General features: G+C 38.1%; 18 protein-coding genes, 5 long non-coding RNA genes and 1 pseudogene across 31 annotated transcripts in view; 13 read left to right on the forward strand and 11 right to left on the reverse strand.

Moving 5' to 3' along the window:
• The first annotated feature begins 11,611 nt into the window (after nucleotides 1-11,611).
• LOC124342468 (structural maintenance of chromosomes protein 4-like) lies at nucleotides 11,612-12,156 on the forward strand. The gene is made up of 2 exons (XM_046795464.1): nucleotides 11,612-11,803; nucleotides 11,878-12,156. Exons 1-2 carry the CDS (start codon nucleotides 11,678-11,680, stop codon nucleotides 12,094-12,096), a joined length of 345 nt encoding a protein of 114 aa, XP_046651420.1. The 5' UTR covers nucleotides 11,612-11,677; the 3' UTR covers nucleotides 12,097-12,156.
• A 4-nt stretch (nucleotides 12,157-12,160) lies between these two features.
• LOC124342494 lies at nucleotides 12,161-12,978 on the forward strand. Its single transcript, XR_006918873.1, has 4 exons — nucleotides 12,161-12,194; nucleotides 12,263-12,394; nucleotides 12,490-12,742; nucleotides 12,796-12,978. It is a non-coding gene; the product is annotated as an uncharacterized LOC124342494 (long non-coding RNA).
• A 5,834-nt stretch (nucleotides 12,979-18,812) lies between these two features.
• LOC124341656 (speckle-type POZ protein-like) lies at nucleotides 18,813-19,841 on the reverse strand. Its single transcript, XM_046794587.1, has 3 exons — nucleotides 19,730-19,841; nucleotides 19,027-19,314; nucleotides 18,813-18,928 (listed from the first exon to the last, which is right to left on the reverse strand). The coding sequence occupies exons 1-3, from the start codon at nucleotides 19,839-19,841 to the stop codon at nucleotides 18,813-18,815; spliced, it is 516 nt and encodes a 171-aa protein (XP_046650543.1).
• Nucleotides 19,842-25,061: 5,220 nt separating this feature from the next.
• On the forward strand, nucleotides 25,062-26,736 carry LOC124342440 (trypsin-1-like). The gene is made up of 8 exons (XM_046795431.1): nucleotides 25,062-25,115; nucleotides 25,247-25,478; nucleotides 25,576-25,689; nucleotides 25,783-25,819; nucleotides 25,899-26,021; nucleotides 26,090-26,231; nucleotides 26,328-26,447; nucleotides 26,521-26,736. The coding sequence occupies exons 1-8, from the start codon at nucleotides 25,073-25,075 to the stop codon at nucleotides 26,574-26,576; spliced, it is 867 nt and encodes a 288-aa protein (XP_046651387.1). The 5' UTR covers nucleotides 25,062-25,072; the 3' UTR covers nucleotides 26,577-26,736.
• Nucleotides 26,737-27,251: 515 nt separating this feature from the next.
• LOC124342439 (trypsin-1-like) lies at nucleotides 27,252-28,950 on the reverse strand. The gene is made up of 8 exons (XM_046795430.1): nucleotides 28,874-28,950; nucleotides 28,511-28,742; nucleotides 28,300-28,413; nucleotides 28,170-28,206; nucleotides 27,970-28,092; nucleotides 27,760-27,901; nucleotides 27,542-27,661; nucleotides 27,252-27,468 (listed from the first exon to the last, which is right to left on the reverse strand). Exons 1-8 carry the CDS (start codon nucleotides 28,914-28,916, stop codon nucleotides 27,413-27,415), a joined length of 867 nt encoding a protein of 288 aa, XP_046651386.1. The 5' UTR covers nucleotides 28,917-28,950; the 3' UTR covers nucleotides 27,252-27,412.
• A 93-nt stretch (nucleotides 28,951-29,043) lies between these two features.
• Nucleotides 29,044-30,819, forward strand: LOC124342437 (trypsin-1-like). The gene is made up of 7 exons (XM_046795428.1): nucleotides 29,044-29,296; nucleotides 29,446-29,677; nucleotides 29,754-29,873; nucleotides 29,972-30,002; nucleotides 30,074-30,196; nucleotides 30,261-30,399; nucleotides 30,521-30,819. The coding sequence occupies exons 1-7, from the start codon at nucleotides 29,251-29,253 to the stop codon at nucleotides 30,700-30,702; spliced, it is 873 nt and encodes a 290-aa protein (XP_046651384.1). The 5' UTR covers nucleotides 29,044-29,250; the 3' UTR covers nucleotides 30,703-30,819.
• A 3,859-nt stretch (nucleotides 30,820-34,678) lies between these two features.
• On the forward strand, nucleotides 34,679-36,073 carry LOC124341661 (ATP-dependent DNA helicase PIF1-like). The gene has a single exon (XM_046794595.1). The coding sequence runs from the start codon at nucleotides 34,679-34,681 to the stop codon at nucleotides 36,071-36,073; it is 1,395 nt and encodes a 464-aa protein (XP_046650551.1).
• An 828-nt stretch (nucleotides 36,074-36,901) lies between these two features.
• On the reverse strand, nucleotides 36,902-39,135 carry LOC124342458 (vitellin-degrading protease-like). The gene is made up of 7 exons (XM_046795448.1): nucleotides 38,981-39,135; nucleotides 37,941-38,172; nucleotides 37,745-37,864; nucleotides 37,616-37,646; nucleotides 37,422-37,544; nucleotides 37,219-37,357; nucleotides 36,902-37,092 (listed from the first exon to the last, which is right to left on the reverse strand). The coding sequence occupies exons 3-7, from the start codon at nucleotides 37,765-37,767 to the stop codon at nucleotides 36,917-36,919; spliced, it is 492 nt and encodes a 163-aa protein (XP_046651404.1). The 5' UTR covers nucleotides 37,768-37,864; nucleotides 37,941-38,172; nucleotides 38,981-39,135; the 3' UTR covers nucleotides 36,902-36,916.
• A 199-nt stretch (nucleotides 39,136-39,334) lies between these two features.
• LOC124342438 (trypsin-1-like) lies at nucleotides 39,335-40,993 on the forward strand. The gene is made up of 8 exons (XM_046795429.1): nucleotides 39,335-39,403; nucleotides 39,533-39,764; nucleotides 39,860-39,973; nucleotides 40,067-40,103; nucleotides 40,181-40,303; nucleotides 40,372-40,513; nucleotides 40,612-40,731; nucleotides 40,805-40,993. The coding sequence occupies exons 1-8, from the start codon at nucleotides 39,361-39,363 to the stop codon at nucleotides 40,858-40,860; spliced, it is 867 nt and encodes a 288-aa protein (XP_046651385.1). The 5' UTR covers nucleotides 39,335-39,360; the 3' UTR covers nucleotides 40,861-40,993.
• Nucleotides 40,994-41,508: 515 nt separating this feature from the next.
• On the forward strand, nucleotides 41,509-42,479 carry LOC124342460 (28S ribosomal protein S17, mitochondrial-like). Its single transcript, XM_046795452.1, has 5 exons — nucleotides 41,509-41,813; nucleotides 41,876-42,001; nucleotides 42,061-42,128; nucleotides 42,194-42,256; nucleotides 42,316-42,479. Exons 1-5 carry the CDS (start codon nucleotides 41,694-41,696, stop codon nucleotides 42,416-42,418), a joined length of 480 nt encoding a protein of 159 aa, XP_046651408.1. The 5' UTR covers nucleotides 41,509-41,693; the 3' UTR covers nucleotides 42,419-42,479.
• LOC124341663 lies at nucleotides 42,478-45,450 on the reverse strand (annotated as a pseudogene).
• Nucleotides 45,451-45,567: 117 nt separating this feature from the next.
• Nucleotides 45,568-50,270, forward strand: LOC124341665. Its single transcript, XM_046794597.1, has 15 exons — nucleotides 45,568-45,735; nucleotides 45,812-45,919; nucleotides 45,987-46,106; nucleotides 46,179-46,331; nucleotides 46,367-47,138; nucleotides 47,226-47,374; nucleotides 47,437-47,657; nucleotides 47,720-47,870; nucleotides 47,940-48,149; nucleotides 48,231-48,442; nucleotides 48,515-48,748; nucleotides 48,828-49,103; nucleotides 49,177-49,494; nucleotides 49,564-49,857; nucleotides 49,940-50,270. Exons 1-15 carry the CDS (start codon nucleotides 45,568-45,570, stop codon nucleotides 50,085-50,087), a joined length of 3,534 nt encoding a protein of 1,177 aa, XP_046650553.1. The 3' UTR covers nucleotides 50,088-50,270.
• A 2,633-nt stretch (nucleotides 50,271-52,903) lies between these two features.
• Nucleotides 52,904-57,472, reverse strand: LOC124341671 (paramyosin-like). The gene is made up of 6 exons (XM_046794602.1): nucleotides 57,206-57,472; nucleotides 56,631-57,143; nucleotides 53,889-56,527; nucleotides 53,677-53,804; nucleotides 53,355-53,601; nucleotides 52,904-53,293 (listed from the first exon to the last, which is right to left on the reverse strand). The coding sequence occupies exons 1-3, from the start codon at nucleotides 57,470-57,472 to the stop codon at nucleotides 54,035-54,037; spliced, it is 3,273 nt and encodes a 1,090-aa protein (XP_046650558.1). The 3' UTR covers nucleotides 52,904-53,293; nucleotides 53,355-53,601; nucleotides 53,677-53,804; nucleotides 53,889-54,034.
• LOC124341674 lies at nucleotides 56,238-59,449 on the reverse strand. Its single transcript, XM_046794606.1, has 9 exons — nucleotides 59,429-59,449; nucleotides 59,044-59,238; nucleotides 58,850-58,982; nucleotides 58,322-58,710; nucleotides 58,037-58,246; nucleotides 57,848-57,967; nucleotides 57,676-57,782; nucleotides 57,206-57,611; nucleotides 56,238-57,143 (listed from the first exon to the last, which is right to left on the reverse strand). Exons 1-7 carry the CDS (start codon nucleotides 59,447-59,449, stop codon nucleotides 57,714-57,716), a joined length of 1,137 nt encoding a protein of 378 aa, XP_046650562.1. The 3' UTR covers nucleotides 56,238-57,143; nucleotides 57,206-57,611; nucleotides 57,676-57,713.
• A 24-nt stretch (nucleotides 59,450-59,473) lies between these two features.
• LOC124341675 (kinesin-like protein KIN-7L) lies at nucleotides 59,474-60,374 on the reverse strand. Its single transcript, XM_046794607.1, is given in 4 exon segments — nucleotides 59,474-59,638; nucleotides 59,702-59,791; nucleotides 59,794-60,090; nucleotides 60,275-60,374. Coding segments are annotated over 4 exon segments (546 nt in total). The 3' UTR covers nucleotides 59,474-59,579.
• A 472-nt stretch (nucleotides 60,375-60,846) lies between these two features.
• LOC124342504 lies at nucleotides 60,847-63,255 on the reverse strand. Of its 2 annotated transcripts, XR_006918886.1 has the most exons (5): nucleotides 63,198-63,255; nucleotides 63,060-63,125; nucleotides 62,076-62,981; nucleotides 61,743-62,009; nucleotides 60,847-61,682 (listed from the first exon to the last, which is right to left on the reverse strand). It is a non-coding gene; the product is annotated as an uncharacterized LOC124342504 (long non-coding RNA). The 2 variants fall into 2 exon arrangements; XR_006918885.1 differs by having other exon boundaries at nucleotides 61,743-62,981.
• A 570-nt stretch (nucleotides 63,256-63,825) lies between these two features.
• Nucleotides 63,826-65,318, forward strand: LOC124342477. 2 transcript variants are annotated; one of them, XR_006918835.1, is made up of 4 exons: nucleotides 63,826-64,365; nucleotides 64,444-64,519; nucleotides 64,717-64,910; nucleotides 64,976-65,318. It is a non-coding gene; the product is annotated as an uncharacterized LOC124342477 (long non-coding RNA). The 2 variants fall into 2 exon arrangements; XR_006918834.1 differs by having other exon boundaries at nucleotides 64,444-64,910.
• Nucleotides 65,319-65,523: 205 nt separating this feature from the next.
• On the forward strand, nucleotides 65,524-68,363 carry LOC124342479. Of its 4 annotated transcripts, XR_006918837.1 has the most exons (8): nucleotides 65,524-65,744; nucleotides 65,819-66,133; nucleotides 66,202-66,338; nucleotides 66,434-66,685; nucleotides 66,739-66,927; nucleotides 66,990-67,536; nucleotides 67,605-68,110; nucleotides 68,179-68,363. It is a non-coding gene; the product is annotated as an uncharacterized LOC124342479 (long non-coding RNA). The 4 variants fall into 4 exon arrangements; XR_006918836.1 differs by having other exon boundaries at nucleotides 67,605-68,363; XR_006918839.1 differs by having other exon boundaries at nucleotides 66,235-66,338; nucleotides 67,605-68,363.
• LOC124342389 (RNA polymerase II subunit A C-terminal domain phosphatase-like) lies at nucleotides 68,362-71,496 on the reverse strand. The gene is made up of 8 exons (XM_046795365.1): nucleotides 71,209-71,496; nucleotides 70,990-71,146; nucleotides 70,805-70,930; nucleotides 70,499-70,743; nucleotides 69,533-70,433; nucleotides 69,148-69,465; nucleotides 68,874-69,078; nucleotides 68,362-68,787 (listed from the first exon to the last, which is right to left on the reverse strand). The coding sequence occupies exons 1-8, from the start codon at nucleotides 71,466-71,468 to the stop codon at nucleotides 68,492-68,494; spliced, it is 2,508 nt and encodes an 835-aa protein (XP_046651321.1). The 5' UTR covers nucleotides 71,469-71,496; the 3' UTR covers nucleotides 68,362-68,491.
• Nucleotides 71,497-71,955: 459 nt separating this feature from the next.
• LOC124342429 (probable methyltransferase-like protein 15 homolog) lies at nucleotides 71,956-73,446 on the forward strand. Its single transcript, XM_046795420.1, has 3 exons — nucleotides 71,956-72,065; nucleotides 72,169-73,116; nucleotides 73,181-73,446. Exons 2-3 carry the CDS (start codon nucleotides 72,251-72,253, stop codon nucleotides 73,398-73,400), a joined length of 1,086 nt encoding a protein of 361 aa, XP_046651376.1. The 5' UTR covers nucleotides 71,956-72,065; nucleotides 72,169-72,250; the 3' UTR covers nucleotides 73,401-73,446.
• A 508-nt stretch (nucleotides 73,447-73,954) lies between these two features.
• LOC124342450 (oxidoreductase HTATIP2-like) lies at nucleotides 73,955-75,130 on the reverse strand. The gene is made up of 2 exons (XM_046795439.1): nucleotides 74,341-75,130; nucleotides 73,955-74,280 (listed from the first exon to the last, which is right to left on the reverse strand). The coding sequence occupies exons 1-2, from the start codon at nucleotides 74,818-74,820 to the stop codon at nucleotides 74,086-74,088; spliced, it is 675 nt and encodes a 224-aa protein (XP_046651395.1). The 5' UTR covers nucleotides 74,821-75,130; the 3' UTR covers nucleotides 73,955-74,085.
• A 35,956-nt stretch (nucleotides 75,131-111,086) lies between these two features.
• On the forward strand, nucleotides 111,087-117,263 carry LOC124342400 (solute carrier family 22 member 5-like). Of its 2 annotated transcripts, XM_046795386.1 has the most exons (12): nucleotides 111,087-111,504; nucleotides 112,149-112,310; nucleotides 112,665-112,805; nucleotides 112,951-113,070; nucleotides 113,884-114,125; nucleotides 114,204-114,220; nucleotides 114,647-114,945; nucleotides 115,025-115,134; nucleotides 115,548-115,762; nucleotides 115,887-116,068; nucleotides 116,245-116,417; nucleotides 116,611-117,263. In XM_046795386.1, exons 2-12 carry the CDS (start codon nucleotides 112,287-112,289, stop codon nucleotides 116,906-116,908), a joined length of 1,821 nt encoding a protein of 606 aa, XP_046651342.1. In that variant the 5' UTR covers nucleotides 111,087-111,504; nucleotides 112,149-112,286; the 3' UTR covers nucleotides 116,909-117,263. The 2 variants fall into 2 exon arrangements, with proteins under 2 accessions (XP_046651342.1, XP_046651343.1); XM_046795387.1 differs by lacking the exon at nucleotides 111,087-111,504 and having other exon boundaries at nucleotides 112,013-112,310.
• Nucleotides 117,264-130,618: 13,355 nt separating this feature from the next.
• The window catches only part of LOC124342410 (isotocin receptor-like), an 8,668-nt gene continuing 2,414 nt past the window's right edge, over nucleotides 130,619-136,872 (reverse strand). Inside the window, exons 2-3 of one of the 2 annotated variants that reach the window (XM_046795399.1) lie at nucleotides 131,500-131,612; nucleotides 130,619-131,279 (exon numbers count right to left, since the gene is read on the reverse strand). In XM_046795399.1, the coding sequence (XP_046651355.1) occupies nucleotides 130,962-131,279; nucleotides 131,500-131,612 (431 nt within the window). In that variant the 3' untranslated portion in view covers nucleotides 130,619-130,961. Of the gene's footprint in view, nucleotides 131,280-131,499; nucleotides 131,613-132,116; nucleotides 132,273-136,872 lie in introns of those variants that run through there. The other variant, XR_006918812.1, reaches the window with a different exon arrangement.
• On the forward strand, nucleotides 132,357-133,247 carry LOC124342475. 2 transcript variants are annotated; one of them, XR_006918831.1, is made up of 3 exons: nucleotides 132,357-132,456; nucleotides 132,574-132,729; nucleotides 132,789-133,247. It is a non-coding gene; the product is annotated as an uncharacterized LOC124342475 (long non-coding RNA). The 2 variants fall into 2 exon arrangements; XR_006918832.1 differs by having other exon boundaries at nucleotides 132,412-132,456; nucleotides 132,539-132,729.

The raw sequence follows: 136,872 nt of genomic DNA on the forward strand, positions 1-136,872 counted from the left end.
ACATTATGCAGAAAGCTAATTGTCCAGCACGGCCTGCTCTTCCACATTCCTGGTAATAACTCTCAATCGACTTGGGCATAGATAAGTGAAAAACAAACCGTACACCTAAAAAGAAAATAAATTATTATTAAATAGGAAATAACAATTTTAAATAGAATTTACCAGGCTTATTGATGCCCATACCGAATGCTATTGTAGCACAGATAATCTAAAGAGAAGGATTTCAGATAACGCCGAAAAAAAAATAATAATCTAGTTTAGAACAATCATTTTCAATTTTAAAAAGAGAAATTGAAAATGAATTAACAAAAAAACAAGCAATAATAAATAGAAACACACCTTTACTTGACCACTCATCCAATTTGCTAGACGCCGTTTTTGTTCGTCTTTAGGTACCTCACCGTGGTAAAAGGTTGCCGAATAACCCTCCTTCACCAGAAATGTCGAAAGCTTTTCACAGTCGGCTTTCTTGATGCAGTAAATGATTCCACACTGATTCGGAAAATCATCTTTTAAAGATACATTCATCAACTTGAATTGAAGCGAATGAAGTGTAGCCGTAATATCTCTTCGAGTTTGGTCACTAGCAGTACCACTTAGTGCTACAACCGGTACAGCTGGAAAACAGTTGCGGAAAAGTGAAAGATTTCCATGATCCTTTCTATTAAAAATTAAAATTAAGAGATGTTTGTAATTTTAATTTGGAATTAATAACCTTAAATCAAGTCCCCAGGTTGTTGCACACTGTTCCTCATCAACAACTAGACGCAACAGCTGTTTCCTTTCGTAGAGTTTTTCAAGCAGATTTTTAAGCAAATTGAGTACATTATCCTCTTTCAAAGCGTTGCACAGCTTTTCCGGTGTTAGGTAGAGGAATTTAATTGCTGTAAAAAAGTATTGTAATAAGAATTTAATATTTTAATACCCGTAAAAAATGTGGATTGGAAATTTACCACATTCGCTGCTCGAGTTGTTCATAAAAGATTCAATCATAATAGTTTCAAACGGAAAAGACGTAGCTTGGACCTATGACAAGAAAACAGACAATAAAAATTTAAATTAATTGAAATATTGTCGATATTTGAATTACTCCAAGTGAAAAGAGCTGTGTAATCTGGTCGTCTATCAGCGCATTCAAAGGAGATATCACAATTGTGACTCCTTGTTGCAGTAGGCCCGGCAAGAAATAACGAGTCGATTTGCCTCCACCGGTTGGCATGATTGCAAGACAGTCGCGGCCTTTCAATACGGCGTCTACTATCTCCTTCTGTTGGTCCCTCAAATCACTGAATTTGAAGCAAAATATGGTAATCTTAATTACACATTCAAAATTAAGATTAATAGATAGAGCAAATTAGTATGTGTATCCAAAGAGTTCCAGTACGGTGGCCAAAGTTGGTTGTGACGACAGTGTATCGGTTAATTTTGCATCATAGTAGATTAAGCACTCGTCAACTGACATGAGCTCTTCTTCCATAAACACACTAAAGATGTAATAGAAATATTTAAAAATGGATTGCCATAAAGTTTGAAAATATAACATGAAAAACAACACAACTCACCCACTGTCGTCTTTTTCCACTTCCACACCAAAGTTATCTAATAACTGACGCTTCTTCGTCAAATTATTTAGTAAAATGAAGGCTAACTCATGTTTGTTCAACTTTGATGGGAAAATCGGGTACACAGAGTGTACAACCGCAGCAACATACCAGTCAAGTTTAGCGATTAACAGCTTTTTATCCTATTATTGCAATATGAATACAGATATTGTAATTATTCGAAAAAACATTTAAAAGAGACTTAATAACTAAGAATTACTTCATCTGAGGAGAGGTTTTCACAACTGACGTTGCTTAGCCAAGTTAAAATACTGGCATATAATTGCATCCGGTTTAGCGTGAGTCTTTGTGTCTGTAGTAAAGTTAAAATATATGTTTCACAAAAAAAAACACAACCAATAATCTCACAGAACTGAAAAGCTTTATAAAAAGTAAGCAAACCATACTCAATGTTGATTTCAAACAAACAAAATCAACATTGACCAAACATGTTCAGAGAAAACAACCTGTGAAAGTAATGGAGAAGTTTCTACATCATCTGCGGCTCGATCAATCCATCCAGAAACGAATCGTCAGCTTTGTTGGCATTCAGTAGCTCTCCAAATGTTTCCTACTAAAAAATTAATATTTCAATTTTAATTTTTTTAAATTTTTGTGTGCTTCAAATTATTACCATATGATCATCCTTTAAGAAGACAGCGAATTCATATTCTCCAATTAAATTTGGTGTCATTAACTCAATGGCAGAAAGAATATTGTCATCTGTTGAATGAGTCAGCTTTTTCATAATGTTTGGACATTGTTTCTCCAAATCGTGTCGAATGCAAAACATGAAAATGATTATGTAACCTGGTAGTTGTCATGAACATCTCTATAAGTCGTCGCAATACTGACAGAAAAATTTATCAAATTGATTTCTTTCCTCCTTTCTCGTTTTGGTAATATCATGATTCACCAATTTGTCTAATGGAGTCATTAGATTAGAATCTAATTTAAAAATATTATCTATAAAGAGAAAATAAGATTACACAAATAAATTGGTAATAAAATAAGTCTAGCTACCTCGATGTTTGGCAATAATTAGCCTATTTGTTTTAATTTTGTTTGCAATTGTCGTTTTTCTGACGTAGGCATCCATTGCACATGCCACAGACATCTTCCGGACAATTGCTTTAGTTTCGTCGTCAGCTTGCTTAATTTGAAATGGCAAGTTGTTAGTTGTTTAATTAAAAATGTAAAATGTTTAAAGGAACTACTTACAAAAAAAATTCCGATTTTCTTTATTCACTGTGTCCTGATTAAATTTCTCTAAACGAGTCCAGTCCGCTCCTTTTCCAAAGCACCCAACAGGTGTGAAATACGTAAAGAAGCTTTTTTTTTATAATAAGCTTCTCCGTCTCAGCTAATAGATTCTTAATTATATTTAAATGTACAGTTATCTAAACAGAACGTTTTATTAGATTAATGGTATCACTAAAAACTTTACAAACTAATTATCTACCAGATCTGCAACTGATGAATGAATCTTACGGAATTTTTGATAGTTTTTTTCAGAGATTCATTCCACGGGAAAGTTATTATCATCGAGCTCACAATCTTCTAGTGATGCAACTATTTTGTTCAATGTACGCGTGAAAAACGTGTTTTTGGGCGAGAAAGAAAGAGAAGAGAAAGAGACTCGTTCATATTTAATTTGCTTTAAATAGGTTAACTTGTAAGCGCGTCCAACCCTGGTGGCGGACATGACGGAATTCCTCGTTGTTTTCGTCCAGCGTCTTTTGCAGTTGATTCACTTCCAGTTCCGTTTCGTTATACTCATACAGTCTGCTGTGACTTTCGTCATAATCTTGTGGCTTCAATTTAGGTCTAGGGACTCTATAATAGGGAAAGAAGGAAATTTAATCAGCTATTGCCAGTAAAAATTTTCATGCAAATTACTTTGTTTAAAAAAAAAAAGTTTAGATAAATAAAATGAAATCGAAGAATTACAAAAAAAATTTTAATCAAAGTCAAAATCTTAAAAATCGGATTTCAATTGCGAAAGCTTTTGCAAACATTGGCTCTTGGTTTTACTCGACCAAGGAAAAAACTTACATGGCTTATCTAAGTGGCAAGATTGATTTTTGACATTTATGTCGTCCGGCATCGGATCGCGATAATTTAAACTACACAAATCAAAAAGGGAAACTATGAATGAGGAGACAACCCAATACCATAATATTTTACGTACCAAACAACGTGGCAGTCATAAATGGGTTCCAGCTCTTGAATGGGAGATTTAAGCGTTCTGTTAAAATTAATGATAGATGATCATAAAATAATGAAGGAAGTTGATGAAAGGAAAACTTACTCTCCAGCCACAACGCACTTCTCGGAGGCAAACACCAACCCCGACATACCACTAAAGTAGAAGGATTCCATCTCGAAAGCTAAAAATTCTGCGTCGTAACTGTTCGCAACTTCACCGGCCACACCTCGCATAAAGTCATAGCCTTTGTGGTGTTTGCTCACGAAAATTCAATTTTCTCTAAAGACATTTCTATGTTCTGCAAATTGAAAAAGTAATACATAAGTTACAGGACGAGAGAGATATTTGGTGAAAATGATTTACTTTCGTCTTCTGTTAGTTCATCAAAAAGAGACTTGACGGATTCCTTCAGGCGCCTTCCGTCAACAAAAGGCAAAAGAGCAACGCATTGCCAGGCAAATTTCTTGCCGTTCAAATCTATTCTGAAGTCTTCCGGGTAAAAGTCAATAATTGGAGAATCCTGTGAATACAACAAAAAACCCAGATGAGATAAGCTACATGCTTAAGAATTTACTGTCGTCCTACATAATAATATAGGACGACAGTCACAATAGTTTTTAAAGTAGAAGTTTTCAATGTGGGTGATAATTAATCTTGGGCCATTGGCATCCATTGTAACAGATGGGAATGGTGTAGGGGAATGTAAATGTCCCCAAAGTACATTTCACCCTTCTTACGATTCCACTAAACAACAATTGAAGATTAAAACCAGAAAGCAAAAAAATAAGGATACAAAGGAAGTAATCAAGTGAAAGTGACTGACGAGAGTGACGCGTATTGTAAAATCTTGGGAAAATAAAACAAGCAGACAACGTGGTCTAAACACGGCTCCCTTCACTAACAAATTTAAACAAAATACATCAAATGTTTTGAGCTTTTCAAGATGGGCCTATCTAAGTTTATGTAAAAAGCCCTTTTGAACTAATGCAAAATTCGCGAAAAGTTTGCAGAAGATTTAGAGAATTTTTTAGAAGAGGCCTATCTTTGTGAAATGTAGGTAATGTATGTCTATCCTTTAAAACCGCCAAATTGAATTTCTGTTTTATTTTTCAATTTAATTGTTATCCCTTTAACCAACAACTGAATTATTTTTCAGTTCTGTACTCATTAATTCTAAGAATTTCTGGGAACTAAGTTTTCTTTTAGTTTTTGGGTCCGGTGTAAGGTAAAACATGACAGGTTCCTGTATTTTCCTGGTCCTGCATTACCGGATACCGTCATCAGCGAATAAACCCAAAGGGAGTGATCTAACGGATCATTACGGTTGATAGAAATTAAAATACAAGAGTCAATAGTGATGCTCATCAAATATGCTCATCAATAGCTCATCAAATATGGTCGATAGGTTCAATCCTATGTGGGGATGATGGGTAGTGTTCGGGGCGTGATTGCGACGCTCTCGTGGGCTCGTAAGATGTCTCGAATTTTCAGCTTCAATGTCACCTTCCTCCATCTATTCTTCCTCAGTTTCTTTGAGTTCGACATTGGATTCAGGCAATTCTTCTGTTTCCTCCGGGCTCTTTTTCTATTTCAACCACATGAGTTTCTTCCATTTCGCCCACAGGCGCTTACTCCGTTTCAACCGCATGATGAACCGGTTCTTGGATCGGTTCCTTCGTCGAAGTGAAGTTTTCTCCATCCTGAAAAATTAATAACAACAAGTTAGCTTTAAAAAAAAATGAAGCACGTATAAATTACATATGACTTAAAGAACCATCTTTAATTATCTATCAAGGAGAAAATTGAGCGAACAGGTAATTGCGTAATAATTCACCTCGCCTATAAATTTTTTCGTCTGCTACTTTTAATTGATCCGGGCGCGTAGCACAATTATCACGCAATTCTCTTTTAGCTCGAATTTTTTCCTTGATAGCTACTTAAAGATGGTTCTATCAGTCAAGCAGTGGTATCTAATAAAAGAAGTTGTCGATAAAAACCCATCTTCAAGGGTGGCTGACTTGTGGAAGATTAGAATTCAGAGAGCTAAAAGTTTAAAACTCTAGTGGAGCTCCAAGTCGGGCTCCTTTATCTAGCAAAATTCGGCCCGAGCAAAAGAGAAAGCGGCATTTGACCCGCCAACGCGGAGAAGTCGCTCCATGGACGGGCCCAATCCGAGAGCCACTCTACAAAAACACCGGGGAAGGTCGGCGTGAAGAATATCGCAACCGGCCAATCGTCCCGTGCGCAGTCCCCCGTCTTAGAAAAATAAAAGAAGCAGACGACGCATACCGGCACCTTCACTGAAAAATCTACAAATCTTTTCGCTTTCTGAGCCACAAGTTTTTGAGATATTTGATAAGTAGAAAGAGCTCTTTGAATTTGCAATATGTCTGAAAATATTGGAGAAAATTTGGAGCATTCATCGATAGTAGTGAATCTGTGTGAAAAGTAAGTTAATTAGCGAACAATACTTTCCAGATGAGAGTGTCTAACTTCTGTAATTTTTTTCAGATGTGGATTTATGCACAACTCAACAGATTCTGCTTGCGCTCTCCAAACAGTTTCAAATGAAAGCGGGGAACAAGTATTGGAACTGATAAATGAACTCGATGGATTTTTTTCGATGATTTTTGTGGAAGATTAGAATTCACACAGCTAAAAGTTTACCTAAAAAACAATCGGTCGATAGAGAAATGCTGATGGAACTGGGTTTGTCCAGCTCTCCAACTTACGGCTTTTCTTCCGATATTATTCACTCACCAGATCACTATGAAGAGGTAAGTTCTATTCTTACTTAAAGCACACAATTAAAATATCTAATACCCTCTTATCACCTAACTCAGGTGCATGACCTGATTTTGTCCGACCCAGGATGGGATGATAACTTGGGACCAACCCACTCAAGTTTGAAGAAGATTTACACAAAGAGAATTTTGGACCCATCCATACCTGAAGATCACAGGAGAAAAATGGATATTTTGAGCCCTATTCAGTCAAGAGTGGTTGCTGTGGAAGAAATCGCACAACAAATGATTGATGGAGTCATAGCTACAGTCTGAGAAATCTTACGATGTCACAATAATAGAAGAAGATTTTGCAATTGAAATTGAAATTGTAAGTTTAAAATATCATAAACTTAAAAGCAAGGAATATGAAAAATAATTTGCCTTTTGATGCGCCGTGCCCCAGTGGTTTTTTTTTCTTCTCGACGACGACGTCTTATCCGGTCATGTTCTCCGAACCGCTTCCATACGATCCCGCTCGACCGGGCTGATTATAGTCTAGCAGCTCGAGCGCGCGAATAACAGGCTCGCCCAAGCGCGTGGGTGTACGTAAATCGAGATTCCAAATATGAAAGCAGTTCCTATATTGTTATATATCTATATATACACACACGTATAGCCTATTCTGTTGCGTGTGTGTATCTGTATATACATTTATGGGCCGATACGAATAAATATGAATAAAATTTGAAATTTGTTGTCAGACAGATTTTTGAAATCCTTCTGACAACAAAATTAATTATTTTACAGACAGCTGACATTTGTCTCTTTATTTAGTTTGATTGGACCCGTTTTTATTTTTACTTTCGGTAATAGGCTTATACATATGAGCGACGAATTATATACCAACGCCCGGAGAACTGCTCACAGATTAGTTGTCCAGCTAGTATACAGTGCGACTGGGAACATTAGACTTTTTGTATTTATTTTTACGATTGTCTAGCTGCGCTTCCCCCCTTTCGTTTTTATGGTCACGAAGAGAATCATGCGAATATGATATTGACTAGGAAGAGAGAGAGAAAGAGCTGCTGCCCCAGCTGCTGCTCTTTTTTTTTTCCCATTCACCCAACCAGTTGGCCCCGTCGTCAAATCTCGAAATTAATCGTTTGATTCTCCTCTGCAAGTTTGTCCTTTTTGGGCACCTTACCGACTCTCAAAATTGGTTGCAACTTTTTCTCCACACAAAACACACAGTCAATTTTAGACGACAACTTATTATTATTCGCTATCGACAGCCGGTGGGGGGGGGGGGCACTAAGTCGAGACTTTTGTGATTTGTCTCATTTTTGAACTCATGTTCACATACGTTTGAGAAAATGAGGGTAGACACTAACGGTGAATCGGAATCGCCATGATGGTGGTCGTCACTCATCGTCCATCTTATTTTTCATCCTCTCCGTTCTCTTCGTGTCAACTTCATTTGCTTTGGCCCCACCTAGGTGGGGCTGGAGAATTCCACCGTGTGTCGCTAACAATCTCAGGTAATAAATCTTAAAAAACTATTCCTTCCAAAAATATAATATAATTTTTTTTTTTTAGGTTTGCCGGAGTTGGATATATCGGTTGAATCCGATCAAATATCAAAAGGACGAACAATGTGTGCATCACTCCTTTTCAAGAGGCTTGTACGTTTGGAGTACATGACCGAAGACGAAACGTTAGTAGTTTAAAATTTTTATGTTATCCTCATTATTTATATTATTCTATTTTTATTCAGACGTGGGGCAAAATTTTTCTTGGCAAAATTCGCTTTGGACTGGGAGAGAGGGAACAATCTTGGCGGGTGGGACTATGGCAACTCCAAATCGAGAATCCTTCAATTAGTGGCCAGAAACAACATCCACTTAAACATGCGGGAAACATCTTGGCAACGCCAAAACCGGACCGTTTTTAGATGTAAGCTATCTATTCCTGATGGTATGTAGTTAATAAAAAATTAAGTGTTTGATTATAAAATAATTATTGTTTTCTTTACAGTTTGTGTAGCGGACGAAACGAGCTTGGATACAAAAATGGATGCTAATCTGTTAGCACATATGGTTTTAGCACAAAAACTGTTCAAAAAAAAATGGTGAAAAGTTTCGAATACTACACTCAAGAGGCGGCTCGTAAAAGAGCTGAACGGAGGAATCTCCAAGTGTAGCAGCATCTGCTCCACTTGACTTTTTTGAGACGGGTCCGTTTGATTGTTTTTTTGAGACGGGTCCGTTTTGATTTTTGACTTTTTTGAGACGGGTCCGTTTGATTGTTTGTTTGTTGATTTTTCCAGCATTTTAAATGATGTCCCCCCGATGGTTTTCACGGGAAGAGAATCAAAAAGATGGACTCTTGCTCTTATAAGGGCATCTCTATATACATGTTGAAACAGAAGAAGAAGAAAAACTACATGTTAAGTGTGTGTGTGTGTGTATATACTCGGTTGGTTGTCCGTCGTCCAAATTTGACAGCGGCTTCTCTCTCCCGTCTTTTTGGCGGTTCTAATTTTTCTTTTTGATTTAATTTTGTGCGCATCAAGCGGATAACAAGCCATTACAGGCTTAGTTCCTTTGTTGAAGGACTTAAATGAATTGCGCAAGGATTACTGTTGAATTAGTGTTTCGACAACCAACATTTTAAACTTTAGGCTTATCTACCCTTTCCATCATAAAATCAACCGAATCTGCGACGACAGATTTCATCAATTTCTCGCTCCCGAAGTTCCCACCTTCTCTCAGATATACCCTCTCGGCTTGGCGAGTAGGAAAGAAGTGGGAACTTTGCTTTACTCCGGGAGTCTCCCTGCCTCAACCTGTACCCTCTATCGGCTGGTATAGAAAATAATAAAATATATATAATGGCATCTAGTGGTCGTGATTGAAAATAGGTTAAGAGGTAAGTCAAGGAGATTTGAAATTCATAAGAGTGGTTATTTCCGGGGACGTTCTGCGCATCGAGTCACCGGGAATATTCCTTGTTCTTGGAATTATCAATAAAAACCGTCTGCTTGTCGAACAAAGTATTTGGCCTAGATAGGGTGTCAAGCGTAATAACAATCTTAGTTCTGCTATCGGCCGCTGTGGTGCGCACTGGCGTAAACTGCGCACGACTTTTTGCTCGACTACTACATTTTCATTGGAATAACATCTATAAGAAAACTTTTTCAGTTTTAAAGATATCATTTCCAAAATTTGTATGGGGTTTAACTACATTACCATCTACATTTCCTGATTTTTTCATAATTTTTTATTCATCCTATCCCTCTTTTAATATCCTGTCTAACATGGTACAGGCGTCTGTCCAATATTACCCCGGCCTGGTAAAAAAACACGAAAAAATTCAAACCTCAATAACTTTTATACTTTTAAAGGTACTTAACTGAAAAAATCATGGGTGTGAGGAAACTATTTACGCGTGTTTTTTTCAAAAAAAATTTCTCTTTCTCGTAAGGGGATGGGAGATATGGGGAAAAAACCGGAACTGTCTAATATGGGTCCGGTCTCCCCTACCTAAACACATTTTTTTTTACTTAAATTTCTTTTGTCAAATTTTTCACTAGTTGTGTCCAGCCACTCCAGGGGGCGCCGTTTTAGCCGTTTTGCGTGCCGTTTTGCCGCTCCAGTTGGCTTCAGCTTGATGAGTCTCCCAACTCTCCTATTGACGTTTGTCGCGTAGTATACTTTTACATTTTTTTTTTACTACAAGTCATTTCGCTTGACGGGGGGAATTTATTTTGAATTGACACGTGACGACGTGAGCCGTTTCGTTGGGACCAGCGGCTGTCACTTAGAGAACATGACATTTAGAGATGCATGAAATTACTAATCCCAACCTTATTGGTAAGGTCGAGTATATTTATAGTATTTAAATTTGTTTGCATTAATTTTGTTATCTCTATCGCAGAAAAATGTCTGAATTCACGTGAGCAGATGAATGTATTTCCTGATATCGCTTTGAAAGAACGAGAAATGCGAGCTCAAAATTTTCTTAATCCTTTTGATATTCCTCGATCCACGCTTCTGGATCAACTTGCCAGAATGAGGGCGAACTTTTTTCAACCTTCTCCAGCACTCACAAAATTACAAGACGAAGGTTGTTATTTCTTAATTAATTTGTTGTTTCTAGCGATGAAATGTGTATCTTTGTTGAAGGTGGCATGGTGCTTGAATTTTTAGAAGACATCATGGGAACTTCAAGGTAGTTATTGTTTATAATTAAATTATGGTAAAATGTTATCGATGTTATCACTATTTGCTGGCCATCGATATAGGTACAAACAGCCGACCGAGGAAATCAGTCAAAGAGTAGAATCGCTAAACACCCTAAGAACTGAGAAGCTTAATCGCGTTAAGCTGGTGGAGGAAGAAAAGGACAAACTTGAAGGCCCAAAGAATGAAGCAGTGGCTTACATCAAGTTGGAAAATGACCTCGCACAGTTTAAATATAATCTCCAGCAAGTAAAAAATGAGTTAGATGTTCATCTTACGTGTAAACGTTACACTGTTTGGTTCTTCTTACTTAGCTCTACACTCATCAATCGCTGAAAGTGATCGCCGACAGTGAACAAAAGAAATAAAAGGTGAAGTAAGAAATGGGCGATTTGAAGACAGACTAGAGAAATCTACTTTGTTCAAATCCGAAAAGAATAAGGAGGTTAAGCAAATAAGCAATACTCCAAAGAGTACGAAGAAGCAAGCCGGAAGCTAGAGAAATCCGCGGAAAAAATGGCGAGTTTGATTAAAGATGACGAGAAGATGTCAACCATCTTCTGAGCAAAATCCCCGAAAAAAAATACAAAAAAATTGCAGAATTAGAGAAAGTGCTGATGGAGAAGAACGAAAAGGAAGAAAAACACTTTAACGAGATTATGGCAAATTTGCAAACGGAAACGCAGGGACTTCAAGACGCGAAGCAAAAGTATGAACCGGAACTGGTTCAACTCAAGGCAACGCAACTATCCATTCATCAATGCCAAGTCCCCTTAATTAACCATTTAAAATTATATAGAAAGCTGTAATGAAACCCAAGCTCAGATGGACGTTGCTCAGTCCGAGTTGGATATTTAGTACCACAGGACAGAAAAGAAAGAAAAAAATGTCCTCGACTCTATGAAGGAGCAACTTGAAAAAGCATCGCAAAATTACACGGAACTTCATCGTAATCTTCAAGAATTTGAATCCAACAATCCCAAGTGGGCAAAGTCCCTTTCGGAAAAACAGACTGAATTGCAAAAGGTTTTTTTTTCCTTTCTTATAATTCCTTCTTATTTCTGTTTATTTTTAGTAACTTGTTCTCGTTTCTATCAAAGGTCACTAACGAGGATAAAACGAAAAGCGAAGTACTCAGGAATATACGCATCCGACTGGAGCAAAGCCGATCGACTTTTTCTGCCAACACTAGCCGAGGACGCATCCTTGACGGTTTAATGGAGCAGAAACGAAAAGGAACGTTACCCGGCATATATGGACGCCTGGGTGATCTCGGCGCTATTGATGAGAAGTTTGACGGCGTGTGGCCCTTTAGATAACATCGTCGTCGATACCGTTGATACCGCCCAAAACTTGCATTGCGTACCTGAAAAACGGCAACCCGGGTGGAACTTCTTTTATCGCACTGGAGAAAATGGTTGGTACTAATTTTTATTTAGCGGGGAATCGCCGTCAATTTAATTTTGCCGTGCACTATTCCTGCAGCTTCACTTGATCGACGTCCATGAGTTTTTTTACTGTTATGGCTCAGTATCATGGATTCGCTTGGGTGTTACCAAACTAGGGACCAAGCTTACAAAAATGCCGCTCAAGTCACCTCATGCAGCTTGCCATTTGGTAACGTTTACTCTTGTGTCTCTGCGTATTTTATGTGTTTATTATTTCAAGATTCTAGTAAATAATGATCTTACATCTTATGGCTTTGATGACAGATCCGTATGGTTTGTAAACTTATTAAAGAAGAACAAAGTACTGGTGAAGAGGTGACGTCGCTAATGGATTACCTTTGAATCGTGTCTTCGCCACAAGTCTGAAATGGTGATCTACGAGGCTGCTCACGCGATTGCAAACCTTCGTCGAACTGGATCTCGTGAATTGGCTCCTGCTATCGCCGTGTTGCAGCTCTTCTGCTCCTCACCTAAGCCTGCCTTACGCTTTGCTGCCGTTCGGACCCTATTATGAAATGTAGGCATAGATTTATGTGTGCCTAAAAAAGCCATTATAATATTATTTTGTAGGTGGCAATGACGCACCCCGCTGCTGTGACTGCTTGAAATTTATATTTGGAGTATTTTTTTACGGATTCTAATCGTTCAATTGCCACTCTCGCTATCACAACTCTGTTGAAGACTGGAGGAGAAGCCTCGGTTGATCAGCTCATGAAGCAGATTGCCTCTTTTCTCTCAGAAATCTCGGATGAATTTAAGATTTGTCTCGATTTATTAAAAAAAATTTGATACCTCCCATTATATAATTTGAAAAATTTCAATAGGTGGTGGTCGTTGAAGCTATTCGATCGCTGGGATTGAAGTATCCGCGCAAGCACAGTACACTAGTGAGCTACACTAATGAGCTTCCTGTCAGGAATGTTTTGTGATATGAGGGTCGACTTGAGTACAAAGCTTCAATTGCTGACACTATCATTGCTATCGTAGAAGACAATCCGGATGCCAAGGAGGCTGGATTGACCCATTTGTGCGAATTGATCGAAGAATGCGAGCACACAAGTCTATTAGCCGTGCGAATCCTACAATTACTTGGTCGAGAAGGTCCACGCATAAACAGCCTTCGAAATATATTCGATTCATCTATAATCGCGTCATCCTGGAAAGTGCTACTGTTCGAGCAGCTGCTGTGTCAGCTCTGTATATGAGACTTGACTTCAATCATTCATGTCAGCCAAAGCGCTTCAAGTTAAATTTACAGAAATTCGAATGACGTAAGAATTAATGTGGTTATATACGGTTATATAGCCTATATTAATGTCAAAACTTGAATTTTCAAAACACTTATTTAATAATAAACTAAGCTAGTGTGGGTATAGGCAGCCACCAATTTTATAACACACCAACAACGTTGTTCTATAATTAAAGCCTGCTGGTCACTCAGCACAAAATTGTTCATGAGTTCAAAAATCCGAAATGCGCAGAAAAAGGCTGCATGCGTTTGTTGCTGGACATAAGCGGCGATATCACATCCACGTGAGATGAATAACAAACATCTGACCATCAAAATATGCTAATCAAGAACACTAAAGCAATGTCACAATATAAAAGCAAAAGGTGCTTTGATGCTGATCGACGCTGATGCATTTAACTTCGGGGCGTTGAAAGCTATAAAATAAATTATGCAGAATTCGTTTAACAAACTAATAAAAAAAAATCACAGTCGTACTCTGGCAAACCCCAAAAAATAAGATTGTTGTCGACCCGTGGCTGCTGGGTTCCTTCAGTTAGTTCAGTATTCTACGCTCTGTTGCCAAGACGGATGTTATTATTATTTAAAAAAAAGAAAACGTTATAGTATTAAAGCCAGCAAGACTGTTGATTGATGAAGCCAGACACATCTTTTCAGACGCTCAGATTCAAAAGTCCTACCGGATGTAATAGGTCAACCAAACTGGTGAGGGACACATCCGCGGCCCACTCTTTTATCGTCATTCATTTCAATTTTCTTCAGAAATGTCTTTCTCGATAAATTTATTGCGTCTCAATCAAAAGTAACCTGGCGGCGGTTTCGAAGGCTACGCTATATACTTGATTTGATGATGAACGACTTCAAAATATTGGACGCGCAGTATGCCTCGCTTTCCATTTCAAATGTTAACATTCTGAAATTCTTTGAATATATTCAGTACGTTAATTAAAATGTTCCCAGTGCAATCATTCAACTTGCACGTGGCCCTCGCCTGTTCACGAGCGATACGAAAAGCGAGCAATAGTAATTGATAAATAAAATTAAGCAGTCAAATGCGGTGAATAAATTCTGCCCAACTAAAACAAAAACAGCCAATAATTATGTGTTACAATACACAACAGCCAACTCACAGTTTTGTAGAGTTCATATAACATTTTTTATGAGTAGTATATCAGCGTGAAGTTTCCCTGTTCAACAGTTTGAATGTTGAAAAGGTTCAGAAAAGACTCAAGTTTATAATCAAATAGATTGCCTTCTGATGAAATTACAAGGAAAGAGACACTCGGGTTGAAAAGTAAAAGCCTTGATCAAGACAATCGGGCAAAGAGCTGGGGGAGTTTAGTGTGAAAAAATCATTTAATAAACGGGAAGGAATATTATCATTCCGCAAACGCTGACTGGGGAACAGAGACCAACACGATATGCAGATGGAGACCAAAAATTTGGTACGCTTGATCACTTGTTTAAAATGTTTCAAATAAGCAGGTAGAGGCCAAAATATAAACGTTGCATAATTCTCCCACGCTGTCATAGAATATGTATTTAAATGGTTTAGTCTGAATTTTCTCGCTTAAGTTCGATTTCATCACGCTACACGTAGTCACGTACGCAAATTTTTTAAAATTTTGACGATGAGGTTAGAAGGCACTTTAGGGACGAATCCGTATCGACAAATGGCGGCTACCAAAGGTCACCTTTAACACCTTTGAAAGGTGTTAAAATTGTGATAAACGCAGCCGTAACTTGACTTATCGATTATAGTTCGTATTATCTTTTTTGCTTTTTTGTGCATGTGTGGTCATTCGTTGTTTGGACAGCTGATTTCACTCCCGATTAATTTGGCAGAATCAATTCCTCATTCAGACGATTTTGATCTGCCTGACCGGGTCTGGCGTTCACTTGACTCATCTTATCCTTTGTACTCACTGACCTAGCTTGAGTTATAACAACAATTTTTTTTTAGTTATGTTACACCAATTGCGGCTGGATTCTGTCTCGTACTCTCGTGGAAACTTTTATTCTCACACCTTGTTTTTATTCAATTTGCTCCACATCTGTCAACAAAAATAACCTGAATCTAAACTATGAGGGAATTTATTTCACGGGGGAATAAACCAAACCAATGGTCGTTTTTTGTTCAAATGACAATTTGAATTTCACAAAATTTTGCATCGAAAGCATGGCCTACTAAATATCACGGCCACAAGGCATAGATCTCCCCTGTAGTTCAAAGAAAGTTGATTCTCCCCCCGTATGAAAACGCCCCTTTGATTAATCACTGATAATTCAAGGATATTGGCTTGATTAATTTTCCAATGATTTTCGCCATCAAAATTCGGACATGATTATTACTGACTAAGCATAAATTTATCACTGAGAAATTAATGGTTTTTCATTGATTTTCAAATCATATATTCACTTACTTTTGACTGATTTAATGTGAAGTTTTCAATGTTTTTTTATTGATTAGTTTTTCAATGCTTTTTTATTGATTGATTTTTCAATGCCTTTTTTTTATAAAATTCAAAAGCTAAATTTTACTATACTAGTTTTCTTTCTCTACCAGTTTTGAACTCCTGTTGTGGGTTTTCCTTACCCTTGTTCTCCTTTTTTATTTTACTTACTTAGCCTACCTATTATCTGTTAGAATTAATTGTAGCATGGGTTGAAATTTTGCGTATCGGGACTTGAACCATCGCAACTTTGAGTGGTAGCCAGACTCTATAATGCTTGCTCTATAGTGCTATTATAACCAACTACCTATGACGTTGGACATTCGATAAATTTAGTCAGTTCAAGTATCTAAATCATACGTATCTATATCAGGCGTTGTGATAAACAATTTTTTTTTCGAAGAAAAAGAAAAACGTGTTGGTGGTGTGTTTGGAATTTTTATAATCATTAAAAAATCTTTCACAAAATCATGAAATAACATATAAGAAAAATGCTAGAAATAGGATAGAGTTCAGTAACGAAATATTTGTCATTGCAAAATCAATTAGCGGATAGAAATTATAACCGAGCCCGAAAAAAATCATTCATTTATCACTAGAAACATCATTATATTGTCATTTAGGATATTATCGTTTAATTAGGTGTCAAAATTATGGTATTTTCCTTCATATTTACGATGATTGCGCTGTTCGCCTAGGAGTCGCTTTCGCGTTAAACCAAGACTACCACCCGTCTTACCATCATCATATGAAGAAGATACCAACTGAAATCATACTCAGAGTTATTTTCATTGATTCATATTGATAAGCCCCGATCTGGGATTGAACACGGTACCTTTCGATCCATAAGAGCGTGCGATAATCATTGGCCTATGGTTGCACATTCGATCCTATATTAGGCCTAACCATGTTGACAACGCCGTGTGTTTCTTACATATGGAAATTCACCCTTAATATCATTGATTTCGACGCAACAAAATAATATAAGTCAATGATTCTTCACAAGAAGAACGTGAAAAGCATTCCAAAGGTTTTTCAGTGATAATTTATTGATATATGAGAAATCATTTGTAATGGTATTTCATTCACTATGTTCACTATTTAGTAATAATCGGCAATAAAGTCAATGAACTATCAGGAAAATATTAATCGGGATAACTAATGATTTACATTGATAATCAGTGAAAATAAAATGATTCTGGGTATCCCTGTCGTGATATTTGTCAACTGTGCTAGGCTGCTAGCCACTGAAATATCATTAAAATTTATGTTGGGAAAACTTAGTGATTTAAACTGAGCAGTATTCAATCAATCAATAGAAATCATTGGATAAAAAATCATTCTCAGTGATAATTCTCAGTGATAATCTCTGAAATATCACTGAAATCTGAGGAAAGCTCAGTGATATGAACTGAGAAGTAATTATAAAAATCAATAGCAAGCTGTATAAAAATCATTATAAAATCAAAATTACCGTTGGGGACTCATTGAACAATCATTTATTAATCATTGGAATGATTTCTTAGTGATAAATAGATGCTGATTATTGATTTATAGGTGTCAATGAAGTATGGCAATAAAATGATAAGAAATTCAAAGGGTTTACTGAAAATTACTGAAAATGTAAATATCAGTAGAAAATCAGTAATTTTTCACAAGAAAATATTCCATGGATTTTTACGTTATGTTCATTGATTAGTTCAATGACTAAGTTAAGTTTAATCACTGCAAAATTCTTCATTTTCTGGATCTAATGATAAACCAATGAGTATTTTGGACTCTGTTCTAATTTTTGAAATATCTTTGATTTTCCAACGATTTGTTACTGACTTTGTAAATTGATCTATCATAGAAAATCATCGCCAGTGATATTTGCGTGACATTCTTACTGACATTCTATGACATTTCAGACTGTCTATTGATTTGTTTATGATTTTCGTTGATCTGCAGTGATTTTCATTGACTCATTTCCATACGGGCCAACCACCCTCAGTTGCCGGAGGGCAAAAATGCACCCGTAGCCATCTTTGTTTTTTCATGGGACTGTGGAAATCGAAAAAATATTTGCTTAAAAAAGAAGGAAGGAGGTAAGCGTTTGGTAGCCTAGTGGATATAGCGGTGGATTCTTATAAGGGTAGTATAAATTTCAAATCTGTGCTGGTCATTTTTCATTTTTAATCATTTTTCCTTGTTTTTTCTATATTTTTAAAACGAAATAGATGGAATGCCTAGATTCTGTAAAAAATGCGAGTTTTTTCTCATTTCTTAAACAAGGACTTTTCTTTCGTAAGGACTTAGAAAAAAAACAAATTCAGATTTTGTTTAAAAAATGAGAAAAAACTCGCATTTTTTACAAAATCTAGACAAAAATATTACTATGAATAAAAAATATTTTTTATTTTTTAAATTTTCCGTAAAATGAAATATTTCGCTGAGTCGTGCGCAATTGACTCTTGACTGTGATCCTTTGGTTGTTGATTCACTGATTGCAGATTGTGTCTACAGTCAGCACATCAGTTATCTAATAATGAATTTCGTGATAAGAAATAATTTGATGTAAATATCCTTTAATTTATTGACAGTTTTCGAAGAAAACAAAAGGTTGCGGTCGTTACATTTACGACTCGATCTGCAAATTACCATGACAGATGACGGTATCAACCTTCCTCCCCCAAAAAAGTTACTTTCTTACTTTCATTATAATGAAAGTTAGGTAATGAAAGTTATTATACTTACATCTCCTATAGGAGATGTGCATGATAACCCTAATTGCGATGAAACTCAAATCCATAAACGTCTTAAAAAAATGCTATAAAAACGTATTCACAACCCAAGAAGGAAGTGTGATCAAATAATTTTCACATTTTCTTTTTTAGTTCATCCAGCTAGTACTTCTCTGCAGCGATATATAGACGGGCAGCAATAGCTTCCATCATTGTTGCAGTCAATCGGCCCTTGCAGATAAAGTGGAGAACTAGGTCAAAAACTTCTGGATCCACATCTTCAATTTTAATTGGATTAGTTAATTGATTTTTGTAAGGTTGCTGAACATATCAGCAAAAAGGAGTGATGTGAAGAACTAAATAATTTCCGTTTCACATTTCTTTTTCAGTTCATCCAGCTGGTATTTAATTGCAGCGATATAGAGATCGGCGGCCATAGCTTCTATCGTTGTTGCAGTCAACCGTCCCGTGTAGATAAAGCGGAGAAGTTGGTGAAACACTTCCAGTTTGACACATTCAATTTCAATTTGATCAGTTAACTTTTCTTTGGATAGATTTTCGAACATGGCCGCAAAAAATTTGCTTCTTGATGCCAAAATGTTCTTGTGGGCAGGGAATTCACGGCCACCGACATAAAATTCGACGTCACTGAACTGCGTTTCACCTATCAATTTTTCGAGATGAGTTATTAATTCATCACCACAGTCGATCGCAAGAGGATTGCAAGGAGAGATGGATTCCATTTTCACATGAGAAAGGATTTTACAATAGAGTCAAACTTCCGTCCTCTTGCTGACATTCGGCTTTGATTATCTATTCTTTATTAGATAAATCGTATGTTACAAAATACGAGTCTGATTTTGATGGGAGCATTTGCTGGAGGATTTTCTTTCTTTTTCCATTTAGGATTGGCATTTTTACCAAGATTTTTACCGAAAAACCGGGTCGACGAGGATTACTACGGCCCCAACAGAGTTATAATGGCACGGATAGATTACTATTTGTCTACCCTTGTCGCACATAGTCAGTGTCCATCGTCTATTGGAAGTTTCATCTGCGGAAAAGAAAACGGAACAAACGTTTGCCTTTCCCATCTGCAGTCCGAATAAGAAACGGCACTTGAATCTTCCATGCAAAATTGAGTTTGCTGAGTTCAAATCCCGAACGGATCCAACTCAAATCTTGTGCCATTTGTATTAACAAAGGACGAGCAGAAATTCGTCAAAAAACTGTAATAAATAAAAGCAAAAGAAATTTTGGCAAATCATTCACACAAAAAAAGTTAAATGGATTTTTCAAAAAGTATACTGTTAAAAAGGGTACCAATTTTTTGGGGTTGTCAACTACCAAAAATAGGTGAATGTACGAAATTGTGACGCTTTTCGCCAATTTCGGGGTTTTACGCACCAATCTATTTTTTTTTCAAATTTTACTACAACTATTTTGGGAAAATTACCCCAAAATTTTTGGGCATGGCCAGACATTTAGGTAGTGCATAGGCCTGCTTGGGACATAGATTTTAGTCATGATTAGCAAAGCAATCCCGTCGGCAACCGGCAGAAAAATAATGACAAGTTCAGCTTTTCTCTAAACTATGCAGCAGCGATACAATTATTTCAAGTGCATTTTAAAATTTTATAGTTTATCCATTAGTATTTGTAAACTACTTGTTAAGTAGATCAATTTTCATTTTTACATATCACAATTTCAACTTGAAATATTTTCAAGCGTGCATCCCTTTCCTTAAAAATTATATCGATTTCTTAAAACGTAAGTAGTCTAACGTATAATATTAAGCGTATAATATTAAGTCTAAGTACTAGTATTTTCGACAAACACGCCCGCTACCCTCTAACTCTTATTTTCTATGCTAACAAAGCCTATAAAACTTTCAAAGTCCTTACGTACAGGAAATCAAAAATTAATTCATAAATATCAACAACTTAAATAAGTCAATTGGTCTGATGGTTAGCGAGCTAAAATAACAAGTCGATGGTAGAAGGTTCGAACCTGGCTCAAGTCGTACCTTTTAATCTTCTTCTATACAACCCCGAACGTTTCGTATTGCGATACGATACAAATATTTCGGGTTTGGGAACCCCAGATCTCAGTTGCTGAGAATTTAGGGCGTTTAACCCCGAAATAGTTGGGAAGTTTTTTAACAGTGTAAAATAAAGTGGAATGGATGGGATGAAAGTGAGCGTGAAAGTTCCAAAGGGGTGTGCCTCAACAGAGGTCTGCTGTCTCAGTAAAAGGCAAATGCTATAGACTCGGCAACTCAATTAACTTCAACCCATTTTGGCTTTTCAGCGCCACACCTCGCTTAACCTAATATAGCCCTTAAACCATAGACAAAGACCACATAGTGGTCTTGATTTTCTCTGAGAGACTGGATGCAAGTGTCTTCCCTCATCATCGAAACGACTTTCATTTATACCTCACGAGGGGTAGTCAACTCATGATTTGGGTGTACGAATATTTAAATAAAATTATATTTTTCCGTATTTTTTATATTTTTCCGTATTTTTTATATTTTTTCATATTTTTTAGATTTTTTGTATTTCTTATATTTTTTTATACAGTACCTACCAGAAGTTTGGAAACGCGCGAGAGAAGCTTATGTTAAAAGCTGATTTTCGCCGCGTTCCCAAAAATCAGGTTTTTCACGGAGAGTATTGAAATTTTTTTTGAAAGTAGCCATAATGGTTGGCTACTTCCTGAATTTTTTTCAGATTTTTATAACTAGGGGGAGGTCATCTACAAATGGATGTAAAAGTTTGGAAACACGCTGTAGAAGCGTATTAAAAAGTGGCTACTTTGCCGCTCTCTAAATAGGGAAAAAATAACCCTATAAAAACGCTAAAAAGTGCAAAATAAAGAGCTTCGTTAGCTCTATGACATTTGTCATTTTCAATTTTTTGACTTTCATTTAATATAATGAATTTCAAATTGAAAATGAGATTTGTCATTTTTGCCCATTTCCACCCTTCTATCCCACAGCGCGGTGTTGTCGCGATTTCTCCTTTGTTTCCTTTTCGGAGGTGGGAAATTTTTGCCTTTGCTCTAGTAGGCGATATTTACCCTTCCTCTAAAAATGAAACAAAGGAGAAATCGCGACAACACCGCGCTGTGGGATAGAAGGGTGGAAATGGGCAAAAATGACAAATCTCATTTTCAATTTGAAATTCATTATATTAAATGAAAGTCAAAAAAATTGAAAATGACAAATGTCATAGAGCTAACGAAGCTCTTTATTTTGCACTTTTTAGCGTTTTTATAGGGTTATTTTTTCCCTATTTAGAGAGCGGCAAAGTAGCCACTTTTTGATACGCTTCTACAGCGTGTTTCCAAACTTTTACATCCATTTGTAGATGCCCTCTCCCTAGTTATAAAAATCTGAAAAAAATTCAGAAAGTAGCCAACCATTATGGCTACTTTCAAAAAAAATTTCAATACTCTCCGTGAAAAACCTGATTTTTGGGAACGCGGCGAAAATCGGCTTTTTACATAAGCTTCTCTCGCGCGTTTCCAAACTTCTGGTAGGTACTGTATGTATGTTGTTTTGTGAGTAATATTTGCCTAATGAATAGTATCAACGTACTTAAACTATTTTATACACTAAAAAAATTGAAATACTACCGTGCCACTTATTTTTCTATAGTACTTATAGTTACATATAGGGTGTGGGGTATAAGGGGTAGGGTAGTAGTAGCTAGTAGTGAAATTCAGAGGGTTTAATGTCCATTTAGTGTTCCTTTATACGTTTCTTCCATGAATGACTAATCGTCACCAAATTTTGTACATGATTCTGTCAAAATTTGATGCATTGCGGAACGATTTTTTCATTTGTTTTAATTACTGTTTTAAAAATTTAATTTGCGTATTTGTTACCTAGCTGGTTGCCGAATCCTAGGCAGTGAATTCGCTTTTGTTTGCTTAACCTTCCAACTGTCAGTGCAGTGAGTGCTCAGCAGTGTAAACAAAAAGAAAAAAAGTTTGAATCTTTCCTAGCAAGACAAGTTTTGATGATATGATATTGATATTTTGATGATATTTTATTTGATTTTATTGTTCTTGTTCGATTTTGTCTTTATTGTTCTTATTATTGCCTCTTTTTGTTAACTGTTTTTAATAAATGATGATCTTGATTTTAATAAATTTTTTGATCAAGTAAAATTTCTATTCCCCTTTTTTTAACAGTTAGTCATCAACCAAGAAGTAGAGGAACATTCAACATAAATGATGATCTTGATTTTAATCAATGTTTTGATCAAGTAAAATTTCGATTCCCCTTTTTTTAACAGTTAGTCATCAACCAAGAAGTTGAGGAACATTTTAAAAATGTTTGATCATACTCATTTTGAAGCTCTGGGTCATGTCTCTCTTCTTCCCTTGTCCTCTCCACAGTCATCAAGATCTTTTGGCGGTCGTGAAGAGTTACCACCGATCTTCCATTTACCTCCGAAAGTTTTTAAGTGTTATTTTTCAAAAGCTACAAATTTATATTTCCTCATTGACTTCATCGAGATTCGAACCTCGAACCATATGAGTGGCAGCCCGGCTTGCTAACCATTAGACCAACATTTACGTAAAGTCTAAGGGAAAGCGTGGTCGGGTAATATCGCTAGCGACGCTACCATCGGTATCGATTTCGGAACCGGTCGTAAAACACTTAGGTTATATGCCTGAATTAAGATTTTTTCAGCGGTAGTTTAATCTAACTGCTATAAGAGCACATCCATTTCTTTATAGTTTATATATAACTAATAATTTTTCCAATTCCATGTTACTATAGTAATAATTGTTGCTATAACTTAATCTAAACATGAAGTGCGACGTGGGGTGGCGGGGCGAAGCCTCCGCCACACCTAAGTCGCACCACTCATAATATTAACAGATTATTAGTCAATTAGTTATAAAGAATCAATTATGAAAGAGAATAAAGGGAAACAGAATTTTCCAAACGTTATTGCGAGCCCGAAGGGCGAAGCTAATAATCGCATACGCAGAAAAATAAAAACCATGTCACTTTGTATGTATGTATGTCCCGCTCCATAGCTCGGGTGTTTTGCGACAGATTTCGGACTTTTTGGTCTTAAAAATTAGACAAAAAATATGCGGTGCGACCAGAACAAAAATAATTTGTTTTACTTAATTAGTTTTCCTGTAATTAATGAAAAACTGCTAAAATAATTGTTTTACGACTAGTGACATCTGGCGGTTGCGACTACATTTTTTTAACTTTAGGTCAAAATAAATCACCACCAGATGTCCATAGCATCGCCGTGATGATGCAATCTGTAATGTCCCAACCATGACGCAACAATCAGAATTGCATTTAAGTTTGCAGTTATTAAACTAAAGGGTGGTTATTTTTAAATTTCAATCACTGAACTTTATGTGTAAAAATAGGAAAACATGAGTTGAGCAAACTAAACGTAATTAACTTGCAAGGATATTGAACTGTGACAAAAAATCCCATTTTAAGACCAAAAAGTCTGTGAAGAAAAGTGTGAATTGTGAATAAGTCCGACTAAACAATAGGCCCTGAATTTGTCAATTAAGACAGTTTTCAACTGGCTTACAACTATCCCTTCGCGGCGAGCTGATAAGCTTGCTTTTCTATCTTAGTATGTATTAATCTACCATAACCTTTATTTTCTGTCTCTTTAACGTTTAAAAAAATTACCGAAGGATATTACTGAAGGAATCTTGTTAAGAATGCAAATTAAAATTAAGTATGTTGCCCCAGAATAAGTAAGAATGCTGAAAAAGTGCAAAGTTATATTAAGGAGGAAAAGGTACCATTGGGCACTTATTAAAAACATTTATTTAGTATGCAAATTAAATTAAGTACATTGCCAAAGAGTACTTAATTTTTTAAAGTACTTAATTGTTTTTAAAAAGACACTTTTTTTAAGATTATTTAAGTATGTTCTCCATATTAAGTGTAAAACTTTTACATTAAGTGCAAAAATTCTCCTTTTCAGTACCCTAAAACACGTACTAAACATGTTCAGTGCAACCTTTTAGTGTAAGGCAAAAAAATTTTCGTGTTAAAACTTTTAATATTTTTCATATTTTTTCATATTTTTTCATATTTTTTCATTAAAAATACGGGGGTGTACGGATATTTTTTCGAGTTGACTACCCCTCGCCGATACCTCATCAATATCCGTTTCTTATCAATTAAATCAACATTGTTGCTTATTCTCCTGTGACGTCAAGTTACTGTTGTACTCGTAAAACATCGCCCATCCAATCAACATTTATCCATTTTAACAAATGATAAAAAACCATACGATTTGTTGCCAACGTCAGCACCAGATTTGATCGATAAGAACAGGATATTCTAAGGGTATAAAAGAGAACAGATCCGCCAATTAAGTTTCATCAGTCCTAATAAGCTGTTTCAAGCCAAAATGAAGATTGTCATTCTTGCCGCCCTTTTCGCCTGCGCTATGGGTAACTAATACAACTGATTCTCAAACATTTCAAAATCAAGAACTTCCACCTTAAATTAGCAATTAACTTGATTGATTCTAAATATTATAATGAAGCGTTCCTATGTATATCGTTGATGAATCTATATGTAGCTATGCCAAAGCGCATGATTATGCCCCGCCTTCCGGCTTCGGTCATCATGAAGGGAAAATACCAACTCATTCCCGAGGACAGGATCGTCGGAGGAGTCATTGTGGAGCCCAACTCACTCCCCTTCCAGGTTTCTCTGCAACGTCGTGGATCTACCGGCACCTTTTCCCAGTCGTGCGGTGGTTCCATCCTCGATGAAAACGTCATCCTCGATGCTGCCCATTGCGTCCGCGGGTATAATAGTTGTCACTTGATTTCTGATTTCAAATTCATTTTTGCGAAATGCACATAGCTAAACTAAAAGCCTCGGTTGCTAACGTCCCATTCACAGAATCACTGATCTGACCATTTACCGTGTCGTCGCCGGTGAGCACAGCCTTAGGGACGTCAGCGGTCTCGAACAGAACCGTGGCGTTACTCGCTTCGTTATGCACGAGAACTTCAGGTTTCATTTTGATTTTTTTATTCTCCAGAATTATAATTTTCTGATTTGATTGCAAATGACTAAGTTCTTCTAATCTTATTTGTTTTCAAATAGACCTTTGACTTTCGAGAATGACATCTCTCTGCTCTTCGTAAGTATAACAACAGTTTTTTTTCTCCTTCCGTCACTCCCTAATAAATGTTACTCATTTCCTTTGTTGATTTGCGTAGTTGGATGCCCCATTGGACTTGAGCGTACCCGAGGCCAAGCCCGTCCTTCTGCCACCCCCTACATCCGAATTGGACCCTCCCGCAGGAACCATCGTTACCGTTTCTGGATGGGGAACCACTAGCGTAAAATGTCTTTCCTTACATGTTAACCTTGGTTCTCGCATAATTATATTTTCGTTGATGTGAGTTAGTCTGGTGGTTCAATCTCCGACGAACTACGCAGCGTCGATGTTCCAATTGTCGACGATGATACTTGCAACCGCGCCTATGGTGGTACCGCTGCCAACCCCGAGGTTTTCCCATCCATGTTGTGCGCCGGAGATACCTCCAACGGTAAACGAATTAAATTTCTGTCGAAATGTATTTATTTTTTGCAAAAGGTTAACTAGGATTCATATTTGAAATGTTTTGACTATTTGTTGCTTGTAGGTGGAATCGACGCTTGCCAAGGTGATTCTGGCGGCCCCCTCTTCACCGGCACTGGTGCCAGTGCCGTCCAACACGGAATCGTCTCCTTTGGTCAGGGTTGCGCTCTGGCTGCCTACCCTGGTACAGAGTAGAAATAGCGTAGTAGTTGAACGTTTAATCCGCTTACTTTCATAAATTCCGTTTACCTTTGCAGGGGTCTACGCTCAGGTGTCTTTCTTCTTGGACTGGATCGCTACCAACCGAGTTTAAACTGAATTGATGAACCGATATTTGCAAATCTGGCTTTCAAGCATTCCCACTGCGTTGGATCCAATTTAATGTTTAATGACATCTTGCCCAGAATGTACACTTTTCTTTTACCAACCATGTAGCATGTACCAAATACAAATAAATTTATAGACACGCAAAATCTTTTTTCTTTCTTTCTTTTTTTTTTGCCATGCTCTGATCCTTTTATTAATTTTATAGCGTATATAGTTTAAGCATAGATAAAGAAGACTTTCGCTGTGATACGATACGATACAAATATTTCGGGTTTGGGAACCCCAGATCTCAGTTGCCGAGAATTTAGGGCGTTTAACCCCGAAATAGTTGGGAAGTTTTTTAACAGTGTAAAATAAAGTGGAATGGATGGGATGAAAGTGAGCGTGAAAGTTCCAAAGGGGTTTGCCTCAACAGAGGTTCTCAATAAAGAAGACTTGTCTATGTGGTCTTTGTCTATGGTTTAAGGGCTATATTAGGTTAAGCGAGGTGTGGCGCTGAAAAGCCAAAATGGGTTGAAGTTAATTGAGTTGCCGAGTCTATAGCATTTGCCTTTTTCTGAGACAGCAGACCTCTGTTTTAAGCCTTTAAACTATATACGCTATAAAATTAATAAAAGGATCAGATTCAGTATGGCAAAAAAAAAAGAAAGAAGAAAAAAGATTTTGCGTGTCCATAAATTTATTTGTCTTTGGTACATGCTACATGGTTGGTAAAAGTGTACATTCTGGACAAGATGTCATTAAACATTAAATTGGATCCAACGCAGTGGGAATGCTTGAAAGGTAAAGATAGATTTGCAAATATCGGTTCATCAATTCAGTTTAAAGTCGGTTGGTAGCGATCCAGTCCAAGAAGTAAGACACCTGAGTGAAGACCCCTGCAAAGGTAAACGGAATTTATGAATGTAAGCGGATTAAACGTTCAACTACTACGCTATTTCTACTAGGTACCAGGGTAGGCAGCCAGAGCGCAACCCTGACCAAAGGCGACAATTCCGTGTTGGACGGCACTGGCACCAGTGCCGGTGAAGAGGGGGCCGCCAGAATCTCCTTGGCAAGAGTCGATTCCACCTATTCAAGCAACAAATAGTCAAAACATTTCAAATATGAATCCTAGTTAACCTTTTGCAAAAAATAAATACATTTCGACAGAAATTTAATTCGTTTACCGTTGGAGGTATCTCCGGCGCACAACATGGATGGGAAAACCTCGGGGTTGGCAGCGGTACCACCATAGGCGCGGTTGCAAGTATCATCGTCGACAATTGGAACATCGACGCTGCGTAGTTCGTCGGAGACTGCACCACCAGACTAACTCACATCACCGAAAATTTAATTATGCGAGAACCAAGGTTAACATGTAAGGAAAGACATTTTACGCTAGTGGTTCCCCATCCAGAAACTGTAACGATGGTTCCTGCGGGAGGGTCCAATTCGGAAGTAGGGGGTGGCAGAAGGACGGGCTTGGCCTCGGGTACGCTCAAGTCCAATGGGGCATCCAACTACGCAAATCAACAAAGGAAATGAGTAAAATTTAGGGACTGATGGGAGGAGGAAAAAAAACTGCTGTTATACTTACGAAGAGCAGACAGATGTCATTTTCGAAAGTCGAAGGTCTATTTGAAAACAAATAAGAATATAAGTACTTAGTCATTTGCAATCAAATCAAAAAATTATAATTCTGAAGAATAAAAAAATCAAAATGAAACCTGAAGTTCTCGTGCATAACGAAGCGAGTAACGCCACGGTTCTGTTCGAGACCGCTGACGTTCCTAAGACTGTGTTCACCGGCGACGACACGGAAAATGGTCAGATCAGTGATTCTGTGAATGGGACGTTAGCAACCGAGGCTTTTAGTTTAGCTATGTGCATTTCGCAAAAATGAATTTGAAATCAGAAATCAAGTGACAACTATTATACCCGCGGACGCAATGGGCAGCATCGAGGATGACGTTTTCATCGAGGATGGAACCACCGCACGACTGGGAAAAGGTGCCGGTAGATCCACGACGTTGCAGAGAAACCTGGAAGGGGAGTGAGTTGGGCTCCACAATGACTCCTCCGACGATCCTGTCCTCGGGAATGAGTTGGTATTTTCCCTTCATGATGACCGAAGCCGGAAGGCGGGGCATAATCATGCGTTTTGGCATAGCTACATATAGATTTATAAACGATATACATAGGAACGCTTATTTATAATATTTACAATCAATCAAGTTAATTTCTAATTTAAGGTGGAAGTTCTTGATTTAGAAATGTTTGAGAATCAGTTGTATTAGTTACCCATAGCGCAGGCGAAAAGGGCGGCAAGAATGACAATCTTCATTTTGGCTTGAAACAGCTTATTAGGACTGATGAAACTTAATTCGCGGATCTGTTCTCTTTTATATCCTTAGAATATCCTGTTCTTATCGATCAAATCTGGTGCTGACGTTGGCAACAAATCGTATGGTTTTTTATCATTTGTTAAAATGGATAAATGTTGATTGGATGGGCGATGTTTTACGAGTACGACAGTAACTTGACGTCACAGGAGAATAAGCAACAATGTTGATTTAATTGATAAGAAACGGATATTGATGAGGTATAAATGAAAGTCGTTTCGCTGATGAGGGAAGACACTTGCATCCAGTCTCTCAGAGAAAATCACATCCGAGACTATGAATAAGATCATCCTTCTAGCCGCTCTCTTCGCCTGCGCTCATGGTAACAACCTCTTTCTGCTTAAATCTCTCATTTCACATGTTCCCATGCAAACTGTATAGTTCTACTGCATTTAAGTTACCTAGATGTTGTACATAGGGGCCTACCCTACACTTTAATTAACAATTATATTAATGTCTTGATTTAAAAAGCCGCTCCCCATCGCATGGTGCTTCCCCGTCCGCCCGCTAACGTCATCCTGAACGGCCAATACCAGCTCATCCCTGAGGATAAAATCGTCGGAGGTAGTGAAGTCGTTCCCAACTCTTTGCCTTTCCAGATTTCGCTTCAACGCCGCAGCAGCTTCGGTGGCTTCTCGCATTCATGCGGTGGCTCCATTCTCAACGAGAACACCATCCTCAATGCTGCCCATTGCGTCGTAGGGTAAATTGCCTTTTTTCAGTTTTCTTTTGGTTTGGTAACCGCGACATATTCAAAAATTTCCTTCCCACCTTTATAGAATCACTGATCTGACCATTTTCCGGGTAGTTGCCGGTGAACACAGCTTGTCCGTCGTCAGTGGTTTGGAACAGAACCGTGACGTTAGTGAATACTTGATGCACCCCGACTACGTTCAAAGGTATAATGGATTTTTCGTCATTAGCCATGAGATTTATTTAAACCGGGTTATTTAATACATCTATTCTTTGATTTGGAATCATTTCACGAATGAAACAGGACCTTTTTCAACGACATCGCCCTTATCTACGTAATAACGATTATTTAATTGATTTCAGGGGTCCAACCACGTACTCATGATTCGTTTTTATCAATCTATAGTTGGCTTCACCTTTGGACTTGAGCGTTCCATCGGCAAAGGCAGTCAACATGCCACCACCCACCTCGGAATTCGACCCACCCGCTGGCACCATTACCACTGTTTCCGGATGGGGAAGAATTTCCGTAATAATTCACTCCAATTATGCTGCATACCGAAATGAATTTTCAATATTGTACATGATTTCAGACTGGAGGCAGTATTTCAAACGTGCTCTTGAGCGTTGATGTCCCCATCGTTTCCGATTCCGATTGCAATGCCGCCTATGCCGGAGTTTTCGACCCTAACCCAATCTTCCCTTCCATGTTGTGCGCTGGCGCTCCTGCAGGTCAGTTAACACTATAGCGATCACCCAATTAGACATATTGACTGTTTACAAACACAAAATCAATATACAATAATAATAATCAATAATCAATATAATAGACATTTTTCGTTGTGTTTCGCAGGTGGTGTCGATTCTTGCCAAGGTGACTCTGGTGGCCCACTTTTCACTGGTACCGGAGCTGATGCTGTCCAGCACGGAATCGTTTCATTTGGTCCATCAGCAGGCTGCGCTTTGGCTGAATACCCTGGTGTCTACACCCAGGTGTCATACTTCCTTGACTGGATCGCTGCCAAAAAGCAGTAAAAACACAACTGATTTCTGACCAATGCAATAGTCCCGCGTAATTTTTGGTGACATGTTCTTTTCTCCCATTATATTGCATCACGAAAATGAAAATAAATTTGTTTCAAGAATATCGAAGTTCTTAGTTCAATTCTCTAGTGGTTTTTGAAAATTGTGTGTAGCTCAATGTATTAACTAATACGGACAAGAAACAATTTTTCCATCTTATTTTGTTTATTGTGAATAGTGGCGACAACAAAATTGTCAATGGAGGTGAAGTTCTTCCTTATTCTTTGCAAGATTCTTTGCCGTTCGTTGTAACGATCCAGACGACAACTGGAAACACGGTAATAACATATAGCGACGAAAATCAGTTCAGAATCTTAGTTCAGTCTCAGTTAAGACGTCGAAATGTAATTGCGCAATTCCCATTTAAGTTTACGCCATATTTATACGCATCTTTGTGCTGGTTCTATCCTGGGTGAATCGACCATCTTGATCTCTGCTCTGCTGGTTGTGTCGCTCTCGTGTAGTCTCCCCTGTAGTCAAGTCACAAGAAACTTGCAAGTCGTCGCTTCTGAGCACAGCCTTGGTACCATTAGTATGGCATTGCGGACGTAGCCGCAGCCTGGTCCGGAATCAGACCGGATGAGGAACAGAATCGCTTGGTTGCTTCTATCTCCCAACGCTGCTTTACGACGCAAACACTAACGAAAGAGACATCGCGGTTTTCAAGGTATGACCCGAGGTATGTCTATTTTTATAATTGATTTCTCAATTAACCAGCCCGAACAAGCCCACCTATCACCATATTCATTAATTAATTGCAATTTCTTTATTTATTCATAACGCAATGGACATATGAATGCATCAGCTGTCCACTCCTTTGGTCTACATATCCAAAGTGGCGCCTGTCATTCTCCACCACCACTTTCGGAATTGCTGGATCCACCCGCCGGACTCGACGTAACTATTGCCGGGTGGGGGTAGATGGGGATAGACACAGTCGTAAGCCGTCGTAAGCACATTATATAAATACATAACAGTAAACTTTCCGTACATGACAACCTATACTTCCGTGAACGTGAACGCTGCATCGACACTAAATATTTTCTATTTTATTGAACTCACTACGGAGACAAGAGGGAGAATTTGGAGCCCGTTCCCACAATAATTTGGCAGTGTGGTTTCGAGACTTACATGGTAAATTTGAAAACTTATTCTTTTGTGTATTACCTTGTAAATGATGCATAGCAATCTCTGAAATTTAGTTCGATCTTCGATCGATCCACTATGAGTAAATCTTATTAAAGCCCACTATGACTGGATCTTGATTGCCTACGTCCATATGATTACCTGTCACAAGTAACATAAGAAATTCGAGTTTTTTTTTGTGTTCAAAGGTTATCATGTCGTCGATTAATTCAGATTTAAAGGTGCTGCACACAAAATCCAGACGTTTTTGTCTTTGAACGTCTTTGAACGGCACGAATTGGAATTGGAATTGGATTGGAGCAGCAAAAGTGAAACCTGTTTTATTTCTTAAGTGTTTAAAATGGTAACAGCTTTTTGTTTGATATGTTCAACTTATGAAAAAAAAGAGATCGCCGAAGTTTTTTCAAAGTGCCAGAATGCAACATTAACAGTAATTCAATTGAGAAAGAACTCATTGAAAGAAGAAGAGCCGAGTGGTTGAAGTTGTCAAAAAGCAATTATAATAAATCCAAACTATTTGTTTGCTCTGATCATTTTGTTTCAGGTTATTTCATATTACATTTGTAATTGCTGCTGACAGCCTGACAGGTTACAGTACATGGCCTTACGTGGGGTATTGACTGGATCAAGCAAAGTCTGCAGCAAGTTTCGGCTATCCCCCACGACTTTTCGCTCTACTTACCCGAACCAAATGGAAGAAGGTCTATAATTTAAACTTAACATCCATAATGAACGTGGTTGATTTATTGGAAATGCCTGTGTGCAGCTTGGTGTAGCTTCAGCAGCTATCTTTTCACTCGTCAAAATCAGTTTCTTTTTTATGAAACAACCAAAACAATGATGTTCCACTCCTATACAGGAAAGAAATCAAATCAAATTTTTAAAAATTAAATCTAATCGAGAAAAAGGTTTGCATCTGCGAAGATTTGAAGCATTGATGTGGTTGTGTGATAATATTAGATCCCGCATTTTAGCGTCTTTTATTTAAAAAAAAAACAAAAGAAATTATTGAAAATATTAACAAAACGTTACAACTATTTTCCCTAAGTCTTTATTTAAAAAATCGAAATTATTCAACGAATTTTAAAAATGCGCTAAATAAATTAAACTTGAAATTATGACGAACTTGATTAATTAATTGGAATTGTGCTATTGTGTAGCTTCAGCAACTATATTCTCTCGCACCAAAATGAGTTTTTACGTTACGAAACAATTACAACAACGTTTTTCGACTCTTAAACAGGAAATAAGTCTAAAATAAATAGCAAAATAGAAATCTGCGTTGGAATTTTTTTTTATATTTAAAGTTTTGAACCGCTGACTTTGATTGTGATGTGACGATGTATCCCGCATTTGTCGTCTTTTATTCAAAACGAAAGATATTATTGAAAATTCTAGCAAAACGTTATCGGATTGGGTCTGAGGTATGGGGTGCCGTTTTTCCCTTCTATCAGCATACAAAGGAATAGAAAAATATTTAAACAAAAATCAATCATGGATCTAACATGAATCAAACGAAATCAAACACAGATTAAACAAAAATCAATGTTTTTAACAGCGATCAAACCACATCTAACAGAGATCAAACACAATTAATCGATTAACAATTAATGAAATAGGGATGACGTCAATGGTAAGGTTATACTAAATAGCAGTTGCTGATATAAGTTTGTAAAAACATAAGAAATCATTTCAAAAAGAGGAAATTGATCAGAAATGCTGGAATCAAACGGGAAATCCAAGAGAAATAATTGAATAAATATGCGAATAAAATTATTTGTTTTTATTAAACTACAATGATGTGTGTTATGTTCAAAGAAAAAACGAATGACATTTAAATTTTAAATCAAACAAAATATATTTTACAATTATCAAAGGAAAAATTAATGAAATAAATAGTACGTGTAACTATAAAACCATTAAATCAAATGGGCAATGTTTATTATAAGAAATATTTGTACACTAAATCTCATAAGAATCGAATATTCAACTAATCAATTAATTGCGAGCCCGAAGGGCGAAGCTAATAATCGCATACGCAGAAAAAAAAAAGCCATGTCACTTTGTCTGTATGTATGTATGTATGTATGTATGTATGTAACGCTCCATAGCTCGGGCGTTTTACGACACATTTAGGACTTTTTGGTCTTAAAAATTAAACAAAAAATATGCGGTGCAACCAGAACAAAAATAATTTCATTTACTTAATTAGTTCTCCTGTAATTAATGAAAAACTGTTAAAATAATTGCTTAACGACTAGTGACATCTGGCGGTGGCGACTACAACTTTTTCACCTTAGGTTTAAATTTCACTTTCCACTACATATGTAAGTGTCATTTATTTAACGTGTTAAGTTTAAAATTCATCCTTCTCGTCGGATAATTTTTATTGAAATATATTCGTAATGGATGGTTAAACATGAGTAAAATAATTTTACGAATATATTCCGCCCAATCAAATCACCACCAGATGTCCGTAGTATCGCCGTGATGACGCAATCTTTGATGTCCCATCCATGACGCAACAACCAGATTTGCATTTATGTTTTGCAGTTATTTGACTAAAAGATGGTTATTTTTAAATTCAATTATTGAACTTTATGTGTAAAAATTGGAAAATAAGAGTTAAGCAAACTAAACGTTAATAACTTGCAAGGATATTGAACTTTGACAGAAAAATACCGTTTTAAGACCAAAAAGTCTGTGAAGAAAAGTGTGAATTTTCCAGAGACCGTTTGTCAGTCCCAGTCAACTGAATCGTTCACAACGAATGTGGTTCGATATGGTTGTTGAGGCTCTGCAATCTCGGAAACAGTTGTTATTGATCGTCAATGGCACAGCTGGTACTGGCAAAACCTTCACTATTTCAGCAATTTCCAGTGCTGTCCCTAAAGAACATATCGTCCGTTCGGCCTACACCGCGAAAGCTGCCCATCTCATCCGCGGTGAAACTTTGCACAAGATATTTCAAATTCCAGTAGAAAAAGGCCAAGGCACAAAGTTTGGCCCTCTTAATGGAGCGAAACTGGCAGCTCTTCAAGAGAAATTTCGTCATGTTAAAATTATCATAATTGACGAATATTCAATGTTGAGCTTGACCATGCTTGGAAAAATTGACGCTCGTCTTCGTGAAGCTAAAGGCAACAACCTTTTTTGTGGTGGGCTGACTGTTATTTTGGTTGGAGATCCAGCTCAGCTTCCTCCTGTGGCTGCTCCTTCCCTCTATTCCCAATCAACAGCACCGTTTGCCAACGAGGGTCGGGCCGCTTACTTGGCTTTCCAATCCGTCATCAAGTTGACAGAAGTTCGACGACAACAAGTAGAAGATGGCGACATTGACCAGCAAACATTCCTGGACACACTCAACTCTTTGAGAGAGGGAAACTGTTCCATAGACCAGTGGAAATTCCTTCAAGCAAGGAATCCGGAAGCCATTGCCAACTTTGGCACTGATTTTGAAGATGCGACCTACTTGTTTGCCACCAACGAAGCTGTTAATCGCAGGAATTACTTTAAATTACCACAACTTCAAATGCCAATCACCCTACTACGGTCGGTAAATGTGCCTTCAAGTGGCAAGTCAAAGCCATCTGATCAGTTTCGAGGGCTTGAAGTTGAACTGTACCTTGCGATTGGAGCCCAAGTAACGTTAACATCCAACATCAACACGGATGTGGGTCTCACTAATGGTGCCAGAGGTACCGTGGTTGACATCGTCTATTCCAAACAGCCCAATGTTGATCTGCCTGATTTCATCGTTGTTAGATGGCCTGATTATACCGGTCCTCAATTCTTCTCTACAACCATGAATAACGGCATTTCAACTCACAACTGTATACCAATCCCGGCAATATCCATACGGTCTGATGACACGAGAGCCGTCCGGATTCAGTTTCCCCTTCGCCTGGCTTATGCGATGACCGTATGGAAATCTCAAGGAGAAACTCTAGGCAAAACTGTTGTAGACATCGGTCCCAAAGAAACCGCCGGCCTGACTTTCGTCGCTCTTTCAAGGGTAAGACACATTAGTGATTTGGCCGTCTTGCCATTTGACTATCAAAGAGCATTGAAAATATCGACTGGCGATGGGTTATTTGCTAGAAAGATGGAAGAAAGACGGCTAAATATGTTGTGTCAGGTTACACAAGATCAATGGTTTGAAAATAACCCAGAATAAATTTGTTTTATTTTCTTACTGTTTTGCTGTCTCACAAATTCGCTTTTCGTGTGCCTTTGTCACTCAACAACGTAACGTCACTTTTGAATACAAAATAGGTCCTGAATTTGTCATTTAAGACAGTTTTTAACTGGCTTACGACTATCCATTCGGCGAGCTGATAAGCTTGCTTTTCTATCTTCACGAGTTAAGCAAACTAAACGTTAATAACTTGCAAGGATATTGAACTGTGACAGAAAAATACCGTTTTAAGACCAAAAAGTCTGTGAAGAAAAGTGTGAACTGTGAATAAGTCCGAGTTAACAATAGGCCCTGAATTTTTCATTTAAGACAGTTTTCAACTGGCTTACGATTATCCCTTCGCGGCGAGCTGATAAGCTTGCTTTTCTATCTTAAATAGGGTACAATAATGCAGTTACCTATAAGCCTGAAATCTCTCTCAGTTTGTCGGAAAATGAAATATGATCGCCAAATTTGACACGGCTCGCCTTTCTCGTACCATCACCGTCTGTCTAGGCGCTACAACTATATTTAAAAAAAGCTGTCGACATCCAAACCGGTCTTCAGTAAGGTAGCCAGTGTAATAACGTATGAAAAATCGTCAGCAGAAAAAGAAAATGGACAAATCCATATCTGTGACACGGACGATTATCTTCTGCATTTGCAAGATATTTTGCGAAAAATACATCGTGCCTACTATGAATTATACGATGACAATCAGGAAAATGGAGAAGAAATAAAAGCGGTACCAGATATGAAAATTGTCCTACCATATGTCCGTCGCAAAACTCTCAAAGAAGTACACGTAGTATTCAGCGGCGTTGAACACCCTGGTGTCTACACTCAGGTGGCATACTTCCTTGACTGGATCGCTGACACCTGGGTGTAGACACCAGGGTATTCAGCCAAAGCGCAGCCTGCTGATGGACCAAATGAAACGATTCCGTGCTGGACAGCATCAGCTCCGGTACCAGTGAAAAGTGGGCCACCAGAGTCACCTTGGCAAGAATCGACACCACCTGCGAAACACAACGAAAAATGTCCGTGTTATTATATTGATTATTGATTATTATTATTGTATATTGATTTTGTGTTTGTAAACAGTCAATATGTCTAATTGGGTGATCGCTATAGTGTTAACTGACCTGCAGGAGCGCCAGCGCACAACATGGAAGGGAAGATTGGGTTAGGGTCGAAAACTCCGGCATAGGCGGCATTGCAATCGGAATCGGAAACGATGGGGACATCAACGCTCAAGAGCACGTTTGAAATACTGCCTCCAGTCTGAAATCATGTACAATATTGAAAATTCATTTCGGTATGCAGCATAATTGGAGTGAATTATTACGGAAATTCTTCCCCATCCGGAAACAGTGGTAATGGTGCCAGCGGGTGGGTCGAATTCCGAGGTGGGTGGTGGCATGTTGACTGCCTTTGCCGATGGAACGCTCAAGTCCAAAGGTGAAGCCAACTATAGATTGATAAAAACGAATCATGAGTACGTGGTTGGACCCCTGAAATCAATTAAATAATCGTTATTACGTAGATAAGGGCGATGTCGTTGAAAAAGGTCCTGTTTCATTCGTGAAATGATTCCAAATCAAAGAATAGATGTATTAAATAACCCGGTTTAAATAAATCTCATGGCTAATGACGAAAAATCCATTATACCTTTGAACGTAGTCGGGGTGCATCAAGTATTCACTAACGTCACGGTTCTGTTCCAAACCACTGACGACGGACAAGCTGTGTTCACCGGCAACTACCCGGAAAATGGTCAGATCAGTGATTCTATAAAGGTGGGAAGGAAATTTTTGAATATGTCGCGGTTACCAAACCAAAAGAAAACTAAAAAAAGGCAATTTACCCTACGACGCAATGGGCAGCATTGAGGATGGTGTTCTCGTTGAGAATGGAGCCACCGCATGAATGCGAGAAGCCACCGAAGCTGCTGCGGCGTTGAAGCGAAATCTGGAAAGGCAAAGAGTTGGGAACGACTTCACTACCTCCGACGATTTTATCCTCAGGGATGAGCTAGTATTGGCCGTTCAGGATGACGTTAGCGGGCGGACGGGGAAGCACCATGCGATGGGGAGCGGCTTTTTAAATCAAGACATTAATAAGATAGAAAAGCAAGCTTATCAGCTCGCCGCGAAGGGATAGTCGTAAGCCAGTTGAAAACTGTCTTAAATGACAAATTCAGGGCCTATTGTTAAGTCGGACTTATTCACAATTCAAACTTTTCTTCACAGACTTTTTTGTTTTAAAACGGGATTTTTCCGTCACAGTTAATATCCTTGCAAGTTATTTACGTTTAGTTTGCTCAACTCATATTTTCCAATTTTTACAAATAAAGTTCAATAATTGAATTTAAAAATACCCATCTTTTAGTCAAATAACTGTAAAACATAAATGCAAATCTGGTTGTTGCGTCATGGTTGGGACATCAAAGATTGCGTCATCACGACGATGCTATGGACATCTGGTGGTGAGTTATTTTGACCTGCAACCGCCAGATGTCACTAGTCGTTAATCAGTTATTTTAACAGTTTTTCATTAATTACAGGAGAACTAATTAAGTAAATGAAATTATTTTTGTTCTGGTTGCACCGCATATTTTTTGTTTAATTTTTAAGACCAAAAAGTCCTAAATGTGTCGTAAAACGCCCGAGCTATGGAGCGTTACATACATACATACATACATACATACATACAGACAAAGTGACATGGCTTTTTTTTTTCTGCGTATGCGATTATTAGCTTCGCCCTTCGGGCTCGCAATAATTGTTAATTAAAGTGTAGGGTAGGCCCCTATGTACAACATCTAGGTAACTTAAATGCAGTAGAACTATACAGTTTGCATGGGAACATGTGAAATGAGAGATTTAAGCAGAAAGAGGTTGTTACCATGAGCGCAGGCGAAGAGAGCGGCTAGAAGGATGATCTTATTCATAGTCTCGGATGTGATTTTCTCTGAGAGACTGGATGCAAGTGTCTTCCCTCATCAGCGAAACGACTTTCATTTATACCTCATCAATATCCGTTTCTTATCAATTAAATCAACATTGTTGCTTATTCTCCTGTGACGTCAAGTTACTGTCGTACTCGTAAAACATCGCCCATCCAATCAACATTTATCCATTTTAACAAATGATAAAAAACCATACGATTTGTTGCCAACGTCAGCACCAGATTTGATCGATAAGAACAGGATATTCTAAGGGTATAAAAGAGAACAGATCCGCCAATTAAGTTTCATCAGTCCTAATAAGCTGTTTCAAGCCAAAATGAAGATTGTTATTCTTGCCGCTCTTTTCGCCTGCGCTATGGGTAACTAATAACTGATTCTCAAACATTTCTAAATCAAGAACTTCCACCTTAAATTAGAAATTAACTTGATTGATTCTAAATATTATAATGAAGCGTTCCTATGTATATCGTTGATGAATCTATATGTAGCTATGCCAAAGCGCATGATTATGCCCCGCCTTCCGGCTTCGGTCATCATGAAGGGAAAATACCAACTCATTCCCGAGGACAGGATCGTCGGAGGAGTCATTGTGGAGCCCAACTCACTCCCCTTCCAGGTTTCTCTGCAACGTCGTGGATCTACCGGCACCTTTTCCCAGTCGTGCGGTGGTTCCATCCTCGATGAAAACGTCATCCTAGATGCTGCCCATTGCGTCCGCGGGTAATAGTTGTCACTTGATTTCTGATTTCAAATTCATTTTTGCGAAATGAACATAGCTAAACTAAAAGCCTCGGTTGCTAACGTCCCATTCACAGAATCACTGATCTGACCATTTTCCGTGTCGTCGCCGGTGAGCACAGCCTTAGGAACGTCAGCGGTCTCGAACAGAACCGTGGCGTTACTCGCTTCGTCATGCACGAGAACTTCAGGTTTCATTTTGATTTTTTTATTCTCCAGAATTATAAATTTCTGATTTGATTGCAAATGACTAAGCACTTATATTCTTATTTGTTTTCAAATAGACCTTCGACTTTCGAAAATGACATCTGTCTGCTCTTCGTAAGTATAACAGCAGTTTTTTTTTCTCCTTCCGTCAAATAATAAATCTTACTCATTTCCTTTGTTGATTTGCGTAGTTGGATGCCCCATTGGACTTGAGCGTACCCGAGGCCAAGCCCGTCCTTCTGCCACCCCCTACTTCCGAATTGGACCCTCCCGCAGGAACCATCGTTACCGTTTCTGGATGGGGAACCACTAGCGTAAAATGTCTTTCCTTACATGTTAACCTTGGTTCTCGCATAATTATATTTTTGTTGATGTGAGTTAGTATGGTGGTTCAGCCTCCGACGAACTACGCAGCGTCGATGTTCCAATTGTCGACGATGATACTTGCAACCGCGCCTATGGTGGTACCGCTGCCAACCCCGAGGTTTTCCCATCCATGTTGTGCGCCGGAGATACCTCCAACGGTAAACGAATTAAATTTCTTACGAAATGTATTTATTTTTTGCAAAAGGTTAACTAGGATTCATATTTGAAATGTTTTGACTATTTGTTGCTTGAATAGGTGGAATCGACTCTTGCCAAGGAGATTCTGGCGGCCCCCTCTTCACCGGCACTGGTGCCAGTGCCGTCCAACACGGAATCGTCTCCTTTGGTCAGGGTTGCGCTCTGGCTGCCTACCCTGGTACCTAGTAGAAATAGCGTAGTAGTTGAACGTTTAATCCGCTTACATTCATAAATTCCGTTTACCTTTGCAGGTGTCTTCACTCAGGTGTCTTTCTTTTTGGACTGGATCGCTACCAACCGAGTTTAAACTGAATTGATGAACCGATATTTACAAATCTATCTTTACCTTTCAAGCATTCCCACTGCGTTGGATCCAATTTAATGTTTAATGACATCTTGTCCAGAATGCACACTTTTACCAACCATGTAGCATGTATCAAAGACAAATAAATTTATGGACACGCAAAATCTTTTTTCTTTCTTTCTTTTTTTTGCCATGCTGAATCTGATCCTTTTATTAATTTTATATCGTATATAGTTTAAAGGCTAGATGTTAAGCGAGGTGTGGGCGTGTGGCGCTGAAAAGTCAAAATGGGTTTTTCTGAAATTTGACTTTTCTGAGAACAGACCTCTGTTCACGCTCACTCACTATCATCCATTAAAATTTTTTTTGTGAATGATTTGCCAAAATTTCTTTATTTTTCATGCTTGAAAATGTGTATAAAAATTTAATAATTGATATGGCGATCCCAGGGCAATATCATAAACATTGCCTTAGCTGTCGACCCTGTCTCCGTACTTTTAAACGAGATTTAAAGAACAAGTGGTGCAATCCGTGAATCCGACTTCGATGTATAATATAATCGAAAAGTTTAAAAAAATGCATATTCAATTCCAATTCGTTCCGTTCAAAAATTTGAAATTTCACATGCTACAACAGTGCGATTGCATTGCACGTTCCAAAAATTTCGTCTGCTGTATATTTTTTTTCTTCTATTCCCTTAATTCCCCGTCTTTTCCAAATATTTGTGCATTTGCTTTTCTACCGCAATCTCACTGCAGTTGTTGAATAACCCCCTAATATTCCCTATCTGCTTTTACATAACATTTAAAATCGACACATTGCAACCGAATACGAATATGGCTGCATTACAGGTTTCTAAGCTTGCATCTGTTCTTGCCCGATGCTTACCGTCAGACTTGAAGAACGCCGCAAAATTCAAAGTAAAAGTGATGGAATTTGATACACATTTGAATATGGTTAGTTTTGGTTTTTATTATTTATATAAAATTTTTTAACTGTAGGCCTCTATATTTTTTAGCACTTTTCAAAACATGTTACAGTGTACGCACATGATCCAAGTAGTGTGTGCAAACCTGGTGATGTTGTGATGATTGATCTGTTACCCAAAAAGCTGACGAAAAACATCACCCACCAAGTCAATAAGGTTAATGAAAATTCACTCTAAAAAGTTTTGCATTTTTACAGTTGTGATTATTTTGCTAGATCGTATACACATTTGGGGATATAACAGATCCTATAACAGGGAAAAAAGTTGTTGTGGGCAAATATCGGTAAGTTATTTTTTTTTGTAACCTATTTCAGCTATTTCAAACAGCTTGCATATTTTTACATTCAGTGATGAAATTGAGGCCAGGAATGAACTTTATGGGAAAAATCCATCTGGATTTGATTACACCAGGTATTTCCACTTCTGCTTCAACATGTTGAATCTTCTCATTAAATGTATACATTACACAGGGCTCCGGACAGAGGATGGCAAGTTGGAAAGAGAGATTTCTCAGATAAAGATACTTACAAAAAATATCACATGTTTGAACATGATGAACCCTATGCTGTTTAGTTGATAAAAGCCTTGTGTATTATTTGAGCTGTTGATTTGCATAGTAAAACATTCATAGCTATGTTTTCTTGTTTATTGTTGTAATAGAATAAGTACACAGTGATCCATCAGGTACATCTCTTCAACCATTCAGATGTGGCTGAGATCAAATTAGAATTTTATGGAGTGGAGGGGAAAAATATTAAAAAATCAATCTTCTTCACTTATTAAGAACTCGCGCTCGAGGGCCTCACCAGCTAGACATAGTTCAGAATCTTCCGCTTCTTCATCTGATTCTAGCTCATCGATTTCTGGTTCGTTGCTATCCTCCTCATCAGGCTCATCTCCGTCTAAAACAGGAATGGATTCGCCGCGTCGAAATTTTACCATAAGTGTATCGTTTTCTGGATTATTTTGATCAATCACTCCTCCGATGACTAAGTTGTGATCTGCTACTTCGAGCTTTCGTTTTCGGGAAGGTGACTCACCGACGTCAGTTTTACCTCCTATTAGATGAAAATTGAGTGAGTAGAATCACATTTTCCGCGATTATTTCGAATATTATATACACAATCTTTAAAACTATTATTACCTGCTGTGGCTTCACTCTTATCTTGTCTCTGTTCACTAGAATCGTCTTCTGCCAGATAAGGTTCTTGCTCTTTATCTGTCTCCCCGCCGTCTGAGTCTTGATCTGAGTCTTGAAGGATATCTTCAACTTCGCGGTCCATGTCAGCAATTTCGTCCACAGACAAAGACAACAGTGGGTTGACTGTTTCGCAAAACTTTTTTTGAGTCTACAAATTAAAATGATTTGATTAAGAGTAGTAAAAATCAGTATGAATTATGTGAAATGTGAGGGGTACATTTGAACTGCGGGGCGTTGCTAACGTTTTTCCTTTGTCGCTTCTCTTTGGTTGACGGACAACCCGTTTTCCTGTGACGCGGTCGTAATATGGAACAGCAGCGGCCACGTCCTGCTCATCTTTAACACTAGCGACAATTGCTAACTGTATGGCAACATCCGGGCTGGTGCAGTGTGCTGGAGGCTTTCTCCGAACAATTGCAAATTCTGAGTTAAGAGGATAAAGGCGCTCGTCTACAAGCTCCATTCTTTCAGCACACGTCCAGAGTCAATCAGGAGTTACAACACGGTCGCGCGTCGACTAATTTGAGTTTCTTGACAATCTGAGTCGACTTGTCCAAATCGAAATCCAGCCTAAATCCAGACTATGCCAAAGCAAGAAACAAATCACAATGAAAATTACTTTGAAGACAAATTTCAATCACACATTTAGGGAATTGTACCTGAACTTGAGAGATGGACTGAATGGCCAGCAGACCTTTGTCTCGAGGTGTCAATGGATTCCAAAACAAAGATGTACAGTGCATATGCTCTGGCGTGTATTTGAGCTGTCTGTGATGTCCGTTGTAATCGTGGATCGAGTAGAGCGGAATTTTTTGAAATCGGCGCCAGCCCAATGACAGGATCAGCGGATCTCTCGTTTATAGGATACGTCGCCGTCATCGTCTAGTAGTTCCTCGTCCTCGTCATGCACCTGCGTCAGAGTAGGTCCTTCTCCTCTCGATTCACACATCTGCGCATCCAGCGTCCTTTGCAACTTCATCAGCGACGAAATCATCTCTGATTTAAGATTCGTAGGGTCTTCCTGCTTGGAGTGCGAGTGACTGCCGCCAAGCTCAATGTAGATGGAATCCTTGTCGTAGATGATACCGCCCACTCCAGACATGGGGCATAGATAAGCTTCTCCTTTTCGACCAGCGAACGTTTCTTCAATTTATCCGGTAAAGGGAAGGATCAGGAAGGAATGAAACGTATTTAAGGCGGAAATCACCACAGCCTGGGATGTGGACGGGACACTGATTTCTCAAGTGGACACCACGGACAAAACCGTAAAGGAAAATGTCCCGATTGCATTTGGGATTCTCGTTCAATCGACTGGGAGGTGTCATGTATTCCAATCGGTCCACCAAGACGTAAGGAAGAGTCGATTTCCACAGCAGAGGTCGGAATTTCATGACCGAGATGAAGTGGCCGAGGTTCTTGATCTCGTTTTTAGGGTAGGTTCCGTGGAGTTGACCAGAGGTAAAACAATTTTGCTCCCTGGTACACTTCTGTAAAAAAATCTGTGCTTCAAAACTTTATTCGTTTTTTCAGCTACTTGTTATTCTTGAACATGTCCAATGAGTCAGAACGCCTTTTACTTGGTGAAATCCATGCACCTGTTAGTCGTTCGAGATCATTAATTTTGAACATGAAGAGCATACTTCAGTAGACCTTACCTGACAGATGTTGAGAAATTCAAAATTTCCATTTCGAAGCCAAACGAAGCATCAGTCATAAGCAAGCAAGAACAAGGTCAGCCACTTTGGCGATGTCTATCGAGTTGATGTCGTTATTGCATTCCATAAAAGTCACCCTTCGTTTCTTTCCCTACATTTTTTCAAGAAAATAAATTTATTTGATATTCATTTTAGTAATAATGAACGGATAACGCATTACCCGTGACGATGGTAACGGGCCCCTGTCCTGTATGGATGTGATATTCTTTCGTGTAAAGTTTTTTATTAGAGCTTGGAGTAGAGTGTTTTTTTCCGACTTTGGGTGGGCCAACAATGGCTACCATGATCGGTGGGGGTTCTAGGGTAGTCCTGTCTATGCTGCTTTTTCATTTACGGGCCCTGAAAAAAAAAAAAAAAAAAAAGAATAAGAAATTGCTAACCAACATGGGAAATAAATTTTGTTCAGCTATGAAAGATATTTCATGCAAGATTTGATTGATCTGGGCTGAACCAAACCGATTTACCTGTGAAAACGTTTCTGAGCCTTGGCTACTGACTGGATAGCAAAAGCTTTTCTCATCCATTTCTTGGACGTGTGGATCCTTGAATTTTTCTTGTCCACTTTGCGCCCTAATAATTTTTCAACCATCGTTAAATACTATAGTCTTGCAATACTGTGTGCTGCAAAATAGTTTACCAGCACGGCGTTCCCGGTGAGCCTTTTTCTGGTCTTCAACATGGTCCTCCATTCTTCCTTCCTTTTTCACTTGAAAATACTTTAAAAGTCTGTAATAACTTTGACTTCAAGTAACTTGAAGTAAAAAAGTTTTACTGAAAACACGAAGAAGAAAATGACATGTGGATGAATGACAAACCACGAAAAGCAGACGACTACAACTGTCAAAAAGTTCTATCTAGTGCTGCTTTTGGAAGTGAATTTACAACGCCGTCTGGGATCCAGAGATGACACTATCCTCATGTCTGCACCGAGCACCTGCAGGCACCTGCACAGATGTAGAGCAGCTAGGGCCCCGGTATTGCCCAATTGCTTGTCGATCAAGCACGAGCGACTATCACAATGAAGAGAGCTGTTGCTAAAGTGCGTGAAAGATTTTCACTGCAGACTTGATACAAGCCGAACTGGACATTCGCTTGCGTCATCCTATGCTCTCCCTTGTCAAACCCTGGATGCTGGATAAACAACTTTACAGCGTTAAGGTGAGATCTTATCTTATTTACAGTCATTGGGTTTGTGTATATAACTTGAATTAAACTCTTTATTCAGACGAAGCTGGCTAAAGACTACCAATGGAAATGCCACGAAGAAGCTATTGAGGCGTGCCGCCGCAAGTCACTCGATCAGTTTGTTTATTTCCTTTCCCGGGATCTTGCCTTCCTCAGAGATGTATATCAGCGCCAAACGTCAGAGTATCTGCTTCTCTTTCAACTAACCTTATTTATGTTGCAATGTTTTTAGCGGGCGCCCATCTTGAGTAAAGAGCTCTGGGCAGACAAACAGGCCACTCGCTCTTTCATTTGGGACACTTGGATTTGGAATCCCAGAGCTTGGATCATCCGCCGTTATTTTCAAGGTACGAAATTCATTTCACTACCGTCAGGATCGTCTGATGTTTCATTGGTCGTGTAAATTGTTTTTCTTTCCAGGTAATTCCTACCCACCTCAGTGGGACGCCAACTTCTATCACCAATCCAAGATGCAGCAGCAGTGGCAGTGACGGCCAAGAGCAACCGGTTTACACTTTAGAAAGAAGTAGCAGAAGAACGACGACGACACAATGGCCGCTCTGGCGCTGGGCAAATTTTTTGCAGCGGGCCTGGGTCTGGTCCTGTAACGGCGCCTACGCTTGCGGTTATCTTGTTCCTTGGTGCAGCCCAATCGGTTTAAGAGCTCTTGTGGCGAATCAACCTTTCTACGCCGATCTTGAACTGTCGCAGGTCAACGGAACCCTTTGTCCTCGTCGCTCGGCTTACACGCCAACCCTCAATTCGCGTTTGGCTTCACTCTGGCGTCACATTTCAAAGTCAAGAACCGAATTTGAAACGAAACCCGACACGGGTTTCATGGGCAAAGGCTTAACCCGACAGCTCAATAGAGCCTGGAATTACGGCTTTAAAGGTCTCCTATGCAGTTTGTTGTTTCTACTCATCTTCCCGGTTATTTGTATCCTATGCAGCGCCGGAGGCATTTGCCTGGCGCTGTCCGCTCCTGTTTGGGCTCCTGTCTTCGCCCTGATCTACCAGGTCTGCATAATCCTAGTCTGGGATGTGGATAACCCTGACCCTAAGCGTGGCCCCCTCCTTCCTATGATCCGTGTCCTCGTTCGTGACCTACTACTCGATGGACTCCTTCAACCTATCGCCTGCTTGGTCACTGCCTTCATTGTTTGTCCGCTGATATCCCTACTCTTGGCCGTTTGTAAGTCAGGCTCACAAATTATTACTAGCTTTTCTACATCCTTTTTATTGATGAAATTTATCCGGCATTTCATATTTTATTATATAGATGGTATGCTTCATTGGATGACGGTTCGTTCTCGAGACGCTATTATTTACAGTCTCGCCATCCGCCCGAGAGGTCGCATCCCTGCATCAGAAGGCTTCCTAGTCAAGCGCATTGCTGGGCCAGGATTGAATACCGAGTTTCAATACCAGGTAAATTTAATTTGTTTGTGTTATTATTGTGAACTAAAAGACGTTTTTTTGTCCAAATGAAGATTTCGAAAGAACAAGCTTTGGCTGCGTTTGAAGCTCGCTTGGAATCGGACCGTCTGATTGCTTATCGCCGACAAACGGAGCGCTTAATCCGCCGCCCAGCAGAAGAATTTCGTCTCTTCGTTCAACAAGTGTTCTCCCCTTTCTCGGGAACTGCTTGGTGTCCTACTCCGGTCACTGAAAAGCCCGTCGAGAAGGCAGACGCTACTGCATCGAACTTCAAGTAAGTTATATAATATGACATCAAATTATAAATGTAATCAAACCCCTAATACTTTTGACCAGGTCATCGAATGTCGCTGCACAGCTGGAGCGCGAGACACAAGCTTTATTAGCGTCGCTGGAAGAAAAGGTGGAACGTCGATTGGAACAACTGCGAATGTCATTGAATAGCAACGCCTTGAAAAAGATTCGAATGTCATCTGCCGATTTAAAAGTAATTTTCCTTCTGCCACCACATCTTCTTAACATTAGTTATCTTAACGCATCATTTAAAAATGTATAGATGGTATTAGTGCGATCAGCAATGATGATGCGCACTTTCTACCCGACCGAAATTCTGGTGCGCCTCGGTGTCAATGAGTCTGAACTATGGGAACGCTACAACGTAGAAGAAGGGGATTGGCTGGCTTTGTCGGCCATCTTTCTGAGTGAAATATTTAGTTCCTCAATCCTTAATCCCCTTAATGATGAAGAAACTCGCATTCAACTCCAGGTAGTACAACTTTCGTATTTTCGTAATCCCGTGATAAGATTGCGTAATTATTCGTATTTTCCCTCTTTTCGGCACGTGTAGGCAAAAGATCTTAATCTGGGTCGTTATGGGGCCATGTTCACTCAATCCGATCTTGACAGCGAGCCTTTCGAGTGGCCGCAACGGGCGTTTCAACCAGCGGTTGTTCCATTGCCTGATTTCTCCTATTTTAGTCCAGTGGGTCGCGACGCGGCCAACAGCAGTCCGCCGTGGAAGAAAAAAAGGACGACACAGGTGCATGGCCATTCAGGACGGTAATGATGAAATTTCTTTAAAATCTGTTTCTGGTAGATGAGTAATTAATTAATCAATTATTATTTTTTCAGTCTTTCCGAAGGAGTAGCTTCGTGGATGGGAAAATCCGTCACCGTTTCAGAGCCGAGCCGAGCTGGATGGAATTCGGAGCTGCTAATACCCCTACCGGTCTCCCATCCGGTGCTCATTTGCATACTCATCTACAACCGTCATCGAGATGTCGGTGCCATTCCCTTGGAATCGGAATCGTGCCGCCTTCTCATTCGTTTCTTGGAAGGATCGGTCACACTTTCTCGAAGAAAAGAGTAAGTTTTTCATGTGTATTATTCATGGCACAATTTTCCTTTAACGAATTTCTGTTCGTTTTATTTCCCCACATAAAAGAAACACAATATCTCGGCCACCCATGTTGCTGGATGCTGCGGCCAGCAGAAGCCTAGCAAGTCACAAACCTTTACTGGGCAGTTCGGGATCGGATCTAGCTTTGTCACAACCTTCACTGGCAGTTGATTTCTCCAACACACCCAGCACTAGCCCCTCACAGCACGACATGCTCGTTTCTATTGCCCAGGACGGAACTCTTTCGCTAGTCGGTACACTCGTCTCGGAGCACGCTTCAGTCGATATTGACATGGGCTTAGACCAGGAAAATATTGCGCAGTAAGTCAACAATTTAGAAAACAACTTGAGACAGTTCTGAAAAATTCATTTATTTCACAATTTTCTTTTCTAGAAGTTTATCAGCTTCTAGAGATGTTGATGCTGATACGGTACTATCGAAGAGTCTAGGTTCAACCTTAGCTCGAGCGGCCGACACGTTGCGCATGGCTCTTTTGGGAGAGAAAGCAGAAGAGACGTCGTCTGCGTCTGGGGGTCGTAATAAATATGCAGTTGAGAATTTCGAGCTTTTACCCAGCAGCGATGAGCACCTTGCCGCCACTAATACTGCACCAGAGAGTCGCCCAGAAGTCACTGAAAAGAGTAAGAAGTTTCCCACCTACCAACCAGCGTCTTTCCGTAGTTGGCGTATGAATCTTCCTGCACCGATACGGTATGAAAATTTGTAAATGCCTTCATTTTTTCAAAAGTATTGACAACCCATTTTTTCCCACTTTGCCAGATATGATTCTGATCCGAGGTTGAGGACCTCCGTAGACTCAAATCAACCACAACCGACGAGTCCTCGACCACTTGGTCTTTTTGAATTAAGCAGAGGTTTAGCCCTAGATCGTGGGCCTGCATTCAGTCCAGCCCAGCTGTCCATCGGTAGACGTTTGATGGAAAGGGGCGAGATGGCGGCATCAGGCAGCCAAGATAGTTTACCTTTTGCCGAAGAAGACGCGTCTTTAGTCGATTCACCAGATTGCGATCTTTCAAAAAATGCTCCGATACGCAAAAATCCAGAAACCTTGGGGTTCGTATTTAAAATTGATTTGATTCCCTTTTCAATTTTTTCATGATTGAATCTTTTCAATTTCATTTTGTCTTTTATTTAGGAATACCGGCCAGTCTTATTGTGAAGTCCAGACAGTGCAGCAATCTCGACCGGCTGCCGTTTTAGCATCGATCGAAGATTTGAGTCTCAGTATTGACAGTCAACATACTCACTTAGATATTACATCTCAACTTGGAACTCAAGTTTGACATGGTTTTTCTTTACACAATTTTTTGAGTTTTAATATATTCTCTACACATTTACAACTGTTGAGCCCGGAAGCGATCCAGCCCAAGACGTCTTATGTTTCATTTATATTGTTTGAAAAACTCCGCGTGTGGCTCGATAATCTATCGCCTTTTCAATAAGCCAAACTATCGCGGTTATTAAAAGAAGAAAAAAAAATGACAAATTTGCGCTGACGCTTTTTCCTGTTGAACACACGGCTACGTTTTGTTGATCTTGATGCTTGATGTTTTTAATTTTCTAATCTATTGCGATGACTTTTTCATCTGCTCGTGCAATTGTTTCTTTCCCCACTCCCCGAGATTCTAGTCACTTGAACAATATACATTTTCCTTTTCATTTTCAAGTTTTTCATTTTGTTCTAACAAGATCAAACTAATCAACGAGAAGATATTGAGTTTGGGGCACCATGTGTACGGTACTAAAGAAGATTAGACTTAAAACCAAGATTATATTGATAGCAAAATTATCGTAAAACTCGAGCAAGTGGTCGAACCTTCATTGAATTTCGTGGAATCCCTCAGATGGAGAATTCGATTCCTTCCAACACCATCTAGCCATGAAGACTTAAGTACATTCTGCACTTCATGATCTAGCGAAGAAGAAAACAAATACGGAATGCTGCCATCCATAACAATTGAAAAAAACAAGAGCCCGGGAAAATTGCAAAACTGCGCAGTATTTGAAATAAGAATTTACCAATGGTCTTAAAATAATTTCTAGGTACTCATACGATACTCATTCTTTTATTCATTTCAGTATCAGCATGAAACAAATGTCGTGTATAATTTCCCGTTTTTTTTTCTTCGGGAATCGCCACCGCCGCCCCCGCGCAAAATCTCCTTTAATCGATTTGTGTGTAGTTTCCCCGGAAGGAGGTTCTCCATCGAGTATATCCCCCCCCCCCCATTTGCTACTCGTCAAACATTTGACAGATTCGCGCGGTCAATCACACGTCCACCTACATATACATATGTGCTGTGTACTCCCGTCTCTTATTTGCATTCGTGTACACATGTGGCAGCTCCAGTTAGGAGTTTGACGTAACGGCCGTCTTTTTCTGCGGTCTACGATGTCGATTCTTTCACAAGGGAACCAAGAAATGTGAAAGAGAAACCGCCGAAATCAAATGCCTTTTGAATCAAATGCCAGCAAGAAGAAGAAGAAAGCCAAATGAATCGGAACGGGTGAAAAGGCAAATGTGCCATTTCCGATGCGTGTGAACTACCGAACAGGAGAGAGAGAAACACACGCCACACAATTCTTTTGCGTGGTTCTCTTTTTTTTTGTTAAATTTTATTTAACTCAAAGAAAAAGAAGCCAAGGCATTATCATCATCCAGAAATGTCGGCATTCCTGACCGGCAGTGACTTGTTTTCATTTCTCGTCTTTATATTTTTCCAAAGGTGTCGTGTCGCCCCTCGGTGCGTTCGTTAAGAGAGGCTACTCGCCCCCTCGTCTGAGGTGGCCTTTTATTATCCGAGATGAGAAGTTAATGGACGCCAAGGAAGGAATGAAAGGCTCAGTCAAAAGAAGTTGCCCCTTTTTTCCCGATTTTTTTTCTTTTTTCAAATGGGAGCTCAACACACAACGTCGAGTTGCACTGCCGACAAAGAAGCACAGCGTCCAGCAGCCGAGGGAAGAAGACGAAAAAAAAAGTTCTTTATCCCTTTTTTTTCTATCTAAAAAAAAAACAGAATCAAGAAAATGATGAAAAAGGTGCTGCGCTGACGCCGCATATTTCGGTTCTGTAATAAAACATTGCGTGATGCCACAACCTTCCGGCCAAAATAATTAAATATAACCAAAGGTGGGGGGAAAAAAATTCCGTCCGATAAGAAGAAAAAAAAATGACAGGAATTTTTTTTTTTGGGGTTATCACCGATTTCTACAAAACAAATCAATTGATCTGATCAATTCATCCTCCCCCGCGCTCACCGGACAACAACCCCCCAAAAAAATTCTTTTGCGCCTTTTTTCCATGTTTGCTGGCGTCGAGATATGAAAGAAAAAGAAAAAATTTAGCGCGTCGTCCGTCGTGATCGCTCGCTTCTTTTGACACAATGGCATTAAACATGTATGCGCTCACTTGTCACTATATCTAATATTTCTCCCCTTTAGCCCTTTTTACTCTTTTTTGTGTACATGTCGAATAAAAATAAAAAAAGAAACAAAAAATGCCGATGGCTCACCGAGGAGTTTTGTTATTTATATAATTCCTTTGAAGAGAGTCATGAAAGGCCCAAATCGAGTTGGTTCATGAGCATGGAGGGACATCTCCATACCCCTGGTTGGGTTGGGTTTGCATCATTTCTCTTCTTCAAACGACTCGCATCAAAAAGAAGTTTTAGTTTCTTTTTTATTTATTTATCACACTATTATATTTCATTCGATTCTGAGGTTTTCTTCCACGCATGCATTTACACGCAGTAAATTCCAAGTAAGGATTTTTTTTTACAAAATCCTTATTTCTGAGAAATAGAATTAAAAAATAAAATTACGTGGTAGAGAGCAAGAGAGGTTGACGAATTTAGGGCACGAGATTGGATTGTTGATTTTCTCCACCATTCTCATTACGTGAACGATTCTTTTTTCACTCCGAACCAGCAGATTGATAATAACGGGCATGCAAAATACTTCGTCTTTCCTCTTTATTAAAGAGGGAAGTCTTTATTATTTTGATGAGACTCCCGGAGACTCCCCAAAGATATAAAATGTTCTCGAAAAGTGATGAAAAGTGAATTCAAATTTAAAATGACGACAGAACGCAACTGTAGAAAAATCGTTAAAAAAAAGTTGCCTCATTTTATTAATTGAAATATGAAAAAAAGAATAAAATATGAAGAGGAAAAGGGATTGAGTTAAAATTTACGGAATGAACATTGAATAAACAAAATTAAAGTTCAAACATCTTTTTAACTAGGATTGCAATTGTTGATTTTCTCCATCTCCTCTTTAGTTAAAGATTCCTTTTTTCCGTCGGACCAGCGGGTCGATGAAGATGCGGTCATCGCAGGCTTTGCAACTCCAGTTGATACTCGAGCTTTCGCCTCTTCCTGATGCGCTGCTTGTAGTGCTGCTACAGGTTGGGAGCTTTTCGATGCAGGAACTGCAGACGCAGCCAAAGTTTTTCGGGTTGGGTTTCGTTCCAAATCAACATTGGGGCAATCTGTCATAAAGAAAAGAAATTTAAATGATGGTTCATCTAAATTCTAATAACGTTTAATTACCTGCAACATTTTCTCTGCAATTTGAAGAATTGGAAGAAGTAGAAGAATGGCGTTGCATTGGCTGCGACGAATGGTTGGATGAACTGCTCGACAGCCTTCCATGAGGGTCTTGGCCGGTCGTTTGAAAGTACAGATTTCGATACTTGATCAGTTTTTCTTTATAAAATTCCATTCTTTTACCGATTTCTGAGACTTTTTTCCGCAGTCTTTCGTTGTCTGAAACGTACTGATCCATTTGCCAACGGAACTATAAATTAAATATAATGCAAGAATTAATTTTATTTTATACAAGAAAGCTCTTCGAAGTGAAATGAAGACTTACGCCAAACCCTTTGTCAGCAATTGGATCGGTTTGATTGGATATTGACTCCACAACGATTGAAAGGCGAGGCTTTGGGAGGCTGACTGTACCGTCTTCGTTTTGCCGATCACGCAGCAACCGAAGTTGTTCTTTGCATTTCACATACTATAAGAAATAAAATCGAAGTATTATTTAATGAAAAAAACAAACAAATGATCTATAAATGGACTAACCTGTTGCTTTAAAGTTTCTAGCTCTTTTTCCAGCCTTTCAATCTTTTTCTTGCGATGGTCCTCTTCTGTTTCGAAATTTAAATGTACGATTTCATTTTTCGAACGGGTTTCGACAAGTTCCCGTTTCAGCTTGTCAACAGTTTCTTCTAATTGACGTTGAACTTGGAACTGGACTCCAGTGCATTTGCTTTCGTCCGCACCTCTGCCATTTGATCATTCAACATTCTCACTTGGTTGCTCAATTCATCCCATTGACGCTTCGCGATATGCAGTTCGTTTTCTTTCTCAGTCAGCGCGTTCTTAACAGTTTGATAATCTTGAAGGATGGCTTCTTTCTGTGACTCGGACAGAATTCGGTACTGCTCCAACGATGACTTCTCTTCAGCTATCACTTGTAGTTTAGAACCGAGTCGCAATATTTCTTCTCTTGATTGCTCTTGATGCGTCAAAATTTCGTCTCTTGCTAATCTTAGTTGCTGGCACTGACTGACGGCGTCGTCGTATTGAGCTTGCAATGAATTGAGACGGTGTTTTAGTTGAGTTGATAATCCACGCTCGTTGTGTACCTCACCGAGTCCCTGGCGGAGGTCTCCAATTTCTTGTTCTTGGCATTCCAATTGTGATTCCAACAACAGAACACGCTCTGATAGAGACGATTTCTCCGTCTGAACTAGTTCCAACTTTGAATGCAACAAGTCAAATCTTTGGGTGCTGTTCTCCAGATTTTTACGCAAATCGATATTAAGGTTTTCTTTGTCGCTCAGCTCCGCGACCAAGTCATTGTTGACACTTTGCATAGATTGGAGAGAAATCCGGATTTCGTCCAGCTCCCGTTGCCGCTCGTGTAATCGAGCCAGTTCTCCTTCTAAGCGCAAGATTTCTTCTGTTTTGTCATCGATGATACGAGACATTTGGGCTGTTTCACCACCTACATCTTGTAAACGGGATTCAAGCAGAGCGATATTTTGAGTCATCGAGCGATGGTTAATCAGCTCAGCTTCCTTTGACTGAAGATCGGACTGGAATTGGGCAACTATTTCATTGAGGCTCACATTTTTAGCTGATAGGTCTTTAATAGTGCACTCGAAAGATTCTGCTTGATTTAAGACAGCTACTTCATTTTGTTCCAGAGCGCGAATCCTAGCTTGAGCCGCTTCCAGTTTCTGGTAGGAGACGTTTAACTGTGTCGATTTTTCTTCTAGTGACTCTTCCAACTGAAACACTCGTTGAAGTGCCTCCTTTAGTTCTGAAGTTAACGCATGAAGCTCTTCGCGCGGCACTCGCTCAGTGCGGCTAGTATTCTCCAGCTGAAGTACTTCGGCTTTTGCGGCTTCCAATGCGGAAGTGGAATGACTTAGTTCCAGAGTTAGCCTAGCGACTCTTTCACGATATTCCAGAAGTTCTCGGTCAATTTTCTCCTTTTCCTCAACATTCGCGTGAAGCGTCACAGCAGCAACGGAAGCGGCTTCTGCGGTAGCACGTTGAACTGCTACACGAGCGTCGCATTCCGATTCCAAATTTTCTTCCAAGTCAATAATTCGTCTTTTCGATTCATTGAGTTCAGTTTGAACGACTTCTTGCATAGACTGGAGCTCAGTTAATTGAAGTTTAGTTTCTTTAAGAGTGACTTCCAATTGTTGGATAGCTTGCGTCTTCCTGTTCAATTCAGCTGAATAATCTTGATTTCTTGAAGCAGCTTCTTCGTTGAGAGCAGAAAGAGCAGCATTCGCTGACTGTAAATCGTTGTAAAGATCGTCAATTTTTGTCTTGGCCAGATTCAATTCACTCAAAAGTTCTTCATTAGACGACTGGAGGTGCTGGGCTTGAGATCGAGTTTTTTCCAGTGAATCCTGCAGTGCATGCACTTCAGAATCATTACGGTGTACTGCATCCATTGATAGTCGAGCTTTCTCCAAGGCTGCATCAGCGTTGATTCGAAGCTCCTCTTGAATTGTCTCCTTCGAGGCAACAGCGTCTTTCTTCTCCCTTTCTAACTGTTCGTTCATACGAACGAGTTCTTCAGTTCTTGCACAGCTTTCTTGGAGATCCTGCTTCGCTCTTTCAAGTTCAGCACCAGTAGCCTCAAGTTTCAAGCGCACCTCGACCAATTCTGCTTGTGCTTGATTGATCTCAAGCTTCTTTTGTTCAACATCTGCGTCCAACACTTCATTTCGGAGAAGAACCTCTTGTTTTACTCCTTGGACTTCATTGAGTTCTTGAATTTTCAAATCTAAATCATCTTGCAGACCGTCGAGTTGACTAGTTAATTTTTCAACAAGCTCTTCAAGTTTATTTTTTTCCGCGTAACTCTCTTCCAGTTCATCTACTTTCGAGCGAGCTTGCTGGATAGCGTTTAGAGCGGCGTTGAGTTCAGTTGTTTTGAGTTCTAACTCAGATTCCAGTGCGTTGACGCGATCGTGAGCAAGGTTGAGATCCTCAAGAGTTTTTTCATACCTCACATTAGCTTCTTGATCCACCTGACTTGGAGGGGCTACTCGATCCACTGAATCAAGTAGTACAGTACGGGCGGCTTCGAGATCTTCGTTTGCTTTTTCAAGTCGACAGAAGTTCCTTTGCGACGAATAATGCACGAGCTTCAGCACGAATTTCTTCAAGAGTTTGGCGGGTTGTTTCCAACTCTTTGGTCACCAAAGTAGAATCCTCACTTAATAAACGCATGTTTTCATTCAATTTGTCGAGAATTGACAGTAAATTCTGCCGTTCTCCGTCTTGCTCCAGAACCTCTATAGTCGATTGGGCAGCTTTAATGGAACGTTGTTTCTCTTCTAGCGCAGAAGTCTTTTCTTCGACATCTTGTTGAAGTAGTTCAAGTCTCTCATTCAGTTGGACCAATTCTTCTTCTAACTGCTTGATTTTGTTGGAATGTTCTACTTTTTCCTTTCTTTGTGCTGCAGCTTCTGAAATTTCGGTGGAAATGGACGATCCACGCGTGTCTGTAAACTGATCCCGTAAACTAAGGAACTGATCGTCTGACTCGCACGACTGTTCCATGTCGATTACGGAAGTTGAAATCGACGGTTCGCCAACGAAACAACTGGAATCCAACATTTCTTCTGAAGTGTCTGATTTTTTAGCAAAGTTTTCTTCATCTTGGAGTCTTACTACTGACTCGACTTTGTTTTTCTCTTCACGGAGGCTTTCTATTTCGGTTTGCGCGTTGAGAAGTTGGCTGTTCAGTTGTTCTTTTTCTTGACTGAGAATTTCGTAATCAGCTTCGTAACGTACCAGCACAGACTACAATGATTACGAAACGGATCAGCAAAAGTAATATGTAATAAACGAAAACAATTATATACCTGTAATTCAACGAGATATTCACGAATCTCCTTGACTTCTGATATATCCAATTCTTCAGACACGTCTGACTGTATCGATAGTCGGGTCTTTTTTCTGGGTTCAATTTCGTGTTCGGTAAAGTCCAACATGCATGCTGACTGATCCATCTTTGCCAGCGCAACAGACAAAATTGAACTAGGACGTTTGCGGGTTCGGTTGATAGAGCGAGAACCGAAAGAACATTCCTGGTTCATAAAAACATCGCGCAATTCATCTGCCATGCACATTCCGGTCAGACAACTATTATGCCTGTCATCGTCGCCTTTAACTGAGGCTTTCGGTACTGGCACAGCAGATTCTTTGAATTGTCGCAACTCTTCCGTAAGGGAAGCAATTCGAGATTGAGCATCACTATTGAGCTTTTGCCTGTAAATAATAAAACACTTTACTATCAAGTTGAAAAGAGATTAAACGAATAATTCAATATTACATTTCGAGAAGTTCTTGCTCCACTTGCGTTAGCTTCTGCTAGGCATTATAGTTTTCTTTAATTGCGTTTGGATCTTGACCAAGAAGCTCCAACTGTCCCCACGCTTCCTACAAATAAGAAAGAATAACAATGATAAAATAAAAATTCAATAATAGACATTTGATTTTAATACTTGAAGAGTCTCACGAAGATCACCTTCTCGCTTAGCATGTCGCTCACTAATTACTAGAAGATAAGTATCTGCTTCGTAATGATCTTTTTCTAATAGCTCGAATTTATCCTTGAGATCAGCCTGAGAAAAATTAACATATCAAACTCAATTACTGATGCATCGGCTGTAAGGAAGACATTGTATTCTCACCAGTTCTTTGGCGAGACGCTTCTTTTCGGTGAGCTTGGTTTCGATTTGCAGTTTGTGGTCAGTTTGCATCGCGTGGATTTCACTTTCGTGTTCAGCTTCTTTTGTTTGAAATTCCGTTTTGAGTTCGCTTAGCTTACGGTGTGTATCCAAGTACAACACTTCCATGTCATTCGCCGTCTGCAGAGCTCGATGTAACTTATCGACCGATTCCTGAACAGGGAAAGAAATTATATTATTGAGTGATTAAGGGGTGGTTGACAAATAATACGAGATTGAAATAAATACCAGGGGATCAACGCTTTTAGCTGTAGCTAGTGCATGAACGCCAATATCCTGCTCTAATCGTGTAAAATTCTTCAAGTCTTCTAATTCTTCTCTCAGAGTTTCACTTTCTTGTTCCTTATTAAATAACGACATGCGCATTCGCTGTAATTGCTCACGCAAAACTGGAAGAGGGGTAGAAGGCAAGGCAGGCTGTTTGAATGGCGATTCTCTGATATCTGTCATTGTTGCTACGTCTACTTTAGCAATAGGACTGTGGCCTTTACTGAAGACCATTTCAGCTGGCAAAAATATCTCCGAGTCAAGATCCTCGAGTTCTGGGGCTACCTCATCAAGCGTTTCAGAGCGTCTGGTGTTGCTGATGCGCTGGCGACTTGCAAATACTTGTACAACTACAAAATGAAAAGAAATAATTCATTTATAGACGAAAATAAAAATATTCTCACTTCATTTAACAGCCAACACAGGGAAGATAAACAGGGAAGATAAAAGATACTTCCATGTAAGGTAAAGAAATAATAAATAAATCACCTGTTCGTGAAACTTTTTCCGAACATGGAACCGGGGGTGTGTTCACTTCAAAAATTGCTGGACCGAGCAAATTTAATTCTTGCTTGAAACGATTACCTCCCCATGTCATTCGCCGCAAACTTCGCTGGGCACTTTGTAAAGTTGATGAAAGGAAAAATTAGTTACGAGTCGTTCTATCATTTAATATTATTTACCGTAAGACTACTTTCTGCTCGTCCGGATACTACGTCACTCGAAACGACAAGCTGTTCTTTCAGCTCATTGATTTTCATATCTTTCTCCTGAAGAAGTCGTCGCATTTCTTCTATTGCTTCAGGCTTCTTTTCCAGTTCCTTCTCCTTCAGTTTCTTCTCTAAATCTTTGATGTAGTTGTACTTGCGTAATAGGGCCTGATTTTTAAAAAATATTTATGTTAAAAAGTTACTTATGGTGATCTGTTAAAACTTAAAATTGTTTTTTGTTAACACACCTGATTGGAGAGAACTTCATGTACTTGAGGCTGGTTCTGTACAGCTTTTGCACTACAAGCAAACTTTAGAGATGAGGATGTCTCATCCAGGACTGTGGGAGTAACATTACAAATGGTGGCAGTACAAGCATTCCCACCCAGTGATGCACGTAAAATATAGATTAGCTTGCTATCACGAAAGTTAACAAACCCTTCGCCTTCACTTAGCTGCTTGATTACCAAACTCAAGGCAGACAGACTTGTATTGATAGCACAGGCTTCTCAAAAGCGATCACCAGTGGCGTTGGTCTGGGAAGCTTTTTCAGAACCAGCAAGATCAACTGCGGGAAAAAAACATTGCTCTTTAACAAATATATGTAAAAACATAATAGAAAATATCATACCCAAGTTGATATGTGATACTATGACAGCAGCATCAGAGCGATCAGCTTCATCACGAGGTAAACTTTCCACAATTATTCTGAAGATAGTTGAGATCTAGAACTTCTTTCATTCATACTTGTTCCTCCTACTTTTCGCTGTTTGTTACCCTGTTGCATTAGCTTGAGAACAGCATCAGGGGTGTTCACATTAGTCTCAATCAAATTGTGGACCACAACATGACCTTCTGCCAGTTTTTGTACTTTTAGCTTTTGTGGATTTGAAGAGAGTAGATCAGAAATGGTTTTGTTGTAGATTTCAATGTAAGAACATCTAAGTAAGTTCAGGATACTGCTCGATGAGAATAAAGATTCTATCAACAGCCAATTGAACAATGCCAAGCTCGTTTTGGCTGCCCATCATAGTATATGTTTTACCAGATGCTGTTTGCCCATATGCCAAAACTGTTACATTAAACCCATTCATAGCAGAATCAATAAGGGGCTGAACCAATTTAGTAAAAATTTGGTAATTTTGAGTTTCTGTTTCAAAAACTTGATCAAATAAGTAGGGATTTCCGATTCTCTTCGAGGTACCAGGTTGACACTGAAATACCACACCTTCTGACCAAGACCAATGAATTTCGACATCTTTCTTTTGAAATAATAGGCCTACTGGCTGAACTCGAACGGCCATTTGGATTGTCTGCCAATCTTTAGGAACTGTCAATAAAAAAATTTATCATTAACTATTGGTGATTATTTATAATTATAACAAATCACAAACTAGGCCTACTTCCAAAAAAGAATTTCACTCTCACTTTTACGGTCTGTCCTTTATTGTTAATTCAAACTAACTTTTTGTATTTCGACATTAAAAAATGAAGCAGCCGTTCAGAAGAGTTGATTAGTTCGAAATTATTTATTTCAAAATTAGTGAAAATGGCACATATGGAACTTATAATTATTATTGAAAATGGAAATGGAAAAAAATATTGAAAAAGAACGAATGGAAAAAAAGGAAAAAATGGAGAAAAAATATTGAAAATGAACGAATGGAAAAAAAAGGAAAAAAACGTGGACGAATGGAAAAAAATGGGGACATGAAAAAAGGATTTTAATTTAGTGAAGATTTGATTTTCAAGATGTTAATTTTTTCATTCCCCTTTCATGCGTTTTGCTTCAGGCTGCCCTTCGTTCTCTAAAATTGAAATTGAATTAATTAAAACTTTCTCTTTTCGCTTAGGCTACCCTCATCATTCTTACCTGATGAACTTTCAGCAGGTTCTTCGCCTGAATCATCACTACCACTCTCCCCAGTCTCCTCCATTTCTTCGTTTTCATCTGTAAAGGTATGAATTAGTTTTTTAAATTAAAGCTATAACAATTTTAGTTACCAATTATGTCAAAGTCATCAAATTGGGGTTGGTCTCCCTCGTACTCCATATCAGCTCCATCAGGGTAATCAAAATCGACAGATCTATCATCAACTAATTCCTCCTCTCCCAATTCTAAATAGAATTAAAACATTGGGTTATGAAATTATTTTTTCTCATTAGATTTAAGTTTTACTTACCAGGGCACACTGGGGTGGTTATAGATTGGTGGAGGTGTCCAAACCTTAAAATTTAATCTAAATTTAGCTTCCTTTAAGCATGTTAGGTTACTAAAATACTTACAATTGACAAAGGTAGAAATTTATTTTGTGATGATCCATGTTGAATGTATTTCAAAGTGATGTCTGTGAAGAGTTAGCAAAATATTGTCAAAATAAGTTATGCGGTAAAAAGGTTTGTAATTTCTACGAGTTTACTGCATCCTAAAACTATATACATGAGATGTAAGTACATACAGTTTTTTAATTTGATTTACAATCGAATGGGAACAATTTTTGGTGCTTCAATGTTGGGCTGTTTTCGCTTTAGATGGTTTGTAGGCGTCTCCTTTTATTTGCTTGTGGCATTTCTTGGATCAGTTTCCAAGATTGAATCCCCTTTACGTTGACCTAAGAAGGCAAATTATTTTTCACATTCCTTGCTTTTAAGTTTATTGTATTTTAACTTACAAATTCGATTTCGATAGCAAATTCTTCTTTAGTTATTGAGACATTGTAAGCTTTCTCATAGTGAAGGACTCCATTGATCACTTGTGGAGCGATTTCTTCCACAGTGATCAATCTTGGGTGAATAGAGCTCAACACATCCATTTTTCTTCTATATTCTTCCGGCATGGAGGGATCCAAAATTCTCTGTCTGTAGATCTTGTTCAACCTTGGGTTGGTTGGTCCAAAGTTGTCATCCTATCCTGGGTCGGTCAAGCTCAGGTCATGTACCTGAGTTAGGTGATGTTAGGGTATTAAATATTTTAATTTTGTGTTTAAAGTAAGAATAGAACTTACTTCTTCGTAGAGATCTGGGTTGTGAATAATGTCTGAAGAGAATCCATAAGTTGGAGAGGATGATAAATTCAGTTCACTCAACATTTCTCTATCGACCGATTGCTGTTGATTTAAACTTTTAGCGTGCATTCGAATGTTCCATAACGTAGCCACCCTGGACAATGGGTTTTTCTCCACACATTCTTTGATTAGGTACCATTGCTTAACTGATAAAACCATTTTTAAAGAGCTTTCAAGGGGATGATTGAAACTTGTGAAATGAACGCTTTGCCGAAAGGCGTTCTCGAGCGTTCTTGTTTCAATCAGATTCACAAAATATACCGGTTCAAAAGAAGGTTTCGAAGGACCATGTTCGGAAGGAATCGTGTCTTAATATACCTTACCGAATTTAAGATGTAAAGAATAAAGATGACACTAGTATGGAGACTGTGACGCTGATTGTATTTCGACTGACTTGTTCGAGATATGATTTTAGACAGACAGGCCCGACCCCCTCCAGAGTATTACCTTAACACCAGGGGGGGGGAGGGCACAAAGAATAATAATAAATAATAATAATGTATTAAACTTCTATAGCACCTTTTCCATAAATATGTTCAAAGGCGCTTTTCCCGACGAGCACGGTTTTCAATTTCATCTTTAAACGCTACAGTAATCAAATGTGTTTTAAGTCGTGAACAAAACTGGGCAGTTGGACATGCTGCTGCACAGACTGTTTTCATTGGATGTTCCATCGTCTCCGTAATCTTCATCGCCCGAAGAATCAAAATCACCATCATCACCATCACCACCATCTTCACTCAGTTGATCCTGGCCATCGAAGTAAGTGAAGTTCATGGCATCAAGTTTCGCTTTTTTAGCAAATTCAATATTTTCTTCCTCAAGCTTTCAGACTGTATTTTGAATCTGAAAGGGTGAAAATTATATCATTATTTTAGATTATTAACTTAAGTTTTAATTTTTTATAAGTCGTTAGAAACTAACCATCAGAATCAAGGTTTGAGAATTCTTCAAATACTTCAAAAGTGTCTAAAGTATGCTCTTGAAAGTCTGGAAAAGAAAAGTAGGCTATAATTTTTTAACTCAAATTACTCGAATTGACTGAGATTAATTTTAGGTTACCTTGCTTTCCATCGAGTTCCTTCATCAGTTCCAATTTTTGTTCCCCGTTTTATTTGAAACTGTTGGGAGAGCGCAAGCAGAATCTGCTGAATTGTGCATAAATCCACACCTGAAAAAATTACAGAAGTTAGGCACTCTCATCTGGAAAGTATTGTTTGCTAATTAACTTACTTTTCACACAGATTCACTACTATCGATGAATGCTCCGAATTTTCTCCAATATTTTCAGACATTGCAAATTCTAAGAGCTCTTTCTACTTATCAACAAAAACTTGTGAAAAACTCAGAAAGTGAAAAGATTTGTAGATTTTTTAAAAAGTGAAGGTGCCGGTATGGGTATGCGTCGTCCTCTTCTTTTATTTTTCTAAGACGGAGGGTATGCGTCACTCTCAGCAGTCACTTTCAACTCCCTTTCAACTCCTTAGTTTTTTTTTTTTTTTTTTTTTACTCTATGGTATATTTTAAAGTGGAAAATTCCTAAATTTAGAGTTATAATTTAATGCGTTTATTCAAATTTCCCGTAGACAAGTAAACTATGGTTACTAGAGATTTCTACCATACTTTTTCTTGACAGGTCCTCCAGAGAAAAAACACATCTAAAACACCATGCCACCTGGAAAAAATAGGTTAGAACTTGGAATGTAATGAGGATCATGTTGTGAATAAGCACCAGAAGAAAACACACAAACCTGTTTCTGAAACTTTAAAGGATCCAGATGCTGATGTCATCAATGAAGATAGTGATGATCAAAATGAGGGTGGAATGTACTTTGGGGATATTTTCATCCCCCCAGCGCCAGCCCCATCTCTTACAATAGATGCCAGTGGCCCAAGATTAGTTATCACCCACATTGAAAACGTCTACTTAAAAAGTTATGCTGGGAAACAAGTGTTGGGTCGATTTCACGAGAGTTTCACTTCCATCATTGGTCCTAATGGCAGTGGGAAAAGCAATGTCATTGACTCCATGCTGTATGTCTTTGGTTATCGTGCCAACAAAATTCAATCCAAAAGTGTAGCAGTCCTTATACTTTATTCTGAAAACCATCCAAATGATTAAAGTTGCTCGGTAGTTGTCCACTTTCAGATGATTGAAGATATTAATGACGATGAATTTAATGTGGATGATCCTGGGTCACAATTTGTTGTCTCTAGAACAACTTTCAAGGTAATAAGAATACTATTTGTGTCATTTTTATCTACTATATTTTCTTCATTCCAACAAACATCTTTTTTTAACATGCAGGATAATTTGTCATTTTATCAAATCAACGGAAAACTAGTCCAGTTTAAACATGTTGCCAAACTTTTGAGAAATCAAGGTATTGATCTTAATCACAACAGATTTCTCATCTTACAAGGAGAGGTAGAGAAGATTGCCAGATGAAACCAAAAGCCCCTAATAAGCATGAAGGTGGCATGCTTGAATTTTTAGAAGACATCATGGGAACTTCAAGGCAGTTATTGTTTATAATCAAATTATGGTAAAATGTTATCACTATTTGCTGGCCATTGATAGGCCTATAGGTACAAACAGCCGACCGAGGAACTCAGTCAAAGAGTAGAATCGCTAAACACCCTAAGAACTGAGAAGCTTAATCGCGTTAAGCTGGTGGAGAATGAAAAGGATGAACTTGAAGCCCCGAAGAACGAAGCAGTGGCTCATATCAAGTTGGAAATGATCTCGCACAGTTTAAATACAATCTCCAGCAAGTAAGAAATAAGTTATAGGTTAATCTTACTGCATTTAAACGTTACACTGTTTATTATTCAATTAGCTCTACACTCATCAATCCTTGAAAGTGATCGCCGACAGTGAACAAAAGAAAGAAAAGGTGAACGAAGAAATGGGCGATTTGAAGACCAGACTAGAAGAATTGACTTTGTTCAAATCCGAAAAGAATAAAGAGGTTAAGCAATACTCCAAAGAGTACGAAGAAGCCAGCCGGAAGCTAGAGAAATCCGTGAAAAAAATGGCGAGTTTGATTAAAGATGACGAGAAGATGGTTGAAGACTACCGTCTCATCAACACGAGCCGCAAAAAAGCCAAAGAAACCATCGTGAGCGAGAAGGCCAAATTTGAAGAGTTGAGCAAAATCCCCGAAAAAAATACAAAAGAAATTGCAGAATTAGAGAAAGTGCTGATGGAGAAGAACGAAAAGGAAGAAAAACACTTTAACGAGATTATGGCAAATTTCCAAACGGAAACGCACGGACTTCAAGACGCGAAGCAAAAGTATGAACCGGAACTGGTTCAACTCAAGGCAACGCAAATATCCACTCATCAATGCCAAGTCCCCTTAATTAACCTTTTAAAATTATCTAGAAAGCTGCAATGAAACCCAAGCTCAGATGGACGTTGCTCAGTCCGAGTTGGATACCACAGCACAGAAAAGAAAGGAAAAAAATGTCCTCGACTCTATGAAGGAGCAACTTGAAAAAGCATCGCAAAATTACACGGAACTTCATCGTAATCTTCAAGAACTTGAATTCAACAATCCCAAGTGGGCAAAGTCCCTTTCGGAAAAACAGACTGAATTGCAAAAGGTTTTTTTTTTCTTTCTTATAATTCCTTCTTATTTCTGTTTATTTTTAGTAACTTGTTCTCGTTTCTATCAAAGGTCACTAACGAGGATAAAACGAAAAGCGAAGAACTCAGGAATATACGCATCCGACTGGAGCAAAGCCGGTCGACTTTTTCTGCCAACACTAGCCGAGGACGCATCCTTGACGGTTTAATGGAGCAGAAACGAAAAGGAACGTTACCCGGCATACATGGACGCCTGGGTGATCTCGGCGCTATTGATGAGAAGTTCGACGGCGTGTGGCCCTTTAGATAACATCGTCGTCGATACCGTTGATACCGCCAAAAATGCATCGCGTACCTGAAAAATGGCAACTTGGGCAGAGCTTCTTTTATCGCACTGGAGAAAATGGTTGGTACTAATTTTTATTTAGCGGGGAATCGCCGTCAATTTAATTTTGCCGTGCACTATTCCTGCAGCTTCACTTGATGGACGTCCATGTGATTTTTTAGTGTATTTTTTTAGCTCAGTATCATGGATTCGCTTGGGTGTTAAGAAACTAGGGACCAAGCTTACAAAAATGCCGCTCAAGTCACCTCATGCAGCTTGCCATTTGGTAACGTTTACTCTTGTGTCTCTGCGTATTCTATGTGTTTATTATTTCAAGATTCTAGTAAATAATGATCTTACATCTTGTGGCTTTGATGACAGATCCGTATGGTTTGTATACTTATTAAAGAAGAACAAAGTGCTGGTGAAGAGGTGACGTCGCTAATGGATTACCTTGAATCGTGTCTTCGCCACATTAAGTCTGAAATGGTGATCTACGAGGCTTCTCACGCGATTGCAAACCTTCGTCGAACTGGATCTCGTGAATTGGCTCCTGCTATCGCCGTGTTGCAGCTCTTCTGCTCCTCACCTAAGCCTGCCTTACGCTTTGCTGACGTTCGGACCCTATGAAATGTAGGCATAGATTTATGTGTGCCTAAAAAAGCCATTATAATATTATTTTGTAGGTGGCAATGACGCACCCCGCTGCTGTGACTGCTTGAAATTTATATTTGGAGTATTTTTTTACGGATTCTAATCGTTCAATTGCCACTCTCGCTATCACAACTCTGTTGAAGACTGGAGGAGAAGCCTCGGTTGATCAGCTCATGAAGCAGATTGCCTCTTTTCTCTCAGAAATCTCGGATGAATTTAAGGTTTGTCTTGATTTATTTAAAAAAATTGCCCATCTATTATATAATTTGAAATATTTCAATAGGTGGTGGTCGTTGAAGCTATTCGATCGCTGGGATTGAAGTATCTGCGCAAGCACAGTACACTAGTGAGCTACACTAATGAGCTTCCTGTCAGGAATGCTTCGTGATGAGGGTCGACTTGAGTACAAAGCTTCTATTGCTGACACTTCATAGCTATCGTAGAAGACAATCCGGATGCCAAGGAGGCTGGATTGACCCATTTGTGCGAATTGATCGAAGAATGCGAGCACACAAGTCTATTAGCCGTGCGAATCCTACAATTACTTGGTCGAGAAGGTCCACGCACTAAACAGCCTTCGAAATATATTCGATTCATCTATAATCGCGTCATCCTGGAAAGTGCTGCAGTTCGAGCAGCTGCTGTGTCAGCTCTGTCGCATTTTGGTGCGACTTGCGAAGATTTATTGCCTAACATTTTAGTACTACTTCAACGAAGCCAAATGGTAACCGATGATGATGAAGTGAACGATCGGGCTACTTACTTCTATTCTGTTCTTTCCCGTAAATAAGCGGCACTTAACAGCCAGTACATATCGGTAGGACTAACAGGTATTAATTATTTTTTACAATGCGTGAATTTGAAAGTTAAACTGTTATAATTTGTTTGCTTTTTTTAGGCCTCTCTTGTAACCCTTGAGAAAGCTTTGTTGAACTATGTTCACCAACCAACTGAGGCACCATTTGATCTCAAATCTGTCTAGAGATCAAAATGATAAATGATAAATTTTGAAGTCTTGTAGATTTGTAGCAAATTAAAAGTAGGGCTGCTGATATTAGTATCAGATCCACAAAAATGCATTTTGAATCACTGTTTGCTTAAATTGATCTTAATTTATTACGATTATCATCGATATTAAAAGTCATCGTTCTAAGATTTACAACTTTTTCTCTTTCTTCAAATGATAATTGATTATCTAGTAGCCTACTTCATCTACAGTACATTTTTATTATACAACTTTTTACCTTTATTTAAATCAAAAATTTTACTGATTCAACTAATGATTTTGTTGCCCCTAAACTATTTGAACAGTAGCATTGTTCCTCACAGTTTGGCTTGATGCTATACAAGATTTTTTAGGTCTTCATGCGTGGTCATTGGTATATTTGTGATAGCAGAATCAAGGTGTAGTTCATTTTAATTGTTTAGATTTTGAGTATTTTTAAGTGAAAATTAATAAGAAAATTTACTAGATAACGCACAAAAGGAAAAGTTAAATCGATATTCAAAGAAGCAACTGATGCCGCATCGATATAAGATAAAGATACTTACAAAAAATATCACATGTTTGAACATGATGAACCATATGCTGTTTAGTTGATAAAAGCCTTGTGTATTATTTGAGCTGTTGATTTGCATAGTAAAACATTCATAGCTATGTTTTCTTGTTTATTGTTGTAATAGAATAAGTACACAGTGATCCATCAGGTACATCTCTTCAACCATTCAGATGTGGCTGAGATCAAATTAGAATTTTATGGAGTGGAGGGGAAAAATATTAAAAAATCAATCTTCTTCACTTATTAAGAACTCGCGCTCGAGGGCCTCACCAGCTAGACATAGTTCAGAATCTTCCGCTTCTTCATCTGATTCTAGCTCATCGATTTCTGGTTCGTTGCTATCCTCCTCATCAGGCTCATCTCCGTCTAAAACAGGAATGGATTCGCCGCGTCGAAATTTTACCATAAGTGTATCGTTTTCTGGATTATTTTGATCAATCACTCCTCCGATGACTAAGTTGTGATCTTCTACTTCGAGCTTTCGTTTTCGGGAAGGTGACTCACCGACGTCAGTTTTACCTCCTATTAGATGAAAATTGAGTGAGTAGAATCACATTTTCCGCGATTATTTCGAATATTATATACACAATCTTTAAAACTATTATTACCTGCTGTGGCTTCACTCTTATCTTGTCTCTGTTCACTATAATCGTCTTCTGCCAGAGAAGGATCTTGCTCTTTATCTGTCTCCCCGCCATCTGAGTCTTGATCTGAGTCTTGAAGGATATCTTCAACTTCGCGGTCCATGTCAGCAATTTCGTCCACAGACAAAGACAACAGTGGGTTGACTGTTTCGCAAAACTTTTTTTGAGTCTACAAATTAAAATGATTTGATTAAGAGTAGTAAAAATCAGTATGAATTATGTGAAATGTGAGGGGTACATTTGAACTGCGGGGCGTTGCTAACGTTTTTCCTTTGTCGCTTCTCTTTGGTTGACGGACAACCCGTTTTCCTGTGACGCGGTCGTAATATGGAACAGCAGCGGCAGCGTCCTGCTCATCTTTAACACTAGCGGCAATTGCTAACTGTATGGCAACATCCGGGCTGGTGCAGTGTGCTGGAGGCTTTCTCCGAACAATTGCAAATTCTGAGTTAAGAGGATAAAGGCGCTCGTCTACAATCTCCCATCTTTCAGCACATGTCCAGAGCCAATCAGGAGTTACAACACGGATGTGTTTATACTTTTTGGCTTCGATCAGCTATTAATATATATTTAAAAAAAGTTAACTATTATGTCACAATAATAATTTGTTTTTAATTATTTACTTTGGCGGTTCCTAATCTGGCAGCAATTATGTGAGTAGTTTCTTCAGACACCCGGGTCATTATATTCGCTCCAAGACTTTTAGCTACTAAATATGGCTTGCTTCTCTCTAATGGGGTGTTAGTGGGTACAACGCCGCTGAATACTACGTGAACTTCTTTGAGAGTTTTGCGACGGACATATGGTAGGACAATTTTCATATCTGGTACCGCTTTGGTTTCGTCTCCGTTTTCCTGATTGCCATCGTATAATTCATAGTAAGCACCATGTATGTTTCGCAAAATATCTTGCAAATGCAGAAGATAATCGTCCGTGTCACGGATATGGATTTGTCCATTTTCTTTTTCTGCTGACGATTTTTCACTTTCACTACTTAATTCTGTCTGTTTTGGTACATTTTCTTCGACAGTTTTTTCCAAAGGGGGTTCTTCGCTCTCTTTTGAGTTTTCTTTGGTTTTCTCCAAATTATTCTCAGTGGTGATGTCCTTCGTTTCTTTCATATCATCTGCCGTACCCATGGCACCGTCATCTTGTTTTGCTTCCACGTATTCGCATGGGGTTTCGGTAACTTCACCTCCAACTTGAGTTCCAGCACCAACATCTTCATCACTCAAAACTTTTTCAGGCGATTCCTTATCTTTTTCTTCACTCTTAGACGTAGATCCATTCAACACCTCGGAGGAAGATCCCTCGGATGAATTTTCCGCCTTGTTTAATGATTTAAAGTCAAATCCTTCCTTATCATCTTTTTCTTGTTTTGATAGTCCTGGAGGAGCGTTTATGTCTCCCGTATGTTGGAAAAAATGGTATGGACGAACATGAATCAAATTTGGTGCAAAGTTCCATACATCTTCTCTGTCGTCTATAATGACAACCATTTTGTCTCCACATGGGAATAGAGCTCTAATCAAAGAAAAGGATGAACATTTTATTATTATTTAATATGTATAGGATAAGGATGTGTTTACTTGAGATTAGCTGTTTTGGAATGCGCACTGAAGCATTCATCACGAGATAAAATTCGATGGGAAAAGTATCGACCCTTTTCATCTAGAAAATTTGCGATCATGTGAGCGTACGTGCGTGAACCGAAAGTGCATATGTGAAGCTCATAAAGAGAGCTCATGCTGCAAAGAAGCTCTTTGGTGAAGGGTCTTAAACGAGTGTGATACCAAGGTGAGTTGGGTCCATGTAGTTGAAAGTGAAAAACATCCTGGAAAGAATCAGATTTATAGTAAATATTAACTCCAGAAAAATCAGATGTACAATTTTACCTCTATATTTGCAGGGATCTCATCATTTGTTGTGTGAATCAGAGTTTGATCTAAATCTACTAGCAGGACCAGTTTTCTGTCTTTAAGAAGACGTTCTTCATCTTTTTTACCCAACTTAGTGGCTTCCTAAATATATAAAGGTATACATATATGCAAATAACTATCATATTTATTTTTTTATATACCTTCATGCTAACCATCAGTTCTGGAATGTTATGAACCATGGCTACAGCGGCTGTTTGACTTCTCTGGTCAGTTTCACGCAAATCTGCCCCACATTCTGCACACATTTCCTTCATAACAGTTGGATGACTGCAGCTACTATACTCAAGAATGAGTGACCTAAACAAAGTCTAGCGTGAACAACTGCAAGAGAAATAAAAACAACGAAAAACAACGATTACCCTTGTTTAATAACATCTCCTTCGTTGACGTGCAGTTTTTCCAACAATCCAGCCGAGTTGGCGCGAACAACATGTTTACTGGGGCCATTACTAATTTGGGAATCGACACTTTCTTTCTCGTAAAGAGGGCTTTCTTCAGGTTCAAATTGAAAGAGAATTTGACCTAGAGTTATATTGGAACCTTCCTTGACTTTTAATTTAACAATTTTAACAGGAAAATTTTCCGGGAAAAAAAACGATTCGCGTTGCGTTGCCGCCATTGTTTGTTGACTAAAATACTTCTCCAAGCTGCCGGTAGGCTGGATGGCTAGTATCGAGTATCGACTATCGACTATCGAGTATTATAGTAATTAAGGCAAATTCTTTTAACTTTAGCTTGCGATTTTTTGTTTATCACTTTATCGTTTGAATTTTATTGTCCTGGTCGTCGCCAAGTCGCCAACATCAGGATGAGGATGAAGGAGCACGAAAATCAAAATTTCGAGATGTTAAAGTCGTTGAAAAATAATTAAAAACAATGAGCGTAGTCTTTGCGATTATTGTTTGTTTATTTATTTACCCATCTCAAAATCATCACAGTTCGCAAACGGAGAAACATAAAATAACTTTAGGTGGAACAACGAACAACGTCGTAGTAATAAATTAAAAAGTGAAAACTAGATCCATGAATCGCTTTGATTTTGATTGGTTTGAACTCGAAGACCTGCATTATTTTCCATTGCAGTTGTCTAACGGCATAACGCCTAAGGCCCAAATCCCAGAGTAGCAGTAGCAGACGACTTTCAGTAGTAGTGTTTTTTTTTATGATAAAGTTTTGAATTTTTCGAAGTTAACTCCGGGTTTCCATTTTCACTTTGGTATTCAAAATTTGTTCAAAAAGCATTGAAATTAATAAGCCGGTTTCTTAAAGAAATCGTTCACTGTAATTAATTGAATCCACAATTTATGTTCATATTTTAGAAACAGATATCCTAGTCTCCTGCTAGTCTGCTTGAATAACGTATAAATCAGAAGCTATAATTTTGAAACGAATAAGGGAAAAATGCGCTGCGTTTCCTATATTTTTTCGTCCATCTCTCATTTCCCATGCTTTCATCGCTGGAGCTTCAGAACAACGAGGAAGTATAGCTCAAACAATTATGCATTTCATGTTCCAGTCATGCACAAGGAAGTTCTTGAAATGTTTCAACCACAACAAAATCAAAAGTTCCTTGATTTGACATTCGGAGCAGGAGGACACACTAGAAAATTACTAAGTTCAGCCAGAAATATTACAGTCTATACCCTGGATCGAGATCCATTGGCATATGAACTTGCCATCCAATTAGCAAGTGAAACAACTAATGGCCAGGTTGTGCCACTGTTAGGAAAATTCAGTGATCTGCCACAATTATTGTCCGATCCAGAAACATGCAACTTCTTGGACGGAATTCTTGTTGATTGCGGTTGCTCATCGATGCAATTCGACACAAGAGAAAGAGGATTTTCTTTGAGTAAAAATGGACCGTTAGACATGCGTATGGATCAAAATAGATTGGAAAACCAGCCTTCAGCTAAAGATATTCTTGCTAATATTGACGAAGATAGTCTCGCTCGCGTCTTGAAAGTCTACGGAGAAGAAAAACAGGCCAAAAAAATTGCAAGAGCTATTATTGAAGCGCGATATTTATTCAAAAGTCTCCAAACGACACATGAATTGGCGCAACTGATAGAAAGTACCTGTGGTTTAAGTACCCGAACCGATAAACTTCAACGACCAAGTCACGTGGCTACCAAAACTTTTCAAGCATTGAGAATTCTCGTCAATGATGAGCTCAATGAACTTGAATTTGCCGTAAGATATGCTCATCGAGCTTTGAAAATTGGAGGCAAATTGGTTACAATCACCTTCCATTCTTTAGAGGACAGGTAAGTCTTATTTTAGCTGTTGCGATGTTACAATTTTGACATAAAAGTGTTTTTGTTTTTTCAGAATCGTAAAGGAACATCTCCATGGATTCGATTATTCTGCAAAAAGTGAAGAGATATACAAAAACTATGGCAGACAACTTGATCCATTGCTTCCTTTGGCAGAGATGGAACGGAAGTGGGAATCCATCAACAAACATGTCCTTGTTCCTTCAGACGAAGAAGTTAATGGAAATCCACGCAGCAGGTCCGCAAAACTAAGAGCAGCAATTAAGATTCGATGAGTCGATATGTATTTTCGTTGAAATATATGTATTTATATATTTTAAAGATCTGCCGATGATTTTATTTATGATATTAACTGTTGCCCATTATTAAAGATGTAAAGGACAAATCAATCTGCGGATGTTCTTTCATGTCGGTGAAAATAATGGATTGATTTTTTTTTGCAAACAACATAAAACAAATGTTCAAAGTTATTATAACTTATTATAGTATAGGGTAATAGCTTTCTTGATCCGTGTTTCTGGGTTACTCTCAAAACCAAATTTAAATGCCTTACTAGTTTTCACTATAAAGAAACCTCATAAATCTACAAGATGTACCGAACAATCTACAAGATTACTGACAGTATCTGTCTCAAATTGTCTGGTTTGTTAACAAACCGCTAGATCGTGCGAAAAAAATCCAACTCTTTTATTACGAAAAACACATGCCATATTAATAGGCCTACAATATCTTAATTGTCTGGTTCGTAAAGAAACTGGCAGATATTACCAGTTATAATTGATCCTAGTGATCTAAAAATATTATTCTTTAAATAAAAAAACATACTATATTTTAGCAGAAAACGTGTTTGTATTAATGTGCGTTACCACTGAATAAGAGCTACAACACTTCGTGTGATCTGATGAACAAACAAATGAAAAAGTCCATAAAAGGTTAGCACCAAAAGCAGAAAATTATCGATTAATTTTCGTTATTTTTAGACAAATTTAAAATGGTTTGATTGTCTAATATATTGACTGCTGGTCCATCTGAAGTCGCATGAAGAGTGCAATTTATCATCGCTTGAGCAATAGCTTTGGTTGGGATGCTCACCTTTCGAGACCAATCAACAGAACCAATGACAAACTGTAACATTCTTTCCACAGGCCGGCTTTCCTATAAAAAGATTTTGATCAGCACTGGAAAATAAAATGAAATTTTAGTATTTAAAATTACTTGTCGGTGACAGAGAAGTAGTCCGGGGCGATAAATAACTAATTTTTCAAATCCAAGTTGTGCTACTTTTTCTTCAACTTCTCCTTTGGTCCTTGGATACAAGAACCATGAATTCTTATTGGAACCTTGAGATGTTAGTAAATGGAACTGCTTACAGCCTCCTTGCTTAGCAAGTTGTGCTGAGTTGAATACATAGTCTCGATCAACTTTAATGAAACCATTTGCTCCTGCTTTGCCCTTTGTAGTACCAAGGCAACAATAGCCAATATCAAATCCTTCAAAAACTGCTGCATAATCTTCTAATTTTTCAAAATCAACAATTTCCTGCTTAACAATTTTAAATTCATCTTCTTTTAAATCAACAATTCTTCGTCCAATTATGGCAATTTCGGTGAAAGCCTTATTGGAAACCAGTGCAGTGATGAGTTCTTTTCCAGTTTCTCCAGTAGCACCAAGAACAAATGCCTTGAGTCCACTCATGTTGAAAGTTTAATTAACAAACTAATCACACTGTCCAACTGTATCACCACAGACGTGGTAGTGTGGTATCACTAAAGTTTTCGAGCTTATTGTATGCTATTGTATGCACTTCTACAGAAATATTTAAAAAAAACTGAGATACGTGGCAAATTTTTAACACGGCGAAATCGATCACATACGTAACCTAACAATGAACAAGCTCCAAGTCTTTTATCTACTTCTATCTATTGTAACAGTGTAGTGTACTAATGAAAAATTTAAGATAAAGCATTTTTATATTATGTAAATAAAGAAAATTACAGTGACGTCTGCTACCCAATGTTGCCAACTTGCCACATCCGAAATGCTGAAGACGCAAACCCAGCAGGTAGGGCTGTGGCCCGGGCGATGAAAACCCGGGCCACCGCCCGGGCTGAACGAAAAAAACCCCAACCCGACTCGACCCACCGAGGCATTTTTTTTAACGGGGCGGGCGACGGGTTGAACCGCCGGGTCCGTGGGCCAACCCGAGCGGTGGCGCAATCTAGTAGTCACATAGAGAAGCTCGTTACTCAATATTCCTGCGTCAAGAACGACCTAAAAATATTGCCGCCAAATGCTCTACGAGAATTTCGTAGCACGAAAAGTAGGATAAGTTTAGAATTCTTGAAAGCTGAACTTGCTGAAGTCACCTGTTCTTTACTTCTCAGTCTCAATTTTGACTGACTCAGTTTGTCTGTGAAAAAACCTTTCCTTTTTTTGTTGTGTCGCCTTCTTGAAATAGGCTTTTCGCATTTCATTGAGGTCCTTCAAGTAAGGCACAACAAGAAATTTGAATATCCCAAATGACACCAAACCTGTTACGTCTTGGATGTATTTTTCTTCATCACCCGAAAGATCATTTATCTGACTCATGTCAGAGCTGTCCGAAGATTTCGGAAGGGTATTACCCATCTGAAATTAAGGAAAAGAAAAATAATTACCTTAATTTAGTTGACTGACAAAATTTATACTTACTTTGAAACCAAAACTGAAACCACAGACTGCTGAAACTGTTAAACTTGCGACTGCGACGTTCAACTACGATTGATCAGGTCGGCGTTCGAGCTATATGCCCTTAGTGTAACTTTATACCCCATCCCCTTCTTTAAACCCAGCCGGTACACAACCCCGTACGAAACTTTTAGCTTATAATTTAACTGTTAGCTAATAACAGCTCACGCAGTGCTAGGCTAAAAAATCAAACCACTTATCATGCTGCAAATACCTCAAAATTGGTCATCTCAACATGATTCCCCCTTTTTTTAGCAGATATTAGCTTTTATTTTCCAAGCTAGGGCGTTTTCTGATCTTGCTTGAAATAATTAACCTTAAAATCAGCTAGAATTCTTCCCCCTTAATACAGTACCTACCGAAAGTCTTTGGAAGAACGAGAGGAACTTATGCAAAAACGCTGTTTTTGCAGTCCTCTCAGTAGTACAGTTTTTAACCAAATTCTTTCAAATTTGGTATGTACATCGGTTAAGGTAGTGAAAACACCTCTGAATTTTTTCAGATTTTTGTTCTCATTTTCCGAAGTACTTTTGAGCCGTTCTAAAAGTCTTTGGAAAGCCGAGAGGACCTTATGCAAATTAGGCCACTTTGGCCTTTTTTTTAGTTAAACGGCTAGGGCTAGGGAAACGCGACTTTTTTAAAAAATAGACCTGCGTTAGTTTTATATCAGGCCTGATTTTAATTTTTTTGTATTGATATTAGCCCTTTTTGTCCGGCTTACACAGCCCTTTTCGTCCGGCTCACATAGCCCTTTTCGACCGGCTCACATAGCCCTTTTTGTCTGGCTCACACAGCCCTTTTCGTTCTTTCGAGCACTCTCGGCCCTTTCGCCAATCACTCTCACTAATACACGTGGGTATCAACGGGCAGTCGGAGCCTTGCCCCAACCTTTCTGTCGCCCGATCCCACTTCTGACACCAAATGTTAGGGCCCTAATGTTACAGCCCTCCTTCTCTCTCAGCTCTCTATTCCACTACCATCTCTTTCACCGTCGTGACCCGCACTGCTCTGCACCTTCCTTTCTTTCCCCTTTCATCATCCCGATGACGAACCTCTGTCGTCCAGCCCACGTTTACCTACGTTGTCTTTTCCCCTGTTTTCACTTTCTTAGAATCTAGCCATAAAATACGGATCGTAACACCAGTTTCCCCAACGCTCACTTTTTTATTTCTTTACCATTATTCTAGTTTATTTATTATATTATTATATTTAGTATATTGAATTTTATCAAACTGTAACTACCTACATGCATTTAAATTTGTATGTATCTCTGTACTCACACACACACGCGTGTTCATCATAAATACATTCGGGCGGTACTCGTTTTTCGGAGTTGAGCCCAGTTAAACCAACACAGATGTATCATAACTTGTGTAATTGTAATCCTGGTCAACCGACCCTTCGATGACGAAGGGTTTTACACTTGACATAGAATTTTCAATTAATATTATGATGGATCTCCATTCTGAGCAAGAACAAGAGTCATGCAGTTGCTTGAACAGCTTTTTTCAGTTATTTTGTATTATTTGCATTAGGTATTGGATTTTTCTTAAGATTCTGTGTGCATATTCCACTGGCATAGCAGAGGTAATAAAGGAATCGATGTTGCCACACATTCCCATTTTTTGGCTTTTCGATGGGGAGGGGGGTTATCGGTCTAGCAAAGCAAAGCATAAAAGCCGTTAAATCAAATTGAGACATTTAATAAGCCCATACCAGTTGGATCACGGCAGAGAGAATGGGATTTTTTGATCCTGGCAAAATGGAAATACGCCTTCTTGCAGGAGAAAAGATCTCTTGGCTAGGTTGTTTATATAATGGAAATAGTTTTCTGCTACTATGGACCTGCTTTCCCATTGCGTAGTAGGAATATCTGGTAGCAATGTAACATTTTTGACTAACGGGGAGGGGATTATGCTGACCAACCATAGCATAATCGATACGATGCATTTTCCGTCTGTTATTCTTTGAAGAGATAATGAGATTACCTGATTTGTCTTCTTTCATTCCAAGACATTGAAAAAAAGCCCCTTACCCTTTTCCCTAGCGTATTATTGATAAACTGCAAAAGAAGACGGAATAAAAGTCATATTTCTGTGAGTCCTCTTAAAGCTAGTGGTCCGAGATTCCAGCGGATACATCTATTTCATGCATTGGAGTGTTGTTTTGAATGTAAAAGATAGGACCGAGTACCAAACTCTGTGGAACACTTTACTTCAGAGGGGTGGGGAAAGACACCGTTCACGTCGAGTGAAAGACTATTGCCTTCTGTTCAGGTACAAGAAGCTGCTGCTGCTAGGTTACCTATCTAAATTTACTGAATTTACGAATAATACTGCATTATCTTTCTAATCTCTATCACTGGTCCCGTTCTGGCATTATGAAATTGTTATATTACATTATTGTAATGAAGGTTACAATCAGGTTAAACCCCAAGGTAATCAACCAAGGTATCAGCCAAATTTTGGCACAAATAGCGAATCATTCACTGCGAATGCCATAATTGCCGGGATTGGCGGTGATTTAGGACTTAACCAAATAGGACTGGTAGAAATAGGACTACGATTTAGGACTAAGTAGAAATAGGACTGGTCGAAATAGGACTACATTTTGCAACTCATTATTGCCAGTCCTATTTCTCCTTACGAGCAGTCCTATTTCTACCATCCACTAGTCCTATTTCTACCTGTCCTATTTGAGCAGATAAAAAATCTGGCATCCTTGTCGGATTTGCCAAAAGACGATTGATCCGTAGATCCGGCACCGTTCATATACTATTCAGCCAATTAAACTATGTTAGTAATAGTCCAGTTCGTTTTTCATTTGTAACTTGTATATTTCAAAACTTTTTTAACTTTTTTTTTATAAAAAGGTTGAATACAATCATGTTAATAAAGCCCATTTGTTAGAAATATCAATTTGATATGCAATTTAAGGTTTATTCGGAAATAAGATATTGTGTTAAAAGTTTCGATTTTTACGGGACTGACGCGCAGCCCAAGCCGGCCAGAAGGGGGGTCGGACGGGGGGGATTGCACGTACCCATGGGAGAGGGGTAAGAGAAGGGGGGTTTACCTGGGCCATACCATACGGCACCATCTTTTCCCTTTTTCTAAAACGTCAACGGTGATATAATGGTTAGCAATCCGTTCTATCATACCAATTGATTGAGGATCGAAGTTCGATTCTCGGTCAAGACGAGATAAATAAAAATTTAATTTTGAAAATTTTAAATCACAACAGCTTCAGGTACTGTAATATCATTCGATCACATATTGCATTATATAAATCAATATCTATGGTAATGAATAGCAAATTACCATTTGAACAATTTAAAAAAGTTAAAAAAGTTTTGAAATATACAAGTTACAAATGAAAAACGAACTGGACTATTACTAACATAGTTTAATTGGCTGAATAGTATATGAACGGTGCCGGATCTACGGATCATTCGTCTTTTTGGCAAATCCGACAAGGATGCCAGATCTTTTATCTGTTGAAATAGGTCAGCCCTGGTAGCACGCCTCTATCTATAGGATGTACGTCGCCCATCTTTTGCAGCCGAGTGAGATGTCTTAACCCGACGTCCATAGGATTGCCTATGTCTATACTAATGTCGCGCTGTAAGACATCCAAATGGGTACGGCTTACAGCCGTCTTCAAAAGACTTAAATTTAAGCAAAAAGAAAAAAAGAAACGTTTCTCGATGGGCGCGAAACCACGTTCTTTGGAGTGGTACTCCAGTGCTCTACCCACTACACCACTCTATATTACTTTTTAACTGTGTTTTGTTCAACGGCTTTAAATTAATACTAGCAGTTAAAATTATGAAAATGTAAAGTCCTTGTCTTCCTCATCTATCCTGTGGACAGATAATTTGGACATCTCATAGACGTCATGTTACGTCTGTCTGTTAAGCGTCTAATTTCTAGACACAAATGGATGTCCGTGTTCGTATGAGAAACGTAGATCTATAGGACATCTATACGAAGATAGCATAAGGCCGTAGTAAATTGAGTATCCATGTGATATCCAATTTAGGTTGCAGATAGATCAGATTTGATTTAGACATTAAGACATCTATATGATAGACGATGGATGTAAGTGTGCTACCAGGGAGGTAGAAATAGGACTAGTGGATGGTAGAAATAGGACTGCTCGTAAGGAGAAATAGGACTGGCAATAATGAGTTGCAAAATGTAGTCCTATTTCGACCAGTCCTAATTTGACTAGTCCTAAAACGTAGTCCTATTTCTACCAGTCCTATTTCGTTTTAGTCCTATTTCACCGACTACCATTGCCGGTAGAAGAATTATTTAAACATCCGATAAGTTGCCCATTTATATTTTAGTTTTTAACACAATAAAATAATAAACCGTTGCTGATCAAAAATAATTTCTTATTAAAAGATCTTTGATTACTTGCTATAAGATAAGGGTATTATAAGTTCAAGCGTACAAAAAAACCAATAAGCTAACTTCTGTGTTGATAAGAAAAATTAAATTAAATGTACGGGAAAAGCTTTCATAATTTAAGGAAGGAAAAGTAGCGCAAGTTCAACCTTGCTATTAAAAAAGATCTGAACTGTCTTACTTTAGCTTGCATGAAAATTTGAAAAATACTTCGTCTTCATCAAACTTGTTTTTTATTGTATTCAGAATCTTGATCTGAATGATAATCTCCCAAGATTTCGTCCTAATCATCTGTTAATTTGAATTAAGGTATTAATTTTTTAAGTGTTGTTAATTTTATTAGTAGCTATTCTTTTATTTACCAGGACTTATTTACCAGGATATAAAACAGAAGTGGTGAAGTCTACATCTGAGAAATTAAATTTTAATGTAGCTTCCCCGAGGTAAAGTATGTTATTATTCTACTAACATTCTACACAAGTAACTATTCTTATGCACTCCCTCAATTTTATTCTTAATAAACTTCTATCTTCAGTTAACTTCATTGACAAAACTAGGAAATAAAGGTTTTGCTTGCAATGTCAGTCCATCAGCTGCCGTCGACTGCTATGGCCAAAAAAACAATTCCCGGCTCTTTTACCGTCGTTGCTAAAAGTTTTTTTTCAACAGTTATAATATTATAATTTAATAAATAAAGCCTCTTAAATAAAAAGTTTAACTAGGATTATTTGCCCAGATGTACGGTTGGGTAAGTCCCATATCCTAATTAACCGTTTTTTACAAACATGAGCAATCCTGAAAATGAGGACAGGATAGAAATCTGGTCGGTAGAGAGATTTTTGTTCCCTTTTGCTCAAAGGTGTACAATAATGTCTAATTTGCACATTTGTACAGTGTCGTACAAATATGGGGGGGGGGTCTACAACAGCTACAAAACAGTATCCCAGAAAGGACTAGGTGTAATATTCCAGATCCAAAATTTAGTTTGCTAATCTGTTTAAATAACCTTTGAGTATAATCAACGCTGGAGATGTTTCGCCTTGGTTAAAAAAAACAATAGCTTACCGGTTCAACCCCGGAGACAACATTTCCAATCTTCTTCAGACCTCTCAATCATTAAAATGGATGCCATATACCTGATATAAGTGATGGATATATAGAGAGAGTTCTTCTACGTCAAACACACACGACTCAATCCACTCAGCAGAATACAGATGAAGCAGGCACTTGAGGATGTTATTATGCTGTGTTGAGTGAAACAGTTAAAAATAAAGTTTGAATCACCGTACCTTTTGATTAACGAAAAACACAGAATAGGCTAGTTCTTACACATATTGAATGAAAATACACGACAAGATGGATAAGAATGCGACTTCCAATCGCAACACAGTAAGTAAGAAGGGACAGAGCAACAAAAACCTTATTAAATATTTTGTATAGAGATCGTTGTATTTGAAGTTTTGATAAATGGATCAACTCTTCTGGGAGACGAGTCGTTTATCAAAAACTTAAAAGAAACGTCAGTTTACCCTCTTTTTTATGTACAACGAGTAGAACCACTGTTTTTAGGAGTAAAGGAAGGAGTGCCAATGGATAACCCATTCTCTGGACGTTACTTGAGAGAGTTGATCATGGATGACGCCTTCTCTAACAAATTCCTCCCCGCGGGATCGAATATAACCCCCCTCGACTGTTGTAACCCCAACTGATACTAACAAATTCCCCTTCTCACAAAAAACAATAGCCTCCTTATTTAATTATCAATAACTTTGACATAGAAAAAAGATTGGAAAAAGATTCGGTGTATAAAACAAGTTTAATAGAGTTGAAATAAAAACCCATGTTGTTCTTTTGTTTGTTGTACACTACGACAAACAAAAAAATTTGAACACAACAAAAGGAAACCTTGCAGGGTTAGAGTTGCGTATTTAGACGAGGTTGGCGACTAGGTCTGGTATTTAAATAGTCAAAATTGAAGAACAACATGGTTATTTCAAGTCTGAGAGCTTTCAATTGACTTTACGTGAAATATTGTTTCTTAATAAATAAATATTATCCCATAGTATTCATGTTGTTCTGAGAAGCGGATAAACTCTTCTTGGAGACGAGTCGTTTGTGACAAACTTAATAGAAACGTTTATTTACCCTCTTTTTTTATATACAACTAGTAGAACCATAGTTTTTAGCAATCAAGGAAGGAGTGCCAATGGATAACCAATTCTCCGGACGTTACTTGAGAGGGTTGATCATGGATAAAGACTTCTCAATTTCTGAAGACACCAGATCAGAAGTTGTTGAGAACTGGTTTGAAAGAGTTGTAATTATCAAAATCACAGTTTTAGCATTTTTACAAACAGGCTGAGCTAGGATATAAGGTTGAGAATCTTGAACAATTCAAAGCAGCAATCAAAGCTTTAAAAAACAACAAAATTCAATACAGAAAGGAAGAGTGGAAATGGCTTAGTTGTTACTCGGATGAACCAGAGATAGAACCATAAAGGGGAGATTGATTCAAGGGAGTCACAGTGGATAGATTGAAGGTCTACAGATGTGACTGGAAGTCCTTAGTTGCGCTAGGCAAATCGACAGTTGTGCATTTTAACACTGAAACCATGTTGGTCACTAATATTCTTATCCATTGGATTCAAACTTGGATGGAGAGGATTTCCATAGGGATTAACTACGTTTCTGTCGTGAAGTGAGTAATGTTCCTTCATTCAGTTGCGACTCTCGTCTGGACTCTTTGACTATACCAGCAGAAAACCTTATAGCTGTGAGTAGTCTGATTAGTGTGGAATATCTTACAAAAACCCCACCAACGAATAACGTTAAAATCTTAACAAGGGTGAAGGCAATGCTTGCTACTAGCACTTGGAAATCCATTTCCATTCTCAATTGCTGAAGAAACTAGATCAGAAGTTGTTGAGAACTGGTTTGAAAGAGTTCTAATTGCCAAAGTTACAGTTGAGGTTAGCCTTTTTATAACCAGGCTGAGCAAGGGTATTAGGTTTCGAATCTTTAAGAGTCCAAAGCAGCAATCAAAGCTTAAAAAAACAGTATAATTCAATACAGATCGAAAAAGTGGAAATGACTCAGTCGTTACTCGGATGAACCAGAGAAAGAACCATACAGGGGAGATGGATTCAAGGGAGTCACAGTGGGCAGATATATTGAAGGTCTATAGATGTGACTGGAAGTCCTTAGTTGCGCTACTCAAATCGACAGCTGTGTATTTTAACACTGAAACCATGTTGGCCACTAATCTTCTTATCTCTTTGACTATCCCAGCATAAAACCTTATAGCTGTAAGTAGTCTGATTGCATAGCTTACAAAAAACCCACCAACGAATAGCGTTCAAATCTTAACAAGGGTGAAGGCAATGCTTGTTGCTACCACTTGGAAATCCATTAGCCTTTCCCAGATATCCACAGTCATATGGGAGGTATTGCGTGGGCCGGAAATGATATACCTTAAGAAGTGGATGACATGTTGAGAAAGATAAGTCTTATATAAGTTTGGATAATTTTAAGATGCAATGGGGGATTATCAAAATCTTGGTTGTGTGTTGTTGTAAAATTTATGTCAATTTCAGTAGAGGAATGAGCAATTGAATCAATAAGACGGCTCTTCCCTAGCAAGACAGGTTTTCTAATATCGAAAAAAGATTGATACAGGGTTGAAGATCTCGTTACGCTGATCATTTTAACATATGGTTTAGGGTGTGCAAATGAGCGGAAGTGCCCGTAAAACGCGTTCAAAGTTTTGAGTTTTACGGAGCTGACGCGCAGCCCAAGCCGGTCAGAAAGGGGGGTCGAGCGGAGGGGACTGCGCGCACCCTTGGAAGAGGGGTGAGTGAAAGAGGGATTTACCTGGGCCATACTATACGAGCCCATGTTTCCCCTTTGCCACCATATCACCGGTGGTCTAATGGTCATAATCCCGGGCTGTAATGCCAAAGGTCCGAGGTTCGAATCTCGGACAAATCGAATCAGAAAATTGAAATGTTTGAAATTTTTAAATTATGAAATTTTATTAAGACAACTGCACCAGTCACTTGTATATCATGCTGTCACATGTTGCACTACATTAGTCAAGGTCTTAGTTAATCGATGGCTCATGTTAATACGGCTCATGCATTCCCTTTGCATACATGTCAACGGCAGTCTAATGGTCAGCAATCCGGCCTGCCATGCCAAAGGACCGAGGTTCGATACTCGGTTAAGTCATTAGTAATTAGAAAACTAAATTTAAAAACTAAAATTTTGACAAATTTAACTTAAAAAAACTCACTTAAAAAGCATCCGGAGGTAATGGAAGTAGAAGATCGGTGGTCGAACTTTTCAAAAATGTTAGATTACACTCATTTTTGAAGCTCTTCGTCATTTCTATCTTCTTCCATTGTCCTCTCCAAAGTCATCACGATATTTCCGCGGTCGTGAAGAGTTACCATGATGCACCATGCATATGAGTTATCATGACACCGGAGTTAATGGAAGTGGAAGATACCTATCTTCCACTAACTCCGGAAGATTTTCAAGTTCAATTTTTCCAAAATTGAACTTCGTTTTCCGACCGACTTGACCAAGATTCGAAACTCGGGCCTTTGGCATATCAACCCGGGTAGCTGACCAATAGACTACCGTTGACATGAGACGAAAAGGAAAGCATGAGCCGTAAAGTAGCTAGCCGTCAATAAGCTTAAGACATTGACTTATTCAATGCAACATGTGACCGCATGATAGAGCAGTGACAGTTGCTATGGTCTTTTAAAAATTTAAAAAATCCTATTTATCAATTTAATTGTACCTTATTTTTCGACTTGGCCGAGATTCGAACCTCGGTCCTTCGACATATCAGACCGGGATGCTGACCATTAGACCACCGGTGATATGGGAGCCAAAGGGAAAACATTGTCTGTTATAGTATGGCCCAGGTATACCCCCCTTCACTGACCCCTCTCCCATGGGTACACGCCACCCCCCGCTCGACCCCCCTTTCTGGCCGGCTTGGGCTGCGCGTCAGCTCCGTAAAACTCAAAACTTTGAACGCGTTTTACGGGCACTTCCGCTCATTTGCACACCCTAAACCCTATATTAAAAATGATCAGCGTAAAAAGATCTACAACCCTGTATCAATCGTTTTTCGATATTAGAAAACCTGTCTTGCTAGGGAAGAGCCCTGCATAGTTTCCATCTGAAATTAAATTAAAAATAAATTGTAAATGTTATTTTTTTCATTTATTGATACTATTCTTTCCAGATTCCCCGATTACTTCAACTCTATTATCCTTTTGTAAATCCTGTTTGGAGACATTTTCTGTAAAAATTAAGAAAATGCTTTTTCAAGTTTTCTACTTCTTTAGTGCGTAGATTTTTGGAGAAGAAATAATTTGATCAACGCGCTTACGTTATGTCTAACATTTCTTTTCTTAGCGTGTTATTAATAAGGTTGTTTGACTGGGGTTAGTGCCGGTATGGCAAAATTCAGACAGAACAATGAAACCAAAGACTTGCATGCTGTGGCTAGTAACATATCGACGACACGCTATAGCAGAAGAAGCTCTGATTGTTCCACAAACAAAACCACTAAAAAGGCGAAGAAGGCCAGAAGAATGTTTGCTTGCTTGCTTGTTTGCTTCCTCTTCACAAAAGCAAGAAACAACACCAGATAACAGCAAACCATCACCCATAACTCATTCACTTCTCAAATCACCGAGAGGAACAACGTCAAACACAGTCGGTAAGTTCTAACTTTCCAACCTGAATGTCATGCTGAGGCCTCAAGCGATGAATCTTCTGACGAAAAATATTTTTCGTCAGGCCAAGAATAAAAAGAAGAATATCCAAATAAATCAGAAAGTGAATTTGTCGGCGACTCAGCTGAGGTAAATTCGAGGACTATAAAAACAAATGGAGTCAAACGATTTTTTTCGAAGAGAATCAAGTAGCTCTTGACGTGAAAGAAAACATGGCGAAAAATTTGTTGAAATAGACATTTCCAGCCCCATTGGGGACGAAATGGGTTAATCTTTATTTTTTATTCGTAGCAATCATCGTTCTAATCCCATATTTCTGCAATGTATTTCCTCCCAGATAATGACCAAATATAACCGAAAAGGCAGCTTTTGAAAGCTATTTTGGGAATCGCTGAAGACGTTAAGATTGTTTTTATCAACCAAGAACATAAGGTCGGCAACCATAGAGATAATCGGTCGTGTTCAACGAAGGACAGTGCCCAAAAACAACAACATCAAGCTGCAGCTTTGATGACGTTGATGAAATTATGGAAATGGAGATCTTTTAGAAAATGAACCGGCAGTCAGAGAGCAACTATTAATTATGACCAAGTGTATAATCTTTCTCACCTACACTTAACTCTGTTCGATACTTGTTTGGTAATATGTCTATGTCACTCTTGGCAAACGTGGCCCAAGCTTTTTCTTTAAAAACGAGGGAAAGAAACAAAATCGCAAGTTTTTTTTAAATAGAGATGTTTAATGTCGTGACAGGTAGGTTATTATTTTGAAAATTATAAATTAATTTCCAATTTAACTGTAATTTTTGGTTTACAAACGCAATCCATAGGTGCCTACGTTGGGTTGTTCCTCTCTTCAAGATAGATTTGCTGTGGTCAGTCTTTAACTTACCAGAACAGCGGAGGAAGACGGTGGCCGTGAGTAACGGTGTAAAAGCGCAGGGTGTTGACTATGGCCTTGTTAGCGAATTTGGTAACATGCCAAACGATGCCTAAGTGAAAATAATCAATGTTAAACATTAATTTTTAATAAAGTTTTAGACGGAAATTATGAAGATGCTGATTGAAGAGGGTTGATAACGAACGAAAAAGAAGAGGGCTCTTTAATGAAAGAAGGCAAAACAGTTAGAGAGGAAAGAGTAAAAAAAGACAGTCGTCCACCCATCTTGGACAGTTTCACTCTACCGTTTTCTCTCATCTCCCTAATAAAAAAATTGTTTTTTAAACTAAATTCTTACTCCTTTAATCACACCTGGATACTTATAGACAAGGAGAGCATCTGATTTTTCTTAGTTCAAGTCAAGACATTGACAGCCAGCCACTTGCCCTGTTCCCCAGCGTGTTATTCCCCACTGCGAAAAACGGTGGATTTAAAGTCATGTTCCTATGAGTCTTCAGGAACTTAGTGGTCCGAGATCCAAGTGGCTTCAGCTATTTCGTGCATCGGAGTGTTTTTGAGGATGTAAATGATACGACCAAGCACCAAACTTTATGAAACACTTAACTTCAATGGGGCGGGGATGAAGAGACGTCGTTAAAGCTGACCGACTGTTTTATTCCGTCCAGGTACAAGGAGACCCTAGCGAGAGAATCGGACGGAGACTCAAAATTGAACCATGAGGCGATCTATGAGGATGTCGGCGTCAATTGTGTCAAAGAAAGAGCTGTTATCAAGGCTCCTGGATAAAAACGTTGCCGTTGTAAACCAAAGATAGCAGATAATTCAAACTTTCAGAAGTGCAGTTTTGTTGGAATAGGCTGCTCTGTAGGCAGAATGTACAGAGACAAATGAGGAATGGGAATCTTGGTGGAGTATCAATTATTTCGTTGTTTTCCCAAGGATAAGGGAGATTCAAATAGCATATGAATGGAATGTTTCTTGTTGTTCCAAATACCATCTTTCCCGCTCATACAATCTGTATGTACCATGTACCATCGCTCGCAGACCTGTTAGAACATTTGCAGTTAGAAAAGAAAGGGTATTATTCCAATCCAGAATTGAACTACTGATTTTCGGTTCTCTAACTTACAGCTCTCATCACTCGAAAAACTGTAAACTTTTTTAATAATTTGACCAAACTAATGGTAGTAGCAAATATCGAAAGATTTTTCAACACTCTGCTTCGTAAAGCTGGAACAATAGAGATATGGATTGTGGTAAAAAAATCATACGTTTATCCCATTTTGGCGAGCTACAAACGTTAAAATATTTTTTCCGTTATTATTTAGCCCCGAGTATTTAGTTGGATACGATTTTCGTATACAAGAGCAGTATGGTAGATACTGTAGAATACTGCTGCTGTATAAATTTGTATTTTTTAAATATCTGAACTAAGTGACAACCACATCCGTTTACGGTACTTTTAAATGTATTTATTGTCAAAGACCAAAACCAGTATGCGATTATCAAACATGACGCAATAAACGTCATTCATTTTAGAAACTTATGATTTTTTTTAATTCATCGTATTCTGTATTTGACTAAGTAGTATAAAATATACTTGAACTAAAGGCAAATAAAATCAGTAAACGACGATTTGTATCAATGCTCGGGAAACAACAATTTAAACTCTTCCTTTCCTCTTTTTTCCATTCTCTGGCATTACCAGCGACGGATAACGCTCCGAAACCAAGGGGTGTGAATTTTCTTATTTACAGTGAATGAGCTGTATAGTAGGGAGGTTGATGGTTGAAAAAACACATAAAAGTCGATGGCTTGTATTGTAAACAGAGGAGTGGTGACGGCAAGTTATACAGCAGAGAAAAAATCCAGAGGAGAAAAACACAATGTTTATGTTATTGGTGATGGAAGTAGCTAATACTGCTACTCTTTTCTTGAAATCCAACGTTAATTGCTTAAGCGGGGTGGACTTTCAGCGACACGAAATTAAAGGAGACGAAATTTTACCATCTGTTACTGAAAAGGCAGATGCGATGGTTGCAACAGGTTGTTGTGTCTCTGGAGAACAGTTGCCTGCAGAGGCGTCAAGATTCGCCCGAATAGCGCAGGTCTTCAGACGACGAAAAGGCAAATTTTTTGCGAGCAGTTTCAATAGCGAAATGTTCTTTCCAGAAACTTCCAGTAAAAGAAGTTTCAAAAAACAATTTCTTTAATTAGATTCATCGTGTTGTGGAAATATTAAAAACTGCTTCGAAATCATTTCTTTTAATGGCCATGTTAGTCGATCCCCAGCGTCTCTCCAACGTCCAACCTCCGCAAATTCCTTATAGCCGAATGAATCTTCTTGTTGTTCCATGGGTTGTCTGGTTGAAAAGGTAAATTTTTCTTAACCAGTGTTGCGAGTGACCTGAGGCGCCAGCAAGGCGTATGTTGTATTTCAACAGAGCAACTTTTCAGTCGCCAGCTTGAGAAGCAAGAATTGGCAGCTCAACGTTAGTAGATAAAAGTGACAGGAGTTAAAATCAATTAACTGCAGCTTCCTTAACTCTTTCTCGAACGGACACAATTGACGATAAGCTTTTGATCATCAGTGGATCGCTCAACGGTGGCTGTTGATACCAGAAATAGAGAAAGTTGACTAAAAAATTGTCAGATCCCCCCCGACAATACAAGATTATGAAGTCCCAGAATCACGAAGTAGTTGTTGAGAATGGAAGGAAGGAAGAAAGGAATGGAAGTGAAACGGACTGGATGAAAAGATATGATTTGAAGTGATATTTGATAGCACAAAAGGCCCAAGACAATATGAGTCGTATTAGGTTATTCTTAGTATTAGGTCTTCAATGTTTTACGAGTATGTCTGTCGGCTGGTCTGTTGCTTGCTCATTAAGCGTGAGTCTGTGTCTGTGTTGGTGGTGGAGGCCCTTTTCCTTGCCTCACGTTGTGCAGCTCTGGACCTCAACTATTTACATTGTTCGCCGGATTGTGCTGAATCAGGTCATGATCGTTTTACCCATGACAATATTTATTTTTTACGTGATTTTTTGAAGAAAGAATCATATTCCTATTTCCCTGCTTTTATAATCTATTTGACAGCTTGTGGAGATACCATCGCATCACCGTGCTAAAAATATTGAATTTCTCCAATAGTAAGAGCGTTTGATTAACATTGAAATTTCCTCGTCTCTAATGTTCTTTGGTGATAGCTCTAGCGACTCGTTTCGAGATTGGATGCTTACTGAAGGACAAAGTTGATCTGGGAGAGTAGGCTTAGGAATGGGCAAAGAATAAAAATTATAAGGTTGGGAGGTTGAATCCAGCAATGAAAGGAGATGTTGGCCCAGTGAAGCTGGCTTTGTTCGTTTTCGTCTCTTCTTCTCCATTTTCCTTAGGATACATTTAAAATAAATTCAATTTTTCTGCAACAGGTGTTGAGTTAATGTATAGTTCGACGGACGATAACACATCAACAACCACAGGATTGTCAGCGTGGGACAATTTAGGCTCATAGAGATGGCTGACAGAAGTAACATCACGGCTAACGTTAGTCTTTTTGGAGATCGGGTCCCAGTAATAATGTATTTTTTTAGTGTCAAAGAAGCCAATCAAATTGCACAGAAGAAGCCGAAAATCAAGCTTGTGCCTTAGCTCCTTGGGAACTAGGATGTAGAACTGTGACACAAATACCCTGAATTGGGATAAGTTATGTTTCCGTCGCTACCACAATTCAGTAGGCGTTAAAGTAGAATTGATACTGGATTTACTGCTATGCATGCACCGAATATTTTAGTTAGAAGCCTCTGCCCAAAGGACAGCGAGGTTAGACTTTAATATAGAAAAAAGTGTTCGTGCGCCGTTGAGAATAGCAAGATTTTCTCTCTCACTCTTGACGTTCTGAAGATTAGTATAGCGAACCGTAGTTTCACGACATAGTCCTATTCTCTTTTTCTGAAACCCGTTAAGATATTTGAAACAAAAACACTCTACGTCGTAGGGTAGATTAAATGGGTTGTTCCATTGAGCATGATTTTTTTTTTTTTTTTTTTTTTTTTTTTTTTTTAGTGGAAAAGCAGAATAGAGACAAGTATTATAGTAGCCAATCTTCTACAAATTCATCGGGATAATTACTTTATCCCATCGGAACCAAATTTCCCATATCAATCCAGAAACAATAGAATATCCGGATCAGTTATTATCGTTCTTGTGTCCAAGTTGACAGTTGTTACCCTTCTAACTCGATTAAGCTACCGAAAAATGTTTGGGAGGAGTGACGAAGTACCAGAAGCTGAAGAAACATCTTAGCTGATCAACTTTTTTCTATTATATTGTTTTTGCCTGATTTATCAACCCGGTCTAAATTCCCTACTTAAAAATCAAAAATTTATTGTTTAAAATGAAATATCCTACCTTATTCTCTATCTGATCTGCGAGAATTCTTCTGAAAATCACAGGAAAAGATGTAGAGAAAATGAAACAATAGATTCACATAATTGTGTTTTTCTACTTATAGCCCAGGCAAAGTTGGCAACATTTTTTGCAAATCTCGGATACGACAACTACATGAAGGCGAAACGGCGAAATTTTGTTTCCTCAACCGTGCATACCGAAAAGTAAATTATTGCAAATACAGCGCCAGTAGATTACAGGACCAATAGAAGCAGATGTGTTTTAATGTTGTGTTTTGGTAAGAGCACCTTCGAGTTAATGCTGGACCAACGGTAATGCAGCAAAAGTCAGTATACTTATTATTTGGGTAGCAACATCTTTTTAACGATTTTGGTTCTTCAAGTATAATCCCCACTTTTACAAAACAAGATGCTATCTGTGTTTCTATTTTCAACGGGCCAATTTCTTCAAGTTTTTAGCGGTCTCAGCCAGAGATCGGATTCATCGACAAAAAATCGTTAAATAAAGTTTTTTCGTGTTTAGTTGGTTACGTTAACAAAAAAACACCATGAAATAATGAAAGCAATAATTAAAAAAGCAAATGTAACGAAATACAAAGATATGGTATGGCCGGGCAATACCACATCTAGCAATACCGCAACTCCTCTAAATGCAAGGAATAGAAAGTTTGCAAGTTAGCAATTTTGGAACTTCGCCGCATCTTTTTATTGTAGAGAACGTTTTTAAAGCCATATTTTCTGTCAAGTGTTTTTTTTTTGGGAAATATTACCCGTTGTTGTTTAAGGAATTCGAAAATGTTTTGTATCTATTATACTCAACATCATGACGTTTTTATCACAGCTATTAAGAAGGAAAACGATAAATCCTAGTCTAAAATATTTATATTTATTGAACCATTTACGAGATGATTTAGTTGATAAATTTGAGAATGTATTAGGTATACCTTGAAAACTGAGCTGTGTTTTTAGTAAATCACATATGATCGTATCACAATGGAACATCTGCCAGTTTCAACTAGAAAAAGAAAGGGAGAAATCAAAAGAAGAATAAAATAAGAAACGAAACCGTTGATAAATGAGGGAAATAAGCATTGACAAGAAGGCGACCATTTCCGCAGTTTTCCGCAATTAAGTTTTGACGAGTTGAAGCATATCGCTTCGGTGCTTAAACGTAACCAACGTGAGATCCTTTGTTGTATACGATGCAGATTCCAACACTAGGATCTTGTGTCAAGTTGTCCCTCCAGTCGAATTTCCAGTCGATAAAATAACTATCTTCAATATACCAGCCGCGACAACTCCTAAAAGAGTCCCAAAAGCGATAATTCCGACACGAGGCCCAGCAGCGACAACTCCGACACGAGGCCCAGCAGCAACAACTCCGACACGAGGCCCAGCAACGATAACTCCGACACGAGGAGGGAAGACAAGATTGTTTTGAAAAGTTCAAGGTAAGATTTTTTTTTTTCATATAGAATACTCATACACATTTCAAATTCCAAATAATTTATATAGGAAAACAGTGAACTTGTTGTTGGACAACCCGACGGCTTCTAGGAACCGGCAATCAGACAATTTGTCTGGTATTTGGAGGGTCTTACCCATAAGTGGAGAAGAGCGGCTGGAAGCTACAATTCACGACAAAGTTCCAATCACACCAAACGTCATGGTTCGTGTCGCCGGTGATCGCCCTATTCCGCGGTTGTGCTTTGATCAGTATAGAATCTTTCAAAAGGCGAAATTTTCGACCGGGGAGAAATCAGCAACAAAGGAACCAACAATCATTGAAATAACCGGGAAAATCCGACTTCCGGCGGCAATGCGCCAATTCTTCCACCTGATTTGCCACCCAATCCGGTTTTTTTAAGACCATGGGAAGAGCAAAACGTCGATAGCGAGGCTCAACCAGCTGATGATTTAAATCTCCAATCATTACCTACGGTAGGCAGTCCGGCGCAAGTTACACTTCCCGTTCCAGTTCCAAGCATCATTCGTCAGGTGTCTTTGGCTGATCTTGTTGAGCATTTGCAAAACTTGTACGAACAAGAGTCAGATTCCAAAGAGAGGGCCGTTGCTGAGGAGGAAAAGATATACCGCAGCTGTCTAGGTATTATTGAATTGTTTTGGTAAAAACTAAGTTTTGTAATAATTTTTGATGCTATAATAGGTGAAAGTGATTTAGATGTTGCCGTGGATAAATATGCCACCGGCATACGGAGTGTCGGAGTTATCGTCGGAGTTATCGTTATCGTTTCAACTAGAAAAAGAAAGGGTGAAATCAAAAGAAGAATAAAATAAGAAACGAAACCGTTGATAAATGAGGGAAATAAGCATTGACAAGAAGGCGACCATTTCCGCAGTTTTCAGTAATTAAGTTTTGACGAGTTGAAGCATATCGGTTCGGTGCTTAAACGTAACCGACTAAGATCCTGTCTGGAGTCCAGAATATCGCCAGCAGCATGGAAGGGGATGTTGGAGTTGTTTACGATTGAGATTCCAACACTAGGATGTTGTGTCAAGTTGTCCCTTGCGATCCTAGCATTATCTCATCATCTCGTGCTCAACTGTACTTGGTGTAGCTTCCTTCTTCTAGAAAGTTCTATTACTTCAATTGTGTTTGTAAACAAACGAAATAGATTATCAGTGCCCCCCACAAAATCAAGTAATTTTTTTTCCACTAAACGCATATATTATCGTTATTAAAATATTTGTTTCGGTATGTTATAATTAGTACCATAGAGTTGGTGATCTAGTGGTTAATGTTGGAAACTTTGAAAAGAAATTTGATGTGCTTTTTCGAGCCACACAGAAATTGCAAGACTTTCTATCATTGGATCTTTCACCAATAGGTGTATTCACTCAATTAGTATTAAAATCTTTCAACATGCTTAATCCCAATAGAGAAGAATGAAATGACTTATTGTTTAACAAGTGGAAGGTAAATTTTTTTTTTAAATTACAATAACTATAAAATTTTAATAATAGAAAGTTATTAAAATGCAATTTTCCTTTTTCTATTGCATTTTTCGGTTAAGGAATGTTCCGATGAGATGAAAGAGTTTTGTTTATCGAAATCTTTACAGTTGACAACAAGTAACAAAAATCGTCAACAGTTATTTGTCAAACAAATTTGTTCTTTCGAAAATTAATTATTCTGGATATTTCCATCAATTTTCCTTCAATGGAAATTTATGGAGCTGCGAATTGCTTCCATTTCGCAGAAACAAAAGTCTTGGAACCAAAATTTACTTGTAGAAAACCAGGATGTTCAGCAGACTTTACGAGATCTGGTAATCTATACGAACACAAACGGAATGTTCATCAAACAATTAGTTATCCGTGTGTAAAATGTGGCATGTATGCCGAAAACCAAATAACAATTGGCAATCATAATGTACGTTGTCATGGAGCGCTAGCATCAACAAGCAATCAGCGGTTTGTTATATCTGTTACATTTGCTATTTGTTCTGTAAAGAACAAATGTCTTTACTTGCAGAGGTTTTGAACATCTGATTCCCTTGGAAGAAAACGAACAGAATGTCGTTATGGTTGATACGTTGGTTCAAAATGTAGCCGTGTCAATGGACAAAGTTAATGACGACTCGCGTGCATCGAGTTTCACCACTAAAGAAGAGTAAGATATTTATCAAATTCATTATTCATTCCAAATTAATGATTTTTTACCAAACAGATCAAATGTTTGGGATGATTGGGAACCCGATTTAGATTCCATTCAACTATCTGTTTTGGAAAATTCGGGATCTCTTGAACAATCAACATTACACAATCGGTCTTTCTTTAGTTTAGAGTAACTCAATGTATTAAGAGAAACTTAATTCATTTAGAGTTACTAAAAACATTAAGAAGAACTCAACTCATTTAGAGTAACTCAATATACTAAGAGTAACTTTATTCATTTAATTAAGTTTCATGAATAAAATTTCCACTAAAAGAAAGCGCAAGAAGTCATTACAGAGACTGAAGGATGCCAAGCGATTTAAAAAACTGGAGAAGGGGAACTTGCCAACAGTCTACTCAGATGATGATATTGGCGATTTGACTGATTCGTTTTCCTCTTAATGCTCTTCCCATGATTCTGATGACTGGAGTGACTGGGAGGATGACTTCGAGGATAACTGGGATGAACCTTGGGTAAATTTGGATTCATCGAGCTCTTCGGAAACCAAAGATTAAGCGATGTTGATCACTAAAAAGATGAATTTTGTCCATATTCCCCCCCATTTGTCTTCATTTTGAAAATTCTGTTATGAAATGGATCTTTCAGAAGAAGCCGTTCCTGATAGGGAAAATAAAGATGGTGAATTGAACAGTAAGTTTACCAAAGAAATTATTAAATAAAATAAATAAAAATAGTGAAATAAAAACGTTGAAGCCCCAGTTGCAGGGTCCATAATTCTAGCGGGGGTTTTGTTAAAGTTAGGGGGGTACGGAATAGTTCGAGTTCACAAGGCAAAAGTTATTGTAAACACAACTCACAGTAAAATATTAATTATTTTAAAAATTATTCATTTTCAGAAAAAGAGTTCCAGGTGCTGACGATGAACTGTTCGATAATTTGACGAAAACATGGGTGAAAAGCAAGAAACGTTCTCGGTCTTTTCCATGAGAACTCAAGATCCGTTAAATTTTCATTTTCCAGTTTTTCTTCAAAAAATCTTCTTCGTTTCGTTCCAAAAAAACCAGCTCCAGTTTTTCTGTTTTGTAGATTCATTCCGATCCCTTGCTTCGCGCGCGAGTTTCCCGATAGGGCCTTTTTTTCACGGGGTTTTAGGTTTTGAATTGAAAACAGGGTCGTTTGCCGAATATAAATTAATGTATTTTTTTTTAAATAAGGGGATGACGCAAAACCCAAAAGGAAGAAAAGTCTACAACTGCTGAAAGATTCGAAACTACAAAAAAAAACAAGAAGAATTTGAAAACCCTGATGGGTAGACGGATTTGTGCACACAGTTTCACGATTATTGCAGCACGGATTCTGAGGATGAGGATGACTAAGTTCGTCACGACTAAGATGCAAAGCCAGAGAAGCTCATGTCATGTAAATTCCCTATTTTTGGGCGTTCCATTTACTTTGATTAAATTCTTTCCTCCTGTGTTTGCCCGTCGGGGTATTAATAAATATAAATATATCCGTATTGAGTTGATTAAAACGTTTTATTTCTCCCATAGTCCATCGAATGGAACTTAAAATAGAGTTTAAAAACGATAACATGGATCAAAAGACACACAGTTACTACAAATGTGGATTGTAAGTTACGACAATTTAAAGTTTGTGAGGTCTTGTTTTAACTTCTAATTTCTAAAGGTGTCTATAAAACCATTTCAGTCCAGCCAAAATTCTGAGGAACTTAATGTTGGAAACCTATGCGAACAGCTTACTGATTCCTTATAGTAACATAATCCGATTATTCCTAAGTCTAAAATTAAAGATAAGTTTCTAAATAAAGAAACTAGGGTAAATCGGATGCCTGTTGGATAGTTTCAATTTACTTTGCTTTCTCCCATTTCCCTAATTTGATTGTATGTTTTTAATTTTTTATTTAAATCTTATCCCTTTAACCAACACCTGAATTTTTTAATTCTGTACACTATTAATAATGAGAAGGACCAGAAATTCGGTTTTTTCAGTTTTTTTGTGCGTTCTGGGGTAAGACATGACAAGTTTCTACGCAGGGTAACAGATTTTGGAATAAGATTTTTCCATAAAGTGTGGTGACTGCAGTCGGTGGTTTTGATGGTAGCTGTGTTGGGCTAGAACGACAACATGCTAGAGTTTTGGAAGAAAAAGGATTGAAGCTGTCTTGCCATTTTTGTTTGGAAGATGAAGCAGTACTACATTCGTCATCTTCACAGCCATCCACCGAAGATTTGGACGACGTTGATATGGATTAAATTAGTATTTCTCAAGTAATAGTTCATTTTTCAAACAACCCGGCAAAATTTTTACACTAAAACTTAGAAATACTAAGCTATCTTTTGTTTTTCTTAACTGAAGTAACATTTCTCACTTTCCTGTGAAAAAATTTCGTTTCCTTAATTTAATTTTAAGTCATTGTATCAACATTAGTCGTTTAGAAAAGTCTAAACGTGTCAAACGTCTAGGGTTAATAACCCGAGGCGTATTTTTTTTAAATAAGGGGATGACGCAAAACCCAAAAGGAAGAAAAGTCTACAACTGCTGAAAGATTCGAAACTACAAAAAAAAAACAAGAAGAATTTGAAAACCCTGATGGGTAGACGGATTTGTGCACACAGTTTCACGATTATTGCAGCACGGATTCTGAGGATGAGGATGACTAAGTTCGTCACGACTAAGATGCAAAGCCAGAGAAGCTCATGTCATGTAAATTCCCTATTTTTGGGCGTTCCATTTACTTTGATTAAATTCTTTCCTCCTGTGTTTGCCCGTCGGGGTATTAATAAATATAAATATATCCGTATTGACTTGATTAAAACGTTTTATTTCTCCCATAGTCCATCGAATGGAACTTAAAATAGAGTTTTAAAACGATAACATGGATCAAAAGACACACAGTTACTACAAATGTGGATTGTAAGTTACGACAATTTAAAGTTTGTGAGGTCTTGTTTTAACTTCTAATTTCTAAAGGTGTCTATAAAACCATTTCAGTCCAGCCAAAATTCTGAGGAACTTAATGTTGGAAACCTATGCGAACAGCTTACTGATTCCTTATAATAACATAATCCGATTATTCCTAAGTCTAAAATTAAAGATAAGTTTCTAAATAAAGAAACTAGGGTAAATCGGATGTCTATTGGATAGTTTCAATTTACTTTGCTTTCTCCCATTTCCCTAATTTGATTGTATGTTTTTAATTTTTTATTTAAATCTTATCCCTTTAACCAACACCTGAATTTTTTAATTCTGTACACTATTAATAATGAGAAGGACCAGAAATTAGGTTTTTTCAGTTTTTTTGTGCGTTCTGGGGTAAGACATGACAAGTTTCTACGCAGGGTAACAGATTTTGGAATGAGATAGTAGAAGCCAGTGGACATTCTGGATGACAGTCGCAGTCCTCGGGGGTTCTCAGAAAAAACTCTTGTTGCCAGATTTCTTTAAAAAACCGTGTGCATTGCCCATTGTCCTAGCAGAGGTAATAAAAGACACGATGTTGCCACACATTCCAATTTTTGCGGTTTTGGTGGGGAGGGGGTATCGACCTTTGTTTTAAGAATTCCAATTTTAATTGTAAAATAAAACAAAGAAGAAACTTGACAACACCGTGAAGGAGAAAATGGAATAAAAAGAAAATAACATTCCTAAACATTTAGTAAATTATTTTTTTCGAAAAAAAATTGAAATAACCTATATTCTAGGTCTAACTTGGGTTCGAGAACTCGAAAAGTGGATTGAAGACCTTTTAATCGGCTGGAAAATCCAAGGAATCGCAATTAGTGAACCAAAACTTCATTAACAATTTATGAATGAAGGAAGTTTGAACGACGTAAATTGACCTCCCAAGTGGCTCCAAGGAAATCTGAAAGTATTATATCAGCGACGATGGGCAAGGTCCTTACCCTGTATTTTCCAAGAACTGTCATACTGTCACCAAAAAAAAGGGATTGATCTTGCAGATCATTAGGGATGATAAAAATGAAAACACTAGAGTTAATATTGAGTTTGGTAAGGCGAAGCAAGACAAGGAAATATTGATTTTTATAAATATTGTCCTTGCTTTATTTATTACTTTAATAAGAAAAGAACGAAATATTCTTGTTTTGGTGGGATGCTCCCTTACGATTGGCGTACATAGAACTACAGGCGTACAGCTGAACATCAGAATCCAAGTCTTCGTGAACAAACGCAGATTTCTGTCAAATTTTGAAAGAATGAAAATGAAAATAAAAAAAAATAATGAATTGCGGATCCAGTAAGAAATCTCGAGGGGGGCCTTGTCAGCAGAAGCACAACTTTTATTCTACTTTTTTGTTCGCCATTGAGGGATTTAGAAATTTTTTTTATTCCTTGTCAGTAAAATACCATTTAATTTTTAAACGTTTAAGAATAAAGTTTAAAACCTTGTTTAATTCTTATTATTTTAAGCCAATCAAACAAAAAAATTGCAATAAAAAAATTATAGTATAACTAAGTAGGACTTGCTAAAATTTTGATCACCTCGTCTGTATTTGGTGATTGGTAATTCTCTTGATGATTCTATACCAATCTAGAACACCACTTGTTCTTTAAATAATTCTTAAGTGATAAGGTATGCATAAAAAAATATAATAATTAATGTTAGTTAAGACTAGTCTTGTGATTAGAGCGGAAGATTATGATGCGGAATAACCAAGGTATGGATCCTGACAAGTCAAGTTTGTCGTAAAAAACTATCGTGTAATTTACGTTAGTTTTTGGACGTCCAATTTCTTCCGGTCTTATTTCCGGTCTATTTCGTCGGGGCCCTTTTAATCTTCTCCACCAATCAGAACAGTTGGTCGAGTGGTAAGAGAAGTAAACTAGATGTCAGTAGTTCGGTCCTGGGGGAAACAGATGGATTTTGCCCCACTAGCTGACCCCCTTTCGTGCCCCGTCTTTTCATGGACTGGAAGCTTTCGCGCTGTGACATCGGCTGCTGCAGAACAACCTGTTGACTTTAGATAAGGAATATCTGACAGGATAATTACCAGGTTTACTAGATATGCAAGAGAAAGACAAACACAGTAGTGTATCGTACTCTCAGTGGAAAAAGACTGAGTAAGCATAAATTATCCATAATGAGGATGAATTTTTGACCATCAGTCGTCGGTTTGAGACATACAATACTGAGAAAACAAAAGGGTGGGAAAAATTATGTTTTACTATGAAAAAAACACTTCCGCTAAACTAACGATCTTATCAAATTGAATCTTTTTTAATTCTTCTCCGACTTGAGTTGGGAAATAGCAGCTAGTCACACGATACTGAAAATTCTTCGCGATTTCCATCCGACTTTTCCTGCTCAGCTCTAAGTATTTTAAAACAGTCCTTAAACTCATGATAATAAAAACTAGGGCTTAACGCCTTTAAAAGGTCGACGGCGATAGGACCCAGCGTTGTCCGCCTTTGTTTTTGAGCAATAAGTGGTATTGTGATTTGATAAACTGTAGATATCACATGATCAAGGAAAGTGTGCCAATGGATAACCAAATCTATGGACGGTACTTGAGAGGGTTGATCATGGATAAAGACTTCTCAATTTCTGAAGACACCAGATCAGAAGTTGTTGAGAACTGGTTTGAAAGAGTTGTAATTATCAAAATCACAGTTTTAGCATTTTTACAAACAGGCTGAGCTAGGATATAAGTTTGAGAATCTTGAACAATTAAAAGCAGCAATCAAAGCTTTAAAAAACAGCAAAATTCAATACAGAAAGGAAGAGTGGAAATGGCTTAGTTGTTACTCGGATGAACCAGAGATAGAACCATAAAGGGGAGATTGATTCAAGGGAGTCACAGTGGATAGATTGAAGGTCTACAGATGTGACTGGAAGTCTTTAGTTGCGCTAGGCAAATCGACAGTTGTGCATTTTAACACTGAAACCATGTTGGTCACTAATCTTCTTATCCATTGGATTCAAACTTGGATGGAGAGGATTTCCATAGGGATTAACTACGTTTCTGTCGTGAAGTGAGTAATGTTCCTTCATTCAGTTGCGACTCTCGTCTGGACCTTTTGACTATACCAGCTGAAAACCTTATAGCTGTGAGTAGTCTGATTAGTGTGGAATATCTTACAAAAACCCCACCAACGAATAACGTTAAAATCTTAACAAGGGTGAAGGCAACGCTTGCTACTAGCATTTGGAAATCCATTAGCCTTTTCCAGATATCTACAGTCATATGGGAGGTATTGCGTGAGGCGGGAATGATATATCTAAAGAAGTGGATGACATGTTGAGAAAGATGAGTCTTATATAAGTTTGGATAAGTTTAAGATGTAATAAGGGATTATCAAAATCTTTTCTGTGTTTTTTGTTGTAAAATTTATTTCAATTTCAGTAGAGGAATGAGCAATTGAATCACAAAGACTTTTCATGTTCAATTGCTTATTACGCTTTCACGTTTGTGTTCAACTTTATCTTTCTCTTCTTCGCCATCTGCATAATTTCCATCTTAAATTCAATTAAAAATAAACTGCTATTGTAATTTTTTTTCACATATGGATACTATTCTTTCCATATTACTTCAACTCCATTATCCTCTTGCAACTCCTGTTTGGAGACATTTTTTGTTAAAAATTAAGACAATGATTCTTCAAGAATTCCACTACTGTAGTGCGTAGATTTTGGGAGACGAGATAATTTGATCAAGACGCGCGAACTTTTTGTCCAGCGCTTTCATGGGCGTTCGTGGGTGGACGTTCTTTTTTTCCCCATTTCATCATATATGACACCCAATCTTCTAATTCTAATATTAATTACTTATTTGCAAAATGAACATCCAATCGCCTAAAGAGACAGTTTGGGAATTTATGATAATAATCCTTCTCAGTCTCAGTCTTAGTTTATCTCAAATTTGGACAGAAAGGTTCTAAAAGTTATAACTTAAAAGAAAGGGGTCTCCAACTTAAGATTCAGAAAATTCAGAGTATTAGTTATAGTTTAACAAACTTGGGAAGTAAATGAGATTCAAAGTTGTCAAGATCTGATTGAAAATAATGCATTGCAGTTCATAGAATGTAAATAATGGTAAAGAATTAAGAACTTTTTCGTTTCAATTTGAGGCTAGACAAAATTAAATATTTTATTACTGTGTAATCATTTTCACCTACATTTAACTCTGCTTCGATACTTGTTTGGTAATATGTCTCTGTCACTCTTGGGGGAAGACAATGTGGCCCAAGCTGTTTCCCCAATAACGAGGGAAAGAAACGAAATCGCAAGTTCGTTTTTATCAAAAATAGATGATTAATGTCGGGGCAGGTAGGCTATTATTTTGATAATTCGGAAATTAATTTCCAATTTAACTTTAATTTTTGTTTACAAACGCAATACGTAGTTTCCCCCGTTGGCTTATTCCTTTCTCCCAGATAGATTTGCTGTGGTCATTCTTTTACTCACCAGAACAGCGGAGAAGGGCGGTGGCCTTGACAAACAGTGTAAAATCAAAGCCATTAAAAAACTTGTGCTTGAAGCTTTTAAAGAAGCACATCCAGAAATAGAAGAACAAGACACATAAGTGCATAATTTTGCTGTTTCATTCTTGTTTCTAGACGAAATGTTGAAATAAACACGTATGCAATTAAAATTAAAACACGTCTTATTATCGGAAGAATTATCTCTGCAAACTTATGTCACCGCATTATTGTGACCATTTTTGTGATCTGTCGTTTAGTAATGTATTGACGAGGCGAAACCGTTATTGTGGCAATAAACGATCCTTGGGTGATAGAAAATATAGAAATTGGTATAATATAATATATAATAACAGCCGAAACACAGTAACGAGCCATGTTTGCAGGATCAGAAATGTTTTCCAGAAATACACATCCAATCCTACAAAACAAATATTAATACCAATTGAAAAACTTTCTTTTAAATGAGGTTAAGTAGCAGCCTATTCAATGTATAGTCATTATGGTTCACTCAGTATTGCAAAATAGTTACCTGAAGAAACTAATGAAGAATAAAATGGAGGTTGTGCATTAGGAGAGTTTTTTATACAACATGTTAGCATAATAATAATAAACTTTACCTTAGGGAAGCTACAACAAAATATAATTTTTTAGATGTTGACTACACAACTTTTCTCTAATGTTGAAGTCTCTAGGTAATAATAATTAAATTACTAATAATATCAACCAAATTTGAGAAATTTAATTCACAGAGGATGAGTAAGATATCTTGGAGGACGAAGTCTTGGACAACCAAAGTTTCTGAAAATAGACACTTGTCTGAAGACAAAGAAATCTATGTGCCAGAAAATGAATCTGAAGCTTATCAATTGGAAAAATATGGTAAATTAAACTTATCCAAGTAACAATATTATTTTTAAAGCCTGATTTTAATTTAGAGATGATATTTACGAACCGGAAAACGAATATCCCAGCTGTTATTCACAGAGATACTTAAGTGACAGGAATGATAACAAAAACAAGCCAATGGGTGAAGAAAACTGGACTTGAATTCGTATAATCAAGTCAAGTGAAAAGAGACAAAATCTATGCAGATGAAGAAAAAAAAGAAATTTGAAAGAAATCATTTCAAAAGGAAGAAACTTCAAGAGAAGATAGACTGAACATCAGAAATAACTGCGAGCAAAAAGTTTTACTAACAAGTCATCTGAAGAAAGAAAGTAGTCAAAATCAACTTAAAATTAAAGAACACGAGTATACGTTAGTCATCTGTTTGTGGACAGGAATTTGCGAAAAATGAAAATAAAAAAACTTAAAACAAACTCAAACATAGACAGCTACAGTTAAATTATTTCTTTAACCCATGGGATTCTCCACTCTAATACTGGATAACAAAGTATACAGGTACAGGTAAAGGAAACTTAAATTACTATAATTATATTAACAATATTGAAAAATTAATACTTAAATTCAATTTAGATAATGGGGTCGAGGGAAAAGCGACTCATAAAGCAATTCAAGGAGTCGATGGAATAATTATTTTTTTAAGATGAATTAAATTATAATTTTATTGCCCAATTGACCCTACCAACGAACATTGATTCAATAGAATCTTTGCAAGAGGATGGCAAAGTTATTTTCAGGCAAATAACCTCCAGAAAATATAGCCAATACCCAGGCTAAACACAAAAGCCTTCTACAGAAGTCACCAGAAAGAAATTAAGTTTCTTTTTCTTTTTTTTTATCATTGAATATGTAACTCAATCATTAACTTTTCTTACAACTCCAAGAAGGGAATTTTTGTATTCATAAATCACGATAACAAATTGGAGTAGCGACCATTTCCCCTTAGACAAATTCCTCCCTCCCTCCTTGTTTTCTCTAGTAGCCTGATTAATAAATATATAATAACGAACGAGCTTATTTGGCCCGAAAAGATTACAGGAGAGGCCGTCTATAAATGACGTAACCCAAATTTGTGTACCCCCTCCCCCTTGTAACCCCTTTCCACAAAAGACAACCCCCCCCCCTAACATTCCATAGCATTTGGAAACCCTAAAACAATTTTTTTTTGCTGTTTATTAATTCATTAATCAAAATAAATACTAATTGGAGTTAAAGGCCATAAAATCTCAAATCAACTTCTTCCTGCCATATCTCAGAAAAAAATGATCTTTTACGGGAATTAACGGAATACTTTCCATACCTACCGATACTTTCCATCGGGTCCCGATCTTCAGGTAAAATTTTCTTGATCCATTCATTCTGCATCTTTTTGTCCGGTTTCATCACTAGCAATTATTTTCATCGTCACCTATTGACGAAGTGATGCGATTTTGAGATTTTCGAAAAAGCAATCACAATAATTTGGACCCTTCATTTTTTAACAGAGTTTTAAGAAATAAATAAATTGACCGATACATTTGTTCACTATATGGCAGAAGGGAGCTATAAGTGCCCCTACTAACCATAAAAAAATGAAATTGTTCAATGAAAACATAGTAATGCTTTGCCATATTTACATTTTTTTAGTTGCGAGAATCAACTGTTATGCGAGGAGTTACATGAAAGAGTGTGAAGAGACAGCCGTTTCAGGCAAATCAATGGAAATAAAAGCCATCTACATTAAACTTGCATTTAATTGCAGATGATGACGAGTCAAAAGTTGAATATGATAGTCACAGATGGAAGCTCAGGACAAAGATAAAGTCTAAAATGTGAGCGAGGATATTGTTTATTATATTCATTTGTGTCAATGACAAAGGTATGAATAAATGTTAATTTTTGAAAAAGGTGTCCGCAGTGTAAAGTGAACAAAAGCTGAATTTAGTTACTTATAGATGGCAATCTTGCTGACATTGATGAGGTGAAATGAAAAAAACATACGGAGAAAGAAGGATATGAAACGAGAAAAGAAAATGGAGAAACAAGAGCGCACGGAAAATTAAGAAGAAAATTCAGACGGTAATGGAAGTAATAAATGGATAACGTTTGCCAATAAGGGCGACTCCTGCACTGCCAGTACTACTCACTTGTGAACTAATGTTACTGAAATTCACGTCTCTTATCCAATTGGAAGATGACGGAATTTCAATCTTGGTCGTCAGGGTAACGTTGCGAAACTTACTGGACTGCATGGTCACTTGATAGATTGAGAGATTTGTCTAGACGACAATTAATTAACTTGGGGAATCTTGCTGATGTTTATGAAAAAAGGAAAATAAAGCAGAGATAGAAGAATTTGAAAAGAGCAAAAAAAAGAGAAACAGGAGAAAATGCAGAAAAGATATAACAAAAGTTGTGGACTGACATTACTGGAAAAGCACCGTCTTACTCGCCAAAAAATGAAAGTGCGATTGAAATATGAAGAAATCTTATTCTTGGTTTTAAGGACTCAGGGGAACCTATCGGTCAGCACGAATACGTGGTGTCCGTTTTGACGACTTTAGAGGAGAACTACACATCTATTATGCATGATGCTAGTATACTTCAATCAATGTCATCTCTTATCAAAAAATTTTTTTTTGTTCCATTACATAGCGTTGTGCTGAAAATTTCCCAGCATTTGGTACTTAAAATAAATTCTGAAATTGAAGTTCAAAACTTCAAATGGATCTTCCAAAAGAAGCCGTTCTTGATGGGGAAAATAAGGACGGTGAATTGAATGGTAAGTTTACCTGTGGGAATGAAGTAAATAAAAATTAATGTAATTTTTTTAAATAAGTGGATGACGCAGAACCCCAAAGGAAGAAAAAAAGCCTACAAGTACTGAAAGATTCCAAACGTCAAAGAAAACAAGAGAAAGCTGTAAACCCTGATGGCGAGGCTGATTTCTGTGCTCAGTTTTACTATTATTGCAAGACGGATTCTGAAGATGAGAAAGACTAAGTTCTTCACGCCTACGATGCAAAGCCAGAAGGCAAAAGCTCGTGTCATTGCTGTCTAAATTCCTTTTTTTTCGTTCCATTTACTTTGATTCAAATTCTTTTCTTCTGTGTTTGCCCGTCGGGGTTTTCTGATATGTTTACAACTTTCATGTGGTAAAGTAAGTTAAAATCAGGATTGGCTACAAAAGGAGATAATATTCCTTCTTCATCGAGAATTATGATCGAATCATTATACAAGCCCTTCCCACACGACTAACCTGCATTGAGCTGCATAAGTCACTGTTTCCCAATGCGTTTATAGTTTGTTTGGTGCTAGTTGGGAACAGAAAACGTTTCATTTGAATTTTGTTTTAAAAAATTTGTCGATAGTGGACTAAAGTCTCTGCAGATGATGAGGATACGAAGTCTCTGTAAAAGAAGAGGGTAAAATCTGCAGATGAAGAGAACGAAGTCTTTTTAGATGATGAGGACGAAGTCTGAACACGGTTTGTCAGGAAATGACGTAAATGATTTGGGCAAAGTTTCAGTGCCTGAAGAGAAAGAAGTGAGAGAAACTGAAGACACTTAACAAGGAAACGAATGTGGTATTTTTAACTTCTAACACCTCCAAATAGTAATTTCTTTTAATACATGATTTAAATTAGCAGACGAAGAGGGAAAAGGGGAAGAAGGTTTAAATTATGAAGCGAAAAAAGGCCAAAAAAAGCTAGAGAGGAAAGAGTCGAAAAAAGCAAGTTCAGCCAAAAATTCTGGAGAATTCAATGTCAGAAAGCTAAGGGAACAATAAATTTATTCTTGTTGTACAGTAACAGAAACCGAGAATTCCGAAACCGGAAAACCAAGAAAAATGTTTTTTTTTTAAGAAAGTGGAGTAAATCAAACCTATAGTGGACAGTTCCATTTTTCCCGTTTTATCCCAACTCCCTAATGCTAATAAATGTGTTTTTTTTTTCAACTAAATTGTTATTCCTTTATCACCCCCTGAATACTTTGCAGTTCTGTAGTTTAATAGTTGTAAAAATAATCGGGAATTCAATTTTTTGTAGGTTTTGGATCCGGTCTGGGTTAAACATGACAGGCTACTTACAGAGTTAACAGAAAATTGCAAATTGAACTCAAACAGTGGGAGCCAGTGGAAATACTTGGAGACAGTCGCAAGCCTGGGGCTAGTTAAGTGATGGCCTACTTAACTTCTAGGCCGACGTTCGAGCTATATCCCCTTTAGTGTAACTTTTTACACCCAATCCCCTTCTTTAAACCTGGCCGGTACACAGCACATCTAGCGGTCAGATCATGCTTGAATGGATATTTACTTGTAAATAAACACCCTTGCTTGAAATCTGATCTCATATCTCAATCTGATACATTATATGTATATAATCTGGACGTTCAGGCCCAGAGCCTGAAAGCCGGGGCCAGAACGCCGGGGCCTGAACGTCCTACATCCGTAAAAGCATTCTAAAACAGGCAATGTTTTTCAGTTGTGACAATATCCAACATGAACTAGGGCCGTTCTGTTTCGGTAAGTTAACTTTGCACGAATTATAAAACATTTTACTTACTATTAAATTAAATTATTAACCTTATTTAGATTATGAACGTTTGGCTAATGGAAACAAATCCAACGCTGAAGTTATTTGCTCTGAAGCCAGTTTGGATACTGAAACAAAAGAGTTGGAATATTTCTCGGACAATGGGGATTGTGTTCAGGAACCTACTGGTGATTATGCTCAGGAAACTGACGACGCCACCAACGAAATTGCACAAAACATCAGTGTACAAGAACCTGGTGATAAAATTTTTTTTAATTAGAAATAGAATGCACACTGACATTTTACCTGATTGTACAGATCTCTCCAGCGAGCTTCAGTTTGAGGAGGCTAATTGTGACAACAAGGAAGTTGAAATTAATACCCATGTACCAATCCTGGAAGTGGAGAGTCTTGACGCCGCCAACGAACTGGCTCAAAACGTCAATTCATCTGAAAATGGTAATACAAAATTTATTATCTAGAAATATAATTCACACTTCGACGAATACCTGTTTGTACAGATACTGAGGAACTCTTGGAGGGAGGCGCTTGTGAAGACGATTCTTTGAATTATCGGAAAATAAAAAGAAAGCGTTCGAAAGCTGAAAACGAAAATGAGACTGATGGAAACGAAAATGGGATGGATGGAAAAAAAGGAATGAAAACTGTCAATATATGTTTATAAGAATAAATTAAATGTGTCTGAAAAAAAATCAGCCGTCGGGCTTCAAATCGCAGTCTGATTACATGAAAGCCCCAGATTTTCATGTCAGATTTTATATAACTTAATTCTATTTTATATTCTCTAAATTTTAAGCTTATTTCTAGATTTTATTCTAATGGGGTAATTTTCCACAAAAATCGATCATTTTTTCGATTTTTGGTCCCTTCCCCCACCCAAACGCCCCATCGCTTATCGTCAAGACAAAGTTTTTTTGACTTGACTTTGTGGTGCCTTTCAATTTAAGAACCTAAAAAAAGTTATTCTTATGGGGTAAATCTGTGTTATTGTGGCTCCCGGACTATAATTAACGATTCTGAATTGTATATTCAACCCTTTGCAATTTACCCAGCCCAATTTATTCCACACCACACCCTTTCCAATTTATTGTTTGGAATAAAATTTCCGTTAGAAAACGTCGCGTGAAATAATGAAGTACCTAGAGAAATGAAGAGAGCGATGAAAAGTCACTCCTGTTAAAACAAGGGCAAGGCATGTTGTATGAGAGGGGGGTAGAAAAGTAGGACCTGCCGTGATGCGGGCAAGACCACTTTTGGTTTAGAGTGGTAGAGACAGTAACCTTTCGTGGCGCGGGTTAGCCGGTTGGTTCTGTTCTGGCATGTTTTAGAACAAAGAATTGGGTGTTGAAATAAGGGGATGAGAGATGGTTGTGAAATGAGTGATGCAACATTGCAATTTGCAACATTTGAAACGTAGAATCGACACTTGAACAGCTATTCAATTTTGGCGCCAGGTATAAGTAGTTGACAGACAGAGATCTGAATTTGCACTTGAACGCCACCGTCAAGTGTAACCGTAACCGTGCCGGACTGTCGAGTAGCAAACGATGCGCAGATTTAATTAAAATATTGCGCAGGTTTTTTGCGTGTTGTAGTTCAATATGTATTTAGTATTTGTTTATAGATTTTGTGTTTGTAAATTATTGCGTGATTTATTTTATAGTCGTTATTTTTTTAATTCTAATTATAAGATCACTAACGGTTGAGGTACTAATGTCTCAGTATTGTCATTCTCACAATCGATCAGCCGCATATCGTTATTCTGCAAAGTGGAAAGCCTCTCTTAGCTAGCGAAATTTAAAGTAAAATCTTTACAAAAAAACTAAGTATTTATTCATATCCCCTTTCGATTAATAGCTTGCGAAATTTTTTTGCTTTTTCTGACCTGATAATAATTGAAGTGGAGATGACGAAAAAATTTACCATTTTTTAATCAATTCGTATCGTTTGCGCCGAGACCGACTGAAATGCTGTGTACGTACGACCAACCTATTTTGCATCGGAATCTGCGATTGAAGCTTGCTGATAACTTTTCTTTTACAATTTTTTTTTTCGCTCACTGAAACAAAGCATCTTATAGATTATTTTTTCACTGGCTCTTTTTATTTTGTAGGAAGATGATGAATGGTCGCTGTACCGGTTCCTCGGTAGAACCTTTGGTCGTGTTCAAAAACCTTACATGGTAAGCAAAAACATTTTTGCATAATTTTTTAAAGCTTCTGCCTACTATGTGGGTGTGTGTGTTGTTTTTTTCATATGATATTTGTTGGTCACAAAGCGTAGTGCTAATTATGGGTGTTAGATGGCGTGTGGAGGAAATTTTGAATTTTACGCGAGATTGCGATGAAACTCAATTTGCTTGAAACTGATTTTGACTTTGCTGGGATTTCTATTTAAAGAAAGGTTGTGAATTCGTTCTCGCAGTTGTGTGCAGTTGTTATGTTGTTAGGATTTTAAAAATAGAAACTGTTTCAGTTGACAGCAGAAGGTTACCGCCGAATAGTTGTCTGCGGCCCCCACATAATACCAAACGAGTTTCTCACTGCAAGTGCGAAGGTTATTTAGTGTCCAAGTTCCATTTTAATCATTGCCAAAATTTACATTTGTCTCCATTTTCATTGCGATTTCGTTCCCCCGAGGTTATGCTGGAGTCCTGGGGTCTGTCCATGGAGTCCTTAGAACTTATTTCTATCAGTCGTGCGGGAAATCCCCACCTTGCGTTTCTTGGTGTTGTATTTCGTGACAGTGGAGAAGACTATTTCTTTTTGCCAATTAAAACCCAAAATATCGCAAATTAAAAAGAATAAGGCACTGGAGAAAAACGGACTAACGATCTATTTATTCCGGTGACTATCGAATTTAATTTGCTGGCTGCTCCAAATCAAATTAATTTCTGATGTGATTTAAGCTTCTCAACAGACGGTTGCGCAACCAATAATAATTTTACTGAGTAATTCTTCGTCACGTTTTTGCACATGTAACCAAATGGCTTTCAATCCTTTGATCCATTCAATTTTGTCCTGTCAGTCATTTAACAATTGCAATTTCACTGTTCAAAGTCAGTGAAAGCAATCTCGAATTTTCTTCTCGTTACGTCACACAATGAAGGCCATAGCCAAAAAAGCAAAAAATAGTATTTATTTTTTTACACACTCGTCTCGATCTACATTTTCATCCGCAGATAGAACTCGTTGTCTGTGCCCCCGAGATTTGTTTGGGGAGGAAGCCAAATTTATTTGCACTTAAATATTCTGCTTGATTTTTTCCTTTTTTTTTCTTTTGTAATTATTCAGTTGGCAACGGTGCTCGATAAAAGACTGCTGGCGCTGAATTCGATGCAGTTGACGTTTAAAAATCTGGCAAGAATATTATGCAACAGTGCAGCGACTACCCCTGAAGCTCTTTGATTGGTCAGCCGATGTAAATGACAGATGCTATAGCACACCGACCAGACGCCAGATACTGCACACGACACAGGACGAACGATATAAAAGACACGACATTAACGACACAGACGCAACACGTAGGGACAGTGCACTGGTGATGCAACAAAGCGAGCAGAGTTGGCGAACGTCAAACATTTCCTCAAACATTAGACACATCAGCCGCGCCGGAATTGAGATAACTTTTGGAAAAACAGGTAAATACCATTCCTATATTTGAAGAATCCCTAACCGAAACGTTTGCCTAAATGAAACGCCATAGTGGAAGAGGAAGTGAAATTCGTCGAAATTGTATTAGGAGAATAAGTTTTGGACAGGCTAGGGCCCATTTTGAATTAGAAATTCCCCGTTCGGAAGGATTCCTGGCATGTGCAGTTCCTTATGTATACGTCGTCGTGCTATAGGCTACTGGATATTACCACCGAAAAATAATCTGATAGTTTGACCGATGCTAATATCTTTCCGAGTTATCGTAACGTGATTGAAACTTATTCCACAAATTCCATGACGGCGATGGCTGATTCCGCTTCCATCTTCGTCAATTCTCCCTACATACCAATACCTCTTAATTTACTCAGCCTCTCTCTCTCTCTGTGACGGCCCCTACCCCAGATTGAATCGGATTCTCTGGCAATCGTGTAATAATGAGCTCGTTGTGCGCCCAACTATGTAATACGTAATCCACACACTGTGGCACACAGACGTGCGTTAATGTTTCCGAAAGAAAGACGTATATCAAAGCCCCAAGCCCTGACTCTTGATTTTCCTGATAAGCGTATCAGGTAGTGGAGGGGAAACTATTCCAAGAATAATCAGCTCTACTTTTCTCATTCTAAGAAAGATAGGAAAATAACTTCCTGGAGAAATTGTCATTGAAGACTTTGACGACATTCTTCCACACGTTGGCAGTTTCGGTCCGTTCCAGAAGAGGATTCTCCTGCTTTCTCTACCAGTCAACTATTTCCTGGCCGTCGTCTACATGGCTCAGATTTACCAGACTCTGGTGAGACTCTTGTAATGTCTATCACGTTATTTGATCCTACAACTGGTAGATCCTACACAGGATCTTTATTTTTTTTATCGACTTTCTTGCAACTGATTACGTTATCCCAACGGTAACGTCTAGATCTAGTTTTGTTTTGGTCCTTTTTTTTATTTGGAACCTTCTCCACCAACTTCTTGCCCACTTAAACACGTTAACATTTTCTTCCCTTTTTGTCTTACGCAACTTCTGCCTGAATAGTTTGCCCCACCCATGTCGATCACTGTTTTGTTCTTTCTTTTCTTTATTTCTGCTGCTGTCTGCTGGGCGATGTGAATTCGGGAACGTGGGTGCTGTTATATTCCGTGTCATTAGACGCCGGTTCACTGGTGTTCCGTACCTGAACTGAGCCACCTGGAGCCGTCGGAGCGTCGCAATTTGTCCATTCCGCTGGAGACACGTGACGGTGAGCTGGTCTACAGCAGATGTCGCATGTTTGATGTCAACTTTACTCAAGTAATTCCCTAACATTCTTTCGCATCCTTTTTACTCATCCGCAGAGTTTTCTTCCGGGGAGCATCAAATATTGACATTTTCAGCCTCTTTTTCCATTATTATTTGAATTATTCATCATTGTTTTAAAACCCTATCTTTCATCGAGGAAGCGATGGGGGACGTGACACGAGGGCGCAATTTCTCCTGGCCAACCAAGCCGTGCTCGGCCGTCGACGGATGGGATTACGACTTGAGTGGTGGAATGTACCACACCATCGTCTCCGAGGTGAACTTGCCGATTTCATTTTTTTTTAAAGAAAAATTCATTAGAACCCCCCGCAAATATTTTAAATAAGTTTGTTATTACCGAAAATTTCCGTCGTCCGCTCTGTTTATAAAAAATCCCCTTTTCATTCAGTCCAATCTCTTCAAAGAATTTTCAGTTTCACTGGGCCTCGGGTTTCCCTTTGTGTCCGGTTTTTCTCCTTTACAAATTGAAAACTGAATGCAGCCCCGGTTAGCGCTCCCACTCGAATCCATTCGCGTTAAAAATCGCAATCCGAACTGAATAATTTTTTTGAAAATGCAATTCGAGTTGAATTTGAATTGATTCGAATTTTGGAAAAAGAATTTGAATAGATTCGAATTCCAATTCGAATCGATTCGAATCAAATCGTGAAAAATAAAAAAATGAAAATTTCTTTTATTTGGCAGTAAATACAACACAAAATCATTTAAAATTTTATCCTTCACATTAATGGAAGTATAATAACGCAGAAACTGACTAATTTAATGATCAAGGGAATATTTGCCAATAATTTAGAAAACAAAACAAGACCCATCCCATTTGTAAGAAGGGGCGCATCTAGCGGTCAAAATTTCAAGTAAAAAAGTCGAAATCTTCGAACTCTTTAAGACTTTTCACGTCAAATTCGACATAAATTACATAAATATTCATGAATATTCACAACGAATATTCATGAATCACGAGGTGAATATTCACGTAATTTTCAATGAATATTTACCGAAAAATATCACAATTCGAATGATAATGAATTTTGATTTTTCTATCTTTCTTTTTAATTTTATTTTATGGCAGAGTAATTGGGTTTGTGAAGACGATTGGCGAGCCAATTTCGCCCAGGCCATGTTTTTTGCCGGCGCCATCGTCGGCAGTCTCCTCTTTGGTCTATTGGCAGACTGGTACGGCCGGCTTCCCGTCCTGGTTCTGAGTAACGTGCTAGCCTGCGGAGCGGGCGTGGCCACCGGATTTTGCCGGGGATTCATCGATTTCGTCGTCTGCCGCTTCCTCGTCGGTATGGCCTACGATCTGCATTTCATGTAAGTCGTCTTGACCGATATTGATTGCGTAATAAGCTCATTACGACTATAATGTTGAAATTCTCTCTCTCTCGGTAGGATGATGTACATAATCCGTAAGTAATTCACTACCGTCATCAAGTCTTTACTCGTGAAATTGGATGATAGATCGCATCCGACATTTATCTTGCCTATAAAAGAAAACGGGAAAATATTCTTCAAATAACTTTTTAGCTAATAGACTGACGGATCATGAGACTTGGGTCTTACTATACGGTAGTCGTATGAATGTAAAATTCAAGTCCCGTAAGTTATTGACAAGGGGCGTCGATGAATCCGTCCCAACTGACGAATAAGCGGATCAAAAGATGCAAAGCCCGTGCTCTATGAAAAAGAAAAACTAGAACTTGATTGCTCTTTTGTTCTTTTTCTTTTGAAATTGTAGTCCTCTCGATTCGCGTTCCGGATCAAGGAGGCCATAAATTACGCTCGACAGTTTTTATAACTACGATGTGCATTTCTATTTCTTTTCCTTTTTCCAGTGATGGAGTACGTCGGCCCGGAGAAGAGGACGTTAGTGGGGAACATTCCGTTGGCCACCTTCTTGACTCTGGGCGCCGGAAGCCTTCCGTGGATCGCTTACGCCCTGGCGGATTGGCGTCTCTTCTCCATCGTCACATCGGCACCGATTGGTGCTATCGTGGCCGCTTGGTGGTTGGTTTCCGAATCTGTTCGTTGGCTCATCGTCAAGGGAAAATCTGAAGAGACGATGGAAATACTCCGCAAATGCGCCCGTGTCAACAACAAGACGGTTGATCCGTCCATTTACGAGGAATTTCAGGTATTTATCACTTTTTTTCCAACTGCTAATTAATTCATTCCGGCGGAAGAGAGGATGTTATCTTTTTTTTGTACTACAGGCAGCCACCAAGAGGACTTACCAGCTGGAAATGGACAATTCCACCAATTGGATGGATCTCTTCCGCACTTCGAAAATGCGCCTACGCTTTCTCATCATTAATCTAACTTGGTCAGCATTTTTCATGTTCCTTTATTAATTTTATTTATTGGCTCTATAGGCTGGGATGAACGTCACATTGACCGAGCCTTTTTCCCTTCTCCTCTTCTCCTCTCTGACACTTTTACGTTGATACTTTTGCCGCATGATAAACTTTCTTGACTAATTGGAGCTTTTTATTTCATTAAAAACGATCTTGCGTAACTAAACTAAAATTTATATGTATGTATTTAAACAAAAAAGCCAAGGCTATTCGGCTTATCCGATTGAGTTGAAAGCCTGTCGGAATGAAGAGGAAGGTGAAATTTTATCTTGTGCCCTTGATAATGAAATTCTAAAGCATTTCCATCCTTCCATTTGTGCGCCGAGCTAAAAAAAACCTAATTGAAATTCATTTCATTTTCTTTTATCACTTCCGGCAACAGGATGGTCCTTACGGTCGTGTATGACGGCTACGTCCGCTCCCTGGCCATTTTACCTTACAGCGTTTTCATCACCAACAGTGTGGCCGGCGCCCTGGAATTGCCGGCTGATCTGGTGCCGGTCGTCACGCTCGATCGACTGGGCAGAAGATGGACCCTTATGATGGCGATGGGCTTGGCCGGAGTAGCCGGCATAGCCACCGGACTCGTCCCCCAGAGTAAGCAGCATCTCTCATTACTCTTGAGTCTTTTTATTGCTGTTTGCCCGTTCACAAAATGGAACCTGCAAACTGTCACGTCCGACATTTCTTTTCTCTTAAATATTTTGGTTGCGTTATTCAGGTTCGGCCATGTTGATAACGGTGCTGGCCATGGCCAGTCGCTTCTTCACCACCACTGCTATAAACTCGGGCCTCCAGTACACGGTCGAGCTCATTCCGACCCAGTTGCGCGGACAAGGCACTGGCGTCATCCACATCACTGGGCATGGCGCCACATTCTTCGCTCCCTTCATTCTCTATCTGGTAAAATAAAATTAAACATTGACTGACCAGGCTTTTGTATGATCAGAACAATCCGCTAAACATTCGCTCACTTTCGCCCAGTCAGCCTAACCGAACGACTGACGTTTGGGTTCGCCAATAGTTGTTACTCCGCTTTTGATGTCTCAATTATTTTCTCTGGTCGTATAATTTTATAGAGCAACTACAATAAGACCTTGCCCTACATCGTCCTGGGCTCTTTGTCTGTTTTTGGCGGACTCCTCTGCCTCCTTCTTCCCGAGACGGCCGACCAGAATCTGCCCGAAACGGTGGCCGATGCCGAACATTTCGGAGCCGATCAATCCTTCTTCCAAATGCCCTGCCTTTCCAAGTGAGTCTATTATAATTCATTAACCCAAAATCAGTTTTTTATTCGTTTAATGTCCATTTGGTCTGGATGTCGCGCCCGCCAACTCTGAATGGGAATGAAGTTGATATCCATTACCCATTTGTTGATATTTGATGGAATCTTTATTTGGTCTGTCTCGTTCATCCTCTTCCACCTGATTTGTATTTGTCCGTAGGCGGTGGGAGCGTCAACAAAGGTTGAACGACGCCAAGGACGCCGATGTCACAATAAGTTCACCCTCGTTCGAAGACGCCCTGGGCGGTGGGACCGCCAGACCCGCTCGTCAATACGTCAAGGACCTATCAGATCCAGCGTTCACGGGAATCGGGAGCGCCGAACTCAACCGGCAACAACATCAACAACAGCAAACGGTTCCCCATAGACTGGAGCATCTGCCGACTGATGGATGGCACAACAAAGCTTTCGTTTCGAGCGATCCTTCTTTGGACAAACATCAAACCTCTCGATTGTGACTCCTCCTGTGATTCTTAGATTCTGAAAGGAACCGTCTGAGATCTTTTTATTCTTTTTTCTTTTTCCCTTTTTTTTCTTTACTTTAAAAAATTTAACGTCCGCCATTTTTTCATCTCGGCATCCATTTCTACTGCCAGTTCTTCCGAAATGAAATAAATTTTTCTAAAATTATTCTATGAATTAAGGCGATAAGAAAGAAACTACTAGCCAAAATAAAAGAAAAAAAATCATTTCAAAATCTAAATAATTAAAAAAATGATTTGTAAAGTAAATCTGAGGATAACAACAGCACCACTGATATTGATGCAACACAAATTGTTTCTTCTGAAAATGTTGAACATGAAGATTCCAATACATCTGGTAATATTCTATAGTTAACCTAAGTTTAATAGTCAACATGGAAAATCTAATTTCTTATACGAACAATACTGTTGTGCAGAGATGAACCGTGTACAGGAATTGTTGGAAACTTCCAACATTGTTGAACATGAAGACTCTAGTGCGGATGATAAGATTTTAGTAGCCATCTGTTAAAAAAATGTCAACATAATTTATTTATTTTTATTAAATTTAAACAAGAACAATGCAGATAATGAAGGATAAAAGTTCCAAAACGAAGAGATGAGCTAAAAGTGCTAAATGGAAGAAAAAACGTTTAACACCAACGTACTCAATTCTCTAAGTCCAAGTCAGCCAAAGTCAGCCCAAGCTTCTGGTGAAGTTGATGACAATGATAGATCGACAGTGATCTCTCGAACACGAGCATATCCACACAAGTTGTTCAGTACACGGAAACGACCAAAAAAACTTGTCAGAGGAAGAAAATTTGTCAGACTAAGGAAAATCCAACAATCAGGAAACACATAGAGAGGATAATCAGGATGGCCAAAAAATCGGACAAGGTAACAAACGGTTTATCGTAAATTGAAATTTTAAATTTATAATACATAATTTTCTTCTCATCCCTGGTTATTCAGCAGACAGCAACAATGAAGTAAATTTTACAGAGGAATAAAATGCCAATCAGGAACCATAAGGAAATGATCATAAAGATGTAATTGAAGCAGGTGCTGATGACCGATCCATTTATTTATCACTTCGACGAAGGAAGCTACATGTGTGTCTAGAAAGTAGAAAGCAAATAAAAAAATTTACGAAAACATACTAATATTTTGCCGTACAAACTTTTTTTAGTTGGTATGGTATGGTACCATGATACTCACTATTTTGAAACTCAATGTGCAGAGATAACACTTCAGGCAAATACAATTTAATATAGAAAAAATAAAATTCAAAATGAAACTTCCCTTTAGTTACAGAGGATATGGATACAGATGTTGAACATGGTGAGATCAGAGGAAAGCCAGGAAAGCTCAGCATGAATTTCAATTAAATTGTCTCAATCAAAGAAGTATAAAAATATAAATTTTGATTATAGGTGTCGTTGTAATGGATGACAAGGGTGAAATTGGGATAGAGAATCTAGTTGAAAAGGCTTACGTGAAGAGAATTGCAAGTGTTAAACTAACATTGTGTAAAAAAATTATCTGATTACCTTGCAGATGTACAAACTTCTAACAGAAAGAATGACATGCAAAAAAGAAAGACATGAAGGGAGCCAAGAAATAACAAAGGATGGAGCCTCAAGACAACTAATAAGAGCAGCCCTCCCCCAAAAACTTGATGCGAAAGAGGAGAAAGAAATGAAAAAGCTATCCATGCAACTGAACAAGTCTGTCTCCTGCTCAGAATGAGAAATTATATTCACAAGAAAAGGAAATGTAATACAACACTTCCTAAATGTTAATAAAGAAGAATATGAAAAAAAGAAGGCCATGAAGTGGGCCACCAAACCCCACACACAATAATTAAAAACTGAATTCCGATTTTTTTAAACTTATACAGTAAAGAACTGAAAAAAATTCAGGTGTTGGTTGAAGGAATAATAATTATATAAATGAATAAAAACACATATTCGAATAAAGGAAAAGCGGAGTAAATTGAAACTGTCCAAAATGTATCCAATTTACCTTATTTTTTTTAATTATTTAAATTTTGATTTTGGTGTCATTGTATTTTGATACTAAAAAACGGTAAATTGTTTGCTTAGCTTTCCAATAATGAGTTCCTCAGAATTTAGGCTGGGCTGACTATAAATGAATGTAAAAGGCTTTTGTGACTCTTCTCTTTAGTTTTTTTGCCATATTTTGTTTAAGGGTTCTCTTCTTTCGTTTGTACCCAACCCTGTCTTCCTCTTCTGAAAGCCATTTTTTCATTTTTTTCATTTCTATTGTGTGTGGTTATTTTTATTTCTCATCGCTATAATCTTAAGATTCCTACTCAATAATTTCTTCTTTATAATATGCTGAACCATCCGCTTCGAATATTCAGCTACCGAATGAGATTTTGGACTACCTAAAAGTCCATGATCCGACAGGACGAGTTTTTTCGAGAAGTTCAGTCACTGGTTACTAGTAGACCATCACGTCTGAGAAAGAAAACGGGGATTTTGTAGAATAACTTCCAGATTTACCTATTTCTTCTATGGAAGACTCTATGGAAGACTTTTTTTCATTGGAAAGGAAGCTGCTTCAAAAAAATTTCAAGATATTTGTTGTAAGATTATTTCCATTTTCAGATTATTTCACAGTGTTCTGTTTTTGTGTTAAAATAACTAAATGTTAAAATAGAAGAATAACCCACGCCTTAGTCTTTTGTGTAATAATTAAGGATTTAAATAACATAAAAAATTTAATACAGAAATTGGTAGGATAAGGCCATGAGCTCCCTATCGACGCGATTTCGGTCGAGATATTGGGCCTAATCAGATCGGTGCGCCAAACTGAGCTCCAGCCGATATCGGTTTAGGTCGGCACGGTATATCGACTAGGTACAAATGCCAACATAGTCCGATATCGGACCGACAACATATGTTACTTGGGTAAAGATGTCACCAATGATGAAACACGAGAGATTGATAGGTGTTCCCAACTATACCGAGGGCATGACGTTTTAAGCGATCACTGTAATAGTGGTATCCTCACATTATCAAACACAAATTAGAATAATTCTAACATGAAGTTCTTGTGCATTTTGAACTTCAAGCCTGGTATATATAAAGATGTCATATATAGTGTAAGTAACTGTGGGTGCACACAATTTTCAAAAAGATTCTTTTTAAATTTGTTTCATTTTGAAAATTCAAGAATTCTAGAGTTATGAAATCGAAAAAGAGAATATTAAGCATTGTGAACTAACTTGTTAATTAAACTTAATAAACTTGATTATTCTTTTATAGAAGGCCTCCATAGAACTCCTTAGATTCTAAAATTTTAATCAGTTGCACCTAATCTCATGGAGAAATAACAAAGAATTTTACATTTAAATGGTGTATTTTGGTAATTATTGAATACGGGTTTTTCTCGTAGCTTTTCTAGTTTTTTAGGAGGAGGCAATTTATCAGACACGTTGAAAACGTTAACTGAGGAAATACAATAAACAGCTATAAAAAGCGATAGATGTTACGCTAATGTTCAGATGTGGAACTGTATCGCTCGGAAATTTACTTGTAGTTCATTATTTGTGCAACTGGTGTATTTATCGATTGCTATTATTCGTCGACCATAAAATGAACCTTCCCAACTCTGTTGCAAGAGCCCCAAATTACTTCGTATATATGGCTTAGTCAGGGAGCATCAACTATGATAGGACTTCACAGCTGTTCTAATTATCGTACATCAACCGTAATAACAACCTACAAAATATGAGTGATGTTTGGGGGGGTCTAGAGGCATTGGTGTTACTCCTTTTTCTTATCTTATTTCCCTTTGTGTATGTATTACCTGGTTGCCTGGTTTTATTTGAGAAAATAGCATATCATTCAATAGAAGAGACTTTTGTCCATATTTTGTTTTAAAAATATATTGCTTACAGCTTACAGGCAGCTGATCAATCAATATCATATCTGTGTACTGGTATCGCTTGTTTAGAAAAATGCCAGCTATAGATGCGAAATAGTGATAAAAGGGTGTTATTGTTGTAAAGCGTATGTCAGCAACCCCAACCAGCAATCTTATTGGACCAAAGGTTGAAAACCTCGCGTAGTAATGTGAGAAAAAAATGTCATAATTATGAGTGAACCATTATTATGATTATGAGATTATGATGAATTATGAGCGCCATTTATATATTATGCAGATGCATGGCTATATAAACAAAGACAAAAATCAGTGATGCTCATAAATCTACTGTAGTGTCAGTAACACTAAACTTTTCTAACATGAAAAGCACCTCTTTGGTAAATTTGAAATTGTTAATTTTGGCGTTGTCAACCTGTTTGATTGTTGGCATGCCTTGAAGAAGATAAACAAAGGGTAGTATTTTTCAAAAAATTACTAAAAGATTCCTTTTAGTGGTATTTATTTTTTGCTATTAGAATGACGTGTTGGCAACCGAAAGGCTTTTGGAGAATTTACCTCAAAAGAATACGCCCGTTTTTCATCCAACCACTACTACTCCCCAGCCTCGATTGGATGTGTTATTTGAATTAGAGAAGGCATGTTGAAATATATTTTTCTCGCAATATGTATATTCTGACAGACACTTTTAATACTGACTTTAATTTTATAAATATATATTAATTAGAAACTGAAAGATCTGGTTATTGAATCGAAATTTAATAACATTAACAGTAGACCGGATCTGTCAACTATTAGACCTAAACTAGCCTTTGGAAATAACAGGCAGGGTTGATATCATCATATCATCAAATCATCAGTTTGAACAGAACTATCCATTAGCTTACGTCAACACTGTGGTGAGAAGGAGATGATATTGAAAAAACTCAGACACCATGATGTCTAAATGTTGGTAAGACCAACCAACTCCACCAATCTCATCTTCTATACAATATTCTGCTATAATACCAGCCTCATCAATTATCCAGCTTTAAACTCAACTGTTTTTAGGAAGACCAGAACCAATGGAGTCTTATCCTGGACTGAATTTTCAAGTACATACTCTTCAAAATTTGAGAACCTGGTTCGCTGTGAATCTACAATGCTCATCATGACCTCTTGTTGGATGGAGTTCTTCAGAATAAAATTTTTGAATCAATGAGTCAAGTACAATCTAATAGAAGTCTTCCCAAGTTCTTGTTCTGATGAATGGAACAAGATGCTGGCACTATCTTGCTTAATTTATATGAATGATAAAACCAAAGTAGAGGAAGTAATAACCAATAGCATATTCATATTCATGGAAGGGTTTGTCACCTGCCCAGCTTTAGCAAAGCCTCACAAGATGATCGAGAAGTTCCCAACTGTCATTAGGAGTCGATTGCAAGCATGGGGAACCAACAAACAACTTGAAGCAATGGCAAGAATTGTTGCACAAGGCGAATTCAATCTTCAAACAAGGGATGGTTAGGTTGTTTTGCGAACTATCTTCAATCCTTACACTGGAGCCTTGCTGGACAATCCCTTCCAACTAACATCATTATTCTACTTAGGTTACCTCAAAAATAAGAATGAATCTCCTGAGAAAAATTGAACCACTGCTCTTTATGAGAAGATACTTGGCAGGCAAGAAAAATGACCCTCACGAGATGAGTTTTTAGGATCAGGAGATCCTCATCCCTCTGATGTCCAAACTCATAAATTTTCTGTTTCTTGGATCAAGTACCTAGTAGATCACACAAAATCCTATCTTCAGCAAATCCACGGAGCCACATTCATGAAGCAGATAGAGAACACCATTCTCCATAAATTAGGTAGCTACACCTTGGAAGAATTGGGAACCCTAAAAGCCAGCAGCTGCTTCAACAAAGAATGGTATAAATTTGAAGAAGGACGAAAGTATTCTCGATGAAAAGTGAATCAAGCAGTTAGAAAAGAGATAAAAGCCCAAAGAGATGTATTAGCTATCAGCCTGCTTAAGAGATCTCTCATTGAGGTAGAGCGACAAGGAGCAATGCACATTTGCATTTTCAAGAAACCGCAGCATGGTGGATTGAGGGAGATTTGTGTTCTTGGTATCCATGAGAGGGTGATCTAGCTGGTCATTGAGACCATAGCCAAGTCCGTCTGCAAAATGTTCCCCTTTGAGACCATGACAAACCCAGGCCATAAGCTATCAAAACATCATTTGCATGATGCTGAAGTCAAGTCAACTTTAGGCAAAAATACAGAGACGATCACTGAAGCTGCAAATGTCAAGAAGTGGAATCAAGGACATTATATTACCAAATTTGCTCTTGTTCTTATGCTTTTCTGCCCGGAGTACATGCATCCAGTCATTCAGCGTGGGATATCAATGTTCCTCGAAAAGAGGATCATGATAGATCAGAATCTAATGGAGATTATCTCAAAGAACTTCGATCTTCTTACCAGTAGTGACTTCCTATCAAAACTACATAACAATCACTGGGGCCAGAAGAACTTTCGTGCTAGCTGGATGGGGCCACCAGGAACTCAATTCCTAACAGTCGAGACTGGAATGATGCAAGGAATCCTCCATTACACTTCTAGTCTATTCCATTGTCTGAAGATTTGATTCATGAAGGATTACATCACCAAGCAGATGAAGACAAACTCTAGAAGGACTGGAAATTCAGAAGAACCTATTGAAGATAGGAGAATTGTTATAACTCCTGATTTTTCATCTGATGATTCTTCATTTAAAATCAGCTTTGAATTCCTTAATTCTAGGGATGCAGTTCGTGCTAACATCACCCTACTCATTTGTCTCAAATTTGGGTGTTTGTTTGGAGAGATACTTGGCATTTATGACTCAGTAAAAACTAAAAGGATGTTTGCTATGGTTGGAGAATTTAACTCTGAATTCACTTTCCACAAGAATACCATCAGGCCTCTGTTAAGATGGATAACAGCATGCAACTTAATAAGTGAACAAGAATCTTTTGCCAGCTGGCAAGAAGAGATATCATCAAATCTGACCACTTTTCTCTCTGGAGGTGGTAGTTTCAGTCTAACGTGTATGTGTCAGATATCTTACATTATGCCTTGATGGGGCCATCTATCTCACTACTATTTGTGCAGCTGATGGATGAAGTCATGAAAGTTCCTGACCCAGGAAATGGGTTTTTCTACATGGATCATCCTTTCTTTTCTGGCCTGTGTGGATTTAAGTACAACTTATGGCTAGCAGTCAAAACCACTGGGTTAGAAGTTGGCTACAATATGATGTTGAACAACTTTAGACAAGAAAAAGATCAAGAGGGTGGAGAGGAGAAAAAGAGATTTTTTACTCTTGAGACCACTAGTGGAGGTGCATTTGTTCACACCAGACTAATAAGAATGGGGGACCATGAGAAGCTCAAGGAACTAGTTAAAGAAATGGAGATCCCAGAAGATTGGATCCAGCTGATCGACAGGAATCCAGAACTCCTTTACAGGATGTCCAAGAACTCTGATGAAGTAATCTTAAAGTTCGCTAAGAAGGCCAACTCTCCATCAGGAGTCTCCTCATCTTTATCAGGGGGGTTCCTGTATTTCAAGAACCATTCAGCTGTTTATGTGGCTCATAAACACGTTATATCCGAATCATCACTTTGGCATCTTCGAGAAGGTCAAAAGAAAACATCTCTACTCAATGCTGCTGTGAAAACAAGTAAGACTGCAATTGAAAATGAGGCAAGACTTACTGATCAAGAAATTTTGTTTTATTCCCTTATCTCTCTGATTATTAGTTCATTTCTGAGCAATGTGCTTCAAGTTTCACAAAGATTCAAGGCAATGATTCAGCAAAAATATTCAAGAAAGTAAACACCAAAATTGAAGTGGGAGAGACTCAAAATTCAGTTCTTTTTACCCCCATAAGCCTAGTTAAATGGAAATGGTTTGGTATAGATTACATCAAGACATCAAATAGATCTAAGATCAGACAATGCCAGAGACTTCGGGGATACATGAGTTGGTTGAGAGATACAGCTGAGGAGACTCTTGAGGCCAGTCCATTTGCAAACCATTGTCAAATGTTTGATTTCTTAACCAATTTGGATAGTAAAAGGAGAGTTGTCCTTATCTCAGGAGCTCCAATTGCCCAAGCTGCAGGATTCAGTAACTTATTGACATCAGCAAATTTATTGCAATTGTGGAAACGAAGTTACTCCAATCCCCCAATCCTGAAGTTTGCCATTGAGATAAATGGTCAATCCACTCAATTCCTAAATCTGGACCGTGGATTTCGAACCCATTTTGAATCAACTTAGTTACAGTGACTCTGTCCTTGAAGGCCTCTTTCGACAACATCCAAAACAGCTTAGCAGAATCTCGTAAAAAGGTATCAACATCTGAAGTGTAGACATCAAGAGGTAGAGACTTCTTTGACTCCGCACGATATTCTTCTGCAATAACACAAGATTCACCTTTTGGCTTATATACCCCAAGGTTCATTCAGAACTGGATAGTTTCAGATGTTAAATTTTTAATCTTCATCCTATGATACTTCATCTTATGAGGCTTTTCTGGAACAATATAATCATCACTTCGGGCTTCTTTCTCTAATTCTTCTAAATTTCCAACATGGAAGTGCTCTGAATTTTCCTGAAGACTGGACATTGCTGCTTTTATAACTTCAAAGGTTGTATCTTCAGAATCCCCAATATCTTCCATGAATACATTCCCATAACTATCAGTCAAATCATCTCCTTCATTGGTGTTCTTGGTACACCAGAAGGGAGTTGATTTAGAAACAAGGGAAACTGACAGCTGATGAAAACAAAAAAAGGGGCAGAGAAAACTGAAGCAGAGCTGATTATATGGTTTCTAAACAGCATCCCTTCAATTACTTCCTCGAACGTCGACATTTCAAACTTAAATTTCTACATTATGACAGGGAGAATATATTTCCATGATATTTTTAAAATATTGTCCTATGAATAAACTTACTTTTTGTTAAGTACATTTACGATCATACCTATTAAAGTATTAAAAATAAATGTTCAAATCCTGTTACATGTAAATGTGCCATAAGAGCTCTTGAAACCGGGAGAAACGACGGTGGCGCCGTAGTGGCCTGCCTCAGCATACGCTTCAGTTTGACAGGCCAAATCCCTATCCCGTGGCTCTACCATTCATCTCTTCCACCATGCTATGACGTTGCCATCTGGCAACATCTCCTCTACAACCTAGAATTAATTATTTTTCTTTTAATTAAACGATGAAAAATCGTATAAATTAACAATGAACCCCCCCTTAAGCACCCCATACCTCTTAGAGGAACAGCGCCATCTTATCGCATGTCGACCTGTGGGTTGGTGGGGTCGAGTATAACCATTACTGTAAATATTACAAACCGTTTGCATTCAAGAAAGAAATTCAAGTTTAACATATTATCATTCTCATGAAATGAAAGTTCTTTATTTGTTTTCCTGCAGCGAATACTGAGTATGGCAATGGGCGTGTTGGTGTGTAATCAATTTCGGTGATAAACGACACACTGTCAAGTAAAGCCAGAAGCCGCTTGGAGCACTGCAGTCTACAAGGGTTTCTCGGTCTCAAAGCCTTACTACCGGATGTGTTGCAGGAGTTCACTTACTATCCCATATACCATGCTTTATGTGTTCTCTTTTTTGTAAACCCATTGATAGTAATCGGCTTTCATTTTCGACCGCTGCTCAAGCCACAGCCCACAAGCCCTTTATCTAGTCAAGGGCTCCGTAATAATTGCTCCAAGGTGCGGAAAACTATCAGCTTCGGCTGTCATCCGCAAGGAGCGCGAGGGAGCATTGAAGAAAATTGTAGCTAGGGGCTGGAAGTGACCAAATGAGCCTTCCACTAAATTACTGATAACTGAGTAAAAAAAAATCCGGAATATAAATTCCTTTTGGATTCGCATAGCGGGATGGCCAATATAACTTTTTGAAAAATAAAATGTCCTCTGACGATTTTAAAAAAAAATTTGAAAGCAAGATATCTCCTGAGCGACAGAGGGTTTTTGCATTCCGCGAAAACAGGCGAATACGGAGTAAAAAACTAAACATGCCTGTATTTCTTTATTACTATTATTATTTAGGTCGCATAGCGGAATGGGAATAAAAACGGAGGTTCATGAATTCGGCGCGGTTCATTTTCTAGTCGTGGATTGCTTGTTTTAAAAATTGAAATCACTTAACCATGCCCTGACCTTCACGCCCTCACCCTTAAACGAAAGCGCAACAAACGGTTGGGAAATGGGGAAGGGTTAGGAATGGCAAGGAGGATAGGGTAGGTCGTAATTGACATACGTATATCGATATCTTTTCAGTTTTTCACGTCTAGTGACTCATGAGTCGTGATACTCGCTGCAACTCTATAGAGAAAATTTCAAGTGGGGGAGTTACCACGGCAGTGGCTCACCGTTATTATATAGCTCTGACACTGATGTTAATAGAGAAAAATATTAATGTAACATTTAATTTAGAATAAGTCCTTTGAGTGTTTTGCTTACGTACGTATCCTGCACAAAAAACCGAATGCGATTTTTTTTAAAGCCCGTTTCAATGTAATATATTTTTTTTATTTTTCAAAATTTTATATTGGGTGTAGAATTACTTATTTTACAAAGTTCATGTTATTACTGTTAAGGAAAAAATACCAAAATATTTTTTAACAAGCAATCCACCACTCAAGTGCACCAAATCCATGGACCCCACTTTTTTTCCCATTCCGCTATGGGACCTAAAAATCTGAAATAATTCAGGCATATCCAGTTTTTTACTCCGGATTCACCTGTTTTTGCAGAATTTAAATATTCTCCGCCGTTCGGGAGATATTTAATGTTAAAGTTTTGGTTTTTTCAAATTTTAACAATTTTGGGGGGTCTTTGGTATCGCTCTATGGGTAAATGCTAACCTTTAAAAAAAACAAATTCTCCCAAAAGTTTGCTCGTCCATCCCTCAATAAGAATCCAAAAGGAATTTACATTCTAGATTAGATTGGCCGAGTTATTTCCAATCTAGTAAAGTGTAATTTTTACAAGTTTCCCACCCAGACTAGTCGCCATTTTTTATCACTCTCCCTCGCGTTCCTGGCGGATGACAGCCGAAGCTACGCTTTCCTGGCCTTCACTTTAGACCGGGGGACATACTGTAGGCCCTTTCATATAGTCTAGTGGCCGGCAATATGAAGCCCGAGGTGAAGAGAACTCGTAGGCTTCGGCTGTCATCCACCAGGAACGCGAGGGAGAGTGATAAATGGCGACTAGGCTGGGCGTTCCTTCCTTCGCCTCGCGTTCCTGGCGGATGACAGCCGAAGCTACGCTTTCCTGGCCTTCACTTTAGACCGGGGGACATACTGAAGGCCCTTTCATATAGTCTAGTGGCCGGCAATATGAAGCCCGAGGTGAAGAGAACTCGTATGCTTCGGCTGTCATCCACCAGGAACGCGAGGGAGAGTGATAAAAAATGGCGACTAGGCTGTGTGGGAAACTTGTAAAAATTACACTTTACTAGATTGGAAATAACTCGGCCAATCTAATCTAGAATGTAAATTCCTTTTGGATTCTTATTGAGGGATGGACGAGCAAACTTTTGGGAGAATTTGTTTTTTTTTAAAGGTTAGCATTTACCCATAGAGCGATACCAAAGACCCCCCAAAATTGTTAAAATTTGAAAAAACCAAAACTTTAACATTAAATATCTCCCGAACGGCGGAGAATATTTAAATTCTGCAAAAACAGGTGAATCCGGAGTAAAAAACTGGATATGCCTGAATTATTTCAGATTTTTAGGTCCCATAGCGGAATAGGAAAAAAAGTGGGGTCCATGGATTTGGTGCACTTGAGTGGTGGATTGCTTGTTAAAAAGAGAAAGTGACGAATGCTTTCGGATTTTTCTGCAAGATACTCTACGTAGGCTACCTGTCCATTACTGCGAAATACGAAAAGGGTGATTTTGGTGATTTTGGTGAGCGTCGTCTACAAATTGATCAGAAATTGAGCTCCACCCCTAAAAAATGGCTGAGGGCCCGTTTTGAAATGGGAGGCGCTTATTTGAACTTTGAAATATAAATACACATAGTTAGGTTCATTTTTAAAATATGTTTAAAAACAAATCGAAATTTCATGCAACGACCCTATTGTGTTTCCAAAAAACTCTATGATTAGCAATACTTGAAGAGAAAGTAATTGTTAGCCAAGTTGGAACAGCGACGTGCACTCATGCGAGACGGCGTAGTTCAAATCAACATTCTTAATTTTTTTTTTTCTTTTTTCTATATTTTTAAAGCGAAATTGATAGAATACCTAGATTCTGTAAAAAATGCGAGTTTTTTTCACATTTTTAAAATAAAATCCTAATTTGTTTTCTTTCGCAAGGACTTTGAAAAAAACGTGTTCAGACATAGTTCTGAATAAATTCCGCTTGGTGTCACTACCATACATCGTGGCTGCCTGGGATCCAGCCTTAAGCCACGTTCAGACCTCTGGTGTATTAGTCTGGTGGGGGAACTTATGGTTGGAATCGGCTATCTCAGCTGAAGCCAACTAGACTATGATCAGCGCAGCCTGGTGGACAATTGGGTGAACTATGAGCTATGAACTTTTCTAAGTCCGATTGCACATTGTTTGTGTACTTATAAAGCTATAAAATCATAAAAAAAGAGTCAATAACAGTAATTAAGTATTATTTGTCCAGCTTTAATTATTTTAGAATTAATAGAAAAAAATATGAAAAATAAAGAAGTGAAGAAATTTGAGAATCCAACCTTATCCCTTTGGAGCCGAATTATTTCACAAAAGAAATTAGTATTTTGGTTCATAGAGGGCACCGACAATAGGCGACCAGCCCTGCAATTGGCTGTTAAGAATTTTGACTTTTGCACTAAGCTCCACCTTCTGTCCGGAAACTGGCTTCATTCGAAGTAGCCGATTCCAACCATAAGTTGCCCCACCAGACTAATACACCATGTTCAGACTATACAGCGTTTTACGTATTACTTATAACGTATTTTCGGTTTAAGCAACCTGAATGTGAAAGCCAACTGGCTTTCCGTTGTCGAAAACGGTTGCTTAAACCCTTTACGTAAACGTAAAACGCTCGAAAAGGCTGTAGTCTGAACGTGGCTAAATTTATGGGAAAATTCTAGTAACCCAATAAATTTACCACAGAATTTTTCGCCTCATTTGGTTCTGATCCAAAAAAACAGCGATATTCCTGATATTATAGATCTAAAAAAATAGACACAACCTTCCTATTTTCCACATGATCATGAATTCATAAGCGTTCTGCGTTCATAAGAAAATTATTTTTCTTTTTTTTTCTTCATACATACTCTGTGAGATGAAATGTAACTCAATTAGCATGTATTTTATACAATAACGGGAGATACTTAGGGCTTTCCGGTATAGTGACCGTCACGAAGAACGAAAGAACGATGGAAACGGATGAAAATATCATGACTAATTGATGATCTGTGAACGGACACCACACCATTAAAATCCATCAGATATTATTTTTATTTCAATTTTATTTTCCTTCATTCATTATACAATATACATAGTATGACAATTTTTTACACACAAACGAAAATAAAGTGGAAAGGAAATAATGAACACGGAAAGACATGTTAACCGTCACGCAGCTTAGGAGACTGCTGGTACTGGTACCATAGCACGCTACCCACGGTTTTCCATTAGCAGCTATACTCTCGGACAAACTGTTTTTCTAAGCGTTTGACTGAAATAAAATAAACAAGCCAAGCACGCGAACGTATCACGCTACGTTTTATATTTTTCAAGAGAAGGGGAACAGTACGTGAAACAGCGTTTTTTTTTGTTGTCGCACGAGGCTTAAACTAAATTCAAGACAAACATTCGAAAGGATGAGATCTCTGCTTCAGTGCAGCAGTCACAACCACAAATACATTGAGAAATAGAGCACGCTCTCAAAAAAGGAACATAGAAAGATGTTTCGTGTTTTGGTTTGAATGGCGAAGACCATCAGGCGTGATGATGATACACACACACGTCAAAATTGTGGACCCATGCCTTAAATCAGCCTTGTCGTTCTGGACGTCGCTACGAGTTGTGGTCGACGGTCGAGTTGGGCGACTCCTAGGCAACGCGTTGCTCCTGTTGAAGTTGTTGTTGAGTCTGCAATTTTCTAGCTTTACCTAAATGAGTCACCACATCAGCGCGGCAGCATTTGGTAGTCACTACCACTGGAAGCCGTTCGTGAGTCGGTAAAAGCTCGTCTGCCACTCCCATTGCTTTCCGCTGGTCACGCGTGTGAGTCTGTCGTTGTCCTCGGCCAAACCGATGGTTTGTGTTTGGTAGTTGACCCCCAGCTGGGCCTAGCACTCCTCGACGATCATCTTCGCCAATGCTATCCTTGTCTTGTCCTTCGCGAACCCACCGCAAGCCCAAACATACCTTTTGACACATAAAGAATGATGTTATTAGCGTACTTTTTTTTAAAGTTGATTCACTACCATCAATATTAACGTGTAAGCTGCCCTTCCTTTTTTTTCTAACATGACATCGGATAATAAAAAATAAAATATTGAAATAAAATAATTGTAATTGAAATATTCCGAGATACTATACGAGAGATAAATAAATGAGTGGAGTGTAATAGAAGTATAGAACATACCCGCATTTGATTAAGCAGACTGCCACTGAATGCTAGATAAATCCAAGGGTTAGAGCAAGAGTTCAATGACGCAAGCAGAAGAATAATCACCGCAACAGGACTCACATCTGCCTCTGTAAAATAACAAATAAAAGGCAGCATGAGTAGAGAAATTTCAATTGTGAAGGGTGGGAAGTTCGTTCAAGTTTTACAGCAAAGACCCAGACGAGCAGCTGTTATTTCTTTTTCTTTCTAACTATATACGTATTATTTTTTATACAATTTACTTTATTTATTAACTAATCTTAATTTTCTTACTCAACATGGTTTTCGTGGCGCGTTTCAAAAAGCTGAGACTGACATGAGGTATTTTCATCATTTGTTTTCAAAGCACAGCCTCTCCGGTTGAATAAAATTTCATTGGATATGAACAGCGAACCGAAATAGAATTAGAACGAGAACGTTTTTCAAATAGAAAATCAAGGTTCCTTTTTCTTTCCATTGCACAGTCGGCACAAACATTGTGTCAGGTTCCTCTTTCACCCAAGTCACGACTTCTGGCACAGGAAGGAAACTAGTCTTCAAGACTGAGTTAATTCTAATTTTGAATTTCCAAGAAATTTAAAAATATTACTCACAGTCACAGGCCCATTCTGTAATGCTTGATCCCTTAAGAGCACGATTTTCTTAAAATAATGATGGTCTGGTCTCTAGCGGCATGAGATTAAGAGAATATGTTGCTGAGCAGACGAAGCATAATTTCCCCTCTTTGTTTGTTTGTACAGGATATTAACCAAAAAGATTGGCTACGAGGGAAAATAAAGGGCGCGATAAGACTAAGAGAGGGGTGTGACCTTGTTTTGACCTTATTGGAGAGAAAGTCTAGACTTTTCCAAGAAATTCCGTGAAAATAGGAGATAATAAGGCCGTTTGGTGGCGTCATCAGGGCATTAACGTTTGAACCACCGTGAAAGACAGGTTAGTTATTGACATCTCTTATTTTATTAAATTTTATATATTTTTACTCTGGTTGCACTATCGCTATATTTCTCACTGACAGTCGTGTTTACTGTTTTTCATACTTGCAATTTGAAGGATCCACTGACACCAATTCCCAATACGAACTGAAAAAATTCACGGCGACATTGATAAATCCTTGTGTGGGTTCTCAAATTCGTCTGGGGACGTAGATCGACTTTCCTTGTTATATTTTTCTGATCCTGAGTTATTGTTCTGGAGGTCTGAAACTAGGTATGTTCATCTATTTAGCTATCATATTTCCCAGTGCTCATTATTTTGTCTGTCGATAGGAATTGAATTTGAAGCCGTTCAACCCGTTGCCAAAAGAAAACCGAAGATGTTGGGATTTGGATACATGTTGTTGGTGATGCTTATCGTGGCAACTATCAGCATTGCTGAAAACTCACGTACTCACGAAGGACTTTTGCCTAGTTCAACTCGCCTACGTGTACCAGTTGGACAAGAGGCCCTTGATTTGATCCCCTACTCATGAGTCTTGTGTGTAAAATATTTAACTATGGACCATTAATTTAGTATAATTTTTCAATCTCCCTATTATCCCCGTGCTAAAAGTTTCCCCGCTTGCTTTTACATTTCAATTGACTTTTCGTTTAATTTTCTAACGTATCACTACAACATATTTCGTCAAACAGATTTATCTTTAAAATGGAAAACTCGATTCAACGAGAAATATTTACGTGTATATTCTACCTGCCTCATGTGGTTCCAATATAACATTAAATAGCCTGCAACAGTTTCTAATTATTTTATCGTTACTTTTCATTGTAAAGATTTACATTGCATATAATAACACCGTGTAGACAGTAGTAGATAGATTTGTCATGCACTAATTAACTTGAATAATTAATTCAGAAAAGTTCTACGTCCATTTGCCATATCATAAAAGAACCGACTATTTGCTAGACTGCATGAGCTAACCTGTGTGACGTGTCGTATTGATCAAAATTTCTAATTCCAGACTTCTCTTCTAGCAAGCGGTAAAAAAACGCTGTGTTGTGCTGTCTGCCATCTGCAACTAATAACCACGATGTTGCCAACTCTATCGCAGTTTTAGTCTTGAAAAGTCCTAAAGGGAGGTAGACCGCACGTCCGCAACTGACGTGCAACGAAATAAAGGAACAAGATGAATGAACGTCACGTTCTGACATGTTTTGAAGAAGAATTTTCGTTACGGTTGAAAAATAATCGTGCAACTTTTCAGCGCAGCGATTTGTCATCTTTTGGAAAGCAGAACATATGTTTTTTGAAATTCGTGTTTGAAATGTGTTTTCGACTGTGTTTTCTTTCTTTTTTCAGTTATTTGTAAGATCTTTGCTATACCCTCACTATCACTATAACCGGTGCATCAGCAAATACCTAATTGCAATTAAATATTAGGTTAGGGTTTTAGGCCGAGACGCGGCCATCAATTCCAATTTTATTTGTAATACTCACAAACAGTTTTGGCAACGGCCATATTTCGTACGCATTAATACAAGTGGAATGCTCATATTCATTTAACGCGGCGTACAAACTATTAAGATTTAAATGTGGATAATATTTTTGTTTATTGAATTTTGTTTTGGTTTTGGTTTTAGAAAAAAGTGTGTGAATGCCAAAAAGCGACAAACAGGTAGGCCTAGAGCCAAAATGGATGGGATGAACCGGCTGTCGGGTACGTGGGAAGCCAGTTGTCTACGGTTGTCAGAGACAAAACCGCATCATACATTCTCGGCTTATTTTCTATTCTATGCGCTTTTTATTACGTAACAACTTAGCTGTATCTTATTTTAATAAAAATGCGGTATGACGCAAGCGTGATTTGCAATTTTTACCGATTTTTACATTTAAAATTGAAGATTGAGTTTTGGACCTGTACGTTCTGGAAAGCAAAACCGCAACACTACATATTTCAGGAAATAATTTGCTACCATTTTAGAATTATTTTTCTTGTGGGGTATTGTGGTTAATCAAGTGTTTAACCGATTTTTCTCACCGCATATTCGTCAAACAGTTCAAGAAAAAGGCGACGACAAATATGTGAACGGCTGAGTAAATAAAGAACCAGATGGTACAACAAATGCATATTTACTGACACTTGATAATATTTCTTTTTTAAAAAAAGGCGATGGCCTCCACGGTGCACGCGGAAGACACACAAGTCTATTGATTGGCTTGGCTCCAACAGCACAAAGAATAACATCAATCTGTATCAATATTTTGCTTCTGATGAAGAAGCCTTGAGCCTTCACTCTTGCTGTGAGCAGCACTGATGCGCATAGCTATTAAAAGAACATATGATGAAAGAACATCATACACTCTCGCTGCCTCATATTTTTTAAAATTTTCGGTACACAACAGAAACCCAAGTATACGGCAGCTGGAGAGTTAAAACTATATTCCTCTATTTGTTTTTATCTTTAGACAGTATACCATGGATTATGACATTTGTTCGCCTGTTTTTTCTTGCAGTTCTGCACGAAAAAAAGGCATTACGCGAAACGTGGTCCGAGGAGTAAATATTATCAATGCTAAAATTATTGACTATTTGGACTTGGAATTTTCATTCGCTGGTGACTTGGTGAGCGATGTGTGGAAGAAACACATCTGCTATGCATCCGCTCGCATCCGCTTTGCTGAAACAAATAACGGTCAGTTTGTAAACTGAACCCAAAATATCCGATCCATTTGTAATGTGTACACTGTATAGTATACCAAATTCCTTAACTTGTATTTATTGAAAGGCCAGAAGAAAGGCGCTCAGATTTCGAAAGTCCAATCTTAGTCGTGAAATTTAATAAATTAGTATAATTAGTAAAACAAGGCATTAGGCATCTTAGGCCTGTGAAATTCCAAGTCTGATATGCTCAACGCTCTGAAAGGATTGGTTCAAGTTAATTGAAAACTTTTACACACTTTTTTTTCAATTTAAAAATGATTTCATCAAGGACTCGTACCCAAAGACCTGGGCTTATCTATGGCCATTACCCCATCTGTATGTCTTTACAAACACTGGCGTGTGGTAAAGCAATTAGCTGTTGGCGCACGTCACCTGCTTTTTTATTTATTATGTAATTTTTAGGGTTGGACACGTCTGCGGGGTGTTTTTGTGCGTGCCGAAGGTGTTGAGTAATAGAAATTGTAGGTGCGTAAAAATAAATTTATTTCTTTGAGTAATAGAACTCCGAAAGAAAAAAAATGTTTTCAATTGAATAAGCGAACAGAATAAAGATTAACCAGCGAGGCCAATCAACAGTTACGATTATTGCATTTGGTTGTAAGCACCACAAATAATAGGAGGAAGCGAATGACAATAGATTTCTTTGGTGTCTAGTGAACTATATAAAGTGTACTGTATACTCGAAGTTGGGGCTGGTGGGAAAAAGTCGGCAATGGAAAAGTCAATTACGACTTTATGATGGAAAACAAAATGATCTAAAATACAGTGTACAGTGTAACCTTTTTTATTTTTAATAAGAACGTAGGCTCATAAGCTGGCTTGACTTGTCTTCCTTCCACAGACTGCGTAATGAAGTCAGCAGGAATAATAAATATGAAGGATATTTATGCATTTCGCCCCGTGTTAATAATTTAACAGACTTCGTGACCAAAATGAGTCCCTCGGCTTTCATCAAGGCTCGGCGCAGAGTAATATTGAAGAAACGAGACACTATGACATTTGCGCTTATGGCCGTTGTATATATTTGACTAAGACATGTTTATTGCTCTCGTAAAATTGGTAAACTATGGCCCGTATAACTTTATGCGCAGAGATGATCTAGCCGAGTTTAGAATGTACTCGATAGCTTCACCAAATAACCTGCATTCCTCGACCACAGATAAGATAGCAAAATTATGTCTTCGTCTTTTTCCCCTACGCCCTTTTTGTCACGTATAAAATTACGTAACACGCGTATTTTCTAAGTTTTACCGTGGAGGTCGTTGAAAGATGACTAGCAGTAATTTCTCGAGTTGGATCACCTTGGGAAACTGTGTATAGACCTGCTATTCAGTTCAAGTTGTGGGATGACTGGTTTTATCAAGGGTTTTATATTGTGAACGCAGTGCACTATGAAGTGGGCTATACGATTTAGGAAACATTGCCGTATTCAGCCAAATGATTGTTCTCTCCCACTTTCCCATGAAACGCAGAAAGTGTAGCTTTGAATTTGTCTTTCGTTAAAAGTTGTCTCACGGATTGGCTTTTAGAGAGACCAGAAACTTTGTCTTGAAAAACAAAGTTTTTGCACCTTTTATTCTTGTATACATCTCCATCGCTTCTTTTCTTTTCTTTTTGAATTTTTTCTTTTCAAAAAGGGACTCTCTTTAAGGCTTAAGCGATGTGTATATATATGGATCGTGAGTCGTTTAAAA

Source organism: Daphnia pulicaria, chromosome 6 (assembly GCF_021234035.1).
Source record: "Daphnia pulicaria isolate SC F1-1A chromosome 6, SC_F0-13Bv2, whole genome shotgun sequence".
NCBI classification, from domain to species: Eukaryota; Metazoa; Arthropoda; class Branchiopoda; order Diplostraca; family Daphniidae; genus Daphnia; species Daphnia pulicaria.

Bases quoted from the DNA above. Each gene is read 5' to 3' on its own strand.
- LOC124342458 (XM_046795448.1), bottom strand. From the start codon at position 37,767: ATGCACCCCGACTACGTTCAAAG. The intron at 37,647-37,744 runs GTATAATGGATT...CGAATGAAACAG, and splicing joins CACCCCGACTACGTTCAAAG to GACCTTTTTCAACGACATCG. The intron at 37,358-37,421 runs GTAATAATTCAC...ACATGATTTCAG, and splicing joins CCGGATGGGGAAGAATTTCC to ACTGGAGGCAGTATTTCAAA.
- LOC124342450 (XM_046795439.1), bottom strand. From the start codon at position 74,820: ATGAGTGGACTCAAGGCATTTGTTCTTGGTGCTACTGGAGAAACTGGA. The intron at 74,281-74,340 runs GTAATTTTAAAT...ATCTTTTTATAG, and splicing joins TACTTCTCTGTCACCGACAA to GAAAGCCGGCCTGTGGAAAG.
- LOC124342389 (XM_046795365.1), bottom strand. From the start codon at position 71,468: ATGGCGGCAACGCAACGCGAATCGTTTTTTTTCCCGGAAAATTTTCCT. The intron at 70,434-70,498 runs GTAAACACATCC...TTCTTTGATTAG, and splicing joins TCCAAAACAGCTAATCTCAA to AGCTCTATTCCCATGTGGAG. The intron at 69,079-69,147 runs GTACCCCTCACA...TTTAATTTGTAG, and splicing joins CAACGCCCCGCAGTTCAAAT to ACTCAAAAAAAGTTTTGCGA.
- LOC124342440 (XM_046795431.1), top strand. From the start codon at position 25,073: ATGAAGATTGTCATTCTTGCCGCCCTTTTCGCCTGCGCTATGG. The intron at 25,690-25,782 runs GTTTCATTTTGA...GTTTTCAAATAG, and splicing joins GTTATGCACGAGAACTTCAG to ACCTTTGACTTTCGAGAATG. The intron at 25,820-25,898 runs GTAAGTATAACA...TGATTTGCGTAG, and splicing joins ATGACATCTCTCTGCTCTTC to TTGGATGCCCCATTGGACTT.
- LOC124342438 (XM_046795429.1), top strand. From the start codon at position 39,361: ATGAAGATTGTTATTCTTGCCGCTCTTTTCGCCTGCGCTATGG. The intron at 39,404-39,532 runs GTAACTAATAAC...ATCTATATGTAG, and splicing joins TCTTTTCGCCTGCGCTATGG to CTATGCCAAAGCGCATGATT. The intron at 40,104-40,180 runs GTAAGTATAACA...TGATTTGCGTAG, and splicing joins ATGACATCTGTCTGCTCTTC to TTGGATGCCCCATTGGACTT.
- LOC124342439 (XM_046795430.1), bottom strand. From the start codon at position 28,916: ATGAAGATTGTCATTCTTGCCGCCCTTTTCGCCTGCGCTATGG. The intron at 28,207-28,299 runs GTTTCATTTTGA...GTTTTCAAATAG, and splicing joins GTTATGCACGAGAACTTCAG to ACCTTCGACTTTCGAAAATG. The intron at 27,662-27,759 runs GTAAACGAATTA...TTGCTTGAATAG, and splicing joins CGCCGGAGATACCTCCAACG to GTGGAATCGACTCTTGCCAA.
- LOC124342460 (XM_046795452.1), top strand. From the start codon at position 41,694: ATGGCTGCATTACAGGTTTCTAAGCTTGCATCTGTTCTTGCCCGATGC. The intron at 41,814-41,875 runs GTTAGTTTTGGT...TATATTTTTTAG, and splicing joins TTGATACACATTTGAATATG to CACTTTTCAAAACATGTTAC. The intron at 42,257-42,315 runs GTATTTCCACTT...TACATTACACAG, and splicing joins TCTGGATTTGATTACACCAG to GGCTCCGGACAGAGGATGGC.
- LOC124342400 (XM_046795386.1), top strand. From the start codon at position 112,287: ATGGCTCAGATTTACCAGACTCTG. The intron at 112,806-112,950 runs GTAATTCCCTAA...TCTTTCATCGAG, and splicing joins TTGATGTCAACTTTACTCAA to GAAGCGATGGGGGACGTGAC. The intron at 113,071-113,883 runs GTGAACTTGCCG...ATTTTATGGCAG, and splicing joins ACCACACCATCGTCTCCGAG to AGTAATTGGGTTTGTGAAGA.
- LOC124341656 (XM_046794587.1), bottom strand. From the start codon at position 19,841: ATGGCACAAGATTTGAGTTGGATCCGTTCGGGATTTGAACTCAGCAAA. The intron at 19,315-19,729 runs GTTTGTTCCGTT...AAAAATTGATAG, and splicing joins TGCAGATGGGAAAGGCAAAC to GTGAAACGCAGTTCAGTGAC. The intron at 18,929-19,026 runs GTGAAACGGAAA...TTAAAATTGAAG, and splicing joins GGATGAACTGAAAAAGAAAT to ATGTGGATCCAGAAGTTTTT.
- LOC124341661 (XM_046794595.1), top strand. From the start codon at position 34,679: ATGGTTGTTGAGGCTCTGCAATCTCGGAAACAGTTGTTATTGATCGTC.
- LOC124341674 (XM_046794606.1), bottom strand. From the start codon at position 59,449: ATGCTTGTACTGCCACCATTT. The intron at 59,239-59,428 runs GTAATGTTACTC...TTTAAAAATCAG, and splicing joins TGCTTGTACTGCCACCATTT to GCCCTATTACGCAAGTACAA. The intron at 57,968-58,036 runs GTGAGAATACAA...AATTTTTCTCAG, and splicing joins AGCGTCTCGCCAAAGAACTG to GCTGATCTCAAGGATAAATT.
- LOC124341665 (XM_046794597.1), top strand. From the start codon at position 45,568: ATGACAAACCACGAAAAGCAGACGACTACAACTGTCAAAAAGTTCTAT. The intron at 45,736-45,811 runs GTATTGCCCAAT...AGTGCGTGAAAG, and splicing joins GTAGAGCAGCTAGGGCCCCG to ATTTTCACTGCAGACTTGAT. The intron at 46,332-46,366 runs GTTTCATTGGTC...TTTTCTTTCCAG, and splicing joins TACCGTCAGGATCGTCTGAT to GTAATTCCTACCCACCTCAG.
- LOC124341671 (XM_046794602.1), bottom strand. From the start codon at position 57,472: ATGTGCATGGCAGATGAATTGCGCGATGTTTTTATGAACCAGGAATGT. The intron at 57,144-57,205 runs GTATATAATTGT...TAATCATTGTAG, and splicing joins AATATCTCGTTGAATTACAG to TCTGTGCTGGTACGTTACGA. The intron at 56,528-56,630 runs GTTCTGGAGCAA...TGGTGACCAAAG, and splicing joins CTGCCCAATCGACTATAGAG to AGTTGGAAACAACCCGCCAA.
- LOC124342429 (XM_046795420.1), top strand. From the start codon at position 72,251: ATGCGCTGCGTTTCCTATATTTTTTCGTCCATCTCTCATTTCCCATGC. The intron at 73,117-73,180 runs GTAAGTCTTATT...TTGTTTTTTCAG, and splicing joins TTCCATTCTTTAGAGGACAG to AATCGTAAAGGAACATCTCC.
- LOC124342437 (XM_046795428.1), top strand. From the start codon at position 29,251: ATGAATAAGATCATCCTTCTAGCCGCTCTCTTCGCCTGCGCTCATG. The intron at 30,197-30,260 runs GTAATAATTCAC...ACATGATTTCAG, and splicing joins CCGGATGGGGAAGAATTTCC to ACTGGAGGCAGTATTTCAAA. The intron at 30,400-30,520 runs GTCAGTTAACAC...TGTGTTTCGCAG, and splicing joins GTGCGCTGGCGCTCCTGCAG to GTGGTGTCGATTCTTGCCAA.
- LOC124342468 (XM_046795464.1), top strand. From the start codon at position 11,678: ATGAAGGAGCAACTTGAAAAAGCATCGCAAAATTACACGGAACTTCAT. The intron at 11,804-11,877 runs GTTTTTTTTTCC...TTTCTATCAAAG, and splicing joins AACAGACTGAATTGCAAAAG to GTCACTAACGAGGATAAAAC.